This window comes from Diadema antillarum, unplaced genomic scaffold (assembly GCF_040938485.1).
Source record: "Diadema antillarum isolate AM-2024a unplaced genomic scaffold, OU_Dant_1.0 scf00000015, whole genome shotgun sequence".
NCBI classification, from domain to species: domain Eukaryota; kingdom Metazoa; phylum Echinodermata; class Echinoidea; order Diadematoida; family Diadematidae; genus Diadema; species Diadema antillarum.
In genome coordinates, this window is record NW_027270904.1 from 2,110,400 (window position 1) to 2,254,578 (window position 144,179).

The window sequence follows — 144,179 nt, forward strand, 5'->3', positions numbered from 1 at the left end:
TATATTTACATATTGGTTAAAGGTATGATGACACAGTTTAAAAATAGCCTGAGTTTTATTATGACAGATTTGAGATGTGTCTCTCCTTTTATTTCTTTATCCGCTCGATTTCTCACTATAGTCCGAGCTTGCTCTGCCAAAGGGTCCGATTCAAAGGTGCCAGAGAATAATTCGAACATTACAGTGCAAGCCGATTGGTCGACTATTTTCAGACCTTTGACCTTGATGCTTATCGCCCTATCCGTGTTTTCCCGTCCGTTCACCTATTATACGTCCACGAACAAAATAATGAGTTAATTATCCCTCCAGTGCGGTCAAACATGGCAACGGTATATGTGACCAAGCGATGAGCGCGCCAAAATTTTGAGTACTACCAAAACTCATCGCTCAAAAGAATTCAAGTTAAAAGCTTGATGCGAAATATCTTCAGACTTAGCGTTTTCAACCGTCATTCCATTCCTTATTTTCTTTCTTTCTTTCTTTCTTTTGGTCGGCGGCACTTGGTAGCGCATCTATCAACTAAAAATGGATAATGGTAAACTCGTTTACAAAACCTTGCAATGTGTAAGTAGGCCCAATTGTGAACCGACTGGTGATATGGTTTGTTTCAATCTAGCGTGGTTTTATATCTGATCAAGAAAACCTGGCTTTACATACATGTAAACCTCTATAGGGCTCACACCCGTAAATACAATGGAATGTCCCAGACCCCTTCACAAATTCGTACCAAAGATACCAAAATAAATGAAGAAAAAATTAATTAAAAATCAATGATGTAGTTTGGCAAAAAACTTAATAGCTGTAGATATTGAGCATGAATTCCTCTACAAATTGCATTTTGGTTGGAAGATGATAGCTTTTCTGGTGGAATTTGAGGGGACTATATTTCATTGGGTACGTGTACGGAAAATGGGTGATTTTTTGAGTGACAAGAACTCGTAGTCTGGCTTTGCGGACCCCTGGCCAGATTTTGAACTGAAGAATCCACCCTGAAAATTTGATGGATGAAAGGGTATATCTAACTTATCCAGGTTAGTGAAGCTGAAACACCTCATTTCTCCCAGCTATTTTACAGAATTTTTTTTGAAATTTGATTTTTAACACACATCCCTATGGGGAAATATTTATGGGTGTGAGCCCTTTAGAGTAGAATATTTTAAAAAGTGGAATTGAAAGTACCGCCGCCTGTGAAAAGTTTCCAAAGGCATATTTGTGGATTAAGTGAAGAATGATGTTAAACTCTCGGTTACAGTTTGGGGAAATTAGACAATCCCTTCAAAAACTATAGTTTCGAGCAATTTAGTCATATCAATAGGCCACACTCTCTACAATTGATCTCATCAACTGCGACGACACAGTATGAAATCAATATCAAGAAAACATATTCAAAAACACAATTCATTTTCACATCTCAAAACAGGTCCCCATTCCGTATAGATTTGTAACTGAGAAATGTCAAGTCCGAAGATTCTATTCTGCTTGCCTTTATTAGGAGAGTATAGTCAGGTCAAGTGCTCGTATGATTTCCAAAACGAAATGAATACATGCCAAATTCTGTTCTTAATAATGTGTAACTACAGTGTTTCATTAATCTTCCTACCTTTACGAAAGCTACATAATAGTGGTGGAGACTATTCCCCTTATTACGAGGTCACTACAGAATTGACGTGACGGTTTTTTTTTTTTTAAGCAAACTTTGGGTAATCGCAGTTGAGCTTGAAAAATAATATGAATCCAATACCTTGCGAATTCAAAACGCAGTGGAAAAATACACTGTATTCTAAATTAAAGGAATGCGGGCAGCTGGGCTTTCGACATTGAACTGTCCACACCAGCTAAATTAATGATGGCCGAACAGCTGGCTACTCCATAACACGTATGCCCTCGCCATGCCCAACGGCATGGCCAATGCAAATGAATTTAAATCAACACAAAAGACTATCACATTTTGTTCCTTCTTCTCGTTCTCTCTCCCCCTCTCTCTCCCTGCCAGTCTGCTTTTCTGTCTCTCTCTCTCCTTTTCTCTGATTGTCTCCTTTACTCTCTGTATCTGTGATACCCCTCTCTCTCTCTCTCTCCCTCTCTCTCTCTCTCTCTCTCCGTCTTTCTCTCTCCGCTATAGGGCTCACACGTGTAAATAATTCCCCATAGAGACGTTTTAAAATTCATATTTCAAACAATTCTGTTAAATAGCTGGGAGAAATGAGGGGTTTCATCTTCACTAACCTGGATAAGTGAGATATACCCTTTCATCCATGAAATTTCGAAGGCGGGCTCTTCAGCTCAAACTCTGTCCAGGGGTCCGCAAAAATATTCTTGTCGCTCAAAAAAAAAAACTACCTATTTTGTGTACATGCACCCAATGAAAATGCAGTGTGCAGAGGAATTCATACTCAATATCTAGAGCTATTCACGTTTTTGCCAAACTGCGTTATTGATTTTTAATATTTTTTTTCCATTTATTTTGGTATCTTGGTAGCAAGGTACGAATTTGTGAAGGGGTCTGGGACATTCCATTTTATTTACAGGTGTGAGCCCTATATCTTTCTACTTACATTTCTCCAAACCTACCAGCGTAGCTTCACTTCCATCTTATAATCAATTATAATCTTGTTTACATTTCATCCGTTGACAAACCTGCATTTATTATCACCAGTGGTTTTCATGGTTGACGAGAAAATTGCGAAAGCGGACTACAACATCGTATTGTCGTAATCATGTTATATTATTTGGTAATCATCGTAGTATGATGAGAAGGTACGAGCCTCTATACCAGAGTTAAAGGGATGATATCGTTTTGGTTGCAATGGGTCTTCAGGTTTCCAACTATTTTTGTGAGATAATGAGAAGCCTCTTATAAAGTATGCAAGAGCATACAATTCGAAGAGGAATCCAAGGTTTATTTAATGGAAATTAGTTATGTAATCGCGGAGATATCCATAAACAAAGAGGTCCTATTAGAAGGTGGAACCTACGTTTTACTAGTACCACTTTGTTTGAATTTGTTTTTAGATATCTCACAGCCATTTCAATACCGACTACCATTAAAAGAATGAATTCCTCTGAGAATTGAATGCTCTTTAATACTTCATAAATTGTTTCTAAATATCTCTCTCTCTCTCTAAAAAAAAGTTAGAATTTGACTCCCCACCTCATCCAAATGTACATCATCCCTTTAAGTGATAGTGGGGAAAAAGTTTGTTATTAATTGATGTCAAACAAGTTTGACAAAAGTGACAGCTAGTGTAAGACCACATTATGAACAATCATAGAATTAAGTGGTTGAACACAAAATAAGGGATGGGTTACCTTGACTCGTCTGAGATTGTGTCTTATTCTCTCGGGTCTGCGCCCGGGCGTTGACTTCGATGGTGCCATCGTTGTTCTTGGCAATACTAATGGAAGACAGGATCAGGGCGACCAAACTGGCCGCGAGAGCGAGGAGGATGGCACAGATGACCACTGGTCTTAAGGACTCGGACGATCTAGCCATTGGTACTTGTTCTTTAGGTCCTCGTCACTGCGCATTAAAAAGTTCTAAAGCTTGTACGCCTTTTTTCTTCAGCCACTTAGAGCCACCCTATAAGGACACCTATTCACACTACATGTATTAGGACATCCGTGTCAAATATTCCGTGCCTACCCGATCGAAAAGTGTGTGTTCGAACTGATCCCTGTCGTTCTCCACAGACCAATGACCGTGTCTGATAACTCCTTGCTTCGGCCGAATCTGTCCGGTCAGCAAGCTTCAAATTTGTTTTTCTTCCAGGTACTTATTTCGGACTTTCGAAGCCTCGAACTGCGCATGTACTGAGGTCCACAGCACTGGACAGTCTCTCTCTCTCTCTCTCTCTCTCTCTCTCTCCCCAGGGCAGTCATTTCGGGAATATGAAATGCGCCTTCGGGCCTAGCATCGGGGTCGGGCCAACATGAATGACCCCTCCCGAGTTCAGTCATTATTGGCAGCACCAAACAAGTTTAAAGGGACTTGCACAGTACTGGCTGAGGTGAGGATTCAGGTTGTAATGTGTTGCGAGATATTTAGAAACCACTCTATGAAATGTTAATAAGCATACAATTCTAAGGGGAATCAAAAGTTTATTTGATGAAAATCGGTTTTGAAATGACCGAGATATCTAAAAATAAGGTAAGACAAAGAGATCCTAATAAAAGTCGTAGCCTGATATCTCAGCCATTTCAAGACCAATTTTCCTCAAATAAATGTTGAATCTTTCTTAAAATTACATGCTCTTTCATATTTCATTAGAGGTTTCCCATTATCTCCCCCCCCCCGTAAAATGTTATATACCCGAATCATATACCCGAATCCTCACCTCAACCAGTACTGTACAGTCCCTTTAAGTGAGTAGTTTGAAATGCATAGAAATTAAAGAATGCCAACTTGGCATGATGCTAGCTAATGGATTGTGTAAATGTGTAAATAAGTTTGCTTGATTTCATAACACTATATACATAAGTAATAGAGTACTGATATTTCAATGATTCGAGAACTCTAGATTTCTTAAGAGGCGTAGGTGGGCCTTTAATGTTAGAGTTTTTGAACTTGACACTTAATGGAGCTTTAAATTGTTCAACTTTTGAACATGTACACCGTAACCTTCGCCCACGCGGATTTATACCTATTTCAGCTGATATAAGAGGGGTACTTTAGGAGCAAGGTTATCTAATACGTAAAATTACCGGCAAAAGCACGGGGTAAAACTACAGTACATGTAAGAAAGTTTGTTTGTTCGGTTGTTTGTTTTATTCAAACAGGGATTCAAGTCGCATCAGCTAGTCACTATTATACATGCATACATAAATGAACAAAGGTAATACAAATATAAGATTTAACGACGGTAGAGTATTTCAACAAAATGAAGATATACACCTGTAAGTTTAAAAATCGTGACATTTTGATGGCATAATAATTCACGTTGACATCATGGTGAGCATTGTCAGAGATTATATGGTCAATATCTCCTAACTTTTTATGTTTGCATAACATGACCACTGTGCATAAAATGGTATTAATCAATAACAACGAGTAAGTGCAACAAGGAAGGAAAAAAACAGAATAGGAACCAAAAGTATATGAGAGAAATGGGGGAAATCTATATTGATAACAATCTAATACCCTGGTTAATGTGGATACATCATTTGATAGATTCTCTGTACTCCCCAAATCACCTGCCTTCGTCACTCAGTATTGCTCGTTTGAAAGACTTTTTTTAACAGTTTTCTCCGGAGCATTTGTAATTTTGTGCCTAATTTTGTCATAACTGTGTAAAATTATGTGTAAAACAGATTATACTGTTTAAAACAGAGCTGTTTGAGTTTATCCACCGAAAGAAATCGTTTCATTCCATTCTTCGATATTAGAAAACAAAACAAAAAACATACATCTGTCATTGATCTGTGACTAATCGCAAAACCACCGTCAGCTGGTGAAACAGGGATGTAGAAACAGAATGCCCTGCTATGAAATTCATGTATATGATCAATAGCATCGATTGTTTATAGTGTGTTTATACCAAGACAAACTTTTATACATTCCGGTGAAGTTTTATCTAATTTACAGTTCATATGATTTTCGTAATGTATAAATATAGTTTTTGTTCTATTTGTGAGAAATATGAAAATGAATTGAAATTGAAATAGCATTGATAGTCTAGTATACAAACGTAGTTGATTTTCATCAGCTAGAAATTTTCCACACAATGCCTTATCGTGAAAGTTCTAGATACACATACACTTCAGTACAGACTCGGCCAATGTTTCCTTGTCCTCAATAGATAGGCGAATTCCAGCTGGTAAAGTGACATAATGAATAAACAATATGTCATTGTGCACATTGGTACCCATTGCTATGACTGAAACTACATTTACTCATCCAAGTGACATAATGAATAAAAAATATGTCATTGTGCACATTGGTACCCATTGCTATGACTGAAACCACATTTACTCGTCCCAAAACCCTTTTTATGTGCTCAAAAAACGCAGACACGTTATGTAATGCCTGGTTGTCATGTTAAAGGTCCTGTTTACCTTTGGGAGCAGTGATTTATAAAATGTTCAAGATATCATTTTCGATGCATAATTATGTGTAGGTCAGTTGTATCACCAAATATCCTTCTGTATAAGATTTTGGCAATAAAGCCTAAAATATAAGGAGATATCACTGTTTTTCTCATTAAACCATAACTGTAGACGGTTTAGTCTCGAAACATTTTTATTAATACTATTGTTCACATTTTGTTTATTTAACAATACTTACCATAGATTATACTGTTCAAACTTTTAAACATTGGTTGTTTCTATCCCTAACTCTCATTTTAGATCTATTTCGAAGCATTAATGCTGGGTTTTTGTTTCACCAGCAAATAATGGTAAATTATGCCTTTAACGAAATCCCCAGGCGTGAAAACAGTGAGGTGATAATTTTGATTGTATAGCAGCCTGCTAATAGACCCTGAGATAATTAATGCATAAATAATACAATGTGTAATCTTTGCATTTGATTTCAGGTTCAGTGATAGATGTATTTATTTACATCGCAAGACTAGCTTATATTAAAATGTGAATTACTTATTATAACAATCGTCTCAATGATGTTTCCTAAAACGTTTTGAAAGGAAACAGTTCTCGCATTAACATGAGCGCTATTCGACACCAGCCATTTCATTTACGTTTTCTTTCGTCATTTTCTTTTCTATTCTGAATTATTTTACGTGCGTGAGTGTGCGTTTGTTTATGTGTGTCTGCGCGCGTGCCAACGATTATGTAAGTACGAATCTTAATTGCGGATTTGAATACCATAATAAGAGAGGTTGTTCACAATGTTATCGGACTGTCACGTGAAACATCCGAGAGAAAACAAAGCAGATTAGAACGGGGCAAAATAGAAGGCCACTTTTTCTTTTTTGTGGTGCCATGCCTATTAAAGGGATGGTATAGTTTCGGTTGAGATGGGTCTTTAGAGTTCCAACCTTTTTTTATTATAATTTTTGAGATAATGAGAAACCTCTTATGAAATATGAAAGAGTATATAATTCTAAGAAGATTTCAAATCTAATTTGCTGAAAATCGGTTTTGAAATGGCTGAGATATCTTAAACAAGGTGATCCTAATAAAAGGTGGGACCCACTTTATCAGGATTGCTTTGTTTTACTTTGGGTTTTTTGTGTGTGTATGATATCTCAGCCATTTCAAACCGATTTTCATCGAATAAACTATGAATTCATCTTTGAATTGTTCGCTCTTTTACATTCATAAAATGGTTTCTAATTATCTCGCAAAAGTTAGAATCTCAACCACTACCATATACTATCCTTTAAAGTCTCTTTAGCTGCCAGAAGGTTCGTAATGTATGGAAAGACTTAGGCCTTCAAGCAACCGATCAACAAATTTACATGGTATAACAGAAGAGCAGAATTACGCCATAAACCACCACACGTGTTTGGGTCATGAGTATGGTTACTTTGGCTGTCGAGCAAATTGAATATAGCAGTGACTACGAAAAAGACCATACGAGTAATTATGAGTAATACTATGACAATCATAGTACATATTACATAATGCCACTATGATTAATACCACAAGACTTCAGTGTGTATATGAAATGATGATTGAGTATTTCCTAATACAGACATTATTGTTTCAACTGATTTTAAAACGTACTATATCTGTACGTAATTACAGGCCTATTTCTTCACAGGTAGGTGGAGGCGGTATCTTTACTACCTCCCTACAAAAAAAAACAACAACATATGAATGCACTTTAGAAGGACACAAACAAAATAACCTGGGAATTTCGATAACCATACTGGTTTTTCATGCGTCTGATTTCTCTTCCAAGTTATCACACACCTTATTACACATATTCGTTACGAGCTCATCAGGAAGAGTTTCGTACGAAAACTTTATTCATTACGTCATCCTGCCATAATATGCCACCCTGCCATGAAAGCACTTCAGCATTTCATTTTGTCATAGTCCCTATCCATTCCGTAAATGACGGTTCTCTGAAATTGTGTTGACTATCTAGAATTCTATTTGATTACAAAATAATTATTTAAAAAAAACATGTCGGGGAAAAACATTAGTATAGAAACTCGTGGTAAATCAATGCCAACGCTAAATTTTAGCTTATGCTTGAAAGATAAACAGACACCAAATTCATGGTAAAATTCCGTAATAATCGGACAGGGTCATTTACATCAGAAGGTTTCTTGCGAGATACCAAGAAAACACTATACAGAGCATACCATTTTAAGAGGAATTCAAAGTTTATTTGATGAAAATCGGGTTTGGAATGACTGAAACATCCCAAAACAAAATAAAACAAAACGATCGTAATAATGTGTGGGTTAAACACTTTATTAGAATCGCTCTTTTTTGGATATCTCAGCCATTTCAAAACCAATTTTCATCAAATAAACGTTGAATCCTCATAGAATTACATGCTCTTTCATATTTCATAAGAGGTTTCTCACTATGTCATCAAAAAAAGAAATGTTAGAAACCTGAAATTAGGTCTCAACCAAAACTGTACGATCCCTTTCATTAAGACTGATTGAAGTATATACCTGCAGCTGAAATTACAATTATTCGTTCGTGCATTTATGCTGCCAATTCATTACATGACGCAATCCTTTCAAAGACCCTATAGACATGACAGAATTCAAATGAGATTATGGATTTCTATGCACATTTTTACATTTAATGGAGTCGTCCTTGAATGCGTGCCAGACGTCGAGTAGCTGCTGAGCAGTCTTGCCGATTCCGTGAACGGTCATGGTGTCGACCGAACGCAGCGAACACGCGTCGATTTTCCCAGCCCACGTCTTGAAGCCGCGATGTCCCGTTGGCTCCAGTCCGATACGCTTGGCGAGGATTCCTTGGTAGGCGTCTGGAACACTTATGACCGGTGTCCGGAGAGCTTCCCGGTACATCGCCGGGACCACAGAGCCCGACAGCACGTAACCGCTACCGCTACAATATGGCGGAAAATAGTGACCCAGGTAGAGCATATCCGAAGCACTGAATTCTTTCAAATTAGACCGGTTCTTTCTCATGAGAGAAGGTTTTGCCTTTCCATAAATTTTTGAACCAAGGTAGAGTCTGAAATGTTCGTCAGCAGTTTTACTAATATTTTTCAGGTATCGAATCAGATTCCCAAAATTAACAAACATGTCGTCGTCTCCTCTGTAGACGAATTTGGCGTGTGGGCAGTGAAAGTTTGCCCACTGTAATCCCAGGATTACTTTCAGAGTGTTATTATGAGGACAGTCCAGGAAATCAGCCTGAACTATGTCGTTGTGAAGAGAATCCTCTCGCTTCAAAAGCGTCCTCGTCTCGCTGGTTTCGTGAGCTTGCCTCCCGAGCAGAAAAATTATCTTAAGCTGCTTTCCATCTACAACTTGTTCGGAACCCCAGGTTTTCCGAATGGCATTCCGCATGTGGGAATTTTCAGGACGGCAGCTGATCAGGACCAGGATGAAGACATCCCGCGGCCTCCTGTGGGAGGTGAAGCAGACGTGGGGGTGGTTCACGGTCGTCTCTAAGACCCTTCTGAAGAGTCGTGCGTTATTGACATTATCGGGAAGCACTAGATCCATATCGGGATCTACCATGCACTTCCGCAGGGAGATAACATTATTCAAGTCATTCCACATTATCTTCGATGAGTTTGGGTTTTCAGGCGCGACTGCCGTAACGATACGATCCATCCAGCATACATTTGAGGACATGCGCCTCGTAGTGAAGATGTCTTTGCTGTCCACTACTGTCCAGTTATGGTGTCTCGCAGTGACGCTTGCGTAGAGATCGAAAAAGGGAAATAAGGTTTTACTCTGTGCGGACTTGTATAAATCTTTTGCAGCAGACAATGTCATTACGAACCCAGCATCAATGCTGCAAAACGGTGGGAAAACAGATTGGCTAAACTGCTGCTCAGAGATGTAACGCGGGTTTGTAGAATCGCGAATTGGACGTATACCTTTCTGAACGCTTCCCATCCACGTCTTGGCGTCTCGCTTTATATCCTGATATTTCCGGCTACTGAGAACTTTGACGAGACGTTTGTAATTGACAAACATGACATCGGTTACGACCAGAACGTAGCTCACACGATGACAGTAATCGCGGACAAATTGGAGCCCGAGGAGAACTTTCAGGCTTGTTTTAATTTCCTGGTCGACCTTGAAGCGTCCTCTCAATATGTCTCTATGCTGTGCGATCTCGTGATCGAGATTGGACGTGGCGCCATCATCCCAGGACTTGGGATGCTTGCCCATCACGAAGATCGTAAGCACAGTTTTGCCATCGACCACGGTCGAACTCGCCCATGAGTTCCTAATTGCATGACGACGGTGGGCATTGTACGGCGATGAGATAACCAGCGTGAGAATGAATAGATTTTTGCCTTGGATGTCTGGACATCCTCTTGGAATTCTGTGATCTGTCTGCAAGAAAGAAGATATATCCTTCTTGGAGACTGGATGATTCAAATCCTGTCTCCCGTCGGTCTCTTTACCAGTCTTTCCAGTCTTGCTTTCGGCAAAGTTTGTGTTGTTGGCTTTCGCGGCAGACGTATTCTGTATTTTACCGTGCGTGCCCTTATCGTGCACGATAGCATCGACGGCTGCAGTGATTACCTTGGCATCGTGCTGTAGCTTGGTGTTGCTCTTGATGAATCGCTCTTGATATGAGCGGACATCCGTTTGCATGCGGAATGATATCAGTATATTAGCCACACCGAGGAAGAACAGAACTAAAACGAAGAGTCGGAGACTCCAGCATTTCAGATTCGCTTTCATACTTGACTTCAGATGGAAAAGTTTCTTCAATCATAATCCAGAAACCCCGTCAGCACCAGACAGATTAAACAAAATTAATCTCACGGCTCTTACGAACCAGGTACACGTACAGGCGTAATAACTTTGCTCTCGAAATGTTTTAACACGTGGATGCGTATTGCTACAATCATTGTCAGTGACAAGAAGAAATAGAAGGCGTGCTACTATGAAAACAAATCATTTACAATCAGTACTATCGTGCTCGAGAGAAGAATGATGGATATATCATCTTCGCTGAAGATATCTTAAAGTCAATGTTTCAGATCACAGCATTCCAACGTTGCATTGACATGGCTGACTCTTAGAATTTCCTGATCCATCTATTACCGCTTTCAAGGATGCCCTCCATGGCAATGAAGATGCGTTCCCACATTGTCTGCTGCCAGTAAATTCAGCGGTCTTCCTTTCTGAAATATTCTCCGGTACCATTGGCAACCAGCTTTCAATAGTCTCTTGTGCAAATACAAAGCCGATATCCTGATGCAATTTCTGCCATTAAGCATAATTTCCTTCTGGAGAGTGAAAATGTAAATGCACCGATCCCGGCTGTAACTTAAAAAAAAAAGAATTGAATATATATTACAAGTGCGACTGTAGTATTTGACTGCAGTGTTGGAATTAAATGCTGCACTCCCTTTTGTTCGTGGCAATGAACGCAATTCTATACAGGTGGTTAGTCATGCGCTGAGACAGAGCTGGAATTAAAAACGATGCTTTTCACCGAGCAGCGTGCTTTTATGATCTTGGTGGAGCGCCCTCTTTGGTTTACATGGTTTCACTGCGGAAGAAAAGGAATGCCAATTTAGTAATGGACGGTACAATGTAACCCGATTGTAGTTTGATAAGGTTGAAACCAATGAAATGTTGTTCCGGAGTCAATTAGATATTCTAATTCAATCCAGCAGTAAGGATGAGATTGGCCATGTGTTTTAAATCAGTAAATTATCTGAAAACCTCGTGAGGGCTACACAAGCCTTTAGTCGTGAGTAAAATTTGTGCAAAGGAATTGCTAATAAACATTACATATTCTCTCTCTGTGTGTATATAAGTGTTTGTGTAAGTGTGTGTATACGACTTACTATTAATCTCTTTGTATGCAAACTGAAAGGGTTCTGCTAGATTCACCAACTGTTGTTAAGAATACTTCTGACCTGCTGTTCCCTCGTGTTAATTTTTATTTTTCTGTTGTTGTTGTTGATGTTGCTTATACCATTCTATTCAGATGTACTTAGTGTATTGCTGGACAATTTTTTCCCCCTCAACTTCATATCTATTGCAAATGCACACTTTTCATGAGCCCGTAGTTTCATGGGGGAAAAGAGATGTGAGACTGTAAAACGGAACGGAAGTAGCATTTAACTATATCAGCATACCATTGTGGTTTCAATACATTACTCACTTTCATGAAATCAAACTTAACAAACTCATTCCGGTAGATTCCTTAAAGAGGAGGAGCAAAAATAAAGTGAAGAAGAAAGAAAAGATTTTTGAATAGTTGGAATAAAAAAGATAATAGAGGTAAGAAACAATTGAGGTAGATATGAGAAGAAAACAAAATCACCATAGTACTTAAGAAAATCACATTTCTTACTGCAAACCCACATGATAGAAAACCCCCAGAGAACTTTCTACCCAATTAAAAAGCACGTGAATGCAATCTTGCCAAAGATAAATCATTCTGACAATAACACGATTATAGGGTTAACAATGTCATTCTTTGAGGATTGCCGGCACATACTCGCGCAATATAGCGATAGTGCCAGTAGTAATAGCGCCACCACCAGCTAACTAGTACAAAATAAAAGTGTCGGAACTTGGTCATAAACGTTAGGCTCTTTGTTCTTGAACAAGAACGAGGTTTGCTGATTCACCCCATTTCAAGAGCCAGACTTTATTACATACTTCCCCAAATCCTCATCACCAATCTTGGGTAAGGATGATGAAGTGGCTAGACCGGAAATACGACTTATTTTCAACACCATCACACCTAATTATGATTATTCTTCGTTCAAGGCTGTGATACGTGTGTCGACTCATCTCATGGAAATTACCAGACAGTTTAGAGGGCAAGGAGAACTGAAATTTCGATCTCAGGGGCGATTGCTTGCTAGTACGCTTTCAAAAGGATACCATTCAATTGTGGTCGAAGATGTGTATTTCAAATTGTTGAGCTAGAGGCAATTTGGAATTGACTGTGCAGCAGGTTTTATTTTACAGATAGGAAAACTTCTTGGTTCCTTGAGAGATTTAGAAAATGCGTATGATAGACATCGTACCCCTCGTATCACTGATAAAAAGTATGGTTTCATAATAATCAACCACTTCCCCCCCCCAAAAAAAAAATGTGATTTTTTTCCCATCAGAATAATACTCTGCCCTACGTCGTAATTTGTGTGCTTAAAGTACATTTCTCTGTGTGTGGGAGGGGGCGTAGTGGGTGGGTGCGTGCGTATGTGTGTTAGATGTATTCATCGCCTATGTTCTTGATGTTTTCACGTTTCACGCATGCGCATTGGGGGGGGGGGAGGGGGCAAACCCGGCATTTCCTGACGTCTTGTGGTTAGAACATCGCCAGCGGGGAACCACAAAGAGACTTCAGTACTATTGCAGAAGTTGTGAGTGAGGGAGCCCTGGAGTGGACATGTTCCTACGTCATCAGTTACCAGTCATCGTATCTCCTCCACATAATCAAGAATAACTTTCAAATTACAATCGCTCATTGCTTTCCAGTGAAACTAATCTGCAGATGAAGACCTTGTGTTGAGAAACAAATGGATAATTTTTTCGGACGATCTAGAAATTTCCATTGGGAGTGAGATAGTCACAGATAAGTAAGAAACGTCGGTGTCGAGAGGGTGTTCAGATATTATCATATTCATGAGGCTTCTAGAAATTATCATTTCAAAGATTACATCTAACATGAACTAAAGATGTATCTCTCCAGGAACAAATTGAGGATTTCAGTCTGGATCGTGATGCTTTTCGGAGTTTTCAACGTCTTGAAATACTCCATGTGGAATACCGATTTTATCCCAAACGAGAAACTCGAGAAACGCAGTGCCGTGATACAAGCTTACAGGAGTCATGGGTCGCTCGAATCCAAGAGTATCTTTTCGTCCCTGTTCATCGGGTCAGATGACTCAAGCCTTGATAGACAAGTTCCCAATTTAAACGTGCATAAGCAAACTTTTGCCAACAACACTGAACTGTTCGCGAAGACTCTGTCTCCCATTGGGAACTTCTCGGTGAAGTGCAGAAGAGAAACGTACGTGATTGCCATCGTATCATCGTTGCCCTTCCGCACACGTCTCCGACAGGCGATCCGAGAAACATGGGCAAATGCGACGGTAAATGACGCTCGCAAACTACAAGTTGTCTTCGTCACTGGGAGGCCAAGGAATTACAGCAAGGTGCTTTTTCGAGAGCTCGAACAGCACGGCGATATCTTAATCGGGGATTTCCCTTATGAAGCAAAGGTTAAGACGATTTTCCCTGTGCTCCTCGGCCTCAAGTGGGCTATGGAAAACTGTCAATCCTTCCAATATGCCTACGTTGGTTTTGATGATACCGTCTTGAATTATAAAAGGTTGTTGGAGCGTCTTGATTACAGTGTAAGGAATGAAATATCGGATGACCGTAGCTGGATCGGTCAAGTTATTTCAATGTCGCATGTCCAACGAAACCCCGAAAGTGTTTTTTACGTTTCATACGAGCAATACGAACATGACTATTTTCCTCCTTTCTGCACTGAAGAAAGCGCTTTTGTCATTACCAGAAGATTGGCGAATGAAACGTATGAAAGTGCAATGATAAGAAAAATCTTTCCTATATCAGATGCGTTCATGGGCACCATAGCCTACGAGCGCAATTGGACACTGGTTAGCGATGACTCCTTCACGAGATATTTCTTCCGTAATAACCCATGCTCCTTTAGCGTTTACGTAACGATGAGTCTTATCTATTCAGAGAATCTAGTTTCTTCTTGGCAAGACACCCGGAACAAATCTTTGCTCCTCATGTGCCCTGACCCCGACCTCGATATCGTGCTTCCCAAGAACGTGAACAACGAACCCTTCCTCGAGAAAGTTCTAACCTACCGCCTCAATAACCCGCGTATATGTTACCGCGAAAATGGCACACCCCTGGACATCTTCCTACTGGTTTTAGTCAGCACCCCTCCGGATCACTCCGAGGCCAGAGTAGCGATCCGGGAGACTTGGTGTAAGGATAAACGTGTGCTAGGAGAGACGGTCAGGTGCGTGTTTGTCATGGGCTCACTGTATGAAGAGAGCGACGACTTAAAACTTCGTCTCCAACAGGAGGAGCTCAGATACGGGGATATCATCCAGGCGAACTTTACCGAGTCTTTCCGGAACCTCACGCTGAAGGTCATCCTGGGACTCAAGTGGATCACGGAGAACTGTCAGCATGCCAAATATTTCTACAAAGGCGACGATGACATGTTCGTCAACTTTGTGAACATAATCACTTACATCAAATCTCTTCGTAGCAAAGGAATGGCAAAGACGGAGTTCTTCCTTGGGTCCTTGATGTATTCCAGTGTCCATTACTCGCCCAATGTTCCCGAACACGATTATTATGAGCGCTACCATGTTTCGGACGAGCTGTATTACGGGGCTTTTTATCCACCTTACTGCAGCGGAGGTGGATATGTCATGTCTACGGATACGGTCCCGAATATGTACCGGGAATCTATGCGGACGCCCATCATCAATGTTGATGATGCCTACCAGGGTATATTGACCAAGCGACTCGGCTTTGGTCCGATAAATCACGATGGCTTTAAGAATTGGGGAGGGAAAATGGACACCTGCTCGCTGCGTAGCCCAAACCTCATGACGATACACGGTATTGGTAGAAAGGTGGGAGAGCAATTCAAAGTATGGAACGCTTACATGAATGCCACAGCTAATTGTACTGGCTTCGATCCCTGAGTCTTCTTGTATTACCTGGTGTCATCATTTCTGATAAGATAGACCTAATTTGTATTCCCGATAAAGAATTGATATTGAATGGAGAGCATTTCGGGGCAACTTCCTTTGTGTGTACAAGAACCTTTAGAATTTTCTTGCTTGAAATCATTCAACAGTACTACTCAGATAGATTACGAGGATATGTATATGTGGTAATGAACTGAGAATTTAACGCCAAACACACTGACATGCTATGTCACTGAAGTGCTGAGTGTTAGAACACCTTTTGAAACGAACATTGTTGAGACTAAGTTCGGTATTTACCGTTTTAAAAAATTACGGGTTATGGCATGCGAAGTGATGACTTAATTTTGTTTATGTACACATGATCGTAGTTATCCTCAAGATTTTGTCTTCGTATATTTTGCTTCAGAGCACTGCCTGTCGACGGGTCGTAACTCATCACGTAGAAGCACTCACATACTGCAAAAGCAGTAGCTTTTGCATTGTTTTCTTGGTAACACTTCAGGCCAATACATGCAAAATAGGGCAGACGATTTAACAATATTCATTCTGCGTATAGACCATCAACAAGTCGCTGTCTGGCCAGTTGATTTTGCTTTGTTTCTTTTGTGTTTTGTTTCATTTTATTTTTTACTTGCTGGTAACGTAAGTGTTAAGTAGCAGGTGTGAGACACTTCATGTACACGCCATTACAGTCTTTCCTATATTCCAAAAAAAAAAAAACGGCTGTTAGAAACTTCAAACCATCGATCCTTAAATTAGCTGCCGTCACCTTTGACCCTGACGGAGTGTAAAATAATCAGAAAATAAGTAATGAAACCTTGCATTTGATAAAATGCTTTTGACAACGTTCCGGTCAATGTTTTCATATACTATTTGATTGAATTTATGATTGCCGTTCATTTATCAAAGAGTTCATGATAAAGATCATGCCATTTTCATTACGATTAAAGGACAATGCCACCTTAATATGATATGTGAATTGAGTGAATGCAGTCATATTAGTAGAACACATCAGTGAAAATTTGGGGAAAATCAGACAATTAGTTCAACATTTATGAATTTCTAAATTATTCTGCAGGGTCATTGTTGGATAAGAAGACTACTGGATTGTATATATGTTACACGGGTAGAACGATATAAGGAAAATATAAAGAGAATTTCACTTTTTTTTTTGGAAAAAAGGTGCATGTTTCCCCAAGTTGTCGCTGACGTATGTTGATGGTAATATTATTCTCCCTGCGTTCTGAAAGAGGCAAGTCAAGTGTTACTCTATTATGCGAGAAAAGTGAAAAATGTTGAATTTTCTTTACATTTTCTTTAAATCGTTCTACGCGTGTGACATCACAAGCTGTAGTAGTCTTCTCATCCAGCAGCGACTGAACAGAAATTTCAAAAAATTCATAGTTTTTGAACCGATGGTCCTATTTTCCCCAAACTTTCACTGATGTGTTCTACCAATATTGCTGCATTCACTCAATCTACATGTATATGAAGATGGATTTGTTCTTTAATGGTAGACAATATTTGTGTACCCTGTATACTTTTTTATAACTTGGCAATATTTTTATAACTCAGTAGGCCTATATTGTCCCCGATCTGATGTGCTCTGTTCTGTTTTGTCTTTTCTTTGGGGGGGGGGGGGGCGTACCTACTTCAGTGCCTTTTTCTTATCAAGCCCTGAAACACTACAAAGTAGATCCATAAAAAAGACCTTTATGCCGATGTATGATTTTTGACACTCAACCCATATATTTTTTTGCTCGAAATCGATATGCTTTAGATCTTTCCTCAGGCAGGATGGGCGGACAGGGTGGACGCTTTTGGTGGGAAAATGAACAAGTTTAACCGTTAGTCCATTATTCAAGTGACTATTGATATCTTATTCTGTTTGTGACGTGTTGCAATTTTTATCATTGCTGCTAGTATAATTATGATTATATTACTGAAATACATGTACCGCTACTTTGAAATCGTACTAACACGTTTATCATTTACTTGGTATACATGAATATATCTATATATGAATTTATATATATATATATACACACACATGCGTATATATGTATGTACGTATATATGTATATATATATATATATATATATATATATATACGTATACGTACTATGCATGTACATGTATACACGTGTGGATATAGGAACCTGTGTATGTGTGTGTGTGTGTATTTGCGAGTATGTGTGTAAGTCGTAATTTTTGACAAAGTTTGCTTTACCGATGATCCATTAGAAGTAATATATATCATTCGAAATGTTCGAAATCTTTATGTTACAACTGCGAATGTGGAAGTGATATATGATAAACTCATAAGTAAAGTGAAAATTGCAATGGCTTAAAGTACTTACTTCATAGAACTTCATTATTAGTACCAAATTTCAAAGGCCTATCAAATTTTATATCTATGTATGCACACACACACACACACACATATATATATATATATATATATATATATATATATATATATGATTCAATTTCTGCCTCCTATATATTTCTATACTCTTCTTTAGCCAAATCTCACTGTTTCTGTTTTGAGTCAACGCAAACGAGCATATTCAAATTTCCGGCGTACCTCGAGCAAGCAAATGCCATTGACATACACAAACATTGAGAGATTGAAGACATGGAAAGCGAGCGTTAAACATTGATTCACCATTCGATCGACCTAACCTTTCGTTACACTTCACAGTGGACTTTCACACAACTTAAACACAAAAGAAAATGATATTCCGTTTTGTGGGTGATCAGAACACACAGCCATGTTTCTCATAAAGTCTCATCCCCCTCTCATTGCCTATCATAATATACTAATGTAATATATGAAATATATGAAATATGAGTATATACCGGCTTTCGCATTGTTGTTATATATTGCTGTATCGCACGATTATATCAGTCACTTTAACGATTCCCAAACGAGCACACATTCACAAGTAAATGGAAAAGGAGTAAAGATATTTCTTGCTTAATCTTTCAAAGCTCTTTCAATTAAGTAAGTATTATATACTCATCCTGATCTGACCTACATATCTGATTGGTGTCTAAATAATGTACATGTATAGGCCTACTGAGAATCGTGCGGCACAATTTCTTCCGGCTTGACACGTTTCTTTGAATGAGTAAGCGATTGTAAAGCATCTTGCCTTGTGTGTGTTTTTTTTTTGTATTAGTTTGTTAAGCTCGCAGCAATGGGATAGGGGAATTCCAGTCCAAGTGAAAGTTTGTCTGTAAAGAAGGAGTAACATTTTCTTAACACAACAATGAAGGCTTGATCAAAATCGGATGAGAAATAAGGAACTTATGACATCTATGATCTTAAAGTTTCGCTAATTTTTGAAGGAACAGTTCTAGAGCAGTGAATATATGCAAATAGTGAAGTGATGATATCGGCCCCTCACAACTTGCCACGTAGTTTGTACAGAAAATGTTTACATTTCCAGTTTGTCATTCAAATGCATTTACGCCCCATTCTCAAATTCTGATATATAACTGATCATTATTCTGAAGTTATTCAACCAGGAATAATATAATGCTTTACACTTTAACAAAAACATTGAATTTTCATCATTTTCTATGATCCATAGAAAATTGTGAGGCGGTGGTATCATAAGCTCACTCATTTGCGTAGTCCAACTCTACACGAGAACTGTTATGCAGAAATTAGCGAAACGTCACAGTTTTATAAGTTCGCTGATACGTATTTATCCGATTTTGGTCAAATGTTCAATATTGTACTTGCAAGGTTTTATTCTCTGTTATCAGACAAACTTATAACATAATTGAAATCCTCTTTAATTATGTATAAATAGCTCCCAGCTGATCCCCACCCTTCTTGAGTTAATACGACGTACAGACGAGAAAAGAGAGCTGGCTTTCTCATCCTCACGATGGCTGCAAAATATCTTCTGACGGTTATTACAACCCACTAGCTAGACGTCGAAAAAATAAAGGAGGTCCATGAGTCATGCAACCGAGAGTCATCAATTATAAAACATGCCCACGAGCTAGATACTAAGAAAAACAAATAGCCCATGAGCTACACATTAGGCAAATAAGGCCTACGAGCTCAACAATAGGCACAAAACTGATCCACGAGCCTCACGATAGCTAGCTCGTGAGCTATTATGAATCGTGGGCAATATAACTCGTGGGTTGTATGACTCGTGGGCTGTATAACTCGTGGGCTGTATAACTCGTGGGTGTAAGACTCATGGACTTTTTTTTAATGTCTATCTCTCGGGCCGTATATCACTCGTGGTTGTCGAGCTCGTAGGGTGACTTCGTATAACTCGTGGTCTGTATAACTCGTGTGTGTCAAGTTCGTGACGCGCTCCCATGTTACGAACTGCAAACTTTGGCAATATACAGTATGTCCCCAAAAAATTACAATGGGACCCCCCGCAATGATATCTTTAAAAATAGTGAATCAATCTAAATACAAATTCAGGGTAGGAAACTATAACTCATTGCCCACATCTTACAGAAAACCCCAATCGATTTGCTTCAGTGGTCAAAGAGAAATGAGGAATTTTGTAGAGGATGTCAGGAATCTCTTTTGTCCAATTTCTGTCTATTGTGTTCACACACAAGATCATCGAAGTGCGAAACTTGGAAGGATCAGACTCATGACATGCTTTACAACAATCTACATTTCTCTGTGACCGTTTAACCAAATCGAATGGGGATTTCTGCAAAATAGAGCTAAGATGTCATATTTTTAGACCGTGAAGTTGCATTGAAAAAAGATAATCATATTCGATGTCATCAATGCGAAAATCTGAGTGTAGTTTTTGTGGGACATACTGCAGTATGTCCCCCCCCCCCCCAAAAAAAAAAAAAAAAAATTACAATCAAATTTTTGATTGTTTGTTTCGTCAATACCAACCTTCACGAACTCTTCGATCCTCAACTTCAGGTCTCTTACATATTCCGTTTTCTAGGAAATCTTGGGGGGAACGAGCTTTCGCTCACGCTGGACCAACACTGTGGAATTCACTTCCTCGTGAGCTGAAAGACTCAAGCTCTACATCTTTCAGGAGTAATTTAAAATCCTATTTGTTTAGCAGTGCATTTTGAAGACCAGTGTCTTTTGAAGACAGACTTTCATGTCTTTTTTTTCTGCTTCTTCATCTTCTTCTATTACGGTGATGTACTTGTATCTTCAGTCTGTTTGCTTTGATGTACAATTGTAAAGCGCCTTGAGCATTTAATCAAAGTGGAGAACGGCGCTATAGAAATTGTATGTATTATCATTATTATTATTATTGATAACATCCAAAATGATCGACCTGCCTAAGTGCTACTTCAGGGTCTTAAAATATAACATCTTAGCTCTATTTTGCAGAATTCTCATTCGATTTGGTTGAGCGGTCACAGAGAAATGTAGATTGATGTAAAGCATGTCATGAATCTGGTCCTTCCAAGTTTCGCACATCGATGATCTTGTGTGTGAATACAATAGACAGAAATTGGACAAGAGATTCCCGACATCCTCTACAAAATTCCTCATTTCTCTTTGACCACTGAAGCAAATCGAATGCGCTTTTCTGTAAGATGTGGGCAATGAGTTATAGTTTCCTACCTTGAATTTGTATTTAGATTGATTCACTGTTTTTAAAGATATCATTGCGGGGGGGGGGGGGTCCTGTTGTAATTTTTTTTGACATACTGTATAAACCCGTCAGTTTGAGCTATTGCATATCAAACAACTCCTAGTGCCACATCAGAGCAGATGGTACAGTGGTGTCGTGTTTCCCTGTCAGTAGCAAAGTAAGAAAGGGAAAATGACTCTGTTGCGCACACTGGATAGCTTCAACAAAACCACATCATTATGAAGTATATGTAAATTTCATTGACAATTCGCGTTATGACAGATCGCTGTAGAATATTTGTTTTATCATGGTCTTTTGCCATTTACTTTACCAGCAAGCTTAATCAGTCAAGTCTCAAAAACTACATCTCTGTGGTTCAGTGCCCTTAATTTTTACTGTATTTTTTTACATTCAATGTTAAAGTTTTAATAAGATAAATTAAAAGGTTCTCTCTCTTATACAATAGTGCCAATTGCCTCAGAAAACCCCATAGCATTGTACACCCTGTCCAAAGTCTCTGCACAGAAAGGGTTAATCAACTCCTAATGAAAGTAAAATATCCTCAACCTCTAACATGCTTCCACATACCCTGAAGTCTGTAATCTGGATAAACTCAGTTTGCCACCCCGAACCTCTGCAAGATTTTACCCTAACGTATCTGAAGGTGGTTTATTGGACTCCTTTATCACAGCACATGACTGTATCCTTTATCACCACAGCAACATCATGAGACAATAATCACGGACAAATGGGGATTTTTTTTTCACATTTATTTCTCTGAAAGTGTCAGTCAATGTCTCTGCTTAGGTTCTGACAAAATCTTCGCACAGATATCCATTATCACAGCAACATAAGGCAATAATCATGGCATTCAAGTTTTTTTTTTCATAATCATGTTTCAGAAAGTGTGCCTTGTCAATTACACTCTCGTAGGATCGGTCAGCAGCATGAAACTGATTCGTTCATTTTCCCTCTAAAAATACCCGTAAAATTTTCTCGTAAATTACCCACAACAGAAAGTTTGAGATCCGTTTCCGTGACAGATTATTATTTCTCAGTTAATCATTAGCTACTGTGCGGGTTGTTAACATTACTACCAGGCTACTATGAATGGCAATAGCCCAATCACGCGAGTCCTCCATGTTCTCATGCATGTTCTCACTACATTTATTGTGATTGTTTTATTTCATAATACTTTTTTTATATCTACAAGCACTGTTATTGTTTTATTTGGCTCGATTTAATGGCTTAAATATCATCATTACTTACATTTCACAGTACAATACGATTCGAAAAGAAAGTACATACATGTACCAATGAATCTTCGGAATCAAAAACCTTAGATCGTTTTCGGATAAACGAACCTTCGGAATAACGATTTTAAGTCGTTGACCAAAATGACATCTGCCGCGTTCACTTGACAGGTCTTCAGTCTCTTCTTGCAGAAATCACGTGACATAGGGAGTTTGAGTGCGCATCAACATCATTCAATAGTACATTCTACTACAAATGCTTGAATCCCATTAGAAATATGTCTGCTAGGTAGTACCCCTTTTAGTCGTAACTTATCCAAACAAGTTGTTTCGCTGCTTCGACGAGTCACAATTGATTGCGGATTCGGACACAAAAGATAACTACATCAAAGATTCGCATAGCAAAAAAGAAAAAAAAAAAGAAATACAAATCAAATACACCCATCAATCAACGATTCCGTGTTTATGATATAATTTTTCATAGTGTTTCTCTGTCAAACGTTGCCGCTGTTTTCATACCATCGCTTTTCGCGAAAGGTCGTGTTGCGATATTGATTGTGTCGCTTTACTGGCCTATGACAAAAATAATAATAATACAGTATAAAAGTGTAATTGGTAATATTTTGAGTGGTCATGCGCATGGTGGTATACGTTGGTGGACGACGTTAAAGTGAGCCGTTGTTTTGGCGTCAGGTATCCTGTAGTCTCACCCTCCCCTTTTCTCTCTCACACCCTACATGTAATTTACTCTTTCATCTCATCCTCATCTTGCTAGCTTTCTATTTCCAGGTATGAGGGTAAATGGGCTTTACAGGGACGGCAGCATATTTTTCGGGGGGAGGGGGCGCTGTTGGACTGGGGAGGGGGTCAAGGCCAATGGTAATCCTCCCCCCTCCTTAGACGGGAAGAATCTAAGGACGGAACCCTTGGAAATTCATGGGTGTTGCAAATCTTTCTCGTCTTCCATTTTTTTTTTAAACCAGCCAAAAGGTGTATGGGGGGGGGGGGGTGCACCCCCCCCCCTTCCTTAGCCCCTGCCTTATGAATGTTTGGTTTAGCCAAACAAACAAAACGTATGCTCTCTATAAATCATCTTTTATGTAGGCCTATCTCACTCTAGGTGGGGGTTTCGTTAAAATATGGCAATGATAATGAGATGATGTATTTGAAAAACCTCTTTTATGTGGGATATGTGCCCGTTAGTAAGAGAACAAGGATATCATCGGCTGAGAACCAGAAGGTCGTTAATTGCAAATTTTTGGGGTATTGAATTTTTGGTGTCACATTGTAAAAAGCTCAATCTCCTCTATATCATGGTGTCAATCTGAAATTATTTTCATTTTTCCAGTAAAATGTCAAAAATCACAACCACAAGGTAGCTATCTTACCTGATAATTGGAACAAAGCTTATAGCTCTGCCCACTTTATTTCATGAAAATTGATGTGTCTCATTTTTATTTACGCTCAAAAGGTAGAACCTGATAATGCCCTTTTGGTTCTTAGCTGACGATATATTGAATAAGACCAGCATAAAGAAGCAGGGAGGTAAAGGGGTGGGGGGGGGGGTAGGACGAAGGGAAGGAGGGTTAGAGAGGACGGCTTGTACAAAGGGCAGTGAGAGATTCTTAATTATCTAATATGATATCGATTCTTATATTGTTTAATTTTGTTCCATTGGCTGCTTACAAATATTTGAAGAGGAATATCATTATTGTCTATGAAATTATACAGTAATCATTTTGATAGCAACTTGATCAAAAAGGTTATCGATTAGCATGACATGTACATTTAGGAGTGGAGGGGAGTCACAGTTTTAAGACAAGATTTCATTCACATTTTGTTTATTGAATTTTTCGACATGAGATGTTGTGTTCGGTGTAATTATTATTTGTGTTGTATACCCATATATTCAAGTGGAATGTATGTATGTGAGAGGAGTTTGTAAGCTACAAAAAGGTGTGTGTGTATAATGACTGTGTGTGCGTGTGTGTGTGTGTGTGTGTGTGTGTGTGTGTGTTTGTGAATGAATGGCCAACGTGCTCAATCATAAACCATGTAAACGCATTCCTTTTGAAGAATACAGCGCACTCCCGTTATAACGAACACAGTTATAACGAAATTTCGCTTACCATGAAGTAAAGATTCAGGTCGCAAAATAGTCCAGTATTTTCTTTTTAGTGTTTTGGGCCTACTCTTGAGTGGACTGTTTGATAGCAATGACATAATGTGACTCAGTGTTCATTTTTTTTAAAGCCTGACTGGTTAGTTATTTTTTGTTCACATTGATACCATTTCACTTGTATTCTTCACAGGACAGTATATGTCCAACTTCCACTTCCACACAGAGCTGGTACACAGAACGAGGAGAAGGCTAAGAAATTATCATAGATCATCTCATTATGATGCATTTAATATTGCCATTGACCAATATTCCTTCAAAGACAAGCAAACAAAACAAAGAAAAGTGGAAGCAGTTATCATTCTTAGACAAGGTATCACAAATACAGTAGTACATGTACCAATTTCTGCTGGATACAGACAGTGATAAGAAACATGTAAGAACTGCAGATTAATTGACTGATAGACTTTGTCTTCCAGCCTTTTTCAGTAATTGTACATGAACATTCCACTGTCTTTTTACCCTCTCCACTGAGCTTTCATACATCAACATAAATGCTTTTGATCAATGTCATATGTGGATATTTATAACTATTTTTGACATGAGCAGTGTCATATCAATAGGCCATAAAGACAAACAGGAGACCCGCAGGTCTAGCGCTCACCTGAGTATCGCAAGTTCACCTTTCACGCAATCACTCATCTAAATTACACACAGCTCCACCAAAACTTGACCAGGCATTCTCAAGTAGAAGATGAAAATGTACAATTAGGGCCCAAATTCGGACACCCCCCCCCCCCCCCCCCCCCCCCTTATGGTATGAATTTTAGCTCTATCACTTCTGGTTCTTGAGAGGAGCACTTTTTTAAAAGATTCCTTAATTTGGGAGAATTGGGAGCCCCTCCCCCCCCCCCCCCCCTCCCGGGTGGAGCATGGTGCCCATTTTAACAAATTGAGATCCTAACCCCAGGGGATGCTACATGCCAAGTTTGGTGAACATCCATCATAAGGTTTTCAAGAAGAAGATGAAAATGTACAATTTAGGCCCCATTTGGACCTCCCACCTGCCCCAAGGGCGGGGGGGGGGGGGGGGGGGGGGGGGGGGGGGGCACCCCTGGATCTGCCATGAACAAACTTGGAAGTACAGTCATTAATGTACCATCTCATAGTATTAACTTAGCTCTATCACTTCTGGTTCTAGAGAAGAACATTTTTGAAGATTCCTTAATTTGGGGTGGGGGGCCCCCTGGGTGGGGCATGGTGCCCATTTTAAAAATTGAGATCCTAATCTCCCAGGGATGCTATCTGCCAAATTTGGTGAAAATTGGTCTTGGGGTTTTCAAGAAGAAGATGAAAATGTAAAACGTTTATGCACGACGCACTACGCACGACGGACGCCGGACGATGCACGACAGATGAAGAACAATCGCAATAGCTCACTTGAGCCTTTGGCTCAGGTGAGCTAAAAAGTGGAATACAACGTGTAGGTCTAAAGTAATTATACCTGAAGTAGGTTTGCATTACAAATATTCTCAAGCTGCCATTGAACAATAGAGTCAACTTTGCCTAGGTTGAATCTATTTGGAACAACTAGCTTCGACTTAGAGAAAATTCGACTTATAAGGGATTAAAATCGCAAGAACATAATGAGAAGAGGACTTGAAAAGACCTTACGCGAGGTCGACTTAGGCAAGGTACAATGTAGACTGTATTTTTAACATGGTCTTAGTACACAGAGTAAAAACAGATGAGTGGAATTTCATCAAAATCGTATCTAAAATTAAAGAGTTGTGGGATTATAAAATTCCATGTTTCCATGAAGCTACGATATGAGATATAACCGCACATGACTTCATTGCCTCACAGATCCAGTATTGACAAGCACATAATAAGACCTTCACTTAATTTCTTTTTGCTTTTTCACATGAATTAAAGAAGAAAAGCTTGCCAGTATGTCCTCTACTTTAGTCTTTCGGTTGCGTTGCAATAACGAACCAGCAGTGACAGAACTGTTTCTCCCAAATTCCACCAAAAACACAATTTCTCTGATTTGTTTTGCTCTGACCAAAGGAAGAGATTTACAGTTCTACAGCTCTAGAAAAGCTATGGGAATGCCATCCTGTGCTTCAGTAACAGATTGTACCTTAAAAGTTTTGGCGTCAAAATCATTATTTCTCAGAAGTAATTACCTCTGCCAAGAAAGGAGGTTACGTGAACATCGGCATTGGTTGGTCATTTTGCAAAATAACTCAAAGTTGTGAATGGATTTGAATGAAACTTGCAGGAAAAGTTGATATTACATAAGAAACAGATGAATACATTTTGGTAGTGATCTGGGAATTTTTATGTATGTTTAAGGGATTTTTTGTAATCCTTTGGCATAAAAGGTCAATGAACTTGGAAGTTCTAGTTACGCGTATTGGAGGTTTACATACACACACTAAAGCGGGTGCTCTGCTTGGGCAAGGTGCCGCACAGCTGGAAGCGTGTGACATAAACAATAGACTTCTATATTTGCTAAATTGGGCAATTTTCAGCATGCGTGTACAGTGCACTCCCGTTATAACGAACATGGTTATTAAAACAAAATTCTGGTTATAATGAATAAAAATTCAGGCTGCAACATTACCGGTTCTTTGTGTTCTATAGTTTATTTATTCAGTTATGACGAAATTTCGATATAACAAAAGAAAACTACCGGTCCCGAGAATTCATTATGACAGGAGTCCACAGTATCGGTGGAAATGAGCTGCTTGGCAGAGGTCTGCGCTCTCCGAGTGCTTTTCTAGTTCTTAATAAAAGGTCACTAAGTTCTCGAAAATACTGTAACCGTTTAAAAGGTAACTTGTGCAATGAAATTACTGTTGCAAACCCAGTTGTATGACCAACATTTCAGGCTTTCATATATCTCAGTTGCAAAGAAAGATGTGACCCTTCAGTTGCAGCGAAAAAGATTGCATGGTTTGGTTTATTTGCATGGGCAAGTTTACATCGAGTGATGAATTCACCATTACTCCCAAACAGAGTTAACAACAACTTTTTAGTAAAACAATCACTACTGACCAGATTGTCCAAATTTCCTAACACTTCATCGTCATGTTCTACTTAAAATTCTGCATTCACCAATCCATGTATCCATGTATATATATATATGAAGAGTTTGTTTGCAAAAACCGATAAGTCCATTTTTGAAGATTTTGAAGTATGGCATCTGTCATAAAGTATACAATAATACCTTTTAAATGATATATTGGTCACTACATATAAAGGTATATTTTTGAAGCTATGGTCAAAAGAAGCAGAAATTTTCTTATTATTCTCTTTATTTTTCTTGACCTTTAATCGCAAATATCTCCAGTTGGCAAATATGGACATATCGGTTTTTGCAAACAAACTTTTCATATATATATATATATATATATATATATATATATATATATATGTATATATCAAATATGCCTGGGGGTTACTGTCCCCTTAAAAGGGGAATTTATCCCGAATATATATGTAGATTCATTGATGTGTAATGCTAATATTTTCTTCATTTACTAAATCCACATATACATTTCAGTTTCATTCCACATTAAGTTGTGACATATGACGATAAACAAATCAAGATAAACTTTCATCCATGCAATGTCCTATAAAATGACTGTGATTCCTTAACTCGTTCCATACTGAATTCTGAAATGCCCATAGACTTAATAACGCAGGCCGTCAGGTTCTCATAAGGAACGGGTTAAGAGTGTGCGTTGAATAAGATTGAACGTCCCAGTATGAAGAAGAGTAGACTTCTGACCCTGAGGGACTCACATAGAGCACGACAGTTGGTTTGCACCACTGGGGTTTGCACCACTGATTGTCATCAAAACGGACTCCGACACAGAGGACACGAGGACTGCGTACTGGTACTGAACCATTTATACTGTAGGAACAAAGAAAAACGAACAGACAAAAATAGTTTGAAAGGCAGAGAAGATGAGACAGAGACAGAGAGAAATTAATTTATAGAGTGAGAGAGGGAGGGAGGGAGAGAGTTAACCCGTTGAGGATGATTTGATTTTGCTACAACACGCATTTCCCATAGACACCTGCCCGAGTATACTCGGGACTCGTCCTCAACGGGTTAAGACAAACACCGTGTCATATACGATATATGTGACCCTGCACCACAAAATCAACAAAAAGTCGCCAGAAATGGATTTTCAGTTAAGGGCAGATTCTGAAAGAGCAGACTCTAAGCTTTAAAATGATATATAACTCAATAAAAATGGACTCCTCTAACCTACCCAAATACTGGAAAGAAAGGAAGCACTCTGGAAAAGTGTGAACTGAGAAAAGATGCTATGAAGTACACGGTCTATTCAAAGGGACAAAACACAGGGTGTAAACTACTGGAGAAACAATGAAGGGATTATCAGATTAGGCTGAAATTGAGCATGTTCTATCAGCACATTCTGCCCGTGATCAATACTAACTTTCACAGCAGTAGTGTCATCCTTTGAAAAGTTATTAGACTTGAAAGTGAAGAGTGTGCAAAGGATGTCAAGACATTAAAAGCGGCCTCTATAACTAACCTGGTCACTCTACTCTTCCCTTAAAAAGGCTTGTAGAAAAACTGCTAAAAACGCACTTTCCCATTCAGGTTATGATACTAAACTGAAGAATAATGTAGAAGAAGAATAGCTCTTTCAGAAAATATGAAAAACCCAAGATTGACTTAGTTGAACCATTTCACCTTTTTTGAGTCCTCACTTTAAAATCAAGGGGTGCGACTTTTTGTTTGTTTTGTGGGGCACGGTCACATATGATATATGAGTCCTGTGTGGAAAGACCATTCACAGGCACAATTATTCGCTTGACACATATTTACGAGGAAAAATGCAGTGTACATTCCAGCATACCCTTTAAATACAAATCAATGAAGGCTTATCTTTGGTAGCTGTTTCTTAGGGGTGTATTTTGATTCTATCATACTTTCAGTTGCCTTAAATCATCACACCAGTTCAGTCAATAGCAGTATTGTCCTGAGGAGGGTTTCTGTTAGTCTCATAATCAGACTCTAGGCAACACTTCTCCACATCTGCATACACACTTGGCATTTATTACCTCCCCAAGGGAGGAGGTTACAATGTATGTTTTCATCACCATTTGTTTGTTTGTCTGTGTGCAAAATAACTCAGAAAGTAGTGGACGGATTTCGATGAAACTTACAGGGAAGGTTGAGAATGGCACAAGTATCAGATGATTAAATTTTGGTAGTGATCCAGGAATTTTTGTGGATTTTATGAAGGATTTTCGATATTTTGGCGGGTAGGGTCAATGAACTTGGGAGTTCAAGCTGCGCATTTGTGAGGTTTTCATACGCGCACTAAAGTGCGTGCTCTAGTTTCTGCTAGGGTGAAGGGGCGCCGCGCAGCTGGTACTTGATGAATGCAGTAATGACAGCACCACTTACCAAGCAAGCCGAGTGGAACCGCTTCTTACAAGTCTTGCACGTGAGCTTCGGCAGCGAGCAGTTGCCGCCGTGGATGACGGAGAAGCAGATCATGCAGTCCTCGACGCCCTCGAAACGCTTGTCGGCGTTACGCCTCCACAGCTCCAATCCCTCCATGATTGACCCGTTCTGAGGATGGAAATAAGCGAGGGAGAAAGTAACATGAAAACTGACCGTTTAGTTTGCAACAACAACAAATAATAATCTGCACTATAAGTCATAATCAACCTTTTCCTCATACAAATCTATCACACAAAGAACAAAATACATTTACTTATAATTGCTAGCTTGTGAATAGATGTTGCCTTGCTACTTCAATGCATGCACGCTACAATATATCTTCCTTATTATCTTACTTCGATAATCATTTCCTTTATTGCAAATAAGACTGAAGATTTTTGTCACACTAGACAGATTAATAAGTTATGTGTTTCCAATTCAAAACATAGCATTTCAAGTGCATAAGTCAAGGTTCTCCGATTAAAATGATTTTCGATGAAGATGTTCAATTCACTTTTGTAAATTGGTTGCCAAATTTATTAAATTATATTAGAATACCATGAAACAATACATCAACACACAAATTGTTTTTAGTAATTTATGTCATAACTCAAATGGGCTTTATAATTTTTCTCATGATTCAGCTTACTTGAGCATCACTTGATCAAATCACTACCAGAAATGCCTTTTATAGATTATATTTTGGTGATCTCAAACAAACAAATAAACAAACAAACAAACAAACAAAAACAACATGATAGGCTTTGCTTAGAATAGCATAATGTCATTTTTTTTTAAAATGCATTTTTCTACTTAAACCTGCTTGCAATTTTGGCTATGCTGACATGCTCACTGCAACATGGCATTAGGTATCTTGAAAACATAGATCTCCTGAAACCTTTGCCGCATGTACTAAATCAGTTCCATAATACAAGGGTGCACACAGTCACTCATTTTACAGTCAACAACTATTTCAACTGATTGCTTTCACATGTATACAACTGTATCAAAATACAACGTAAAATCATTTGCCTTTCATGCAAAATGGTTGCCATTTCGACACTATATTCAAGAGTTGGTATGGGCCACATCCATTGACATCCGAGGTGTTGTAAAAAACAAATAGTGAATGGTCTTTACCCGTGCAATGGAACAAAATTTCACACTCAGTGAAAGATGAGGTGCACTATTCAACTCAGCTTCACCTCGTTAAATAGAGCGCCTCAAGATTCACCTCTTGCAAAATCTTGTACCATTACACTCAGGACCATTCACTATTTGTATTGTTACAAACTTGGTGTGGCATCAAACTATTGAAAAAAAAAAAACAAACAAACAAACAAACTTTTGTGGCTAGTTTCAGAGGTGGATCCAGAGGAGGGGGTGCATGCACCCCTCTTTATTCTTTTTTTGTTAAAACAAAAGAAATAACAAGAAAAAAATGGGGGTGGGCATGCTCCACTCCCCCTTTAATTTTGTAAAGGCGCCTCCCCTTTACGGAATTCCTGGATCTGCCCCTGAGTTTGGTCCCTTTCACATGCAATCATAATTCATTATTCACACATTTAGCTACAGCAAATAACACATGAGAATATTTTGGTCAACTGTCTTTCGCTCTAGCTAACATTCTTATCTTACAAAGTAATTTCATTAGTAATACAATCATACTACATACTTACAAATCGCAGGGAATTCTGAAACAAGTTTTCCTTATATTAAATTACACACATCATAACAGACAATTAATACAAGGCTTTTCTCAGTGAAGCACTTTTCTCACACAGGAGGTCACAGCTAAAATGTATGTACATAAAGTGTATACTGGCATCTAACTTTGTTTGTAGGAATGAAGATGACGGATTTATTAAATGACTTTTTTTCCTTTTTTTTTAAAAGGCTGTATGTTAAAACATCTTGTTCAAGCGTTAAAGAAATCCTCAGTGCTTTAGGGTGGCTTTCTTTGTGAGTGTTTAATTTTAGTGATGATCTAAAGGAGCTATTGCGCACAAAAGAATTTGTCATCATGCGGCTGGCCCTGTTTTCTCGCCAGTGCTAATCACTCTTCACAATCTCAGATTGCTATCGGGAGCCCGAAACTGGATCTATTTGGGGATTAGGCCTATAATCTTCACATGATCAAGGAGTTGCAATTTCTGGCTTGGATCTGTCCATCTCCCTCTAACTCCGAAGAGAGTTTCCTAAATTATCAAGCCTGTGACTGACTGCCCTTCCCCCAACTGGGAGGCACATAACATCAAGCCATTAACAAGTTTAAAGGGAAACACTTGAAGCTATTAACAAGCTTACGGGGAAACAACACTTTGGATTAAATGTGATGTTACTGAGAAGAACCATGATACACAAACAGAAAAGTGAAAGTTCCATTAAAATCATGCAAGTCGTGACAAAAGTGGTAGACTTTTAGAGTTGAAAATGACTCATACTTGAAAAAAAAAAATGATATTGGTGATAATCAAGTGCGCTATAAATAAGATGAGGCAACATTGTCACTTCCTTACAAATTTCTGCGTATTTTGACATATAGATTAACCCATTGAGGACGGACTGATTTTGCAACAACACCCATTTCCCATAGACACCTGCCCGAGTATACTCAGGACTCGTCCTCAAGGGGTAAAAAAGTCATTATCTGCATGCCTGTACACTGAGGATGATGTTGTCGAGCTCTCTTGCAAGCATTTCACTGAATTTCCTCAAAACGTGGAAACAAGACAATAAAACCGATTCAGGTGTGAATGACTGCACAATTCCCACATGAATACCTCTGTGCAGACAAAAGGAAGTACACCTATAAGTACTGTGTTGCTGATGAATTGGATGTTCATTTTACTGACAAGAAGACCCTCAGAATAAGAGATGTGGAGAAGGGGTAGGTCATTGGGAGGGGAAGGAGAGGGGGAGGAAAAGGCAATAGGGAAGGGAAGGAGAAGGGGAAGAGGAGGGGAAGGGGAATGGGGGAAGGGGGTTGGCAACAGAGCAGGTGATGGGGTAGGTAATGGAGAGGGAAAAAGGATGGTGAAGGGAGGGGAGGGGAAGGTAATGGGGAAGGGGAGGAGGAACGGAGGGGAGGGGAGGGAAAGGATGGGAAAGGGGATTGGAAGGAAGCAGGGAGGGGGAGGAGGAAGGTAATAGGAAGGGGAAGGAGAAGGGGAATGGGAGGGGATGGTTAAGGGGAGGGGAAGGGGGTTGGTGATGGGGCAGGTAATGGGGTAGGTAATGGGGAGGGGAAAGGATGGTGAAGGGAGTGGAGGGGAAGGGAATGAGGTAGGAAAGGAGGAGGGGAGGGGGAGGGAAGGGAAAGGGGATTAGGAGGAAGAAGGGAGGGGGAGGGGAAAGGGACGGTGATGACAAGGGGGAAGGGAGGGGAAACAGATGGGTGCATGGCGATCAGATGAGTGGAAGGAATGGAATGGGGAGAGGAAGGGGAGGGGAAATGGGTTGGTGATGGGGCAGGTAATGGGGAAGGGAATGGGGTGAGGATTGGGCGTGGAAGGGAAGGGGAAGATTAAGGGGTGAGCAGGGGCAAGTTATGGGGGAAGGGGATGGGGAGGGGAAGGGGTTGGTGATGGGGCAAGTAATGGGGAGGGGAATGGGATGGGGATTGGGCATGGAAGGGAAGGGGAAGATTAAGGGGTGAGCAGGGGCAAGTTATGGGGGAAGGGGATGGGGAGGGGAAGGGGTTGGTGATGGGGCAAGTAATGGGGAGGGGAATGGGATGGGGATTGGGCGTGGAAGGGAAGGGGAAGATTAAGGGGTGAGCAGGGGCAAGTTATGGGGGAAGGGGATGGGGAGGGGAAGGGGTTGGTGATGGGGCAAGTAATGGGGAGGGGAATGGGATGGGGATTGGGATAAGGGGGTGGACAGGGGTGGATTGTGGGAGGGGGAGGAAGGAGAAGGAGACGAGGAAATGGGGAAAGGGTGGGGAGGGAAGAGAAGGGGAGGGAAATTATGTAGGTGGAAGACAATGGTCACTAGGTCATTGGTCACATTTTTTTTGTAGCTACTGACCTCTCTGATAGTTGAGGAATGTTTCAAGTCTCATCCCTGTAAATGATTCCCAATTGAGATTTATGTTTACCCGTTGAGGACAGGCTGATTTTGCTACGACAAGCATTTCCCATAGACACTTGCCCGAGTATACTCAGACTCACCTTCAAAGGGTTAAAGGATGGTAAAGAATAAAAAATGATACGACCAACACGGAAGATTAATTGTTTTTCATGTTTCCTATCTGGACCAACTTGTTCCACTTTAGTTCTACTGATAAGGAATAACTAGGATAACTGATATTTACAGTTGGAGGGGTTGAACTAAAATTTGGCTCCGATGTCCTTAAATGAAAAGCATGTTGTTCATCACTCAATAATCATCAGTCACATCTACTGTGTTTATTGGATTACAGTGCTTTGCTTGTTCATTTGCTTGCATTTGCCATTGTTTGTATGTAGTTATGCTTTAGGATGCCATTTATCTTTAAAGAAACGTGAAATAAATTTAAGCTGAAGAAAATATGAATAGAATTCTACAAAATTTCATTATTTAGGAACTGTACACATTTCATTGACTTGTTCCTGACACATGTACAGGGTAATATTGTTCCCCCTTGCTTTCTGAAAAATGTAAGTCACGTGCTTTTTCATTTTGCTAGAAATATGAAAGTATGTTGAATTCTGTTTGTTTTTCTAGTATAATAAACTATTGCAGTGATATCACAGACTGTTGTAGTCTTCTCATTCAGCAACGGCAGCACTGACACTTCAAAAATTCATAACTTTCAAATGGATTGTTCGATTTTCCTCAAACTTTCAGTGATGTGTTCTACTAATATTACTGCATTCACTCAATCAACACATACATTGTCAGCTGAGAACCAGAAAGGCTTTATTGCAATTTTCTTTTCTTTTTTTTTGGTTTTGGGTTTTTTTGTTTTGTTTTGTTTTGTTTTGTTTTGTTTGTTTGTTTGTTTGGTTTTTTTTTGGGGGGGGGGGTATTAAGTTATGGTATCATGATGTAGAGCTCAATCTCCTCTACATTATGATGTCAATTTTAAATGATTTAATTTATTTTCAGTAAAATATTACAAATTAAAACCCCAGGGTGCTATTTTACCCTATATTTGGAACAATGCTTATAAATCTATCAATGTTTGATTAAATAAACTTTTTATTTCATGAAAATTGACTGTTTTGTTTTCATTTATGCTCAAATCTTAAAACACAATAGCGCCCTTCTTCTAATAGCTCAGGTGAACCTCTTCTGAAGGACATGATGAGAGGATCTACGTCAACATTCAGGAAGCCTCCTGCACAGTCACAGAGACTGAGCAGCTCTGCATTAATCACAAAGTAAGCAGCCTCCATTCATTCAGAACACCTTAAAGGACAAGTTCACCTTCATAGACATGTGGGTTGAGTGAATGCAGCAATATTAGTAGAACACATCAGTGAGAGTTTGAGCAAAATCCGACAATTCGTTAAAAAGTTATGAATTTTTGAAGTTTCTGCTCAGTCACGGCTGGATGAAAAGACTACTATAGCTTGTGATGTCACATGAGTACAACGATATAAAGGAGGAATAAAAAAAATTCAACATATTTCCATTTTTCTCGCATAACAAAAGAACACTCGACTTCTCTCTTTCAGAAGGCAGGGGGAATAATATTACCCTTAACATACGTCAGTAGCAAGTCGAAGAACTGTGCACTTTATTCAAAAAGTAAAGTTTTGTGAAATTCTCTTTTTATTTTCCTTATATATTTGTACGCATGTGACATCATACACTGTAGTAGTCTTCTCTTCCAGCAGTGACTGCGCAGATACTTAAAATATTCGTAAGTTTTGAACGGATTGTCCAATTTCCCTCAAACTGTCACTGATATGTTCTACTAATATTGCTGCATTCTCTCAATCCTTATGTATATGAAGGTGGACTTGTCCTTTAACACAATGGCACAGTGACTGACAGCTTGAAACATGCACTCATCAGCACAGTCTCAAACTTGGCCTCACACACACTTGCTTGAGATCTTCCAAACACCCACACAAATCTTACTAACAGTCATTGTGGCGTTAGTGCTCGTGTATGACTATATGAAGAGTTTGATTTCAAATCGAGTTAATTCCATTCTTGTCAATTTGAGATATTTGCAATTAAACTGGCTAAAAAAATGAAAGAAAAAAATGTGAAAACATGGGATATTCTTTATCATAACTTAAAGAATAATCCTTGTGATAGAGGTATCATTAAAGAGGTTTTATTTTATCTGATGAGAGACTTACATTAAAATGTTTGAAAATGGCACTTCATTTTGCGATCAGTTTTCCATTTGTTTTGTTTTCTTTTTATGGGATAAATTCAGATGAAAGCTTTCACCACATAAACGTCATTTGCATTATTTGTCTCAGCCATAAATCTTCTCAGAAGCCAAATAATATGCTGGTGGCTACTTAACCATTAAAAAAAAAAATGATTATTGGTACAGGAAGCGAGTATCTTAAACTATGGTGTGAGGTTGCTATGTTTTGTTTTTCATGCAATGCATTATGAATACTCTGTTGATTCTGGTCTAGTTTTGCAGTTGAAGTCTAATAGACAGAATGCTGAACAAGTCCCTTCAGTCAAGAGGTAATACTGTAAAAGTGGATATTTTAGTGTGAGCAATTTTTCACGCTCAGCCGAATAAGAAGAACTTCGCATGTTTTTACTTCCGTGGAATCAGGATATTAATTACTGGAACATATGGCCTGCAAAAAATATTTGCGTGCTTTTATTTTCGCGACAGCTTCTGGTTACTCGAAATCAGCAAAATTTCCACTTTTACAGTAATCCCTTTCTGATCTTGTCTACATTTGGAATATAAAGGTCTAGCAAGAAAGTCATACATAACAAAAACATCATACTGACTTTGGTCATTACGATTCATGCACCTGCACACTCAGTGAAATATCGTTGGTGGGGTGATAAAACCTCGTATCTCAATATTTGGTGAAAATGAGTTTTCTTCATTATATTGAAGCTAGGAACCATTACTATGTAATTCCCAATCCTTATATGCCCATGTGCAAAAATAAGGTCACAAATGATAAATAAAAGTTGGCTGTTTCCATTGACTTACATGTTATGGCAGCCATGTTTTTTAGCTCTCCTGAACATTTGACATTTTTGAGATACGAGGCTTTGTCACCCCACCAACGATATGTCAATTTATTTGTCTGTTGGTCTATTTTTCACTGGTTGCAAAAGATTTCATCCAATTCAGGCTAAACACATTTTCATTATTTGTAAATATTTCTTAAGCCTTTGTGTGCTGTGAGTGCTGATTGTCACAGTAAACCCCCTAGCATTGTACACACTGTCCAAAGTAACCAACATACAAAAAAGGGATAATCAGCTCCTACTGCTGAAATGTTTCATACGTGAAGTTCTTCAATAGGTCTGAATTATGATAAGAAAGCAATGAATGTTTCCAAGCAAGATGGGACCACAGCTTTTAGTTTCCCTGGAATAACTCCGTTAAAGGAAAAGTGCCTTGCTGAGGGCACAACAACTGCTGCAGCTAGGGGCTTGAACCAGGGACCTAATGATTGGAGGCCTGTAGTCATATCCATTGAACCACAACAGCTTCTCAGTATCACGACACTGGTGACATCATTTCTGACTGGTATAGCTGCTCTTTTCAAATTGTCAAAAACATTACAAAACCTAGAAAAGCAATGAGAGAGCACAGACCTCCACCAAGCAGCTCATTTCCATCAAAACACGTATGATGAAAATTGCCCAATAACTCAAGTCAATGATAAAGCAAGAAACCTTACGTTTCCCTCATCAGCTTCCTGCTGCACGGTGCCTCGAGCAGAGCACGCGCTTTAGTGCATGTATGCAAAGCTTACATACGCGCAGCTTGAACTCTCAAGTTCAATGACCCTATTTGCCAAAATATTTAAAGTCCTTTAAAAATTCATAAAAATTTCCAGATCACTGCCAAAATTTTATCATCTGTTGCTTGTGTCATTAACAACTTTTCCAGTAAGTTTCATCCAAATCTGTTCACAACTTTTAAAGTTATTCTGCACAAAGACAAACAAACAAACAACCAACGCTGATGAAAACATAAATTCCTTCCTTGGTGGAGGTAATAAGAACAGTACAACAGTGCTTGAAAGATCAAAGTTCATTAATCTCTGTACATGAGTAAAGAATCTTCTGTGGGCATGGACGTTCCTCTTTCAAGGAGCCCAAACTCATGGTGGCCATCATCCAAGGCATCCTTAACCAAGGTGCCTTAGATTGGTTTGTCACAATCACGGTGATAAATCAAGATGCTTATAATGCCAAGATACCCTGAATCAAAATACCCAAAAATGAGGGTGCCTAAGTACAAGGTGTTTCAAATCAAGGTACAGCTCAAGGTAGGCTCCATATGGACAATTCCTATAAAACCATGGTGCCTTAAAGGGATGGTATAGTTTTGGTAGAGATGTTGATTCATGTTTAAGCCTTTTGCAAGATAATTAGAAACCGCTTGAATGAAATATTAAAGAGCATACCATTCTAAGTGGAATTCAAAGTTTATTTGATGAGAATTGGTTTTGAAATGGCTGAGATGTCCACACACAAAGTGATCCTAAGAAAAGGTGGGTCCCACCATTTATTAGGACCACTTTGTTTTACTTTGTTTTTGGATATCACAGCCATTTTAAAACCGATTTTCATCAAATAAACTGTGAATTCCTCTTAGAATGGTATGCTTTTTAATATTTAATTCAAGCGGTTTTTAATTATCTTGCAAAAAATTTAAACCTGAATCAACATCTCTACCAAGTTGTATGCCATCCCTTTAAATTAATGTGTCTCTACCCAAAGTGCCCCATCTGTTTGTCTTACCTGGTGCGTTAGAAACATGGTCAGCATCAGGGTCCACTGACGCCACTGGGAGGTGCCCACAGCCACCTTCTTGCGATTGTCGACCTCGATGGGGCCCAGCGGGTGGTTGGTGGGCAGGGTGACCATCATCTCAATGACAAGGTCCTGCATAGAGTAGGTGGCCACTACCTCACGGGTGGCCAGTCGGGCCTTGACCACCAGGTTCTCTGCCTCAAGGGAGCTCTCCTGGACACTCTGGATCTCCTCGGCGCAAAGCAGAGGACTGACGTACTTGGTGGTGAACCTAATTTGGGACAAAAGAGCAAAAAAGAAAAGAGTTAAGTCAATACATCGCAACAGGCAGGTTCCATGACATACATGTAGGCTCTTGTGACAATGGCTCCCATGAAATATCTGCACACTAAGCCAAGCATGAATTCTACCCACAAACATAACCCTAACCCTGATACTAATCCTCACATCAAACTAAACCTAAAACCCTATCTCAACCCTAACCCCAACCCTAAGTCCTTGTAGAAAGTAAGATTAGAGTAAGTCGTCAGGTGAGAATGATAAGGGCATTCAAAGGTGCCTCGATTACTATGGCTTTAATGGCAACTTAACACCCCTATCATTCTCAATCAACGAATTGTTGTAGGAGCAAATGTCATGTTACCAACAGGCAACAGTACATAGCAAAGAACATGCCAAAACATGTCAGGCAATACACAGCGCACAATAACACAGTCTATTGAAACAATGGTATTGACTGCAATGCTTGTAATGTATTAAAATTCATGTGTGTCCCATATCTGGAACCAACGTACTTATCTACATATGGGGCTAGCCTCCTGTCCTGCTGGTTCCACCACATGCGGGCAATGGCCGGCACATTCTTCAAGATGCTGTAGTAAACTGAGCAGGCAAGGTGCTGCACCTCATCCACAGACTTCAGCGGTGATCCTGTCAACAGAAGAGCAAAAGATAGTGTCAGAACGCACTGAGACATTTTCCTCAGAAAAGCCCCAGAGGGCGCTTTGGTCATGTGATGATTGAATGATACCAAGAACATTCTTCATCAAAGATAAAAGGGCACAAATTCATTCTTCCAAATGAGCTCTCTTATCTCGACTCAAATCATATCAGAGTCAGTGAACAGCCAAACTGAACCGAATACAAACAAAATGGTATAAAATATTTTATAAGCACTGTCATTATACAGCTCCTTTTTTTTTTTTTTACCAGTGATTGAATATTGGCTTTCATCAACATAAGTAAACACTGACTATTCAGTGTTTGAGTACTAGCCATGAAAAGAAATCAAGGGCATACATACTAGAGTGGGATTTGAACTCATGACCTCCTGATTGCTAGACAGGCATTATATCCCCTAGACTACCAGCTTTAGCGCGATAGCCAGCAATGGTTCTTTATCCCTTACACAAATTGTAACAGGAAATGCTGTGTATTTATTCAAATTAATGATTCTTGCATTAAGTTATTTTTATTGCAACTGACTGACAAATTGCCCCTCTTCGACATTCTTTATGAGGTATCTCAACATCGCAGTACAAATTTCAATGAAAATCAGCCCGTACACAAGTAAACACACACCATTTACATACCACTGTAGTTCAAACATAAAATATATGATTTACAAAGACACACTAATACCTTTTGGGCTCAGCGTTGGTTTTTCACTGAACATGGTGACCTGTGACCCTTTGCTGGGGGTCGTTGACCTGCCGTGACCTATGGTAGGATTCTCAGGCATCAGGCAGAAGAGACTGGCAAGCAGGGAATGGATTCCTTTGGTCTTTTTGAGGTAGGATGAATACTGAGCTCTGACCTATTGACAGAAAAATGAGACAGGATAAACATTGACCTCAACAAATTTTCCTCAACTTTGTTTTTTGAAGACAATTGTACAAGAGGCCCAAGGTAAAAGCTACAGTCAGCTGTCTTGTAAACACTTAATTTTCTTTATTTTGTTCACTACTTCCAAATGCAAACATCATAAATACAGAAGTTTCACAGACTTTGACATCTCACTGATGTAACTCTGCCAATGAAAACGAAACAAAACACAACAAACCTTGATCTGAAAACTAAAAATAGATAGATGTATACATAAAATGCATTAATTTACATAGTAATCAAGAAAGTTATGTTTCCTCCCTCCCCCCCCCCCACACACAAAAGGAACAATCCTATTAAAAGCATGTACTACAATTACACAATTACATTTTTTCCATGACTGTTAAAGAGATGTAAGATAGTTTTCCTAAAACTCACTTCCATACTAGCAGCTCTGAATATAGACAGGTATAGTCTCCACACCAGGAGGCAGGACCTAGCTTGAGCAAACGCCTCACTGCCTGGCTCCACCAATGTGCATTCACCAATAGGTGCATCATGTAGTAAAACTTCCCAAAAGTCTGTTGACGACTCTAGCAGCTTCTGAAGACCTGTCGGTGGGGATCTGAAGTAAATATGGATTGAGAAAAAAAAGGATGAGAAAAAAAAAGTATGACATTTACTGCAATATTAGTCAATGTTTTGTAATTTTTGAACGAGGATTGAATAATCAAGACTCACAGAGTAACGTGTAAAGTGTAGATAAAATCTGCTAAGTAATGAGAAGTTTAGCGAATGAAGATATACCTTCAAGCCTGATTGGTACAGTCATATAAAATCTAAACTTACATATTACAGAGAAAAGAAAATTCCTGAAATATTTTACCATACTGAAAATCACTTTAGAGAGAGGGTGTATTACTTGTCCAAAACCAAAGGTAACAGGTCATTTTTCAAAAGGACACTTGGGATAAACTTCAACACAAATGTTTTCAGAGCTCATTATTCATATCAGCCATGCTTGAATACTTTTATTGCTAAACATTGTTAGTGCACAGTCTACTTTCACCCCAAATGTGGGCATTTGTTTTGTTATTGTTGTTGTTCAATAAAGCTCACAGTTTTAAATGGAGGTGCATGTGATCAAACTTTGCAGATCACATTTCAGAGAATTATGCCATTTGGAAAAACAAGTAACTGAAGGAAAAAATTGGTCCTATATAATTAATGGAGATACTAAGCACCCTGAGCACATTCATGTGGTAACATTTGCTATTTCTGGTGTAATTAGTCCTCAGCAAATATTGGAAATTGTGCCCTGCTTTTGCATGTCAACATAACCTGAAAATAAATGGAGATCTGAGTAAATACACTGTGTCATTTTTATTTCCGAGCATATTCATGGTAATTGTTTGCTTTTCTCCATTTCAACAACCAATATACGTATTACTGAATGAATGAATGAATGAATGAATGAATGAAAGAATGAATGAATGAAAGAAAGAATGAATGAATGAATGAATGAATGAATGAATGAATGAATGAATGAATGAATGAATGAATGAATGAATGAATGAATGAATGAATGAATGAATGAATGAATGAATGAATGAACGAACGAACGAACGAACGAACGAACGAACGAACGAACGAACGAACGAACGAATGAATGAATGAATGAATGAAAGCATCTGTTCCCAAGCGTCTACTCACATGCTTGGTGCCTCATCCTCGTCGACAGACTGAGACTTGTTTCTGACCTGGAGGAACTCCTCGTCATACTTGGCAAACTCCGGCATTACTCTAGATTAGAAAGGTGGATAAATATCCCAACTTGGGTATGAGCAAAAACTAACAACAAAACTCTGCATAAGGTCACAAAGGTACAGTAAAAAAAAAAGCTTAGATATTTTCTGCTTTAAAAATACTCTCATTTTAAAAGTTATATACATGTACTTAAATAGATAGAAAGATAAATAGATAGACAGATAGATAGATAGATAGTTAAAGATAGGCAGCCAGTTTGAGAGACAGATACATATATTGACAGATACACTTGTAGATGGGTGGATGGATGGATGGATGGATAGATAAATAAATTTTATATGGCTAGATTAACATGAGGGCAAAATTTAGGAGGACAGTGATATGAACTAATTTGGCAGGAGTAATGTGCTTGAAAAACCTTACAGAGACCTTCCTTTTAAAGATTTTAGTTTCAAAAGATGTCTGCCATGCTTCTTGCAGTACCCTGAATCTCAATGGCCCTCTGTAAATTCTGGCCCATTTTTTTTTACATATTGCATTAAGACCATGAACCATGACACTGCTATGAATAATCTGATTTTCTAAAAGCTATCACAAATATTCCTGCAGACAAATGACAAGTGAATAATGTAATTGAAAATAGAATCATACAACAGTACTGTTAGAAGCAAATTATACCCAACAAGACCAACACTATAGTCCATGATACAGATGATAGGACTGATCGAAGATAAAGAAATATCAAGTGTTTAAGACTTTGCGTGCTTTGAGTGGTAACTGGCACAGAAAATCCCATAGCATTGTACACACTGTCAAAAATCCCTGGCACAGAAAGGGTTAATGTACAGATGCAGAAACATCAAAGAGGAAAAGTGCATGCATTGGTCTCTGACCTTTCCAACATGCAGTAAGCGGCCATCTGGACCGGCCGGAGTTGGAGGTCCAGCAGCGGCACCAGGTGGTTGACCAGTGAGTGCATGGTGTCCGGGACGTGCCTGGAGCTACCGGGCTCCAGCCGCGCCTCCAGCCGATGACCCTTCAGCTGCTCAGTGGGGGTGTGGGACGCCGCCTCGCACGCCGAGTAGAGGAGCGGAGACAGGTCCATACCGGTCCTCTTCCAGGACTCGACGCTCTCTGGAGGTCAAAGGTCATGTATGATATTGATTACTGCTTTGTTGCACTAAGGTGGAATTCACAATCTTACAAATGTTTTTTTACAACACCTTAAAAGATTCTAGCTAGACGATCAGTCAATTGGTCATCACATCACAAACATTTAGAAGTGCCATTAGATACTGTCGCTGTTGAGCCATGCAAGTTTTATCCAGCAAAAATAAATAGGGAGTTTTCGCTACACGACGGGAAGACCAAGAATACACGGAAGCAATCATCTGTGACAGTCCCCGTACTCGGACTCCTGTCCCCATATCTAGGCAGTTTCGCTTTCCTGTTAGGATGGAGGCGTGGGGACAAGATTGCTGACTGGCTGGCTGGCTGGCTGGCTGGCTGGCTCACTCCTGCCCAGCTGCATCGGGACGGAACGCTATTTTGGCCGAATACCCTACTCGTTTTCCCCAGGACGGGACGGTTCTCGGATTTGATCATGCGCAGAAGCAAATTTTGCACACTCCCTATTAGCGAATGGCTGACATCACAATTTACATTGGGGTGCAGAAATATTTTGGCGGAAAAAACCCCCCACAGCTTTTATGGTTATCTGTCGTGCTCACATCTTGCTGATCACACTTTGGTGCATTCAGTATATACAGTTGTTATCATTCCTTCTCATGTATTTTCTTCAGCTCTCTCTCTCCCCCTCTCTCTCTCTCCCCCTCTCTCTCTCTTTCTCCCTCTCACTCTCTTCTCCATATGCCTAGCTCTCACTCTCTTTCAGCCTCCTTTGATTTCCATTCTTTCATTTTGAACACTGATAAAATATAGTAATTGCGTATGAATATCCTTAATAAATACATGTTTGTTTGTCTTTATGTGTACCATAGATATGATCATTGTATTTATCTTAATCACATTGTTCTGTATGATTTTGTTTATACATCGTATCTATTTCGTATTTTCATCTGCACAGACCTGGGGCCCGTTGCATGAAAGTTACTATTATGGTAACTTTACAATCCAATGGTAACTTCCATGGCAACAATAATCAGCAGCCAATCAAAATCAAGATTTTCATGGAAGTTACCATTAGATGGCAAAGTTACCATAACAGTAACTTTTATGCAACGGGCCCCTGGGGAAGAACAGTCAATGACATGAAGCATGTGCTGTGCATAAATAAAGGTATAATGAAATACAATCTTCAATCATCTTTAATCCACTAAACCTATATCTTGCTAACAGTATTTTTGCACCTTTTTTTTTGTGACGTCACTACTTTTGAAAGACACACACCTTTGTGCATAACTCTACATTAGTATCAACAATATCAATCAACTACTCGTGCCCAGGCGTGCTACCGGTAGTTTGCTTTACCTGTAACTCTTCAAACAGAAATGTGAGAATTATGTCTTGCTTAACCCTTCCTGCGCCAGGCACTTAACCCATTGAGGACAGTTTGATTTTGCTACAACACGCATTTCCCATAGACTCCTACCAGAGAATACTCAGGACTCATCCTCAACAGGTTAACAATTGCCAAGCTTTGCCACCAGCATTCAGTGCTTCATCCAAACTTGTCCTAGATGTATTAAAAGCTAGCAAACCTACCAGAGCTTTTAACAATATACAGACAAACATGTCTATAGTGGGCATTCAAGGAAAACCACAAAAGTGGCCGTTATAGACAGGTGGCCACTATAGACAGGTCTGTGGCCATTTTGAATTTCAACACTTGCATTGCATAACAGCATGAAATACTGCATGCTATTCTTACAACAGCAACAAAACAGCAAATAAGTTTATATGAGCAGAATGGTGATTTTTTTTTTAACTTCATTTTAGATTTTCTGTTTAGCCTACAAGAGTGTTCTTCCGTTCTTTTGATTCAGAATTAACTGAAGATTTAATTACGTGTAAAGGCATTACTCAATTAACGAAAATACACTGTACATTTATTTATGAAATATTTTTGAATTAATTATTTATGTCCAGGCTAGGGAACTGGTTCGTAACAGTTTTGCATGAATGGGGTTCACGAGCAAGTTCAAGGGGATCGATAATGTGTATACATGTAAAGGGTCTATAATTCAGTAATTTAGTGGCTGCTATAGACAGGTGGCTGCTATAGACAGGTGGCAGCAAAGACAGGTGTGACTGTACCTCCAAAGCAAAGGCCATGGTGTCACAATAGGGATTAGGGGGATTGTGTAATATCTTTTCGTTGACGGTTAGATTCCAGACATATTTGTTGCATTGGCAGCATGGATAGTACGACAAAAATACCATTAATTTTGAAAAACACACCTTTGTGTGTAACTCTTCATTAGTATCAACAAAATCAATCAACTACTTGTGGTCAGGCCTGCTACCGGCAGTTTGCCTCATACTCCGCAAACAGAAATGTGTGAAATGTACAAGCAATGTCTTGGTCACGTAATGAGACTCAAGGTGATTGATGTCAATAGTTTGTTGTGTCTGCAAACATGGGTAAACAGACACTTTAATAGTATGACAAATTGTCATCACTTTGGAAAAACACTCCCTCGTGCATAACTCTGCATTAGTATCAACAATATCAATCACCTAGTTTGCTTTCCTGTAACTCTTAAAACAAAAATGTGAAAGCTGTAAAGTCTCGGCTATGTGACATGGCTTGGATGATCGATGCCAAATGTGTTGTGTCTGCAGCAGGGGTAACACAGACACCAGTATAACAAAATTTCACAAAAGAGATAAACTGTGGGATTTCCTTTTGTAGTTGTTACCATTACTACTAATGATATTGCAAAAGGAGACCTCCGGATCATGATTTTTAGACTTTTACATGTGAACAACCATAAATTGGTTATACTGGGTACAGAGTTTCAGAATTTATAGTGATCAGGATGAGGAATAAGAACGTTTTCAGAATTTGTAACAAATCACAATGAACAAGGATGATGACATGGCAGCCTCACTATAAGAATGCATGAGTTGGGGCGCAAGGAAGCAGAACAAAAGAAGAAAGCATGCATAAATTCTACACAGATGAACTTCCTTAAGCATGTGGTATTGTAATGGTATTACATTGCCACATTTCTGAAATATGTGAGGCTCCTACATGCATGTCATCGTCCCTGTTCAGTGTAATTTGTTTTGGGGGGTTTTCAGAATATCGATTTCTCTGCTAAAGGACCACAATAAATTCCACAAATCCATACATGGAGCTGTTGATCTATATACTCCATGATGTGAAATCATAAAAATCATCTGGAATGCCCCATTAATACTCTCATCATTTTTGTTGGTTTTGTTCCACTTTTCACTGCTGTCATTGTCATCATCATTCTTATCACATTATCATTAATAGTTTTTCAGTCTCTATGGGTGTTTTCCCCTGAAAAAGAAAAGAGGGTTCTGGCATATAAGTCTGAACTAGGGTGGTTTCCAAAACAAGCTGAGAGCTGCTCCCCTGATGGTACAAAAGTTTTCTTCAGTTTGTCTGCCCTCTGTATAAAAAAAAATTGTAAGATCGCAACTGCTGATCTACATTTTAACCCATTGAGGACGAGTCCCGAGTATACGCAGGCAGGTATCTATGGGAAATGTGTGTTGTATAGCAAAATCAGTCTGTCCTCAACGGGTTCACAAACATGTCGGAAAAAAGAAACCAGCGGGAATCAACCTGTCATGTGCTGCTTTCCGGGCAGTGACACTACCACCAGGATATCCCTGGTTGCTAGCAGTGACACAATTTTCATTTGTGCAGAGGGCAGACAAATTGAAGAAAACTCATACCTCATATCTTCACCCCTCTGCTTTATAATAATCTCTTGGTTTCATTACAAATGTTGTTGAGCAGATGTCTACACACCCACATATCTTTCACACACTCACTGAAGAAACAGTTTTACTGATATGAGGTCTGTACGAGTCTGGGACAATGCTGCAAGCAACACTCGGGTTTCCCGGCGCCATAAAAGCTTGGGGTGTGCTTGACACTATGTTTGGTTATTTCTAAATGTGAGCAATGTTGGGAAATGTGCAGCATGCTACATGTACATCTCCAAACATACAACACAAAGAATGATTTGTGCTGTCCAATTGGTCAACTGCTCATCATGTGACATTCACTATTTAACCTGTTGAGGACGAGTCCCAAGTATACGTGGGCAGATGTCTATGGGAAATCCATGTTGTAGCAAAATCAGTCTGTCCTCAACGGGTTAAAGTACCATCGCATGCTTTTGCTGTTGCCTGTGCAATTTTTGTCAAGGAGTTTAGAATAATGCACTCTGAGGTCATCAACCCAGTACATTAACTCCCAACCCATATAAACAGGCTTTTAATCAAACTTGTGGGTTTGCACCATCACTTTCCTCTACTTACATAAGCCCTTTTTACACTTGTGTTTCTTAACCCCGTACTTTCTCTGACCCAGGACTATCGTTAGTCCCGTACCAATTTTTTCAGCTTTTTACACTCGCCAATAAATCCCGTACTATTAAACTAAGCTCTTGTCCTGGGCTAAGGAGAAAACTGACCTTTTTACACTCATATTTCTTAGCCCCGTACTTTCCAAACCACATAAATAATCATGATTACGCTGTGCACTGTACAAGTACACGCACGCACCGGCAGCACTTGAATACCTCGTTTCTGATTGGTCAGTGGGGGGTCGGACTTCGTCTCCGTCGCTTAGCCCCAGATTATTTTTTCGTTCTGTTTACACTCGCTTGCTTGGCACCACAATTGCAGGGTTAGCACCGCAATTGCGGTGCTAACTCTGCTATTTTGCAGGGCCAGATAGTACGGGATTATCGGTGGGGCTAGCCCACTTTCGCAAAAACAAATGTAAACGGAAAGTTAGCTAAGGAAAGTCCGGTACCAATGGTGGGGCTAAGGCCCCCCCTTAGCCCCACCGTTGGTACGGGACTAAGCAAAAATTTGCAAGTATAAAAAGCCCTATAGTCTGTGGTGCCTTCAAATTGGGCTCACGTTACAAAGAGTATATAACTGACATATGTAGCTGGTGATGCTTCTTAATCGCCCTTTGTTTGCATTGAGTCAACAGGCAAACGTAACCTTACATTATTTATGGCAGAACCAAGTTATGTGTTGTTAACTGACAATAGATTGGAAAACTTATTGTTCAGAATTCCATGCTCACAATACTCAGAAAAATATGTCGTAGCAAGTTTCAGGAGTGTAATTCGGAATCTTGCACAAGACATGCTTCAGCCTTCATAATAGCTGAAGTCAAAAGATTGTCCAGTTCAGAACTGGATAGTTGCCGATTTTCATTGGTCTATGAAAGAATGGGAGTATTAACACACAGAAATCAATGCATACAATGTGATATGGTGTCCATTGTCATTTTGAATGTGCAAATATGAGAGGGCTTGACCAACTCAAAATCAGATTTCTGAAAAGTCACAAGGTTTATAGGGCAATGATGGTCAAGTTGAAGAAGGATGGGAAAAGGATTTGCACAGCATATGACAGCAGTGATTGACACAAACACATACACATACACACACACATACACATACACGCACACATACACATACACTACACATACACATACACATACACACACACACACATACACATACACATACACACACATATACACATACATGCAGGCATACACATACACTCATATTGTTTACAATTCACATATCTGTTTTTACACAACACATGATATAGACCTGGTCTACGCCAAAATAGATCTAACGTTAAGCCTATCTAGGAGGAGGAACAACAGTTGGTAGGTTAGTAGGCCTTTGTAGATCTGCCTCTAGGTCTTGCTAGCAGCACAGAAGGGTGTGTGCATATATGCATCAATGCTTTACGACACATAAGGGAAGTTTAGTGCATCCTAGGATCTATAGCACTGCTGGCTCGCTTGATTTACAGTTCAATACTCAACTGCTGCACTGCCATTGAGAGTGTGCATGGGATAGCCGATTCTTCTAAATGTCATGTGACCCGCATTTATCCAATCAGATGGCAAGGATCTATACATGTGTTGTATAATGATATATATTTAAATCAATATTGACAATGATGCATATGAAAGAGAGAAGAAAAGACTAACCAATGAGTTGCATGAAGGAAGGCAGGAAGACACTATATGCCCCATCGCTGAAGAACTCCGTCCACTCAGTCAGGAGGCTGGCAGGCAGAGTGGCAGCACCATGTGACCCGCCGAGGAGCTTGGCCACCGACGACAAAAGGTCACAGGTCACGGCGTATAGAGTCGCCACTGGTACAGATGAGGACACAAGCCCAGTGCTCTCAGAGCACGCCTATTATAAAGTGTGAGAGAATTTGTGGAAGGAGATAATTATTAATCATGCTTTCTCTATTTAAAATGACCATTATTATTATTATCATACCTACACAGAATGTTTTTATATGCTTAGATTCATGTATTCATGTAATTGGGTCATTTTGATGTATAGACAGGTCTTTTAAAACAAGCCTTCTGGCTTCCACTGGTTCCACACTGCAGCCATTGTAAATTTTATGATGTATTTGATGAATTTTAAAAGTGGAAATAAATGAAATACATGTGTATGAAATGAAAGAAAGATTGTTACTACTACCTGTGGATTTCTGTTCATTAACCTGTTCCATACTGAATTCTAAAATCCCCATAGACTTAATACACAGGCCACCAGGTTCCCGTATGGGACAGGTTAATATTAATGCACATCAGTCCCCAACAGACTTTCACACCAGGCCTGTGTAGAGTTTCATAGTGCAGTGTACAGAGTATGCCAGTATTAGGCAATGTGCTCATGTGTTGAAGGAAGCAAGCTACCGCAAGAATACAAAGAAGAACTGTGTTGGTAAATCCTTGGATCTGGCCCGCAATAATTTTTTGCTAGACTGGTGTTGTAAAGAGTGAATGTAACACACACTACTTCATACTTCAAAGAGTTGATTCTCTTTGCTCTACTAGTCACCTGTATGTAGCATAAGCACGACAGGTGTATGTATGATCCTGTTGCTACAAAACATGTGACCCCCTCTGACTCGAGTCCAGAAAAAACTCATGACGTACACTTTCTCTACCAAGCACTTGAACATTCCCAGTTTGATACAGTACAGAAGGTACGATTTGGTTTGCATTTTAGCACTCAAACATGGCGGCCCCATATTTTACAAGGATGTAAGATACTTTATTGTCTGTCATCCTAATATTGCTAGAAGTAGTGGCCAAAGTGCATTTACCCTTGTTTTTATATTATACAGCAATAATTGGATTTCTGCATTTTCAGAATATGTTACCTCTTTGTATTTCTGAAATGTTTTTCGTAAATAACAGCATCCATCATTATGATACTCGTAACAGTAATTTATTTCATATGTTTAAGGTTAATACAACTTTTGCTAAAAAATCTGTCCGGTTTAATTTACCCATTGTTTGGAATTCTTTGTCAAATGATATACGCTGTCAAAAATATCTAAAGATGTTTAAAAAATCTCTCAAAAAGTACTTTCTTGACAGATACTGAACCATTTTTTTTTTCCTGCACATTTTCATATGACTGTTACATCTATATGTTTTTGTTGTTTTTGTTCTGTTCTTGTGTCGAAACTGTAAAACACTCAGTGTGCCTCCATATTCTAGTACTCATACATACCTGAGGGAACTTATTTCATACAAGGCCGCAAGGCTTTTCTCTAGTTCTCTTTTTCATTTCCATGAATTGTTTGAATTTTGGCAAATATGTAAACTTGAACTTTGTTTGTCTGTATTATGTCAATTTCGATTGATTACTGTTTTGTGTGTTTTGTAACCACGGACTTTATTGGAATGAATAAATGAAACGAAATGAAACGAAACCCTTCTCCAGGCATTGACAACAGACTGGTGTGACACTAACCTGGATCCAAGACATGAGCGAGCACAGGATGAAATCCCAGTTGTGTGATTCCAGTCTCTCAGGGATCTCCTCAACAAGGTGTGTCAGCAACTGCACCATCTTGATGTTGGCACAGAGCAATTCTGAGGGTGCCCCTACCAACTCTTCCCTATAAAATTCAACCATACAATATATTCGAGAAGTTATGGAGAGACCCAGGCAAGGGGTATATGATGCACTTTTGATTTTTTCACAGAAAAGAGAGAAGAGCATGATGATATACAAGAAATTTAAATGGAATACAGACATTCAAACCAGACACTACCAGAAGAGGAACGAAGTACCCAACTCTTTATGTGCCACGTTCGCACGTCCGACTCAGTCGACGGCGTGCCAACTTCGCATATTCTGCTCAAACACACAAAGCCGCCGAAACCGATCGATAAATCGCCTTATCCCGCAGTACGATGAAAGCGTTCCTCGCCCTTTTGTTCCTCTCACATACGGCTTGCATTCTATTTGGTGATTGACTATCAAGCGGTGTTCCCAACTAGATTTGTGTGTTCATTCTAAGTTTCTGTAACGGTTTTATGTGCAAAAGTTATGCCTTTTCAGTAATGTAGCAACTGGTCATTCAAAAGACAAATTGAAAATAGGTTTGTCATACAACTTATATCAAAGCAAATGTTGGCATTCTTCTCGAACTTTGCTCAAAAAGTTATACAATTGGAAAAACAGAATTCTCTCTCAAAGCATGACTACCTTCGTGTCTCAGAATAATGTGGCACACGAGGGGTTTCCAACATGGCACATAAAGAGTTAATACTGTAAAACCAGAAATTTTCATGTCAATTTTCACACCATGAAAAAGGCCATCAGCTCCAATTCCTGCAAGTCTCAGCTGTGAGTGTTTCTGGTTTTACTGTACATACACATTAGGGACATACAGTAAAAGCCGATACAAAATTGGTCTTGGCATTACGCATGGGGAGGGGGACTTCTGAGTTTACAACATAACCTCCAGATTGCATATTTTTAAAAAACATTTTAGTGCGGGAATAATTTCACTGATAAAATCATAACCACAGAGTCCTATAATTCTTAAAATAGAAATGTTGCCTGGTATGCCTCCGCTGTATTGCATAATTCTTCCTGTGGGTCTACATTACATCTTGACAATGTGAGACGTCAGGTTCACATGATTGGCAAGAAATTGACACGACGCAAAATTTAATGGCACAACCCATATTAAAGAGTTGATTGTGTTTCTTGAACCAAATTTCAATTGACCTTTGACCTTACGGCCGAGAGAAAAGTTGGGATAGCTCTAAATCGTGACCATCACTCACTCGCTGAAGATAAAGATGGGGTTGGACTTCTCTCTCCACAGCTGGAACTGCCTCAAGGCACCGAGAAGAAGGTCAGCCTTGGCCTGGGAGGAAAGACGGGAGACGCACCTCAAGAGGACCGCCATGTTACCCACTGCACCTGGGGGATACAGAGAGGAATATGTGAGTCCAGTAGCACTGTCACACTACAAACAAATAAAGTCCTGAATTTGATACCAGTATCAGGACAATTATCCCACCCCCACCCCCTTTGGCAATTAAAAAAGTACCTCCCCCCCCCCCCCCTCCCTTTTACATACCAGTAAGAGATAGGGTTAGAGTAAAGGTTAGGGTGAGGTTTGGGGTTAGAATTTGGGTTAGGACTTGGGTTAGGGTCATTAGGGGGAAGGGTGTGGGGTAATTGTCCTGGAGGTAATTGTCCTAGAACCTTAGTACCAGCTGACTTCAAACAATTTTATCATAAAACCTGCTTAAGTCAACATTCAGGAGAAAATCTGTCAACTGATGCCAATGTCAACCCATGTGTAACAAAGTCAACAGGATGTTGACTTTACAAATGTTACACACGCATACACAGGAGTGACGGTGTTTTCAGTCACTTTTAATTGTTGGTGAACACATGTACAGTTGTAAGATGATGCATATGACATGGATTGATAATGTTGGAAATTTTAATGATCCTTTTACTTCTTTCTCTTTAGTCTGTAGTGGAGACCTTTGGAATAAACAGAAAAGGCATGATGAGCCATGATTCTCAACATAAATAAGATTGACCAGCCGGGACATGTATATGATCAGCTATGTTAAGGATTCTTTTCTAATACCTTGTTCACAACAATTGTTAAAGGGTGTGTACAGTTATGGTCGAGGTGAGGATTTAGCTTTTAACATTTTGCGAGATATTCAGAAACCACTCTATGAGATGTCAAAGAGCATGCAATTCTAAGGGGTATCAAAAGTTTATTTGATGAAAATCGGTTTTGAAATGGCTGAGATATCCAAAAACAAGGTGAAACAAAGAGATCCTAAAAAAGTTGTGGCCTGTCGCCTTTTATTATTATCACTTTTTTGGATATCTCAGCCATTTGAAAACCAATTTTCATCAAATAAACGTTGAATCCTTCTTAGATTACATGCTCTTTCATATTTCATAAAAGGTTTCTTACTATCTCACTTAAGAATGTTAAAAACATGAATCCCCACCTCAACCAGTACTGTACAGTCCCTTTAAACTGATGTGTTTCTGTTTCCACATGAAAACTAGAGAAACAACAAGACATTACCTCTCCCCATTCATAATCACAATCATAGATGATAGATGATCACAGATCATTATGAGTGATCTTTAGATCTGCAACGTGAATGCTACAGCGACCCCTTGGGTTGGACATTGGAAACAGCTGTCTCGCACCTGTGCAGAACACCATTTTTTGCCTAAATTGCATTGAAGATCTTAAGTTCACTATTATTACTGTCAAGAGACAAAAGCAGAAAAGGAACCTGTCAGATTGTGGGTATGCACACACGCACATCCACCCACCCCCCACACACACGCACAAACACACACACACGTACACACACACTCACACACACACGCTCACACACATACCCCCACACACACTCACACACACTTACCCCTTTCCATACACATGCGCAAACAAGCACACACTCTCAAATACATAATTCAAGTTTCAATATTGATTTTGTTCCTAGTGCAATATATTATTTTTGTGATCAAACATAGAGTATATTATATGGATTATTCTTCTTATAATTTAATTATATCTTTTATAATTATATTTTTATGTTTTCGTCATTAATTCAGTTTACTTTTGATTGCTTTGAGCGTATTATATACACTAGATATTGCCTTTTTCAATAGTGATTACAGTAATGTTTATCATAGAAATATGTGCAATTATGCCATCAGCTATATAAGTGGTTTTTCTTAAGTTTTAAATTGTTGATCTAGGGAGTATATAGATAGAAATGTAATTAGTAATTTGTAATTTGATGATTGAATTATGTTTATATTATTTTTCTATTGTTTATCATCAATAGTGATAATTATTTTAGTAATAATTTTTTGTATATTTTAAGTTTTTCAATGTTTAAGTTTAAGTTAATATTTTCAGTTTTAGTTAAGTGTATTTTGTAAGAGATTCAATTTTCTTGTTGTTTATATGAATTAATAATCATGATTGTATCTTTTATCTTTGTAAACATGTGCAATTCAGCCACTGGCTGCGATACATGACTGAATAAAACCTTTATTGAATTGAATTGAATTGAATTGATTTCCTCCCACATCCCAGTTTGATAGGCTTTAGGACAGTCAGAAATGGCTGACCACATATATTACGAAACATGAGACACACATGCACACACCAACATAACACACAGACGACATGCTTCCAGTATTCCGGCACTTGCGACATTTTTTTATGGGTGTCACGCAATGGCACGGAGAACTGAACTACATCAGCTATGACCTTTGCGTTTTGTCCTTCACAATTGTGCTGACACAAAAACACCTGTAAACATATGGAAGGCAATTAACACACAATATTTGAAGAAATCATGTCAACATATGTACGTGGCTTGTCATTGCGGAAATGTCAACTTCCATATTTTATAAAGAATGTCATCATTATCACAGAAAACTAAGTGCCACAACTTACACAAACTGTTGACTTTAGCGAGGTTTAACACGTTTGCTTGTTTGTGTTTGATTGATTGAGTTTCTGTTTTGGAAATTCAACACCTAGCAGTTTGACTGGTCAGAGCAAATTCATATGATAGCCTCAATCTGGCGGGGGGGGGGGGGGGGGGGGGCAATGTAGACAATGGGTGTGGCCTTAACCCTAGATGGGGCCTGGTACAGGATTGCACAGACATAGGACATGCCAGCCAATAACACACTACACATTGTAATTCATTGTTCAAGGAAAATATGAAGCTGGCAAACCATCTGTTGCAAAGAAAAGCTCCTCCACTGTGAAAAAGTGGGACAAGAAATATTACAGTGAAAACTAAGAGGACAGCATAAGGGTGATGTAATTACATGTATATGTCTACCTCTGTATGATAAGCACACACACACAAAAAAAACCCACCCAGAAAACCCAACAGAAATAAGAGACCCAGTAGGTCTCCAGCTCACCTTAGTATGGCAAGTTCATCCTGCATGCATTCTTGAAGACTACTCTGCATGCCATATAATTAGCGAGTCTAATACTTCACAAATCAGGACTTCCTGACAATTTTGCAAGTGGTTGAATTCATGTTTGTGGAGTAGAGTACTGAAGAGAGAAATATAAGCGTGCAGGTCACACATGTCGGGAGGATACTTAATAATTTTGTGAGCTTTTAATTTCGCAAACAGCACATGCCTCACGCCATTCACGAAGATAAGAACCTCGTAAAATATTCGGCATCACAGTACCATCTAAGAATGACATGGGGAAACGTGGGGGAATTTAGGGAAAGAGGCCCCCAGAGAGTCATGGTGTCCATTTGTATATTCTATCATACTGGTGATATAAGAGGCAAGTTTGAACCAAAATTGGACCTTGCATTTTCAGAAAGAAGATAAAAATGTGAAAACTGGTCCCCAGTTTGGCCTTGACCCTATGAGGTCCAACCTGGATTTGGCATAAACAAACTTGAAAGTTTACTTGCTAATGTATTTACTCAGAGCATTTCAGTGACCCTAGGGATGCTACCTGCCCAGTTTGATGAAGATTTGCCATTGAGTTTTTCCAGAGGAAGTAAAAAATATTAAATTTTACAGATGATTCAGAACACACGGCGGGCAACAGATAATTGAAATAGCTCATTTGAGCCTTTGGCTCGGGCGAGAACTTAAGAACATTCTTCTTCAACATAGTGTTTTCATGCGTATTATCTTGATTCACTAGTAATATTTTACATCTAATTTCATATTCATTGCTATGATTGCTGTAGAATCAATCAATCTATATAATCTGTCTTTATCAAATGCCAGTCTGCAGATTTCAACACACTAATATCGTAATGAGAATTTTTCGAAGAGTACTCCCCACATAAGCAATCAGCAAACAGAAATAATGAAAAAAAATCAAATATTTTTGTTTTTCCACTTTGCCTTCTTAAACAGTTTGTGACAGTATGCTGAGGCTATGAATAACTACATCAGCTAGTCTTTGGAAGTAGAATACAAAAAAAATCCTTTGACCTTAGTGATTATCAATATCACAATTATCCTGCTCCAGTTTTTTGTTACTTTCATCATTGTTTTGTTTGTTGATGTTTTTATTTTGTTTTGTTTTTGTTCACTTGCTTGGTTGTTTTTTTTTAACTCATCAATGGTGCTATTATGCACAATGAACACAAAAGCAACACTCACCACATATACTGGTGATCATTTCTCCATCAGCTGATACCAGCATTGCAGTGTGTATCTCAGCCAGTTCCAGGCATTTGTTTTCACTGAGATGTGACACCAGTCCTTCCAGGGTCTGCATCATTTGAATGCTGCTGATCTCAAACCATATCCTGGCAATCAACACAAGGAGAAAACTCTGATGAGATGAAAACTCGCTAAGTAGATTTGTTTGTTTGTTTGTTCGTTCATTTGTTCACTCCTTTCTTCCTTCTTCCCTTCATGTATTCATTTTATTTATTCATTCATTCATTTATTCACTCACTCACTCACTCCATTCATTAATGCATACATTCATGTTTCCATCTCCAACAAAATCATTCATTCATTCATTCTCTCATTCCCTCATTCGTTCATTCTCTCATTCATTTATTCATTCATTCATTCACTCATTCATTCATTCATTCATTCAATCATTCATTCACTTACTCATTCGTTAACTCACTCACTCCATTCATTCATCCATTCATTCATTCATTCATTCATTCATTCCTTCAATCATTCATTCATTCAATCAATCATTCATTCAATTATTCATTCATTCATTCATTCATTCATTCACTCATTCATTCATTAATTCATTCATTTACTCATTTGTTAACTCACTCACTCCACTCATTCATCCATCCATTCATTCATTCATTCATGCATACATTCATTTTTCCATCTCCAACAAGATCATACAAACATGAAACTCTGCAGATAAGAAGTATTATTAGAATGTACAATAAAAGAAATTCATAATGATGCAATTAAAAAGAAAGATTAAAAAATCATCTCACAAGTATGTGAAAATGCTGGAAATGGGGAGGAATGCTTTAGAAGCCATGCATGCTTGTAGGGTGCATTCCCCGAAAACACAATAATGCAAAATACAGAATTGATGTGCCACTACATATGCAGAATTGCAAAAGTCAATCACTAGAGCTGAATAAGAATGAAAACGATACTACACAAGCGTCCAACAAACACCCCAACACTCAGTCGCTGTCATGCAAAAAGAAAGGAGTAAGAAAAAAAAAAACTACAAACAGACAACATGGTGTGAATATCAAAAAAGGTTGATGGTTAGGACAAGAAGTAATGGATGGTCAGTGCGGCTATACAAGGCTCTCTTGCAACTATCAAAGTACTTATAAATGCCACTGTACAGTTGAGGTGACAATGCTGATTTGAGTCTTTCATTCTCAAGTTTGCTGCAGACACAACTCTCAGTGTAGACTGGGATTTGAAGAAGCAGCAATGCAGCGACAACACTTTATAAAACTGCAGCAGATGAGGTATTCTGCAATGCTTACAGCACACACATGGGTATCTGGAACAATGAAGCATCAACCGTATTAATCTCCATTTACAAACTAATAATCAACATTCTAAATCATACAATTTTGGTCTGCATGTTTGTTTGTTTTCTCTTTCTTCTTCTTTTTGATCACTTGACCTCTCATCAATTTATCATGTCTTCACTGAAATATCAAATAATTGAGAAAAAATATGAATATGTAGGAGAATCAGAAGGCACGAATAACAGCTTTTAATATAACGCATAAATTTTTCAGCCAATCTTCCTCTTTGGACCCATAGTGTCTCTGTTCACAACATGATAGCAGTGTATTGCAGGTGTTCTCATTTGGCGTATTACTCAGAGCCATGTACTTGAAAAGTTACATTTGAGTGGGGAAATAAGCAAGAAAAAACATAAAACAGTTGAGATGGCCAACATCTGTGAGCAGGCATCTATACAAAGATGGAATGCCAAGCTGGCCTTGTTACATTGTATCTCCCAGCTTTGTACAAAAGTACATGTAATGGTCAAATAAACTAGAGCAATGTGCATCTCATCATATTGCTATAAACACATATATCAGATGATAAACAAAACAACAATATAGCAGCAATGATGGTAATGGAGAAGGGATTATCATGAAAGCTTTCAACAGACATGTACTAATCATAGTGACAGCACATATTTCATGAATTATACTTACTTTTATTTACTTCCAAAATATATTAGCAACATACATAATACAAAACATACAGTGTACAGAGGACAACATCACAAGCAAACACAAAGACATCTTGGGGTGTTGTACACTCAACATAGATCTGCTTCTGAACTCCAAAAAATGATATACAAAGACTGTACGATAACAGGGTTTAAAAGAGGACATTACAGAGGACAGCAGCAATAATAACACACAGAATTATGCATGAACAAGATGCAATATAAACACCCAAGGCAACATGTAAGGCAGGTTCGACATTAGTGGTGGCCTGGTGGCCTGGTGGCCCAGGGCCACTAAAAGATGATTTTTGGGCCACCTAATTTCCAAAAAAAAGGTTATCTATTGGTGGCCCATTCAGGCAACTAATATTAGAATTGGATTGATATTGGTTCCTTTCAATTTCAAGCCATTAAAATTTCAAATTTAATGATATTAGTGGCTCAAATGGGCCACCAGAGGAAAAAGTAAATGTCGAACCCTGTGTATACGGATAAGAGATGAAAGACTAGTGGTGTGATCTATATATACTTTGGAACAACATTGCATAGAAGAGTGTGTGCAGATTCTACTGTACATCTGGAAGTATATTTTTTTTTATTGAACATGGAAATTCTTACTTTAACCAGCACTGCAGAGACATTTTAATGCTATACCCAAGCAAGCCCAGGGCAGTTTGACACTTTCCTGAGCAGCAAATTACATTCAACTTTGATGGAAATTCCCTTTGGCACTGTGTGATGGTCTTTAAATGAATTGCAATTACCTTTTCAAAGGCCTCAAACTTACGTTTCTTCTTCTTATACTAATTTACCTGCTTTACTATATAGACACGATGCATTATGGTGATAGAAACTTAAGTGTTTTAGCCCTACAGGATCCCTGATCCAAGGTCCAAATGTGAACCACATGTACCTTCCTGTACTTACATAGAGACACCATATGACCTGGTGTCTTTTACTACTTCTGGATCTAGAAAAGAATATCTCTGAATTCCTCAAGTTTTAGGGCTGCTTTGGGCCCCATCCCTGAGTGCCACTGAGGGCCATCCACATGATTTCAGCAACTTTGTATCCCCTACCCCTCTGAATGACTTCTACCAAGCTTCATTAAATTCAGGCTTTGGGTTTTTAACCTGTTGAGGATGGACTGATTTTACTATAACACGCATTTGCCATAGACAACCGCATGAGTATTCTCACAACTCGTCTTCAACGGGTTGAGCAAAAAGTGAAAATTGGAAAAGTTTGTGGATGATGTACTATGCACAACAGATGATAATGACTGCAACAGCTCATCTGAGCCCAAAGCTCAGCTATTGAAGCTAAAAAACAATACTCCAGGGATAATATTGACAGTCACGCAAATACACAAAAGTATGTGCAATATATTCATGTATATTATACACAACTAACAGTTTTGATTCTCAAAAAAACAACAGCAAAAAGACCTGGCAGGATTACAAGCTTTCAGTTTGTAATATCTCTAATTGCACCATTATGAATGAAGTCAATATATGAGATTAAAATGTACATATAGCACAGTTCCCACAAAATATTGCAGCAGAATAGATGTGGCAAGATTACAGCACTGTACAGACTTATCTATTTTAATATTGTGCATAACTATGCATCAAGTAACCTACTCTACTGCTATATATGCACTTATTTGATCATTACTAGTGAACTTAAAAGTCTGGAATGCAAATTGATTCGTTATCTGACAGCCATATCTCTGACAGCGAAATGCATAAAAATGGCTAAGAGATACTGGCACGAACGCTGAAAAAAGATTAGCAAGTACAGTCAAACCTGTCTATAGCAGCCACCTAACAGAGACAAAAACAGTGGCCATTATAGACAGGTGGCAACTGTAGACAGGGTCTTTAACATGCGTTTTCTCTCTGAGGGAATAGTGGTTGTATGCGGCAGGTGGCCGCTATAGACAAGTGGCCGCTGAGACAGGTTTGACTGTATTTTTAATGCTACAATTGAAATACAATGTAGATAAACATTTTCTTTGGCTTTCTTTGCATACAAGTTCTGCAGGATGGTATGCTTTATACACAATACACAATACATGTACTTCCTTATTGTCAGCTGATACATCAACATGGAAAATGCTATCATATGGTGTTGGTTTCTGGAGTGCATGCATCAAAATTTGCAATGGAAGATCATCTGAATCTTGCCTAAGACAATTACATTTTACTACACGGTTTCAAGTGCTGGGAAACATAAAAACACAAGTCTAGAAACATAGACACAACACAACAACAACAACAGAACAGGCACAAATATAACAAATACATGTTAGCTGTGATGAAATTTCAATATGATTGTGCCTAGATTACCAATGTATGGCAAGAAATTGCAAGAGATGAAAACTGCACCTTTTTTACATACATTGCACCTAACAGTGTATCACATTACTAATCATATACTACACAACACATGCTTTTTTTGTATGTTCATGATTCTATTTCCATGGCAAGCTATTCTACAAGTCATTGTAGTCTCTCCTTGATTAAACAATCTTTTTCAGAGAGCCAAAATTATCCAGTCGACCTATATATAGATCTTTACTTAACCTTCTTTTGACAGGAAATAAAAAAATGCAACACCCACTTCATTAGCATCAAATTTGCAATAACCTCGCAATGACTATTAATAAAGAACAGCTGTGGCAGCTTAACAATTGATCAAAAACACTATCTTTATGATATTTTTGTGCACAAACCAAAAGGGAGAGATGTGAGTTGATGATACCATCACCTCAAAAAAATTGTGGTTATGACCAAAATTACTGCTCGGTCACAGTATATGAGCAAATATTTGTCATTTAAGTCCAATTGTGATTACTTTTTAATCATTTTGTTTATCTCATTCTTATCACTTCATTCAAGTGAACTTGTACATAAGAGTTGTACTGCAGTTCAGTGAGGTCCTTGTGATTGCGGATAATCTCTTTCACCATTGCTGCTGTTTGGGGAGTCATTTATTGGGTTGCACAGGATGCAGAGACCTGCAACAAGAACAACAGCACTACAGTGTGGTAACGGTGACCACTGACCTCAGTGAAATAGGTGAGAAGGGATGCTGGATATGGAGCATGCTTGATGAAGACCCACATGGATATACTCCTTTGGGACTACACAGAAACTCCAGACACATCAGTCCAGAAAACTGATGAATTGGCATTGGGATTATTATTGCCAATTGCTAAAATTTGGCAGCCATGGTATATGTAGCAGTGTGTGCAGCTACACAATGCCGAAACCTGGGAATTATTGTAACCTGAGTTACAGTGTGAGAAATCACTTGTATAAACAGTTACTTACTGTTTCAATTGTATTGAAATGAGGAGATGAGGTGTGGTTAGCTCTACCAGTGCAGTGCTTTAAGATGTTTATACCACTTCATTGGGCAAGGTGGTGGTTAGACAGCGAAATACATCTTAAATACCGTGGGAGTGATGAAGGGTAGAAGGGAAGACCCGAAATAGGTGGGGTTGATGGTGATAGAGTTTAACATCTCACTCAGAGGTTTGTGGATACTACAATTCTGACTCATTCAAGCATGGAAAATCACCCATAATCACTCACAGCACCTACTAAAGAAACCTGTGACTGAAGCCATGGCATCCAATGTCTGTTCAACACAGGCAGAGAAAAAGTTAGGGTGCGTTTGAGCGCTCGAAAATGAACCAAACCAAATCAAACCAAAGCAAACCGTGTCATACAGTGCCAGATTTGAAGTGTTCGAGCACTCTGTTGAGAAAGCATACAGTACCTCCTGAGTTATTTTTAGAGGGGGTCATGCATTTGGTAGCAACGGGGTCATTCACCCGATGCGCTTAAGCTACTTTAAATACAAATTTCCTGAACAAAGAGAAGGACCTCTTTGCATAATGGCGTATGTGCATATGACACGCATTCTTCATATGCAAATTTTTGGTTTGCTTTTGGTACCCTTTTGGAGCACATTCTTGAGAAATGGTCCACTTTTGGCTAGGTTCAGTTTAATACGGTACACTTTAGCAGTGTTTGAGCACTCCTCTAGTACACTTTAGGAGTGTTTGAGCACTCCTCTGGCGCAGGTTCGGTACGGTTCGGTTTGCTTTTCCCGAGAGCTTTAAGAGGCCTCCATGACAGACAGCCGTCTACTTTGCATTGCAAGGCTTTAGAAGCTTGGCAGTGATAACGAACTGTTGGGTCATTACCTCTCGGCTCCAGCGGCTAGGTTCCAAATGTTCAGCCTGCTCGTCTCGTCTCGGTACCTCGCGTTACTCCGCACCACCTGCTGAAGAGCTCGGGACCACAGCAGACCATCTGTCACAGATCTAGTCACATCCACAGGGGGCAATTTGTATTTTCAACAAAACAAAAATATCAAAAGACTGTTTAACAATGTTATGGCTCAATTTCATTAACTGTCAAAATGTGCTTGCTGAATAAGGTGCATGATGACATGCAAATGCATCAAAAACACTCCATCATATCAAAGTACAGAGAATCATGCTGTCTACTCCCAAGACAACTAATAAATGGAAAAACTTCACTGACCAGAAACTATTTCATTAAAATCATTTACTCTTATTAATTAAGAGAGGGGAACAAAATAAGGAGTGCTTTTCATAGTCACAACAGGAAAAGTTGATTTTATTACAGATAGAGTCACCCTAGCATATAAATCTCTTTTACATGCAGATGACAAATGGATATGTATAAACATCAACTTACCCATTCTATTTCCAAGAACCACATTTCTTTGGTTGAGTGCTATATCATTCGATTATCAAATTTCACAATTCATTATTAGTACTGGATAGAGTTTTGATTGAACTGCAGAAAATAGAAACATATGAAATCAATCATACCTGGCTGAGCACATAAAAATAACTCGCACATAAATTTCTGCTTTTACAACACTGAACTACGTGTAGTGGGCAGACTACGTGAAATGTCTGTGATCACAAGGAGACATAGCCATGCCCTTCACAGTAATGGTGGACTTCTCTCCACGCGTCAGTGCTCCAAAAGCTAACAGAACAGGGCATACTGCAAGTTTGCAAGCACCTGTCCAACATTACCAAGAAGGGCACAATCACTATCACACCCTTTTAGAAATGGCAGATCTGTTCCCAGCACTCACGGAGCAGGTGTACAGGGCATATTTTGAGTAAGCACCCTGGAACCTAAACCTCTGCAGCATTGCCTAGCTCTCTTACCTATCTCGGACGACAGTGTACAGCTCATCCCACTGGGGCGGATCAAGGAGAGGCCACATCTTTTCCAGCGCCTCGCTCAAGACTGGCACAGACAAAGCACAGTATTGTGGAGGCTGCATAACTGGAGTATACAATGTGTCTGCAGGCTGTAGAAGACAGATAACCAACAAGAAAAGGAATAAACAAACACAGAGAACCCCTGAAGAAATAACACCCAAAATTGCGAACCATCTGACAACCACATTTTCTAGTATGGTGCTGTATTATTTTTACTGTGACATTTTATACTTCATTGTTTAAATATTGTTTCATTTAGATAGAATAAAAACTGCCAATTATTTGAGGCCTTTAACCCATTGAGGACAAGCTGGCTTTGCCATAATACACATTTCCCATAGACACCTGCGCGAGTGTTCTGAGTACTAGCCTTAAACATGTTAATGTTCATACGCAACTGCTTGTTTCAGTATCTCACCTCTGTGGCTCCATCCCGTCTAGTCATCGTGGCTAAGCACCATTCCTTCATGTACATCACTTCAATCACCGCCATCTTGAATGCTCTGCATTCCCATGGCAACACAGTGGCTGCCATAGCAACAGCAGCATCCTCAGTTTCATCCTCCTCCTCCTCATTTTCTGTTTGTTCCTGAGACATCTCTTGGACTGATGTGTCTCTCTCATCGAGTCGGCTGATCATGGTGCTAATGAACACAGCCAGATTCAGCGCTTTGGGAGCCGCAGTGGTGTCTGCAGCAGTCAAGGGCGATATGTCACAGAAGGTCATCCACTGGCCAATAGCCGCTGGAGCAATCCACTGCAAAACCAGAGGAAAAAACATAATGAGGATGTATTATGTTAAAAGAGAAGTGTGGTGTTAACTAAGGTACAGTGGTATATGAGATTGGATATTGCCTCATTGCCTGGATGTTGAACAGGCAACTCATCCAAAAACACCTTCAATTTATTCCATTCAGGATAGAATGAAGTAGTAAAATGTAAACTACATTAAATAGTTTAAGAGAGGTGAGAATCCAATATTCCTCGGGGATGGCAGTTGAATAGAATGTATGCCACAGCCTAAAAATCATCTGTAGTGTTACTTTGTAAAGGGTAAAAAAACAAGAAGATATCAGTTTAGAGTATAACGTGAAACTGTGTGGATTTAAGCTTAGCCGTTTGTAGAAATTCTACTCAGATGGAGAACAGGTTAATACCATCTACACTCAAACATGTTTTCACTGCTCTTAGGTCTAAATCATGGTGGTAAGCTACACAGCAGTCCACACCTTTCCTCTCAAACAGAGCAAATGAATATTGATATTATCCATGATAACATAAGAGTAGCAATTTTCAGTATGACAATGACCTGATTAGGCAAACTTTTCCTACGGGAAGTCCATTCTTTGGGAGAAGGGAGCAGGGAAGTTAGCAGTTCCCCAAGGATGTTTTGGGAACCGTCCCTGTTGCCTGGCAACCCACTGATGATTGCTGCAAAGAAGGACCCAGCCATCACACCAAAGTGCTGCGATCTGTCACAAAAGAGCAAGAAAATTCCCATAAAAATTGCTTAGTTGAACCACCATCATTCCTGACAGAAGAGCAGTTTACTTATAACACTATCTCTTTTTTCTTTCTCTCTCTCTCTCTCCCTCCTACATTGTATCTATCTACACTATATGTACAAATAAATCATATATAAATGTACTATATGCTACAACTGTATATACTATATACTATGATATACTATATACTATAAACTATATACTATATGCTATATTACACAGTTATACTATATACTATAATAAACTATATACTATAAACTACACTGTATATACTACATGCTATATACCACAATTATACTATATACTACAATATATCTAAATTCATATTTAAAAGTGATTTTACTTCGTGACAGGTAAAAGTCAATAAGACTTATTTTTCCTCAAAGCCACTTAAAGATGCCAAGTGAATTCAATATGAAACAAAATATAGTTGAAAGAAGAATCTGAGTAAGCTCCAAATCAACACTGCTTTTCTGATCAATCATGCAAGATCTCATAAAGGCATTGCATCCCCTATTTACCCGTATAGGACAATCTGATTTTGCTACAACACATATTTCCCATAGACACCTGCCCATGGATGGGACTAGTCTTCAATGGGTTAAAGGTACTATTTACCATTGGGAGCAGTGATTTAAAAAATGTTCGAGTTTTCATATTTGATGCATATATGTAGGTCACTTGTATTACAAAATATCCTACGACAGAAAAATTTCGCAATAAAGCCTAAAATGTGAGGAGATATCTCTATTTTTCTCAGTGAACCATAACTGTAGATGGTCTAGTCTAGAGACAATTTTATTATAACTATTATGCACATTTTATGTATTTAACAATACTTAACTTTGATTATACTGATTCAAAATTTTACACTGGTTGTTTCTACCCCTAACTCACATTTTAGAACTATTTTGAAGCACTAAAGCTGGGTTTTTGTCTCATCTGCAAATGGTCAACAATGCCTTTAAAGATCTAGAGAGGGCTAGGGAGAGCTCTCCTGCAGAGACCAATACGTACTGGTGTATGTTCACATCTTCCCCATGCAGTGATAGCTTCATCCACTGTGTAGCTTTGACCAGCAGCCCCTTGTCTGTGAGCAAGCCACCAGTCTGTCTCACCAGGGTCTGCACGCCCTGGACCCACGTCATGTGCACCTTCTCCCTCAGACCTTCTGCAATCGGACAAAGTCAAGGACAGCAGTGTTATTACGTTATACCATGAAAATGTAAAGTCTTTACTGATGAGTAGGGCCTGGTAATGTAAACTTTGCATAAGCTGAAGAAATACAGCTGTACCCTTGAGGGATACAAACCTGTGTGTTATTTGAAATTCACGTACGTCGCCAAATGTTATCCATTCCCTTTGGATTTGACTAAAAGGAGAGGCTGATTTGATATGAAATATAAAGAAAGGAAAAAGAGATGGACAGATATGCATAAAAAGAGTATTATACAGTGCAATTTATAATAAATGTGGTTGTACATGTAGGTGTGCCTGTTTTGTTTGTTCGTAGGCTTGTGTAACAATTCTTCACTATCTTAATCTTTCTTTATTGATAATGATATTCTTTGCATTGTATAAGGTATCTTCATGTATTTATGTATAATTTGTATTTTGTAAACAGGAATTATAAGTCTTCAGACTTTTCATCCGTCTGTGTGTTTTTGGATGGCAATATTGTGAACCTGATCAATTTCAATTTCAAAAAGTTGGGATAGTGGGCAGGCCTTCCACGAAAAATCCACATACACAACCAGCTGTAGCTATATTTTTACTGCTATGCTTATACTCAGACTACTTTTAAATGGTCAAGAAGATTCAGGAGAAGTTATGAAATCGTGAAATTTTGCTAATTTTTCCGGCACAGTTCTCAAACAATTGATGTGAATATGCACATGAGTGAAGCGATGATGTCATCACCTCATAATTTTTCATTTATTGTTTCCAAAAATTGATGAAAAAACCATTTCTTTAGGTAATATTAGGGTAAAACATGTTATTTCTAGCTGAATAACTTCAAATTAATGATCACTCAAGTACAGTGTACACCAGGATTTGAGACTGGGGAATTATTGCATTTGATCACAGAAAAATGGACATATTGAAGATTCTCTGTACTTAATATCTGACAACTTGTGAGGCGATGACATCATTAACTCACCCATTTGCATATTTGCAATTGTATATTGACTGTTCATGCATATTTTATGAAATCAATTCCACAATTTCAAAACTTCCTAAATTCTTGTCCAATTCTAATCAAATTTCCACTCTTTCTTATCACACTCAAATAAATTATAGCTGGTCCGGCAATCCCCTTCAAAGTTTCTCAAATGAAATGCTCATCTATCTTGATTTTTTTTTCTTTTTTTAGCAACTTGCCTGACAGACTGATTCCATCTTTGCATTCCAGCTGAAAGAGAGCCAGCAGGAGATCCACAGAGGATGGTAAACACACACAACCCTGTATCAAATACGGGACACACAAACAAAACATGAAAATTAATCATGAAATGTTCTCGCAGTGCAGAAAAACATCATAATCTTCCATTCGTGGCCATCTCTTTGCTGCAAAGACTCTCCTTTTTGTGATATACAAATCTTTTGTTTACCCTACGAGAACAAGGTTTGCATCAAGACATTACTGTGTGATCAATGCCAGCATGCACAATGAATGCAAAAATTCAGCATCTGTGCAGTGGTCCAAAGCACGTCCTGAGACATTCAAACACTGCTTTCCAATTCACAATAATTGCTGCATTGCATACAACACACATCACAAACCCAACATCCAATCCCAACCAACCAACTTTCCCTTGCAACCGCTGCAACCGTGCCTATCTGTCACGCATCAGACTCATCAGTCACTTTCAAGCCTGCAGCAGACGTGGACTTCCCTATTAAATCTTTGTTCACGAAGCAAAGCCATATTATACTTCTACTATACATGTACCTGGACAGCTGAGAAGAAGTTGGAGGTGATATCACAAATAAAGCTGATGCACTGCGTTGCAGTTGTGACAACATCCGGCCTGGTCAGGGCTCGGTAAAAGCCAACCAGGAGGAGCTCTGCCGAAGTGGTTCCAATCATGGGTTCTGTGCGTGGAGGTTGATTCAAGAATAAAACAAGAAACAAGAGATTCCCAGTTAGAATTTAGAGGAGCTCCACAAATCCTGAAAGTTTCATTTCTTCTCATCACAACTCAATATGATGAGATATCTCTCAAAACTGGATCTTTATAGAAATATCATCAAAACCCAGAAGAGTTTAAAAAGAAAACAAATGTGGAGAGATTCTTAATGACCAATAACTCCCAGATCAGGGAGAGCTTACATATCTTTTAGTCAAAGCATAAATAGATATCTGTAAATGCCTTGACCTGATATTATAAAAATAATTGTATGAAAAATTTGTAGCCCATATAGCAAAAATATTTTCAAGTGACATACAGTTAAACATATTACAATGTAACACCATATGAACATTAACACTTAATGAGGGAAACAAACACACAAGTCAATAACAAGTTCAAATAATTCATAAATGGCATAACTCGCCTTTGATTATTTCTGCAACAGATATATGACGCTATACAAATGCTGTGGATCATCATCATCATCACCCTGCCAAATCAGGGAGTAACATGGCACATCTGTACTTACCACTATCCTGCCCTGAGGACAGGGCAAGGGAGATGAGTTTCCAGCCCACATCACTGGGCTCACGAGACCCCTCCAGGGTCTGTCTACACAGCTCTCCCTGGATGGACAGCAGCTTGTCCATAAAGACATCCATACGAAGCCAGGCATTGACGGTTGGGGTCAGCTCTGCTCTCTCCCTCATCTGTGAAATTCAATTCAATTCGATTCAATTCAATTCAATTCAATTCAATTCATGGTTCATTCAATCATCTTTGCAGCTAAGTAGCTGAATTGCAATAATTGTGTATATATAGAAAAATGACAAAAATGATATAATTTCAGTCAATCAAAACACAACATATAGAACATAAATTATACTATTCAAATACTACTTTTTACAATATGAAATCTGATTAATTCATATTACAAAATATTATCATACAGTTTTAAGCAAATTGAGTGAGTCACAGAATGAAAACTAAATAAACTCAGCCATCTGAATGGAATATGAGAACATAGCAATGAACTATACAGTTTAAGGAAAAAAAACATTTAATAATGCTACAACATTGAACATCACAAAACATTCCTCATACAATGTATCCAATCACTTATCAAAACGTGGAAACAAGTCATGACAACTGCAATGCTTCAAACTCATTTATTTCTTTGAAACAACATTGTTATTCATCTTACCCAGGCCCTGTGTTGATGAAGAGTTGTGGTAATAGAGTGGATAACTGAACACCCCACCCCCCCCCCCCCCCATCCCCCGCATTAAAGTTATGCAAACTACACATGAAAGACTAATCATGCATGACTGTTCAGGCTATGTATAATCTCTCTTTCAACTAAAGTACATGTCCTAATCACAGAAGTAGTTCATTCAGAACAACAAATAATCCATACATACATATGATATGAAACAAAATTGAGAAAAAAATGGAGGCAGAAAAATAGCAACTGCTTCATATCAGACCTGACCACACTGCCAGCTAATGAGTTTGATTATTTGTGGGGTCTTTTTTTGAACCATAATTGCATTGCTTTCCAAATTATTGTTTGTTTGTTTGTTTGTTTGTTTGTTTGTTTGTTTGTTTTTTGTTTGTTTGTTTGTTTGTTTGTTTTGGGGGGGTGTTAATTGGCAGTCCTACCACACAAAGGATTAAAGAAATACCTTGGTAATAATGAGATGCAGAAGCTCCACAGACTTTGCCTTGAGGCTGACAGCATCCAGTACTAGGAGTCTGTTCTCATTCAGACACATCATAGTGATAGAGATTATCATGTCCAAGATGGCCGTCATTTGTCGCATCCTCTCCTTCCTCCCGACTCCTTCTTTTAAGCTCTCCGTCTCCAGTAGCCATGGCAACAGCAGTGAGTAAAGGCATCTCACCGGGAGCTGGTCACCATCTTCCTCCTCCAATACGATCTCTTCGATATCCGTGTCTGGAGTGTGAACACTGCCGCTAGTTCTATTCCCATCATCGCTTCTCCCTTCTTCTTTCACACCCTTGTCATCAATCCCCAATTCTTCCTCTTGCTTCAACGCTTTGGCACGGTCGGTTTGAACGCCACCCTGGAGGCGAGAGGAGGCACTGAAGTCATCTCTACGTTCAGATTGGGGTGTGTTCACACCGGCAGCACTGAGCAAGGTCTGAATCGTGGTTGGGCTGGTAAAAGTCTTCACAAGCTGAGCCAGGAAGAGGAGGTGAGTTAGTGAGGAGTCCTCCTTGGCCTTCTGTAGAGAGAGCTGGATGAGCCTCGAGACTAGAGAAGACAGCTGGGGATGATGCACCAAAATCTCTTTCCTCATCTCAGGTGAAACTTCTATGACATTGAAAGAATAAAAAAATGATAATGATAATTCATTCATTATAACAAAGTCCTCAGGACCAGTATTTCTCTTTTGTGATATCAATACTTTATTATATCCTAACAAAAGGCTTTATCAAATACGTAAAGATGATAACTTTTGGACTTGAATTTTTGCTTCATTGTAACAAAATTGCGTTTCAACGGTATTTGTTGTGATGTGAGCGCACTGTAGCACCAGTCGCCAATAAAACCACATGAAATCCCAATCTACAGATGTACATTTTAGCCTCTTAAGATTGTCTCTGAACCTAATGAGCGTTACGGCAAGTCAACAACAAACTTCTATTGAATATGTTTTCTTTCCCTCCCCCCCCCCCCCCCCCCGAACAATGTTAAATGTTTTAATCAAGTAAGTGTATGATGTGAATAAATATTCTTTACTGCACAGCTAGATCACACGTTTTGAGAATTAAAACAGATTCTAGGTAAAACAAGTTGTTAGTACTGTCACAGTCACGGCCTTTGCTCATTTTCTTAATGCTGCTCGTTTGTTGATTTTGTTTCTTTTTTAAAGATACCATGTTCAGATTAATATGCTGAGATATCGAACTTTTCTCAAATCTATCTACTTTGAAAGTCTGATTGTAAGGTACAACTGACGGTGTCTTTACTACCATCAAGAACCACATGAGAATGAATCATGACAAACCACAGAAAACTATTTTGTCAATCTTGATGTCCCTTTCTTGACATTGACTAAAGATTCTGAAATATGGTGTTACCACCCTGCTCTTTGTGAGGAAGTGAAGTAGGATCTTTCTGTGTGTGAGTCATGATTCTCTCACACACAGGACCTCCATTTAATGTCCTGCGAGAGTGCCTCTTAAAGGCTAGACAGGACAGTATGATTACACAAGACATAGCTCAGCTAGATTCAGTTGGACTCAAACCCAAGTCACTTGTGTGCTGCTTGAAGGTCTGCATGGTGAGGTAATGAGGGAGAAAGGTTTGCAGTAAAACCATGTGTACGTAGTCCTTGTAGGGATCGTTGCTTGGCAAAAGAAAAGCCTAGAAAGAGGAGAGCTGAGGAGGGAAGTGACATAGGGAGATTGTACGGAAGGCAAATAGTGACAAGTGGGGGGAGGGGAGGCAGCAGTGAGCTGTAAGTTGAAGTTGCGCCCAGGTAGTTGAGGCAGGAGAAAAGGGAACAGAGAGAGTTGTAAGGAAGAATAGAGCGAAAGTCTGGCAAAAAGGTTCAGACGTCGTTGGGAAGGGAAAGTCATTTGATTGCAAAGTAGGCACGCTACCTCCTGGAGTACACAGAAGCAATAATTGGGACAATCTCAATACATTGCTAACGATGGTTGCAAGTCTGAGGGCAAGCCAGGATTCCATTTCATACCTTCAGGTTTTGCTTCCACAGATTCTTTGTCGTCTTCGGCCTTATCCTCAGCGAATCTTATTTTTGTTCTTTGCTTCCTCCTTCCGCCCCCTACCATCTCCTGGATATCTGAACTCTCTGGATCCTGACGTAAGAAGAAGAATGATCATGAGAGTTAGAGTGATACTATTTCACAGCAGAGATCGTGGTGGCCTACTGGAAACATATATGTAATGCAACACTGGGTGATTTCAAGTTTAGTGACAGTGCTAGTGATAGTGCTATCTCGACACTAGCACCAGCACTAACACCAAACTTGAAATTACCCAACGCCATCACAGAGATTATTCTGTCATGTCAATGTTTTCAGCCAAAACCAAAACAAACAACACCTCCCTCCCCCCCACAAAAAAAAATACACACACCAACATGATGAATTACAATAGATGCATAATGCCACATTAGCAAGTAACTTAAAACAATGCAGAAGCTGTTACTGTAAAACGAGGAATGTTCGCGTGCATTTTAATTTCGCGAATTTCGCAAATGCCAAGATTCGTGAAAATAAAATGCATGCAAAAGTTTGTGTCTACACTGTATGCATTGCACGCCAGTAGCAATTCGCGAAAATGTCATGCCACAAAAGAGGACGTCAGCTCCGATTCACGAAAATTTCATGTCGCGTATATATGTTTTACGGTATACTGAATCAAACCCAGCGTGAAATATTTCTGCTGATATTTATCTGAGTTTTCAGTTGGAAATGCTGATGCGTTCATACTGATACTTTCAGCATATGTCCATAAAGAGAAGTCATTTGAGCTTTGAGGGACTTCCATGGCTTTGTGAGTGCATGATTGACTAAAGGGAGAGACCATTTCTGTGTATTCATCTCATGATCTCTCAATTTCACCAAAGGTGTAGTTCGAGGTCCTCTTTCAAACAAGTGTATCTCAGTGTGACTTCACACTTTACTTTGCAATGCAACAAAATTTTTCCTCCAGAAAAATGTAGAGTACAAAAACGACTCGCTTCTAAAGGATAAGTGTGAAACAATAAAGTAGATGAGTACAGTAAGTGTTGATATTTTGATAACATATTTTGAAAGGTCTTATAGGACTTCTAATGCACTGGACAAAATATTTTAAAAATGCACCTCTTCTCACCTTCAAAATGGCAACAAGGAGACCAATGTTACTCAGCGCCACCTCTGTGCTACCTTCAGTCGACGAGACCTCTCCAACACACATCTCAGAGATGCTTGACCATAGGGACTCTAGAACCCTGGCTGGTGACCCTGTTTCAGACCTGGCCTGCTGCTTGTGCAGGTAGTTTAAGAGGGCTGCCACTTGCTGATAAATGGTCACCACACTCCATGCCTTGGCTTCTTGGCTGAGGGATGATCTCAACATTGGCATGAGCTGAAAGACAAAAACATACGTCCTTAGCAAAAAAACAAACAAACAAACAAAAACATGCGTCCACACACATGGAATAGAACATTTCAGGTACAATATGCCACTATGTTGTCCTTGTAAGTGCTTAAGCTACATCTGACAAAGACAACAAAAATGACCTCATGGCATTTGAAAATAACAATCCATACAATTTTATGATATACTGGAAAGCAAAAGGAAGAGAAGGAAGATCTGTTTTTTCAATCAATGTCAGCTGAATGAAACCTGAGCTGTAACAGATATGCTTTTCATTTCCTACTACAGAAAATAAACATAATAAAAAGAAAGAAAGAATGAGCAAAACAGAGTCTCTTCCTTTGCTAGAAATCACTGCAATTTTCAAGTGACTAGTAACATCCTCACATACTTGTTCATCTATAAGGTGTGACTGAATTGTGCTGTCAGTGTCCTCTGCGTTCACACTCTGTGCCAGGCAGTACCTGACACACTCCATGAAAGCTCTCAGCACGGCTGTGTTCTCACTGCTGCTCTGGATAACGCTTTTACAGCTGCACCTGTAACAAACAAAGGAACGCATATCAGAATCAATGGTTAACCCTTTGAGGATCGACTGATTTTGCCACAACATGCATTTCCCATAGACACCTGCCCAAGTATACTTGGGACTCGTCCTCAATGGGTTAAGAGTAGATTAACATCTGGTTGGACACTACTATTAAACTTAACTATCACATATATGATTGTTGTTATGATCTGGATTATGTACTGCTAGTACATTGTAAGTGGGATCTTTCATCTGTACATCTGAAATAGATTGTTCATTACATGACAACAACTACAAGCGTATGTTCATTTGTAATGGCTATGATTTGTATTGGACACCCACCCTTCGCGAAAGTTGTTGAAGAACTCGCAGTAGAACGCAACTCCGTCACCTTTGACCTCTGCAGGAAGATGGCTGAGGAGGGGCAAGAGATTGGGGAAGATAGTGGCTGCACTGCCATCTCCACCATGCCGCAAGACAGACCACAGCTTGGGTAGGAAGGCTTTCCTGATATTGACATACTTCCAACAGTCCTTGAAACCATGTGGGAAAAGAAAACAGGACCAAGATATTATGCTGAAAGTTTGAGACTGCCATCATAAGTCCACATGATCCTACCAGCACAGGAGATCCATGGCACAAAATCTCAAACCAACAGGTTATCAACTATTTCCAATTTTATAAGCATTCAGAATTTGAGACAATGATACTCTTTTCCTCTCTTCTTTGTAGCTAAATCTGATTATAAATCTTGCTAATAAACATTCTGATAAGTTTGATCCATTAAAGGGAAGCAGTCCTGAGATTTTCACTGTACTGATAATTAAGAAGAGTAAAAAATATAAACTTTCACCAATTTATACGCTTGGACATCAAAAATTGTCTCCGTACGCGATTTTTGAAAAATAATTCCTGCAAGCGATCGTGAAAGAGCCGGCAAAAAGATGCTACGTAGTGCATGCCCTACTCACCAAGTTGACAGCCGTGCCTCTAAAAACCAATTTAAGTGTTCAAATGATTAGTTGCAATTTTATCATATAATGTGAAAGTTTGTGGTTTTATGATTTCAAACAAAATATTTCAAGCTTAGATATGTATAATTTACGAAAAATTAATATTGTAAACATAAATTTATATGTATTTTTAAACCAAATATACCATGAACTTGACATCAAATAGGCACGGTCGTTTTCTAGCTTCCGTCCGTGTTGCATACTTCTTAGCGTAGAAACCACTCTCGCGCGCAAATCCTTACCATACCAATGTATACATACACAGTACACTCGACTCCGTCCAGTCGATTTTGGCATTCAAACCGAAGATAACCTGTGCATGAGAGAGTCGAATTCTTCAAAGAAAATATTGTTTGTATCTCAATATTTCTGTAAGTAGTCAGATAATCGCCTTTCCTCGAAAAAAAAAATATGACGTGAGCCGGGAAGGGTAAACACAGGGGGTCGTAGGGATATGATTTCGCTCCACTTTGCCGTGCATGTCCAGTCGGCACTGGCAGCAGCTAGCTCAGTGGCACTGTACTGCAGTCCAACCCCGGCTGCAGGCCCACGGTAAATTAAACATAGCTAGCCACTTTCCTTACCTCTCTACGCTTTTTTCCCTCGGTTCTCTTCGAAGTCGATGCTCGAGGTGTTTCTGTTTTATAACTCATGTGAGCAAATGGTCAGGATTGCATCTGGTTTCAGGAGTTTTCTCGGTTTATAACATAACCGAGGGCCACAGCCTGCCGGTCCATGTAAAAACATCGCTTCACAAATTGTCCACGCACAGGTAGGTCACAACACGATTTCGAGATTTTGTAGGCCCTAAGTTTCTTATGTTCGGCATCGTTGTACCGATATTTCCCAGCCATACAGCTCACCTTTCACGATACTTTTGTTGGTCTGGGACGGAAAAAAGGATTTTCCTGGGAGATTTTCTGCACGATTCGAGCAAAACTACTGATGTAAGATAGCCTGACCAGACGACGCTGAATGCGGTCGCCCCTGTAGTGTACTAGCAGGCCTGTGTAGAATCGTTTTTTCTACCTACAAATATGTACACTCTGTACGTACTATAGAACATGCATGAGCGGCGACAGGTAGGGCTGCAGCTGCGCTTGAGACTGGAAAAGTGCGAAGGGCAAACCGCGTATGGGGTGCGTACGCGTATCTACCGTAGATCTATCATCTAGTTGTACCGTCCACACGTGCGAATATAATACACAATACATACACACACACACAAACACACACACACACACACACACACACACACACACACACACACAACGTAGAAACAATGTCAAATACGAGTCGGAGTAGCCACCGACGTCTTCATGCATCCGGGTAAACTAGGGAGCGTACGGATAACGAGCAGAACACGGCTGGGAAGAGTTGTGCATCGACGACGTATGACTCTCCGCCAAGACTTGCTCATTAGCATATTCACCATGCAGAGTCACACTTTTTCAACCAAAATGTACGAGCTTATTTGGTGATTTTAAAGTTTGTTTTTGGTGAAAGTAGTTCATTGGAGGTACCAACAACAACATATTTTTTTTAATTTCGTGAGGACTGTGTCCCTTTAACACATAATGTGCATCTGAACTGTTTCTTTCATCTCAGTTTTAAAGGAAGGGGTACACTGTTAAACTTTCTCAATTCCATCCGCTCAAAATATCCCTGACAATGTATCTTCACATATCTGTGATGGCAATGGCAAAGTTAACCCATTAAGGACATGCTGATTTCGCTATAACACAGGTTTCCCATAGACACCTGCCCGAGTATACTTGGAACTAGTCTTCAACCGGTTGAAAGTTAAAAGTCCACCCTAGAAATAAGTTTGTTGAATAGAGTCAGAAAAACGAAACCAACAGGATGGTGAAAGTTTGACGATTCCTCCAACTTTTCTGCTTCTATTCACACAAACTAATTTTCAGGGTGGACTTCCCCTTTAAGCAGTACCCAGTGATATGCAGAATGATGCTGTTACAATAATAGCGTCCCAAGTGGTAGGTACGCTGGTAGACTTGCAAATGAACAAGATCACCCCTCACCTCCTGGCTAGTGATGAGATGGAGTACAGCCTCCCACAGGGGAGCCACGGTGGCTGGTTCAGTCTCATCCACACTGCCCAGGAGGGCTGGGGACAGCTTGGGTAGGTAGGATGCGAGGAGAGAGGGCATACTTCGGCACAATGCACCAAGAAGACTGTACATACCACCACGGACCTTTGGGAAGAGACACACAAAGTTACATGAAGTCTTTCTCTCAGGTGTTGTTAACCCATTGAGGATGGGCTGATTTTGCTATGACACGCATTTCCCATAAAGACATCTGCCCGAGTATTCTTGGTACTCGTCTTCAATGGGTTGATCTATATTTACATGTCATCAGAAGAAGAAAAGAAAACAAAAACATAATCTTATGTATGATTGGCTCTATGGAACAGAATATAAAATGAAGTGAGTACAATGTTGTGCAGTTCAAACCTATTGCAGTTGCATATTCAGCTTGTTTTGAAGTTCTCAAATACAACAGTTCTGCAGTTTGGTACACAGTATCTTAACCTACTCTGGCTAGTCAACTTTGGGGTTATCACATACATTGAGGCCTATATGTAAATATTGTTGAAATATGTGGCAGAAATGCTATTAGATTGTGATGTGGGTTCAACAGCTTTAAGTTGTTGGGGGCACATTACGGTTTTTAAATTGTTGCTTGTGAATGGCTTTACACTCTGCACAAAAACCTGATAAAGAAGTGATATTAAGGTATTCATGACCAAAAAAAAAACACTATCTCTTTTTCCCTTGATCACATTAGACCCCACATTGAGGAGACAGTCACCAGAGATCTTATCATTTTTATGACTGACTGTCCACACTGTTATCTAGACAATCCCAAAGCTGCGGGAGCAATCAGCGCTTGGGGCGAGCTCTGCCACTTGAAACCACACAGCACGCATGCGCACACTTGATGACCATAGTTGGACGCTATCAATTATGCTGTGAAGTCACTCTCCCCTCCAAATTTTGTCCCCGGATTCGACTTGCCTCGTGGGGACGGGGGAAAAGGCCCAGTGAATGTTCACATTACAGTATTTGAGGAGAAAGTCCTACAGCGCGGGACTTTCCCCCATCGCGGGGACTAAATGTGAAAGTGGGGTAAGTTGTATTAACAAGGTACAAAAGTACCACGCTTGGATGGCAGGGGAAGGAGGCGGACTGTAAAACAGAGCATCACTCACCTCGGGTAATTTATGCTTGGCATACTTCCAGAGTCTGTCCTCAGAGAGAATGGTGGCCAGTTCTTGCTCACTGCTGCTGACCTGCGCTGCAGGCAAACCTGTGACAAAGTCTCTCAGAGCCAGGAGAGAAGAGCTCACCACTCTCACATACTTCTCCTCCTGTTCCTCCTTGGAGAATGACCTGGTGAACAGGTGACATGACAGTGACTTTAACCCATTCTGCACCAGGGACTTTGGACAGGGTGTACAATGCTATGGGGTTTACTGTGCTTATCAGCACTCAGAGGTTAAAGGACAAGTTCACCTTCATAGACATGTGGGTTGAGTGAATGCAGCAATATTAGTAGAACACATCAGTGAGAGTTTGAGGACAATCGGACAATCCGTTCAAAAGTTACGAATTTTTGAAGTTTCTGCTCAGTCACGGCTGGATGAAAAGACTACTATAGCTTGTGATGTCACATGTGTACAACGATATCAAGAAAGAATAAAGAAAATTCAACATATTTCCATTTTTCTCGCACAGCACAAGAACACTCGACTTCTCTCTTTCAGAAGGCAGGAGGAATAATATTACCCTTAACATACATCAGTAACAAGTCGAAGAAATGTGCACTTTATTCAAAAAGAAAAGTTTTGTGAAATTCTCTTTTTATTTTCATTATATCATTGTACGCATGTGACATCATACACTGTAGTAGTCTTCTCATCCAGCAGTGACTGAGCAGATACTTAAAAATTTCATAACTTTTGAACAGATTGTCCAATTTTCCTCAAACTTTCACTGATGTGTTTTACTAATATTGCTGCATTCTCTCAATCCTTGTGTATATGAAGGTGGACTTGTCCATTAATCAAAATGAGGGGGGTGATGAATGCTGATAACAGAAATTCATATGACTTTGACAACATAGCTTACTCAGCATCTTGTTTTTGTTTGGTTTGTTGTTTCTATTTGTAATTCTGATGAGGACAGTTAGGCATTCTCTCTTCAGTTAGTACTTAGAAATAAAATCAAAATAAGCAAACCATTCTAAGGACTGCTAAGGACTTTTACTTCTAAGGACATATCTATCATACACCACAATGCAATGGTTGTATGTCTGCTCACAGGAGTCATCCTTGGAACTTCGTATGAAAGTAAACCACTAAGCTGGTGTCTTACAATACAAGCAAGTGTATACTGCTCTTTAGATTACCGCTCATAGACAACTTTCGATACCTCATTGTAGCTTGTAATCTACATTCAATGCAGCTTTTATCCTGTATAGCTTGAGTCAACCTATTGCATTTATCATCCATTATTATCCATACAGAGGATTTTTAGAGCCCAAATACAAGTGTTATTTTGTCGACGCACCTCATAACCTCCGACCCACTTAGAAAGTTTGTTGTACTCGACCAATAATTTTGGCCGAGGCGACCAATATTTAAAATATTGGAGGGCAAGAGGGGATTCCCCAAAGTTTTTTACAAACTGCACCGTGATTGGTTGAGATATATACGAGATGACCTGAAATATGAAGTAAAAACGTCTGTGATTGGTCAATCATGAATTAACTAGAATATCGTTTCTTCTAAAATTCTGTGTTTATACAAACAAATTTCATATGTCAATTAGTTGAAATTGTTTTTCACACAATTTTTCAAAATATCACTTTCATAACAGGAAGTTAAATTTAGGTTTGATGAAAACAAGTTGCATTTTTATTTTTTGTGCATGCAGGCGCAAGGCGACGATTGATCTGCAGCTCTGCATGCTCAGCGCTACTGCTAGATAGCACGCGCGCGATATACTGTAGCCGGCCGCCGCCGCTGCGCTTGCATTTGCATGCGCGATATGCATATTACAGTTACTGTACATTTACGTACGTGTGTACAAGTACGTTATATACAGCACAGTAGGACTAGTTGTGGTAGTAGTAGCCTAATTCGATCTTTCACGATCTACGGTAGATGTGACGTGAATTGTTTCTGAGATCTCGGATACAAATACATCTAATTCTGGTCTAAATTAGCTAGATATCGGTCTAACAGTAACATGACGGCTACCTTGGATGATAGATCACTGTTTTATCAGAGACTGAAGTGGATTAACTTGCACTGAAGAGTGTACATGTACCATACCCCATGTCAGGATCACTACACAGTAGGAACAGCACTCGGAGTCGGAGACAGAAAGGGTAGGACTAAGTGAAAACATTCTTTGCTAAAATCCTCTGTAGGATAATAATGATGATATTGAATGTCCTATTTTCGATTAATACAAGGAAATATTGGACTCGCTAAGCAAAATATTGGACTCTTCTTCGACTCGTCCAATATTTGTGCATAGCTCGTCCAATATTTCCTTGTATTAATCTCAAGGCCATCCAATATCATATAAATATTGAAGCTGACATGTCTCAAACAGATGATACCCCAGCAGTTTGCTACTTGATGGTTACCCTGGTACTCCCGCAAGTTTGTGAGTCAGCCAATATTGCCTCCTGCAACACATGTCCTATTTTTTATGCCCTGTATACCATCTTTAAGGTCACAAATTCAACCACTCACAAAATCGTCTTACAAGTCCGAATTCGTGCAATATCATACAAGCAAATCATATACAGCATAGAAAGTACATAGCAATTTAGCAATTATTGACTGAATAGAAAGCTACAGTGCATCAAAGATACAATTTGACTATGACTTTGCTGTTGTTATTGTTTTATTAAGTGACAAATATAACACACACAATGTCACAAGAAGTCCATACTTACTTAGGATCGCTGAGTGTTGTGGGTGATTCCTTGAACAAGTTGTCCTTGTAGAGCTGCAGGTGGAATAACAGACACTGCTTCAGAGCAAATCATATCTAATGCAGTTTTCACAATATCAAAACACAGCAATAATTTGTGCGTTCAATTTCTTTACTGAACTGCTTTTGGAAACCTCTGTAAAAGCATAATAATGTAGAATACAAAGCATCATCTGTACATGTGTGTTTTATATGCAGTTGTTTTGGAAGGGAGACCCAGATATGAATCATGGCTAATTCCTAACTTACCAACACAATGTTTACACCTTTGTCTGTTAGCAAATAAGCACAAAATATGAGGAATTTATAGACCTCACTCCCCTTCAGATGAATGTTTGTGTTTAAATCTCTCATTAATGAAATCCTGTTCAGTGATTGGTCTACATTGTGTCACATGAATGCCACCAGTGAAATCAAGGATTCCTTGGTGACAAGATTTACACTATTTTCTTTAGGGCTGCGCCTTTATGAAATAGTGATATTCACCCTACTTCGGAATCAATGATTTCAACTCAAGCCTCTCACATGGTATTATGTCAAATATGGCATCTACATCACTTCATTTTACAATCATTATTGACTTCTACACCTTGAAGAATAGGCAAAGAAACCAAGAAACCAAAGACAGGCTCATTAAAAGTATAAAAAGGAGCAACTGTCTCACCTGAAGAATTTCTGCCCTGCAGAAGACCATGGCATTGCCTCGCTTCTCTTCGCTGGGGAAGGCCGTGGCGAAGGCAGCCCTAGCCGCTGATCCTGCAGGGGCGTAGGGGTCATTCTGCGCCATCAGCCAGCACCCCATGATGGCCCGAAGGTGTGGGGCCAGGTTCCGCCTCGCACGTTGGACCACCTTGCAGAACATCTGCTGGGTGGCTTCCCTCACTCGCTTATCATGGTCCTGAAAGTATATTATCAGGCCATGTTTGTTGTTTTGGGGGATTTTTCTCTCTTTTTTTTTTCGGGGGGGGGGGGGGTATTTTCTTTGGTGTTGTTGTTATTTCATTACTTTATACACTATACTTTGTGTGTTACAGACAAAACTGCAATTACGCCGAATCTTATATAAAATACAATTATGTAATGCATGAATGTAGAAAGATCATAGAAATATTCAAACATTTTGGAACATACCCCATCTTGGCTCAACTACGGGACACAGAGCAAGCTCTTTGTGAATGGGTTTGCCTAGTTTCATTGCATCTTCTTTCCCATATCTTATTTTGTTCAAAAGATTTGTCTCTACATCCTACTATGCATGTGGGTACTAGAAAAATGACACAACTTTGGCACATCCTAATATCGGTCAAGAATACTATATGCAAGCATGGCAGGTCACACTATTCGAAATACAATCCTCAGGGAAGTGACAAGGGTATGAGAAGGAAAAGGAGGCAAAAGTTACAGGATGAAGCCGAGATAGGAGAAAGAAAAACAGAAGAAAAGGAGACTACCAGCCAAGTACAATAATGGGGATGAAGATGAAGAAAGAATACGGTGATATGGTCTTATTAGCATAGGGGCATCAAACAGACAATAGATATGAACATCACAAATCCCTAACATCAGGATTCCCTTCTGTTATCAAAGATGAGGAGCATCATAGCTTAAGTAGCACATGAAACATGAATACTGTAAAAGTTGATATTTTTGCGTAAGTTATTTTCCGTGGTTGGCCAAGCGAGATGAATTTTGCATGTTTTAAATTCAACTGAATCAAGACATGAATGACAGAAACACATGGCAAGCAGAAATATTTGCATGTCTTTATTTTAACACTAGTTTCTAGTGGCACAAAATCATGAATTTGAATTCCAACACAACAAAAAACTTTTACAGTACTCGGTAGTGTGGTGAGACATGGCTGGCCTGATTTAATCAATTTTCATTTGCCGCCCATTGGGGTACCTTTAAAAACCACAAATAGGACCCGTCAGCAAACGAGGATCAATTCAATCGCACCATCCATATTTCCCCACACTACAGGGTCTCTAAACATCTTGAGGTGAAACTCACCATAGAGAGTCTATTGTAGAGTCTCGGCCAGTGGGGTAGCATAGACAGGATAGCATCCTCATCTTTCTCGGTGCAAAGTCCCTGGAATTCTTGAATTGCCTGGTTGGGGTGAGAAAATAGTTACGGGGCCCGTTTCATAAAACTTGTCATCAGTGGCAAGTTGTCATAGATGTGACAAGCTACTGAAATCCTTGCATCTGATTGGCTGAGAGCAACTTTGTCATAGAAATGTGGCAGTTGTCACTGATGACAAGATTGCTATATTCTTCAAATATATACAGGGTCAACAAAAGCGAAAGTCTTACTGTAGTGGAAGGAGACAATAAGAAAACAGATTAAGCAATGCTGTACACTGGCAATAGTCCGACGGTCCGGGACCAGCAAAAATTACAGTCGGACCAGTAATTTTTTTCAAGAATGGAACAGTGAAAATAGAAAAACTAGGTAGAGTATCCTAGTTGGACAAGTTGGACTAGAGGGACAAACAGTAGAAAAAATGGGTTAGTGTGCAGCCCTGGATTAAGATTAGTGCTTAGGCATGGTATCAAGGGGTATTGTAAAGTGAATACTTGATGTGGTCATGTGAGTGCCAACTTGAATCAATGACAGAGTAATCAACAATCATCTCCTTTGTGGTAAAATGTCTGAAAACAAGAGACTCCCAGCTGTACAGAAGTGTATTGCTCATCATAATTTCAGCTGTTCATCAAATTCAATTCCAAATTTAGAAAGTGTGATAATTAGGAAGAAATAAGAAGGGAGATATCGCAGAATATGGACCAAGTGGTTAGACATCAAATCGCCACAGATCAAAAGAGATACGCACAAGCTTTTGTTTAGCTGTGCGAAAGGATAAATCAAAATTACTTGGAAGCAAATCTGAACGATACATTTAGCCAAGTCTAATCCTTACTGTGCAGATGCAACAAATACTCCTTGTTCTCAATTAATTTCTGTCACAAGTTACCAATTGGATGGTGCTTCACACTGTAGGACAGCTGGGCTCTTGCTATAGTAATTCAATCCAGATGCCTCATCAGTAGTCTCATTTCAAGACAAAATATTTGGCAGAGCGGACCAAGGACTACAACAAAATAGCTTGTGGTAATTGGTAAGTTGTCATGGAAGGGAAACTAAATCTGTATTATCAGTCATATCCTGGAACCAATACAGGTTGAAGTAAAAAAACAATGTGTGATGAAAATAAGCTACAATGACATCCTAATCAAGTAATCACACATTTGAAAACGCCAGCTTTTAATAAACTTGGTGAAAGCCTGCACACAAAAGGCAAAATCATCTAATGATACCGGGTAGGTGTATATGCAGGGGAGTGCACCTTCATGTAACAGTTATTATGCTTTGTTGTTTCTGTTGTTGTTTTTATAACACTATGATTCCATTCCGGACTTACCAATATTCAAAAGACTGTGCATTATTTACCTTTAACTTTGTCACAACATCTTTTTTGCTGAGTTTACGGAGCACCATTCGGAACTCCTCATCCAGGCCGGTGTCCTGATCCTCAAACCCAATGCTCGTTGGGACATAGCCCAGATCTCCAGACATAGAACTGAAGCCCACAAATCCCACATGGCCCCCACCTTCGCGGGCAAGGAGCTCTGCTGCTCGGCCGCTGCTTGATGGCTGCATGGGAGTTGGATAACAGGTACACATGTATGAAAATTTGTTTGTATGGTTATTTAGAGAAGATCAACTGGTTTTGTTGCAAGGGTAGACTTTCTAAGGCTACCATTGCAAAACTGAAAAAAAAAAGGAATGACTGAAATTTGTGGGCTAATAAAGTAAGTATTGCTACTCTACTTTTGTAAGTGTAGAGCTAGATTATAAAAACAAAATGCTCTCATTTATGACTAACTCTTCTTAATTATTCACCACTGAAAAAAAAGATAGCATCACATCAATTTTTATGAGTTATGCTACCCTACCCCACATATAAGTCACTGTCATCATTTATGACATTATTAATTCCCATGACATTAGACACACTGAAAAGACTTTAGAAAATTTGGCAAACTCGTGCAATAGGCCCCACCATAGTGCGCATGCATTCATGTGTTTATAGCAAGCACGGCTAGGTTAGGTTTGGGGTTAGGGATTGGTTTAGGGTTAGGTTAGGGTTGTATTTACAGTTAAATTAGTCGAGGGACATTAAGAAGTCTTTCCGAGAATGATAGGGAGAAAGAAACAAACGGGAGAAAGAAACAAACTAGAGAAAGGGTTAGGGTTAGGGTTAAGGATGAAAGATGCTATGCTGTTGAAATTGGACCTGCCGCTGTATCAATCTCGAGCAAATGCCATTTGGTGGGGCCTCATTCATGAGTATGTGGAAGGAAGCCCCATGGATGCTTATGTATAATGTACCATGGCATTGAACGAACGCCACACGGTGGGGCTGAATTCACCAGTATACCGGTAAACAGGCAAGCCACCATAGTACTAGATTATGAACACGCAGTGGTGGGGCCTATTTCACGAGTAAACCTTTATGCCAATTGTTTATCATTCATCTAACCCGTCTAAGCAACAGTTGCAGGACATCTTGTCAAGACTTCCTATGAATTATGCACTTGTCAATGTAATGACTCACCCCACTACCCCCGGACATGGGTGCGTCATTTCCTCGTTTGGTCCATCAAATTTGTGACCCAGGTGTGCGTCATTTTACCAGCTATGTCCGTCAAATTTTTGACCGAGAGGTGCGTCAAAATCCCATCATTGTCGTCAAATTTTTGACCGAGGGGTGCGTCATGGTACGTCACTTGGCTATGGAAAATAACACGCATTACTAGTGTTCTGAACCGAGGGGTGCGTCATGGTATGCACTTGGCTATGGAAAACTGCACGCATTTTTGCACGCTACCAGTACCGGATGCGTGGATACACGTACGTACCGTGAGCGAATTTACAGTGAGCGCTTTCCCGCGGCAAGTGAAAATCAAAGTCGGGAAGCGTTTTGGAGTAGGCCTAAGAGGAAAAAATGCTTGCCCGAATCTGGCAAGCAAATGATTTAAAAGCCACCCTCTCTCCTCACATTTTCTTTCCAACAAACTCATGAAATCACGCATACTCAATCTCAAGCCAGACGGACTGTTTAGCGATATAACAATTTCAACCTCACAGTACTAAATAGTAAAATCAAAGATCGTATACGGAATTCCGTATACGATCTTTGGTATACCGTTGCGTGGTGCGTACTGCGCGTACCTGCAGTAGCAGGCAAGTCGAGTGCAGTGTTAGTGGTGCGCGACTCGCTCGCTAACGCTCTGCAATATTCGCAAGTGAGCAGCGTGCTCGTTATTCCTCATCGAACGTACATCGTCCATGTGTTGCATTCAACCGGACTAGAAATGGCCGCGCACATACAGCGCATCTATCTGCAGACAAGTCATATGTATGGCCAGGTGACTATGGATTGCATGCACATACATTCGGAATATCGTAGCAGCAGAGTGATGTACGGTGAATGACTGTACGGTGCTTTAACAGGGCTAGGGTAAGGGAAACTTGCCGAAACTTTGACAAATTGTGTTTACGAACCGAAAGAAAATGAAATTGCTTGAATAAAGCGTATGCAAAAATCCTTTCACTTTACGGGGGTGCGTCAAATGTACCGAGGATGTCCGTCAAAAAAGTGACCTAGGTGTTCGTCAAAAACCCCGTGTTGTCCGTCAGAAAAGTGACTGTGGTGTTCGTCAAAAACCCCGTGTGGTCCGTCAAAAAGTGACTGTGGGGGTGCGTCAAAAACCCCGTGTGGTCAGTCAAAAAATGACCATGACGCACCCATGTCCGGGGGTAGTGGGGTGCGTCATTACATTGACAAGTGCATTACAGATGTCGCTCCCCCCCCCCCTTCTCTCCCACTTGCCAATGTATTGTGTGTGGGACTGTGAGTGCGTGCATCGCATGATCTAGGCCTAATAATAACCGTTACCATGGGTAGTGGTTTCTAAATTCTAGTCATCTGTGCACACACACACAAAAAAGAGAGTAAATTTACCACTCACATCCAGATCACACTACTCACAGTCACACCACCAGACACTACCCGGCTCAGGGTTGGGCCTGTTGAATCGCTCTCTACAAGTCTCTGACTTACTGGGCGTCATCATCAGTTAATCACAGGTAATTCAGGGTAGTGTGATTCGTGATTTATCTAAATCTAGATAAATTTATCTCATTCAAGTCGCCTAACGTTAGATTTTATTGCGTGACAATAACTCACACCGTTTTCTACGCGTGGGACTACATCACTACACAAGAAGACAAGTGAGTATATAATAGAGCTAGATTACTACGGGACGGTACATCTCAATTCTTACCCGAACGTTGCCTTTAGTACGCTGTTTTTGCTTTTTCGACATCTTCTTCTGTTCTAATTCTTTGTTCGTAGATGAAACAATCCATTAAACAAGAGTGCACATGTGACAGAAGATGTGTTCCATTTACTTGCTGCGCCAAAGTAGTGTCGGGGTGTTCCGGTTTTACATTGCAGAAACTTGCGGGGCATTTATGTTGGCTGTAGTAAGGTTCCGATCGTTGCGCAACCGATAGAAATAAAACTGTTGCGGAGGTTGTCTCAATCATCCATGGTTGAGCAATACAGAAAATTAGGAGAGAAGAGAGGAAAACAAAACTAGGAACATGAGGAGATGGTGGAGGAGAATGAGAATAAGAAAACAGGAAGAAAGAAAAGAAGAAAGAAGAAGAAGAAGAAGAAGAAGAAGAAGAAGAAGAAGAAGGACAAGAAGAACAAGAAGGAAAAGATGAAAGGTAGTATGGAAAACGATCGCTACAATCAGGATTCGATTGCGCTCGTGGAATTCTGTGCACTTTTCCAATACATGTACCTGCTAAAACAAATAATTTTAAACATTTTTAGACAAAAATATCTTTTCTTCTAAAGTTTTGTCTAATGCTTCCGAACTCAATAAATTCAAAACGATATTCTTTTAAATAATGACCATTACCTTGCATGGGAAGTTAAAGGGATGATACAGTATTGGTGGAGATGAGAATTGGGCTTTTAACTTTTTGCGAGATATCAAGAAAACACTTATGATATGGTACAGAGCATACCATTTTAAGAGGAATTTTTATTTGATGAAAATCGGGTTTGGAATGACTGAAGCATTAAAAAACAAAGTAAAACAAAGCGATAGTAATAAAGCGTGGGTCCCACACTTTATCAGAATCTCTCTTTTTTGGATATCTCAGCCATTTCAAAACCAATTTTCATCAAATAAATGTTGAATTCCTCATAGAATTACATGCTCTTTCATATTTCACAAGAGGTTTCTCATTATCTCACCGTAAAGAAACCTGAAATCAGGTCTCAACCACAACTGCACGATCCCTTTAAATCATTTCTTTCAGCTTCTCTAATATCTAGAACTTCTTTTCATTCATTCATTCATTCATTCATTCGTTCATTCATTCATCCATTCGATTTATTTCCATATTTGTCAATGACAAAAATACAATAGAAAATAGAATGATGCATAATATCCAGCTTGGATGCGCAATAAAATGTCACAAACATTATAATAATAATAATGATAATAATGATGATGATAATAATAATAATAATAATAATAATAATAATAATAATAATAATAATAATAATAATAATAATAATAATAATAATAATAGAGAGACTCTTATAAAGCGCTCATTCTACCTAAAAAGATGCCCATTTCCTAGCGCTATAGAACAGAGTACATAATGTATCACGTTACAACACTATTACAGAAGATAAATAGACAAATATGGCGGTCAATGGATGAAAATTGTCTTTTAAGTAAAAAAGCTTTAAAAATACTTTGAAATCTATCTAAAAACTTATTCAAAACCTACATAAAAAACCCTCTTTACCTTTTCATTGCCAAGGAGTGTGGACAGTGTGTACAATGCTATGGGTTTTTCTGTGCACTGAAGGGTCAAAAAAGGGTCGAAAAAAACCTTCCCCCCTTACTTACTTTTAGAAATAACAACAACAACAACAACAACAAAAAAAACAAACAACACGAGCCAAAGGGGGCAGGGTAAATTTCCTCTCCTTTTGTTCTATGAAAGATAATTATGTCTCCCGTACCCTCCAAAGCTCTGTACCTTTTGTAGAGAAATAAAAGTCTAAACGTCTCTTTAAATGAGACAGCTGCTGCAGCTCCACCGTAATAATCAATAGCGCCATCTACACTAAGTTCTCGTGAACTTTATATGCAACACCTATCCATAAACAACGAACAAGAACAAAGTTGGACAATAACACACGGGAAAGGGTTATGACTTCCACGAAACGAACACATCTGTCGTAATCATGACCAAGCTATCAGATGAGGTGTTTGGCAGAATAAATCTGATATCATGATTATGATAATACTAGTTCACTTTGTCAGAACAATGACACCTCTGCCGGCTTTATCCAATCGTTCAGAAGTAGAGGTGCGCTTTCTAACGATGATAAATAGCAGCTACAATGTTAAAGTAGGAAATTACCTACATTCAAATAAAACAACCATCTCTGCACTCCAATTATTCCAATAACGTGTGACCAGGGACAGTCCGTCCTCTCGAAATAGGCCGGAAGGTGAGGGCGTGGTTGAAGTCAAGTCCGAAGACCCCAAAAGACCGCCTATAAAACGACATCGGCCAATTAGGTACCTCGCATGCTCAGGGTGATCAAAGCGTTTACGATGTATGATTGATTGCTGCACCACGTCAGTTTGAACGATAGTTCATAACGAAGAGACAGCCATTTCCTCGTTATCAATACACTGGAATTGGATTTATAGTGTCATTTATGACAGTGTTTGTTTAATTCCCAAATGGGCGGTGTTGATTTGTGCTGTACAGCAAGATTTACATTGGACAAAGGCGTCGACCCGTATCAACTTCGTGTTTAGTTTAGTTTTGTTTTGTTTTTCACATAGCCCGTAGTGATTAATTGACCTTGTCAGCGCGGAGAAGATTAATTCAAAAGTCACTCCCTATAAGTAACATAAAAATCTCTAATGTTAGCTATTTGGTATATTTGCTATTACCGTGACGTCACAGCACTTAAAGGGGGTAATTCAGTCCAAATATAAGTTAGTCTGATGAAAAAGAGTAATATCTTACGAGTTCACGGGTTAAAATTTGACTGATATTGGACGAAAAATAAGAAAGTTATGACATTTTGAAGTTTTGCTAATTTCTGCAAAACAGTTCTTGTGCAGTTGGTATCGTGGATTTGAATATGCAAATGAGTGAGCTAACCATTTCATAACCTCACAATTTTCCATTGATCGTGTAGAAAAAATGACGAAAATTCAATGTCTTTGTCATTGAAGTCTGAAACATCAAAATTTTACGTCGGACTCGTAATATTTTACTCTTCTATATCAGACAAACTTATATTTGGACTGGATTTCCCCTTTAAAGCGCTGCATATACACGATACTGCTTAATCAGGCATGGTATTAAGCATTCTCTCCGCAAAACTAATAATCTATTCATGTTCTCATATCTTGTCTCTGGAATCAACCCGTCATGGTTCCCTCACTCCCGCAGTGGGGTGTATTAAATCGCAGGCCGCTCAACATACACAACCATGACAACGCGAGAATCTTAAATCCAACAGCGGTATATTACTGAAACCCTTACAGGCATGATTAACCATTTGCAGATGAAACAAAAACCCAACGTCAGTGCTTTAAAATAGTTCTTAAATGTGAGTTACGGATAGAAACAACCACTGTAAAAATTTGAATCTTTATAAGCGATGTTAAGTATTGTTAAATACACAAAATGTGAGCAATAATCATAATAAAAATGTTTCCAGACTAAACCGTCTACAGTTATGGTTTATTTAGAAAAATACTGATATCTCCTTATATTTTAGGTTTTATTGCAAAAATTTTATATGGTATGATGTTTTGTGATACAACAGACCTACACATATGCATCAAATGTGATATCTTGAACATTTTTAAAATCACTGTTCCCAAAGGTAAACAAGACCTTCAACCTATATTTATAGCCCACATAAATTATGTCTTGTGACAGAGATTGTATCCAATGGATCCATGTGCCAGAAGTTTGTGTACCCGGGACCACGAAAATGAAAACGAGGTACGCAATATCATTTCATTTCATTTCATTTATTCATTCTAATTTTCAACAAAGAATGTAAGCGTGAAAAAAAAACCATATCATGCTAAAAAAGCAATAAGCATAATAAGTACTACTCGGAAGCACTGGGGCATATTTATAGTGGATAAGAATCCTGACTCCCAATCGGAGGACCAGAGTTCGAATCCAGCCCAGAGCTTACGTCCTTGGACAAGATTTTTTACCCACTGCGTCCCTCTCGACCCATGCAGGTGTATGATAAATGACTACCTGGCAATGCAAGCATGGTAATAATGGCAGGGCCTTCTGGTAGAACTGTGTCAACACTGAAGAAACTACACTGAGTAAAGGAACACCATAAACTAATTATCATCATGAATATAATCAAAACACAGCATAATCACATAATAAGCTATGAAGCTAATATACATGATATTATTTTACTAAAATGTTGATAATGTAGGGGAAGCTGAAAAGCAAGGCTTGTAGTGAACAATCTCCTCGAAGCCATCATTGATAATGTGTAGAAAAATGTTGCCAACAGAGAAAAATGGTGGAGTGTAATATGTACAAGAGGAAAGTGACAACAACGCATCGGATATCGACTGCAAAACTAAAGACCCTGTAAGGTACAAAGCTCTTTGCAAGGTTGCCTTCCTGCGGCAAGATAAGGGGGGGGGGGTTGGTGGTGGTGGTGGTGGGAGAGGAGGAGGAGTCACTGGTTGAGTTTTAAACATAATATAACGGATCATTTCACCACTCTTCTCTATCACATTTTCGACGTCAACTTACAAGGCATTCAAGTGCATGGTATAGTTACAGTTAACTCATCATGGACTAGAATTTTACATGAACATGACAACATGGACAAGGGCCATATTACAGCTCGATCTCTTGGTGCTTTTGGCAACAAAAATACAAATGTTTTTTCTTGCTTTGTATGCATTGTCTTTGAAAAGAAGTGTCCTGTGATCGTTAAAAGATAATATCCTTGTTAAGCAGGTATAAGTATAATAGCTATTGGGCTTGAACAAAACTTTACTCGGCTGAATGGTCTGAATGTTTTCATGAATGAATGGATGAATGAAAAAGAAAATGCATGAGTAAAGAGTACAAATAAGTTAATAATACATATAAGAAAAAAACTAACCAATAGCCAACTGTTCATTAACTTTGTTAAATTACAGCATGCGGTAGCAATGAAGCTTTGTATTTTAAGCCACACGGTGCGATATGAAAAGACGAATTTGGAACAGACTGAAGAAAAAGAAAATGCTTTGAATTAAATCGTTGCGATCAAAGAAACCGACAGGACAATTATCTTGATCTCGTGTCTCTCATCACTTGACCGCTATACGTCATTTGAGGAGAAATACGTACTAAAACGTCAGAAATCTAACAGTTCTTTTCATTTTACAATGGAATCAACCTCCATTATTTTGTCTCAGAAAATAAGTGAAGAAATATACGAACGTATATTTCCAAGTATCATAAAGAGACAATAATTGTGTATTTGTGAAAGACTAGAATGATGTGTGCACTCAATGACAATTCATGTAGAAAAAGCATCACTCCGGGCACAGAAAAAAACAAAGAATCATAAAGAGATTTACCAATTCAAAAGAAAATAATAAATAGAATAAAGATAATCATCAAGATGCTTATATTTCACTTCGTCTGTGATGACCACGGATGATCTTATCTTCCTTTCAAATCATCCGATTTTACTGGTGAGATCCATCTTGTTATGTTTCTTGTCTGCATTAGAATGTGAATATTGAAAGTTGGTCAAATACTGGTAAATCCCTAGCTAATCCTTATCTCATGGAAACAAGGCTTCCTAGTCATGCTAGTTATACGAGTTGGAATGCTCCTCTTGTGTCTATGTTCAAAGAAACTGAGTTCACGTATGTAACACCTAGAATATGCAAAATGACCGGCTAATGATCGGAATGTACGAAGTTTGTACTGCCGCGTCTATGCCAACCCGCAGATAAAAGAGCATTCCCTTTTGCTAACTCGGAATGGGTGGAGAGGGAACCCTTTCCTTGTTCAGCTCCTTATTGTTGAGGCTCCAGCGATCGAATGTTATTATCTCGTTACTCTTTCATTTTCACTCATAGACCACACACACAAAAGGTCTAAACCGGGGTAAGTTACGTTACTATTCATCAAGCAACCGGAGCGCAAAATAGACAACCCATTATCGGCCTCAGCCGATGAAACGATCCTTTTACATATCTCCCCGCCTTCCGTGTGTGTCTCGACAGTAGTTTGCGACCTTTTTTGTGTCCCTCCTCAGACTTTTTGTTGAGTTCGGGACGTCGAAGTAGATTTTAAAGAAAACTCTCGCGAAGAGCTTCTGAAAGGGAAACACGGACCGCAACGTTTGAATGCTTTTAACGTGAGTCAAAGACGGGGAGGATCTCGAGAATGAATGCCGTCCTCCGAGCTGTCTTGCTCAAAGCGCCACAAGCGGCTCTCTTTTCTAACTCCTTCCTCCTTCTACAATGATACGTATCGCCTGCTTTTTAAGCTGTTCATAGATGGTGTGCTATACCCCACAAATGCCTGTTCACCTTCTTTAAGCTACCCTCTTGTGTCTTCTGTAACTGAGCATCAGACCCCTTTCTCTTTTTACCAAGCTGATACCTTGTCGAGATGTGCTTTCATAGAGGCTCCTCTATTCATTCTTCCCGAACTCAACACAAAAACCATGTAAATCCCCATATAAAGAACGAGCGCGGGACTTATTCAGGCGTTCGCAACAAAGGAATTTTAATTAACATGTTTTGGTGGATATGTCCCACAAGAGAACGTTAAATTGAGTCGTTCGGGGCCTCTTTATAGTCCCATCTTCTCGTATATGTCGCGGTCTTCCCGATAAGTTAGTTAAGTTGTCTCTTCGGTGATATATGTCGACAACTGTATGCGGTCAACAGAGAGCAATCCTCGCAGAAATTCTTCGAAGGAGCAGAGAACATTTTGCTCATGCCGTGTAACTTCATCGCAAAGTCATGAATAAATTGCAAGCCGTATTCTTTTTCTTTTGTACGTGCATCTATAGTTGTCACTTCAAAACACAGAGATATGATATTTTGGTAATAGATTATGTTCCTGGTAGAAGAATCCGACATTGTCCGAGTTAATATGGTTTGAAGTTTGTCCCTGAGCTTATTATTGCACGGAGATGATGTCAAACCAAGTAGGTACTATTAACAACACTTTATATTTTTACTGGCTCCATGGTCAAACCTAGAAGGTATTTATTTCGCCGGACATTTTACGAAAGAAGGCGCAAAATAAGATTTGATAACCAAGATTAATACTTGCACTACTTTAAAGGCATTATTTACCATTTGCAGATTAAACAAAAATCAAGCATTAGTACGTCAGAAGAGTTCTAAAATGTGAGTTAGGGATAGAAACTTGCAATGTAAAAATGTTGATCAGTATAATCGATGTTAAGTATCGTTAGATGCACAAAATGTGAACAATAGTTATAATAAAATTGCTTCTAGAATAAACCGTTAATATCCCAATTATGGTTTATTGAGAAAAATAGTGGTGTCTCCTTATATTCTAGGCTTTATTGCGAAATTGTTATGTGGTAGGATGTTTTCTGATTCAACTGACCTACACATATGCATCAATGTCATAACTCGAACATTTTTAAATCACTTCCTAGACAAAGGTATACTATAACGGGAGACGTTCTAATGAATTCTTTCCTTGCTGAGGAGTATCATTAGTGATCATGTTCGATGATGAGCTCAGGCAATAATATGTGGTCAGACGAAGAACTGTTTCTGAGGTGAGATATGGGGCTGATACCAGGCATAGTCTCTGTTGCTAACCCTTTTTTTCATGACAGTCTACCCTTGCTAAAAACTTTACACACTGACTAACATACACCATCATCAAAAAAAAAAAAAAAAAAAAAAAAAAAAAAAACGTCTGCAGGAAGCTCTGTCCCTTGGAGAAAGTTCTTTTCAATTAAAAGTACTCAGTCAAAGACAACATTGAAAAACATAAACACATTTGTATGAGTGCCGTGAAAGTTTTACATGTAAAGAATAAACCACAACTTTTCCGGAGTCCAAGAGCTATCGAAGAGCTCGGCATGACTGACTTTGCGATAACAAAGATGTAATCGCATCTACTTCTCATTTTCATATTTATGTACCTTGTCTAATTATGTTTTGATGGAAGTGAAAATAAAGTTGAATTGAATTGAATTGAATTTACTTTTGGACGTCGTCATTTTCTAATATCGTTATCAATCATATTTTCGTATAATATGATAATAAGGTCTTATTTACCCAGGGTAGCCTCTTCAGTGTTGTCACTGCTCTACCAGAGGGCCCTGCCATATCATTACCCTATCGTTGCCAGGTATATCCATTTATACACCTGGGTCGAGAGGGAGGTGGGTGGGTAAAAACGTATTGTCCAAGCACTGGGCGGGGATCGAACTCGGGTCCTCCGATTGGGAGTCGGGAGTCTTATCCACTATGCCACTGATTCCGTATTTCCTTGGCCATTTCTTCATTCCTTCACCATTCCTCCATTTACTTTGCTATTTTTTTTGTGTGTGTTATTGTCTATCTGACCACTGTAACTTTCTTTGCAGTCGCTGCATAGATTCATTATTTTCATTACACTTTGAATCAAATCAAAACAGATGGAAAGATATCAAGGGTAGAATGGGCTTTCTATATAAAATTGAATAAACTTGCAAAATAGATATTGTTCATATCATTATTATTTTCTTAAAGGTTCAGTGTACCTTTGGGATCAGTGATTTATTTTTTTTAAGATATCACATCTGATACATATATGGAGCTCTGTTCTTTCACAAAACATCCTACCATATCAGATTTTTGCAATAAAGCCTACAATATAAGGAGATATCACTATTTTTCTTAATAAACCATAACTGTAGACGGTTTAGTCTGGAAACTTTTTCATTATAACTATTGTTTACATTTTGCGTATCTAGAAATACTTAACATCAATAACACAGATTCACATTTTTACAGTGTTTTTTTTTCTATCTAACTCACACGTTAGAACTATTTTAAAGCACTAATGCTGGGTTTTGTTTTATCTGCAAATGGTAAATTATGCCTTTAAGATGATGAAAACGTACAGACCCTGCATTTGTTTTCATCTCAGTAATTGTCTTACCGAGTTTTCAAGGATGCATCAGGCAGTTCATTTGACATTTCTATAATGATTTGGAAATTGTCATTATGAAGCCTAGTGCTTTGCGACAATATCCTTTTCCTCTGCTTATGATTTTGATATTTGGAATTTATATGAATATATTGCTGATTTTGTGTACAATTACTCTCTCCTTTATAAAGAAATAAACAAATTATTTTGAAATTGGACTTTGGAATTTGGAATTTGGAATTGGAATCGGAGTCACTAAAGGAGAAATGAGAAGCGTTGAGTCATTGCCCGCCGCGATGTCTTCTGAGCTTCTCCAATGAAAAAATACGTGGAAAAGCTGAGGACGGATTCTTAATTCCCTAGTCCCGCCTGTGACAAGTATTGTAGGTAGTGGGTTTTGATTGAGCGCCTGTTGCTGTGGTTTTACTCCACACGGCGACCCGACCCTCGTAGGTAAATCCATCGGAATTTGCCGCGAGGAAACATGGCGATTGCGGCAGATACCAAAAGAGAATGATAGAAAGAGAGCGAGAGAAACAGACAGACAAACTGACAGACAGACAGACAGACAGACAGACAGACAGATACATACTAGCAGGGAGGTGGAAGAGAGACTAGTAGCAGGATAATAGGAGCACGGAGAAAACTATTGAGGCAGTGTGTGCCAATGTGCATGTGTGAATGTTGAAACATAACTAATTCGTACGGAAATACAGATAATATGAATTAACATCTGCAAATACATTGTGTTATTTTCTTCGTTATCTCCTCCGCCCTCTCCCCTCCCCGTCTCCCCCCCCCCTCTCTCTCTCCCTCCTTCTCTCTCATGATGTTCACGTATAGACACATCCAGTAATAAGAAAACAATTTTGTCTATTTTGCATTATCAACCAATCCATCTGCATGTATCTATCAAGTCTACCTATCTTTCTGTCTATCTCTGTCTTATATCTATCTATCTATCTATCTATCTATCTATCTATCTATCTTTCTATCTATCTTTCTATCTATCTTTCTATCTAATATATGTATGTATGTATGTATGTATGTATATATGTACAATGTATGTATGTATCTATCTATCTATCTGTCTATCTATCTATTTATCTATGTACCTTGCTATTTAGGCCTACATGTATTTATCCATATCTTTCTATCTATCTATCTATCTATCTATCTATGGACCTATCTATCTATCTATCAATTTATCTATGAACCTATCTCTCTCTGTCTCTCTCTCTATCTATCTATCTAATCTATCTATCTATGTACCTATCTATCTATATATCTATCTATCTATTTATCTATCTATCTATCTATCTATCTATCTACATTTGTATGTACCTATCTATCTATCTAATCTATCTATCTATCTATCTATCTATGTACCTATCTATCTATCTAATCTATCTATCTATCTATTTATCTATGTACCTATCTATCTATCTATCTATCTATCTATCTCTATATATGTATGTATGTATGTATATGTATGTATGTATGTATGTATCTATCTATCTATGTACATTGCTATCTAGGCCTACATGTAGGCCTATCTATCCATCTCTATCTATCCACCCACCTATCTGTTTCGCTATTCGTCTGTCTATCTTTACTATCTATCTATCTATCTATCCACCTTTCAAGCCATTTATCCTTTCTATCTGTATGTCCATTATTATGTCTGTCGATCTGTTGGACAGGCTGTGTATCGTTATTTCTGTTTTACTCTCTTTGTCTTTATTCGTCCGAAGAGGGGGGGGGGGGGGGGGGGGGGGGGATTCCCACAAATTACCGGACGAGAGCAGCAAAAGTACACGAGCATGTTTTTCATTCATGTCACCTGATATCAGGTATAGGGAACTAACCGGTCTCTTCTCTCTTCGCTTTCGCATGTGTTTTCAGGGGCATTGTGATACCGAAGGATCAAACGAGATACACCTGTACAGAACGAGTGGAGTGCGCCGTATATCACTTTGGGCCTTTACTTTAAAGGCAGATCTCTCATGCGCGAGAAATATATTCACCCGATCTTGTTTGACGATGGTGGTACACGTACCCAAAAAAGTTTAGACTGCAAATATGTATCATTATTAATATTCAGATGAATGCACTTCCTAGAGAAAATAGCATATAACATTAATCTACTAATGAAATAGAAGAGAATATCAATCCTGAAGAATGTCGAAAGGAAGAACCAAAACTTTGAGGGGGCGGGGAAGAAGAATGGAGTTTGAAGGAAAGCGAAGTGTTTTGCACTTTCGCTACAAAGTAAACTCATCTTCGTTCAGTTGATGAGACAGGATTCTACTAAACTAATATAAGATAGTCGCTTTGGAATGACTGTGTTAATTCGTGAATGCTATAATTCGATTAGACGAGAATTATAAATCCTGTCAACAACATTGTTAGGATTCGCTTGAAATGGCGGGGAAGTTTCCGACTTGGGACGTTTCAGGAGGAAAGTGATGATGTCTAGGTATGTAATGATGTAGGTAGAATGGAGACTGAGAAAACGAGGAAGAAGTAAACATAATGAAGATGAAGGGTATGGGAGGAAGAAGAGGACAACAACACTACACAGAGAGCCGCGGGATCATAAGGGACTAGTGTAATAACTTCTACAGATCCGCCCCTAACGCGCCAGGCCTGCCCGCTACATTCAATTTTTATTACCAGCGGTGACCTCAATCGCAACACACGCTGAATCGTGCGACCCCGACAGAGCGGGGCGAGTTAATATTCCACCCGGGAGAGAAGCGGGCGAGCTCTGCCATTGGTCGAGGTTTTATTGGCTACAGTGTCTCGCTGCATGCTGGCAGGCACATCGCGGCTTGTCTCTTTTGCTGGCTTCTTATTTATTACTAAGGGAGTCAAGAGTGGGATATTCGACGTAGAAATATCTCTCTCCTCCCTCGGTTCTCCATCGAGCATCTCTGCACTCCATGTGCAGAATCACACAGTTTCGGATCATGTCTATGAACACAACTGGCAGTGCAGACGACGGAGGAATGTTTCTGCTGTAATCGGTAGCCAGCAAGACCGTTTGCAATCGAGTGCGCCTTTTATCGTCACATCAATGCGGACTCAAGCACTGATTACATCACGGATTGTTGGTGGCGGAAAAGGCAATGCACTTTGTTCGAACATTATTACAGTATCATTTTCAATTCGATCTGATCCGTAGACGTCGAGTGACTGCACTGACATTGGAGTCGGACCAACAAAAAGTCTGCGTGGGATTACAAAGAGAAAGACGTAAATACACGAAAAAGGACGCGACACGACTTCAATATCAAGTTGTTGGTGCTTAACGGTTTCTGTTTAATGCTAGTATCGTTTACATTTCTTTCACGTCGGTGGCGCTTGAAGTAGCCTTATTGGAGCGCTGTTTTCTATGCTTGAGAGGATTACGATACAAGGGAGAAACGCCGACAATCCCATGCGATTCCTAACTTCGTGTCAGTGTATGTGGAACGAGCGCCCGAAATGCACGCTTATTCAAGTAACCGTGTCGAAATAAACATGTCGTGTGATCTGGAAAGCTGGCTCTCAAAGTTTTAGCTTCTTGTGGGCTCATTTCGGCGTGTGGTACTGATGACGAGACGATATGTGTATCGCGATGGATTGCGTTTTGCCGTGTGCTCGAGTCGCGTCGGGAGGGATTTAGGAGTGGGGAGACCTTGTAACAAGAAACACATGTGAAATGAGAGGGGGATCAACGGTAAAGCGATATGCCTAGCGTCGTTTGGGACGGCAAAGATTTTCTGTTCAAGGTGAAGCTTTTGATTTCTCTCAGAAAGTGTGGAGAAGAGGAGAAAGAAACGTGACTCAGGGAATGGAATGACGTTCTTCTTCTTTTTTTTCTCGCAGATATGTGCATCTTGGTAGTAGCTGCGCCCAGTAATTGATCGTCTGATGTACAGACAACCTGTGCTTGATTACTGACGTGCTTGGATATGATACTCGTGTCGTACTGGAGTTAAATTTCAGCTGGTGGCATCGCTGGGCATGAAATCAGTTGATATGGCAACGTTGTGCGTCTTGTTCGGAGTCGTGCTCCTGGGAATCTTCTGCTTTGGCAGCAGCTTTGCCGCTGGTCTGCAACACAGCGGCTCCCACGGCCACTGCGAACGAATTACCATTGAATTCTGCCAAGGAATCGGCTACAACCTCACCAGGATGCCCAATTTGTTTGGTCATCTGACGCAGAGCGAGGCGGCCCCGAGCATCCACGAGTTCCATCCCCTGGTCGTCGTCGGGTGCGCCGAGCATCTCAGGTTATTTCTGTGCTCAATGTACGCGCCGATGTGTTCGGAGCACATCGACGTGCCCATTCCATCGTGTCAAAGTATGTGTGAGGACGTGAGACGGAAGTGTGAGCCAGTAATGACCAGGTTTAGCTTCAGCTGGCCGGAGAGTATGAACTGCGACAGGCTGCCCCGAGGCAAGGACCTTTGCATGGTAGCTCCCAACACAGCAGACACCGGAAATCCACTGCCCACAAAGATGTACGATTCCGACATCGACAGTGGACACAACGGCGGAACGAACGTCGACGAGCCGGGGTCGCCGAACAACAATGGGCAGAGACCGACGAATACGACGGGTTCGCAGCCGACGTGTACTAATCCCCAGAAATTCGTATTCGTACCGCAGACGAACTCATGCGCGCCTCGATGTGACGTCGATGTTTACTTCCAGCAGTCCGACAAGGACTTTACCAAGATGTGGATTGGTGTGTGGGCTATTCTTTGCTTCGTGTGTACCGCCATCACCGTTCTCACGTTCCTCATCGACCGAGCTCGATTTCGATACCCTGAAAGGCCAATCATCTTCCTATCTATGTGCTATAACCTTTATTCTTTGGCTTTCATCGTCCGCCTCATTGTCGGCCCAAGAGCAATCGCATGTGAGAAGACTCTGAGCGGTGTCCCGTACCTCATTCAGGAGGGTCTCGACAGCACGGGCTGTACCATCATATTTCTCACACAGTATTATTTTTTTATGGCCAGTTCGATCTGGTGGGTGATTCTGACGTTGACATGGTTTTTGGCAGCGGGAATGAAATGGGGTTACGAAGCCATCGCGGCATACAGCAGCTATTATCACGTCGCTGCCTGGGCGTTACCTGCAGTGAAATCAATCATAGCCCTCTTAAAACGCCGCCTAGACGGGGACGAACTCACGGGAATGTGCTTTATCGGGAATCATGATCGGGACGCCTTAACTTATTTCGTTCTGGTGCCGCTTTTTGTGTATTTCGCCATTGGAACCCTGTTTATCTTGGCTGGCTTCTTTTACTTGTTCAGGATTCGTAAAGTGATGAAAAATGGAGGGACAAACATTGATAAGTTAGAGCGGCTCATGGTGCGGATCGGGATTTTCTCCGTGCTTTACACCGTTCCCGCCACCGCCGTGATCGCCTGCTACTTCTATCAGAGATCTAACATGGATTATTGGCGGCATTTGGCGGAACTTACGCCCTGTAGGGTGCTACCAGGCGCGGAGGGGTCTGAGGATCCCCAGGGGGGTGGGTGTGCCCCCATGGAGTTTTCGATCCCATCAGTTCCCGTGCTCTCAGTCAAACTCTTCATGCTCCTCGTCGTTGGTATTACGAGTGGAATGTGGATCTGGAGTTCGAAAACCGTGCAATCGTGGCAAAAGTGGTTCAGCGGGTGCGCCCTCCTCTCACCGGGTCAGAAGTCGTCGCTCCAGCCGTCCCAACATCATCACCACCACCATCATCATCCACAACAACCTCCGCTCCAGCAAGCCAATGGTGGTACGCCCAACAAAAGCAGCAGGCCCACAACGCCCCGGGTGAAGTACCCAACAATAAACGGCAACAACAGAAGCACCGGTGTCATTTACAGTTCTGTGAACACTGGAAGTGCCATTGTTTGATGGCTGAAAAGGATACGTTTTCAAAGGAGAGAGAGGGAGAGATAGAGAGAGAGAGATAGAGAAAAAGAGAGAGATAGATAGAAAGGGCGAGAGAGAGGGGAGAAAGAGAGTATGTATGTGAGAGACTATTCTGTTTTCTGTCTCTTTGAATTTTGGACAGATTAAAACGCATATTGTGAGAGCAAAGGGCCATTAAACCTTTGGATGCTCTCGTACTCGTACGGCTACTATAATGCGATATTGTCAGCGACTAGACTCGAGTGATTTGTAATGCTATCTAAGTAGAACATCTCATTTTCTGTGATTTTGCAAAATCGTGTAATTGCTTTCGTTACTGTGTAAATGAGTTTAATGTACTTCATATAAACCAATGCGTATTGTTATACTGATGCAGTACTTTGGACGAGCATTTGTTCAGAGTGAGAACTCTGGCGACCGTACAACTCCACAAGGCTAAAGAGTATACATGTTTATCTATCCCCGCTCCCGTTAAATCCTTAAATTAAGTGAGGAGAACAATGCATTACGAATAATGCAACCACTTGCCCGACGCTCCACTGGCTGTGTAGATGGTTTCTGGCCAACTTCATAGAACCACTCATGCGGTGTCCAGACTAGTGCTCCCTTTTCCCCAATCCTCCCCTCCTCTTCTTCAACTTACCAACGTTTTTTAAATTGAAATGAGATTATTTCGCTCGATGTCGCACCATGATTGTGTCAGCCCTGCTTGCTCCTTGCTCACGTGTTGCTCCAAATTCAATACTCACCGGAAGAATTTCATACATCGCTGACCTTTCTTTCACATCTCGATGACTAACTGCCCGATCGCAGACTTCTGAAATTACCTGACAATGACATTGGGCTTTTTAAACTAGAATTTTCACCTCCGTATACAATGTTTGCCACGCACCACGGGCACCTGTCAATACATAGCAGGCCTAGTTTGTGTTTATATTACGAGCACGTCACACTATTCGCGCTATACCAAATTTTGTTTCCACTCATTACTTACCCCTCTCGTATGTTCTCTTTTGCTTCATTTTAAAGGCCTCTTTTTCCAAGCTACTACCGGCCCATTATATCTCCCCTTATTTTTTATATTTTTTTTATTGATATGTCCTAAGATAAACATAATACACGTGTTTTATCTTATTCCGTCTTTTAGGCTTACTGCTTCGTTAGGTGCTATTTCAGAGGCTATTTTATTAGAGCAAGCCTATATATTGAATATCTATGAACGCTCTTATCGAGATTTACCATGCTTTGTTTAATGGTTTCAAGATACCAGAACGAAGACACTCTCTTAACATAACTGTTGTATTTGCCATGCACGTAGCTGGTCCGTCAGATTTTGATTTAAGTGTTGTATTCACGTGAAAAGTTGTACTACAGTATTGAGTTTAATGTATTGTCATGTAAACTTTGAAGGGTGACACACTGGTATGTTGAAAAGGGTTACTTCTTGTCGTCAGAAAATTCGTACGATTATAATGTGATTCGTACAGAGGATTTTGCAGTTAAGCCGTACCTGCAATTTGTGGCACAAAACGCACTTTATGTGAATGATACAAAATTTGTAACAAGTAACATGTCAAAGGTCAAAGATTAAAGTTGCCTCTGACTCTAGGGTTTGCAAAGTCATGACGTCAACGAAATTCGATTATCCAACAAAATCATATGCACCTGGATGCGGTCCCCGAACGATGTGTTCTTACAGATTCGGTTTGATATCTTTTTACAGGTATGGGTGTACTGTTAAGTGCTCTTGTTTAGCAAGTTTACACCTTGTGATATTATGCCACTGAGATATCTGCATTGCATTATCAGATAAAAACAGGCAAATCAATAACCGCCACCAGTAACTCTAGGTGTCATTATATTGTCATATGTTGTACATCCACCAAAGTACAAGCACAAATCAAATTGTCCCCAGTTTATTAGTGAAAACAATAAATTGTGTTTTAGTGACCTGTTGATTTACAATCTCCCTGTAGTCTTATATTGTTTTCTGTAACGTCACTGCAAAGGATGCTTCCAGAACACGAATCGTAAGGGCATTCTTTTGATCTAATTTTTCACGATATTTGCCGCTATCGTTTTTGTCTTATTGAGGTTATCATCTTTATGCAAATTTGTAGGAGGTAGCTCGATATTGCAAGAAATCGTTTGACTTCCGGTCAATACAGCTAACCTGTAATAAGTGACATTGAGTATACGTCAATGAAGTCGATGTCAATTGAAAATGAATTCACCTCCATGTTCGATATGAATTAAAACATATGAGTAAAAAACAAACAAATAGCAGAATATTAATTTGAATCGAATACAGGAGTGAGACTTCTTAAGATTTTCTATGTTTTTACATGTTATTATGAAACAATGATGTCACTGACAACGGCATATGCAAATGAGATGAGATTATGACGTCAGTGCCTCACAAGTCTCCAGTTGACCTGCCACAAATATTCCTTCAATTTCTCTCCTTTAAAACAAAAGAGAAAGAAAGAAAGAAAGAAAGAAAGAAAGAAAGAAAGAAAGAAATGAAATGAAATTACAACAAAATCTCCACATCAAATAATCATCGCATCCTAATTTCCTTGCAATTATGACTTTAAGAAGGGAGAAGCTGTTGTGACTAAATCTTTTTCTAAACTACAAGTTAACTAAAGACATGATTTTCATGATAGTTTTGTTTACAAACCGAAAGGAGATTGGTATGGTGACGATATGCTCAGCTCTTCTGATTTCCTCAAGTGGATGCGCCCAATGCCAGTACTCAGTTAAAACGTGTCAAACGTAGAGTGTCCGTAGGCCTCTTATTTCATAAATTCATGTCGGAATGTGATAATACATAAACACTTAAACAGTGTACCAAACTTCTGTTCGTTTCGTTTTTACTCAACTTCAGTGTGGAGTACGTGCTGCACTTTTAAGCGCAAAGCATTTACTCGAAAGGAAAAGAAGACAGTATGTATTAACGCGAAACGTATTTTTCAGTTTGTATAAATAATTATTTGAAGTCATCTGCCAGTCGACTTATCAATAAAGGGTTCTGCTCTGTCAGTTACTTATATCTATAGAACTATCCACATGTGCTTTGTGAGTGTAATGTTCTGTTCAATATATACTGTACATTATATTTATACCACTAGGGCACTTACTAAGCTCGTATAGAATCCAGTCCTTTCGATGTTCGAGCCCCACCCCCTCCCATATCATGCTTGTACACGCGGCTTGTGAGTTGCAGTCATAGAGAGGACAATGTATACACACGGAATATGCATACAAGTGTATGTTAATATATATGATATATATATGCATATATGATATATGCATAGATATATATATATATATTATATATGTGCATATATATATATATATATATACATAGGCATATAGGTAATGAAAGAAAATCACTTATCTTCGTAATAGACTCTAGTTTGAGTCACATTTCTCCCAGAGACAGAAAACAGCTACAACAAAATCATGCCGTCTTTAATGTCGTGAGTCGATTTGATTTGATGATCATTGCCATACACTTGAGTTTGATTTTGATTTTGTTTGATTTTTTGTTTTGTTTTGTTTTGTCTTTGTTATTGTTATTATGCCCTCATATTCAACAGTCATCCACAGGGGTGGTGAGAGGAAAGTGACACACCTTAATGAGACATTCTGATTTAGATAGAATATTTGGGTTTGTTGCTGTTGTTTTTGTTATTTCGATTTGTTTACTTGTTTGTTTGTTTGTTTATTGTGCAATGTTGTTTGATGCTTTGTTGATCTAAACATCACATACGCATACAACAACCTTTACTTCAAGCCGCTTCTCGGCTTTCCAAATAGAAACTAGACAATTTATGAAACTTGCTCTTCGTATCTCTTCACGCACTTAACGTGACCGGAGGTCATCCTCCAAGGTAGCAAGCAGTTCACCTCAAATAAAGTACACATCCACTACGCCAAGACCACGAATATCCGTGCTTTCAAAATCATACCTCCTTGTGGGAATCCTCGCACAGCGCTTCACAACGAATGCACTTTATGATCCCAGTCCGTAACAATGGCTGCTCTGCTAAATACAGAGTACTAAAATATGCCGCACAAAACTCAAATGTGCTTAGCATCCCGTGGCGTATCGTTTGTTGTTATACAGGTCATTAGTGTTCGACTGAATGCGATCATTTCGATCCTCACGTAGCTGAAGGCGAGACTGTGGTGTGAGATGGCGATGGGATTTCGAAACAACCGTCTTAAGAGAGTTAGGGTCGATTTCTTTTTCTTTTCCTCGTCACTAGCCGCAAAGCGCATCCCCCATATGGGCCAGACGATTGTAACAACTACTGTACATATACGTTTGCCACGCAAACCACAAAGCTTTATACACAGAGCGGGGAATAATATTCCCACCCTAAGGGTTCTTGATAGTACAGAACCGACCTAATCGCCTACTTAGGCCTAATTATTAAATATTAACCGGGGTTGTTAAGTGCAAAGTGATCGCCTAAAACGATCTACACGTAGAAAAACTCGCCGCATTTAAAAGAAGTCCATTTTGAACACAACCTTAATCCCCTATGATGATGGTAACACACGCTCCCACTTTGCCGTCAAACTGTTAGCAAGAGGGGGAAAAAAAGAATGTCTTCTGTTCTTGGCCGGTCCTTTCATCATAATGGTGTGTGAGCTCCAATTATTGGCACACTAACGACATCGGTGAACTATGTGAGCAGGACATCGTTGTGATCGAACAGGATATCGTCTCGAAGTTGGCATCGACATCAAACATTCACAGTGGCGGGTCCAGGCGGGGGTGCATCGGGCGTGCGCCCCCTTTAATTTTTGTTAAAACAAAATAAAACAAAACAAAAAATGTGGAGGGGGCGCGTGCGCCCCCCCCCCCCCTCCCTTTTGATTTTAAAGGCGCCCCTCCTTTACGGAATTCCTGACTCCACCCCTTATTCACATACAATCATTGTCGTGTCATTGCGTGAGAAAATAAAAGGAGGAAACTGTGTTGACCGCATCATCAGGGTCATCGGCCTCCTGACTCTCAAGTTCCATATCCCACATGGTCATGTTACGGTCATGACACCGAATTTAGTCAACTGATAACTTTTTGTTACCTTTCCAATTTTCATCCGTAAGTGCCACTTGATGACGCGCAAATCAGAGCTGAACTTAAAGAAAGCCACATGTATATCCTTTCTGTGATGGGATAGAAGTAGGTCGTGCATCGTTTCCTCATGTTTTCTTCAACTTTCCCTCAGCAAATTGTACCATTTGGATAATAGTGCCCTTCCCTTTTGTGCCCATCCCATTCTCGTTTTGTGTCGTCATAGCTTGAATGTGGGGATACATTTTCTAAATCATCGACATTCCAGGTTAATAACGCCATCCTCCTTACTTTCTTAACAATTTTCATTCTAAAAGGTTGATTTTTCTTGGTTGTGTTTGATCTGTACACAGGCGACCAAACTCACTCTTTCGTGCATGAGTTACAAACATTGCAGTAATGAATAAAATACTGTGGTGTGTAAAAAAAAAGTTATTGGGGAGGCATTACGTGTAACAGCATTCAGATATATGACTTGAGTCTTGTTTCTTGTGTATGGTTATGTTCTTTCAAGTTAGAATTCTATAGCGTCAGCCGCCAATGCTGTAAAACTGAAGCAAAAATATTCAAAGATGGATCTGTGTTTTGCTCGTTTTGGCTCATTGTGCTTCGAAAAAAAAAAAGAGGTGAGTAAATGATTTATTAAAGCTATCATGATTACTACCAGGGTTTTGTTTCCACTTCAGTCTTGGGCATCAGCAAACTCAAGGGGGTGTAGGTCTTGATACTCTGAAATTTAATCCCGCCACATGTGTAGAAGTTGGCTTGATTGAAACCAGATGGGTGCCAAGTGAACATATAAACTGGTAGTGGTTCCTCCGCTTGAATAGGAAATGAAAATAATAATAATAATAATAATAATAATAATAATAATAATAATAACACTCAGTTATCATGAAAACAAAATAATGGCTCTGCAACTTGTCATATGGTATTATCATGGAGCTATTAGTCCATGGTATTATGGTACCAACGAAATGAAAGGCGATTTTTTTTTTTGATCGATTAGACACAGGGTAGAGCAGGAGTTGTGACCCCCGCTGTGTATGCCCTACTTTTTTTTTCCTTCAGGAACCCAAATATGTAGATTCTTTGACTCATGAGACTCTTTTCATGAACCTTAATGTGAGTAGCAGAATTTCTGTGCTACTCGAATCTAGCTTAGTTACATCAGGGAGGTGTTTCCTCTCACCTCCCTGGTTACATGCCAAGAAGCAGGACTGCGCGAACAAAATGCTTGCACTTTTGATGATTACACGGCTAATGCACCGAGATTTATACTCGGAAAGATGTTTATGGCGATTCGGCATTTCATCCAGGCGACATCAAGGTACTAAATTCATATCACACGTGACCTTCGATCTGAACATTGTCTATTCGCTCGTGAGGCCGTTTTCTTGTCTGCTCTCTCCCCCTCTCCCTCATTTTCTCTGACTCTGTTTCCCTCTTTTCCTCTTTATTTGGCCTTCATGTTGATTCTTTTTGTTTTATCTCTTCGAGAAGAAAACAATGCAAATACATCCTTATCAACGCGACGGTGTACACCAACTCCTGTTTTATCTTTCTCGCAGGTTTTGCCTGCTGTATAGGGGGAAAAAATAAGGCGCACATTTGCCCTTTGGATCTGCTGGTTATTGGGTGCATTTATCACCATGCCTCATACGCCTGGATTTTGTTTTATTGCCCCGACTGGGAGTTATGACAAGCTCCAGCGTAAAAACGAACAGAGAAGGGGGAAATATTTTCGGCCTCCTCTTCTCTCCTTTTTTTTTCTATTTAATTTCCCCTTTGAAAATAAAACGTGGGCCGCTCCGACAGACCATCTACTACATGGTGTGCAAGATTTTAAGAACAGAAACGTTGGCATCACTCTCAGATATTCCGAACAAGTTGCTGTCGTCTGGCAATTGTGCTAAATCAAAAAAGTGTGCGCGGGAAGAGAATGACGCATAAACGTTTTTATGTTTAATTTTCTCCAAATTATATAATACGTTACTTTGGCTATAATATATTAACAATTCTTTCCACGATATCCCAGTACGGTGTATAACCATAGAGCTGCAACATGGTATAAGCCAAAGAAAACGTGCATGCGCTAAATTTTCGTCATTTAGCCCTCTGTAATGACTTAATGACTTCAAGCAAAGGGAAGGAAGATTGCACGTGTTCTTGAAATTTTGTATACCGTGTACCTCTCTACGTCACAGACTAAATGGGAAGTTCGGCGGCTATCCGAAAGAGGGAATGTTCCATTTATCGACATACCAAATGGGATAAAACTAGACAGTGTAGTTTGTGGTTTTAAAGGTATTGTTTACCATTGGAAGCAGCAATTTAAAAAAAAAGGTTCGAGTTATCACATTTGATGCATATGTGTAGGTCAGCTGTACCACAAAACATCCATGGTATACCATATAAAAATTTCGTAATAAAGCCTATATGTAAGGAGATATTACTATTTTTCTCACTAAACTATAACTGTAGACGGTTTAGTCTATAGAAAAAAAAATAATTTGTTCACAGTTTGTATGTTTGATTATCAAAATGTTTACATTGGCTGTTTCTATTCTTAACTCACTTGTAGAACTATTTTGAAGCACTAAAGATGGGTTTTTGTTTCATCTGCAAATGGCAAATAATGTCTTTAAGAAAATTGTCGTTATGTCTGACAAAACATCGATTGCGTAGATAATCAGCAATGTTACGGGTGAAGAATAACCCAAGAACCACACTGTGTGAAGATTTTAAAAAAATGACCAAACGGTGTGCGACATAATGTCGGAAGGCTTCTTTTTCTTGGCTTTTCAAAGTCAGGTTCAGGAGGATTAAAATAAAAAGATGAAAACCATGTACCATGAAACAAAGAAAAAGGAATGGAAAAGAGAGCAAATGAAAAATATGAGAACATAATATGAGACTGCTGAGTTTTAAGTCTATGAAAAACATTTTGAGTCAATATAAGAGTGAGAAAGAAACTTTGAATTGTTCTCTGTAAATTTGTATGATTTTGTTATGTCAGCATCTAACAAATCTCACTGTAGTTCAAATTTATGCACATTCTAAAAACCATGAATAAGTCGGCCAGCAAGGTCTACATATATTTGACATTCTTTATGATATAAGAAAAGCATCAACTTTTAATCTTTCATTAATTTGATGCCAGTTTTATTCAACTGCGACGTATTCACTGAAACATAAAGGATATAACAAGAAAACACTGCCTAAATTTAGAAGCGAAGAAGCGAAACAAGTGTGTGCAGGAGCGACGCACATTACAATATTTATCAATTTACTGTAGACTATATCATAGTTATTTTTTTTTTTAAAGCTAAAAGAGGGTCACCATTCACCCTACTTTATGTAGACCATGTTGGTTATTATTCACCACTGTAGTTTTTGTTTTATTTTCTCTTTAAACGCACAATCCCCTCACGAGTCCCTGTTTCTGCCAGGTGTTTAAGGTTGGTTCGAGACCAATGCCTTTCCCACCTGCTCCATGTCATAATTTGTGTCGTTTTTCTCAGACGGATTTGTAATCTAGAGCCGCGAGAAAACAACAATCGCTCTTGACGTCCCAAACCCTTTCCCCATTTGCGGTACGGCGATGCCTCCGTTATTGCACATTTGGAGTCGTATATACATTTTCTTCGGTATATAAGTCTCTCTGAAAGTGCAGAGCGTAGTTCACCGCTCTGCCCAACTGCAAGTGCAGTATTACTGTGCCCTCTTCCTCTCTGCGCAGGAATAAGGAAGATATGAGTAATTCGTGATATGAACTATTGCCTAATGCGTATTGCCCTAAATAAACAGAGCGGTTTTCCCAATCCGAAGATTTATGGTTACCCGTCGCATCGTCCATATATTGAGACACATACTATCTTGACTATCTTTGAACATTTTCCGCCAACCAAACTGCACACAAACGTAGAAACACACACACACACACATAACAAAAGCGATGTGATTGTAAATACCGTACGACCTTTCATGTTATTACACTTGAACCGGTTCAATAGCACTTTTTTTCGTGTGTGTGTGTGTGTGTGTGTGTGTGTGTGTGTGTGTGTGTGTGTGTGTGCATGTGTGTGTGTTTTGCCCTCTTGGTGTAAGTAAGCGAACTTTTTAGATGTATTTTATTCATATTTATATTTTATATCATGACTCGATCTATGTATACGAGAGGGTATTTTTGTACGATCGCGGTGAATAACTGGAGTGCGCTGATCCTTACTGCTTGCTGCTTCGACGTCTAAACCAGCGATGGCGCCGCAGAAATCAAAGAGATGATCGCTGAGTGGAGGGGAGTGGGAAAAGTACACTGCATTGCCACTGGCTTGCATCTCCGGGGAAAAGTACAGTTTACTTGATTGCATCAGCCCCCGAACCCGCTGCTGAATGGGGACTGATAATCGTTTTTGAACAAATTCCGACTCGTCATTACCAATGATTGTCTCAGTTGATCACGTGATTAGGCTATAATTTCGGCATCCCTTTCTTCTCTGTTATCTCCCCTCTCTCCCTCATTTTCTGTCACTCTCTTCCTGTCTTCGTCTCTCTCTCTCTTCTCTCTCTTCCCAGAGTACACTGCGACAAGAAAATATGGCAATGAGAGGCTAATGCTTTGTTCGTTTGTATCTTTCCTTTCTTCAGCGCGTTCGCTCTCTACCGTTTGATCGTCGCACTTAAAGCTACACGTTTACCAAAGGAAGTGATTTTAATCTGTCACGCGTGCGAAATATATTACAAAGCGGGCATGTCCCTTGTGTTTAGTGAAAAACCAAACGGTAATCATGAACTAAAGGGGAACGTGTGCAGTGAGATATCGAGAAACTGACATCGTGAGCAAATAATGGTTAGAAGAATATTGAGCTCTGTAACAAAAGTGTTTCTATCGGTAGACAGTTGAAGAAAGCAACAGGTATATGTAACCATGGTAACCAAGGGAACACAGTGCGTGCGGCGTCAAACTTCCGTTAATATATATTGTTTCATGTTAACGTTTTCATAGTTATACGTCTTGCAGGCAACTGCTACTTTAGGAGGTTGAGTTGTACATTTTATTCTATGTTATTTATGCTATGATTGACAAAGTCTCTTTCTTGTCATAAAGGATAATAATTATCAAGATTGTACATTACCGAACAAATACTTGATTTCGCGCAAATAGTGTTCAAAACCCTCACTACTTCGTAACCCCCAAAACAACAACAGCAACAACAACAACAACACACAAGACAAAACAAAACAAAACTGTGCATCTTAACCTTATTCGTTTTTGCTTGTTTTTGAACGTGTATATCTTGACAGCATTATTACCTGGAAATATGCCGTATACACTGCCTTATGTTAGAGCGACTTGGTCGTATCAAAGTCTCATGTAATTTCTATACAGCAATATAAATGATGTGTATGAAAGGTCATACAGTAGATTGATCTCATCTCAGCACTCATGTCAAGGCTCTTTTTCACGAGGTTCACAAAATCCATAAAGTTAGAGTGTTGGCTGTGTTCCCCAGGGGCTCAGACAACTTTATAGACAGAAATCCATGAACATTGAATCAGTGCGACATTTACCAGGATAACCTAATGTCATCCTTGACGATATTAACCTAGATGAGACTGGAGGGTATTAAGAGTAATGTTTGCTAGGATTGCATTTTTTTTCCCTTCACCAAACGCATAGTCTGGCATTGCATGGGTTTGTACAGGATATGATAATGATATGTGTAACCATTACGTCTTCAGCTTTTTCGGCAAAACATTATCTACAGAGAAAGTGTGCGTCTGTGAGTGTATGAGTTTGTGTGTTTGTGTTTGTGTTTGTGTTTGTGTTTAGGAGACAGGGGGGGGGGGGAACATTGTTATACACAGTGCCCCACCTGGTGGATACTACGTTCCATCAGTCTAGCTGCATAATAACTCTTTGCGAGCCTTTAGTCCTAGTGTAGATAGCCTGACTTTCGTACCCCTCTGATAATATGCGGAATAAGCCCACTGAATTGCGGCGCATCATGGATGACAGTGGTATTCTGTACTCTTCATATTCCGTGGAAGAGATAAACACTGCTATAAATGTAAAAAGTGACTACTCCCATCCCCCACCCCAACCCCCACCCCCACCTCTCCCTGCAATCTCCTCGGCACACTATTGTCTGATATGTGATTGATATTTATAGTGAGACGTCGTGCCCCTGCAAGTTGTCAGTTGTGACTGAACCACTGCGGTATTTCGATATGTGATACTTCTTGTCCTTTCGAGGAAAATCGTTGCACTGTATTTTCTGATATGTATATGCGTTCACTGAGCCCGTTCTTACCGATACACATACATGTACACGTAGTATCAAAGTAAAAGTGTTTGTAAATAAGCTAGGGTTCAGAGAGACCCCCTCTTGTTTTACTACAATGGCAGAGTTCGAGATAGCACAATCAACGAACAAATTGTCATATTACTTTTTTTTTCTGTTGTCACATTTTTACTTATTTCTTATTACATTTTTACTTTTACTTATTGTATCACTTTTTTGTCTTGTGTGTGTGTGCGTGCGTGTGCGTGTGTATGGGTGTGTGTGGATGTGTGCTTTCAAACCTCGATTGAATTACTACCAACAACAAAAAAAACACAAACACACAAACTTACACTAACAGACGACAAAGACCCAACCACAGTGCACAAGGCAGGCAAGGAACACCACTTGAGCAGATACTTCTCTTCGACGAATGAATGTCGAGCTCGAAGTCTTTCCACTCAATGGAAATAACATTTAAGCTCGATGTGAGTGCCTTTTACATCAATATCGCCACTTATGAAGACCACAAATGTGATATTGCTACGGTATAGAGTGACAGTCTATATCTACCGAAGTATATGCACTCAACAAGTAGGAGCCTGTAAATAAACGCAAGTTACAAAAAGCCGCAGCTTCCGGACCGTCTTCGCACGAAATTCGGCCCTATTTTCGGCTAACGAAGTGGTCGCGCTTCTTCGTTACTCGAATGTTTTAGCTTGTTCCGTTGTCGTCTCTGCTTCGTTAGTCTCCCAGATGCGATCCAAGGACGAGGTCGTATTGGCAAGATTGGAAATGTATGGGGGGGGGGGGGGGGAGAGGAAGATGGAAAACGGTGGTGGACTTTGTCTCTCTTCATTGCAGAACAGTGCAAGTATTCTGACGTATCAATATCAATACCACACGGAAGGTTCATGAAAGATATAGATAGATAGATAGGTAGATAGAGATGGATATAGATATAGATATATAGATATAGATAGACAGATAGATAAATAGATAGATAAGTAAATAGATATATGATAGATAGATAAAGGTAGATATATACAGATAGATAGATAAATGAATAGATAGATAAATAGATAGATAGATAGATAGATAGATAGATAGATAAGTGGATAGATACATGATAGATAGATATAGATAGAAAGACAAATAAATAAATAGATATATTATGTATGTACGTATGTATGTATAGATAGATAGATAGACAGAGATAGATAGATAGATAGATATAGATAGATAGATAGATAGATAGATAGATAGATAGATAGATAGACAGGGAGAGAGAGAGAGAGATAAACTGAAAGAGACTCAGACGAAGAATCAGAATTGAGGGAGATAGAGAGAGAGAGAAGGAGAAAAAGACAGAGGGGAGACCGAGACGAGAGGGCACATCGCCTTTTCCGGTTTATAAAATTCATTAATTATGACATTAATATGCCAAAGATAGATGCGCGCTTGTGAGGTTGCTGTGCCGACATGGTTACGGGGTGAACGTCCTCCTGGTCGAGCAGATGATCCGAAGGACGTCACAATGCATGGTCATCCTTGGCGACACGTACATGTTGGACCTATGTATGCCGAGATACGCTACTAGCTATATGGCCAATCCGGAGTGATTGGACGGACATTCATATCACTCAGTCAGGTGGTGGGTTTGTACGCTGTCCAGATTGACTTAAGTGGAAGCAGGACACACTGCAAGTGGTCATCCCTTTAGTACCAGAAGAACAAAATTGATTTTGAGTGTCGGCTGGAGTGGTCTCTCATCCTCCCTGACAGGAGACTAAAATAAAACAAAACGAAACAAAAACAAAATCTGGAGTGAGGCATCGTTTGAACCATCAGTGTAGAGCTAAGAAGCGGGGTCCGCACATTGCGCGCACTCACCGCAACCATGGCAACACATTGTAGCAACAAAAATAACTACACTGTGCACTCAAGACATTGTAGCTCCTTATTGGAATTATGAATAGTCAGAGTTTATATGAAACTGTATACACACCATGTATAAAATGCATATACACATCTTTTGTTTTAACAGTCTGTGTTTAAACACTATATACACGTAATGTATAAACATTATTTACACTGTCTACTTTCTGTGCAGAATATCCACCAGTCCACACTGCATAGCGTATTACTGTTACAGGACGATTAGCAATGTTATCAATACATTGCTTACTAAAAAAAAAAAGAAGTTGGAGATTTCCTGGAGTAACAATATCTTCGCACCCCCCCCCCCGAAATATGGATTTTGGCGTATATGGGTGTAGGCCTACTCAGCGCGTAAAATTTTAGACCAAGTTTCGTACGATGACTCAGTCGTACAGTGTGTTTGTGTGTTTTCAGTTTGTAATGAATTGAGAAAGATCACTCTCACCTTGAGCGCATCATTTTGTTTCAAAATCCAATCAAACGTATAATATCAATGAAATGTAAATTTCATCATGATTATTCCACTATAATACCTTAATGTGTTGATGTGAGGTGCAAATGGCGTATAGCATCAACCAAATATATCAACTGTGTGTGTGTGTATGTGTGTGTGTGTGTTTGCGCGCGCATGCGAGTTTTGACGACATGTGAACCACAAGACGCACACATTTAGTAACTCACATTGGAACACTACACATACGTCATAAAAACATGTCAAACACAGTTGACACCTCACGACAGTGTGACGTCACCGCTAAAGATGACATTCTTGCACGCCAACATAAATAGCAGTTCACACGAATGAGGCATTTGTTTTTTACCCAAGTATGACTTGTTACCAAAGTACTTTCTTGTTTGCTCATTCTTTTGTTAAGCATGAAATAAATTATGAAAGGTGCACTAATGACTCCAACATTTGGTAATCTATCATTTCCACCATGACCATATTTTATCACGCCACCAACCTATGAAAGTATCTCACCCGCATTACAAACAGTCCGGTGGCATGATGGCAACTTACAATGACGTAACAAAGGTAAAGGTGAGATCTGTATGTTATATAAAACAAAATGGCGCCACTTCCATTTTGATGGATGTCATTGGTTCTGGTGGAAGTTTTGCAGAACATGATTGACACACGAATTTAATTTTCCGACTGAATGGTTTATGAGTAATGATTTTTCTTTCTTTCTTTCTTTCTTTCTTTCTTTCTTTCTTTTACCGAGTGACTAATCAGGCATGTGTTTCTCCAAGGCTAAAACTATCATCAGAGGTGTTTCTCTTATTTTGAGTTGTCGACGTTTATGTTCTTGGGTTCATCAATCATTTGACTAATTTGTTATCAAGGTCTAACACCTCAAATAATTTAATGTAGAAAGGAATGTTAAATCTAGAGATAAAAGTGAAATTGAAATGTATAAGGGCACCAACAGTCATTTAGTTTCATGTAAAGATATACGTTTCAAACCATTTTTTTTCCGTTCACATCGTGTGGAGAGAGAGGACTTGCTTTATACACCTTTCTGCTCATCCTCGACCAAATCCAGACTACTTTTTTTTTTTGTCGTTTCTCTAATCACAAAATGACACAGTCCATCATACGGGGAAATAGAGACTAGAGTTCAATGGAAAATAATCTTCAGAAGTTAGCGTTAAACGATGTGTAGCCACTGATTTGCAAGGATTTATTGAAGCGTTGGGTTCAAGTGAGTACATTGTAATTTGGAAAAGAAGGATCAGAAAGGCACTTATCCATTTTGCAAATAATTACAAATCCGCACTCCTAATTGCTAGTAAGTGATTTCCCATGGCAGGATAATGTCTGCTATTATTTCATTTCCTCTTCTCCTTTGGAGTCTTTTTGCCACCCACGTGACATCGATGCTTATTGTCCGTTCCTTTCTGGTCAGAACGCCGCAGCGCTCGATACCTCGAAAAGGACAACATCGTTCTTTATCGCGGCGATCCCTAATTACCGACTAATTTGTGAGATATAAAACGCACACTCGCAAATACGATCTCAGCGTCACACACACACACATACACATACAAATACGCAAACATGTCTACGGAGCAACCTAGGTGATGAAGGTTGGGTGGCAACCATGCAGGCGGCTTTGTATAAGAACAAACTAAGCATTCTTCCCCGTGGTTCTCGTCCGAAGACATGCAATTCTCCTCAATATGGATTAATTATTAACTCGCTCTCCGCGTTGATTAGACACGAGTGTTTCGCTGAACTTGGGCTCACCGTCGATCTGCTCTCAACCCCCCCCCCTTCTCTCGATTAACTAATATATGTGTAAACGACGTGACTTAAATGAGCTCTGTATGACTACACATTTGTGTAGAGTATAATATACAAGTCTACGGTGTCTGTACACGAGAAAACTAGCAGGGTGATGTATTTCATCGCTGTTTTCCCACCGTTTTTCCTCGGAATCGCTTTCGCTATGTCCATGGATTGTCAGAATCATGAATCATGCGCAACAGGCAGGAAGCAAAATGTTAGAGACCGTGTTTGTCCAATCCATTGCTCGATTCGAAGAGAGTGATGAAGCAATTGAAAGGGAAGGCGCAACATTTTTGTCATTATCGTCTCAAATTGGTCAAAGAGTCCAGACCTACTTGAGGAGAGGCGCCGAGTGTGGGGGAGGAGGGCCAGATGAGTGGAGGAAGAGTCATGGAGTGGTTGGTGAGATGGAGAGGTGGTAGATGAGCGCAGACGATGATGATTGAACATTCGACTAACAAACGCGGCAAAGCAAAAAGACTTATGACGTTGTGTAAGGCCAAATAAAAGGGGGCGCGGATGATGCTATTATCATAGCTGGTGAAAACAGGACCACAATCTTTCTGAAGCAGGCAAACAAAAAAATAAGAAGTGAAAGTAATAAAAAAGAAGAAATACAGCAATCGCCACTGATCGACGATGAGTTGAAGATTCTCTTTCTTCTTTTGAGTTTAAGCAAGAGTCAAGTTCCTTTCGGCCCTTTTTCTTTAGAGCAATGTCAGGATATCCATATCACACAAAAAAAAGAATAAAAAGAAGAAAGAAACACGTAAAACACATACACACACACATACACAGAAGCACACATTTATGTGTGTATATACTATTATCCATAAAGGTATTAACCAGAAGGGACAAAAATAAAATAGGCCCTGTAAAGGGTATACTGTCTGCTAAACTGTATAATATAGGTAGTAGCAAGCGGACTTTTAGTGGAGCTATTTAAAAAAAAATTAATTTGCATCTGGAGCGCCTTTTACATGATCCTTCATTTTTAGATACAATACGATACAATGCTTTCAGTGGTGATTGAGACCCCTATATGTATTGATGACGATTACAGCCTCTTGAGTAATTCTCCGATGTCGTTAACCCCTTGCATGCTCTGAGAGCCAATGGGCACAGAAAACCCCATAACGTGTATACACTGTGCAATGTCTCTGGCACAGAAAGGGTTAAAGGACAAGTTCACCTTCATATACATGTGGATTGAGTGAAGGCAACAATGTTAGTAGAACACATCAGTGAAAGTTTGGGGAAAATCCGACAATCCGTTCAAAAGTTATGAAAAAGTTATTTAAAAAATATCTGTGCAATCACTATTGGGGAGAAGACTACTACAGTGTATGATGTCACATGCGTACAACGATATAGCGAAAATAAAAAGAGAATTTCACAAAACTTGACTCTTTGAATAAAGTGCACATTTCCTCGACTTGTTACTGACTTATGTTAGGGGTAATATTATTCCCCCTGACTTCTGAAAGAGAGAAGTCGAGTGTTCTTTTATTATGTGAGAAAATTGAGAATATCTTGAATTTTCTTTACACTTTCTTTATATGGTTGTACTCATATGACATCACAAGCTATAGTGGTCTTCTCATCCAGCCATGACTGAGCAGAAACTTCAAAAATTCATAACTTTTGAACAGATTGTCCGATTTTCCTCAAACTCTCATTGATGTGTTCCACTAATATTGCTGCATTCACTCAACCCACATGTCTATGAAGGTGAACTTGTCCTTTAAGCTTGTCAGTCCAAATGTGGTCATTCACATTCAACAGACAACTTCAATTTAATTTTGTCATGTGAATTAGCTAAAGGGGAAAAAAGGGTAAAATCACAGAAATTATCAGTTGGTTTACATCGGCGGGTTTGTTGCCCTCGGTGAGAATGTTTTATGATCTTCCGTAGACGAAAAAGTGGCGGTTTCTTCTGTGTGCCGTACACATTGATACCCAGAGTCTTCAACTGATGTAGGGATAGCAATACATCAAGTAAATTGAAACGGCGTAGAACTACAAAGCTGGAAGATATAATTATGGCTAGGCTTTTTAAAATCTAACGAGAACATTGGACGGAAGGAGCAGACAAGAAATTCAAAACCGATGTTGATCGTCGAATGAGTTCCCGAAGGTAACGAATCGGCGAAGTTACTCTGCCGAAACGAGTGATTATTGGGGGTTGGGCGTGGGAGGAGTCATGGCGCCTTGTCAACTGTGTATATCTACTACCGTTTTGCTTCATCAGTCCCTTTGATGATAAACGGCAAGCGCATCCCAAAGAAGGATGAGAGGGAGAAGGGGGTGGGGGTATATTTTAGCCCTTCCGCTCCGTTTGTGGATCGCCGATGAAGATTGAAACTCCCAAACGCTGCAACGACGCCGTCGTCGAGGTGGTTAAAGTTCAAAGAAGTGGAAAGACAATCATTCACCAAAAATAGCCCAGGATGGATTCCCTGCGTTTAAATGACTCAGCCCCCGCCACCTCTCCCCCAGCTTCGAGGCGGTGGTGTCTTCTTCGTTGTTGTCTCTATGTGTCGTCTGCACTTTGTTTCGAGATGGAGATGTTTGTCGTGGGAAGAGCCTACTTCATCTTCGCCGCGTAAATGCAATCTTTGCGGTGGGTCATCCGCCATACGGTTTAATCATCAACCAGAGGATAAGGCGGCGCTATACAGTGGTCCTATAGCAGAGTGCACTTAGCCTTTTTTTTCCCTTCTCTTTCTTTTTTTTTTTTGCGAAAATCGAGACATTCATTATGATGTGATGAAACACCTCCGTAAAAAGGAGTGAGAAACTCAAAGTTGTTCAGTCTAATGCCCGATGAAGACTGGCAACGCATTGTTCACCTAGATATTGAATGCATCATAATGTGTATACGTATAATGTTTGTGCATACCTATACGGATGTATGAATAATTATCATCCATACACTCAATACCACAATAATTATACAAACATGACAAATGAATATACATTTGTGCACATGAGTAGATACAACTGGCAGAAAATGCACTTGTGATATAATCATAATTTATATATGTGTTTGCGTGTGTGTGTGAGTCTGTGTAAGTCTGTGTGCGTTTACTGTTGTATGTGTATTTTCCTGCCATTATAACCCATATTACCAAAATATTTATAGTTGTCTAGATTTATGGTCCCGAGATGGTCCCGACTGTTAACACGGTTATTAAAGTCATATTCAAGTCTTACCAGGTTCCGTCGTTCTTCATGAACTTATCCCTTGAGCTCCGACGAGCAATTTGAATTTTGATTTTCCTTTTATTTTTATTACATCTCAAGATATCAATGTCATTGATTGTCTTTCATGACGTGTATATCAAGTCGTCATCATTAAACACGACGTTACTCAAATGCAGTAGAGTAATAATCATAGAAAGAACATAAACTAAGGCATATTATGCAATTGTATATTGTATATCGAAAATGGTAGTGATTATAAAAGTTTTATTATGCACGGACGTCACATTTTTCAGGTAATCTTCGATTTTATTTGTGCAGCCTTCTTAATATCTGCGCATGTCAGGCAGAACCAAATTGTAAGTTCATCATTTGTCATTTAGCCATCTAAGAAGCATCCATAATTGTTGTCACAGGTTGGGATTGCTACAGAAGCTTTTTTCTCTTCCGAAGAAACTAAACGAGTAATATAAAGAAAATACATGAGATAAAATATTTTGAATATTTATATCTTCCTTATTTGTTTTTCATTCTAAGGCAGAGATATTCTAACAAGTTTAAGGCATTGACTCTGAAAGCTATACAGCAAATATAGCCACGATACGATGTTTGTATATGCACGGACTTGGTATTGAAAATACATTTTCTAATCAAATCTTAAGAAGGGAAAGTATAGCAGATTTAGGAATCAAAATCAAAGTAAAATAATAACTACATATTGGATTGAATGACCAGAGAACCGGTCCGGTATGAATCATACAAAGTGTATCATGTGTTATTTATCCCACGTTTAGAAGCTGAATTGCCAAGAAGAACAGTGAATACTGATGAACGCCTCTTTGACACCAATTTGATATCAATATCAGAAAAATTCGGATTGATGATTTATTTCTGTAAAGCAGGAGAAGGCTTGCGAGACGTGCCCAACATCCTAACCAACATGCCTGACCTCACAGGGTTGATATTATCTCTAGAAAATCAGATAACACAGAAATTCTAAAGCAGCAGCGACCTTTAACAATTACATTAAAGATTTTGTTGTTGTTGATATTCCCTTGCCTATATGTCAAATTTATCACTGTGAATATGACCATTGTTGGCTAAAGTTTTATTTTTTTTTTTTGGCTTGAAGAGAAGATAAAGCAAACAACTTAAAGTTTGTCAGTTTATAAATCAAACATTTGTTCTAAACATGCTAAATGGATAGTGATATAGTGACGTACCTTCGCAACATCCATTAAAAAAAAAGAAAGAGAAAGTTTGAGTTCCAGTGCTTGATACGAACATGAGTTGAATTTGAGTAGTTCTTGAGAATTGACCTCGCGTGCCTTTTATACTATCCGAGATCTCAAGTTTCCAAATCTGCGTTTCTAAACGCGTTTGAAAACACGATTGCTTTTATCCATCGCCTGAAAATGGCTCAAACGCGTTCGGGATCGTGATTCCGCCTCTGAAAATTTTTAGATAAACACACACTTAGAGTACAAAACCATTTGTAGAAGCATCGAGATGATATGATTTAGCTTTAATTTAGACAGATTTTTTATTTTATTTCATTCATGAAACTTCATGAGAATTCAGTAATTTAGTTATCACTACCATGACTACAGTCGGATTTTTTTTCAGAGTAAAGCAAAGGAGGAAGGAAAAAGACAAAGAGAGGGGGAGAGAGAAATATATAGAGGAAGAATGAAAGATATGGAGATGGAGAAGTAGAGAGATACACGAAGATAGAGAGGAATAGAAGGATATGCATACATAGAGAGATAAATAGACTGGGAGAAATGTACAGATGCAGACAGACAGGCTAAGAGAGTGAGATATAGGAAACGATAGAAAAGATAGAAAGAGATATAGTGAGGAGAGCTTGGAAGAAGTACAAAGAGAGAGAGAGAGAGAGAGAGAGAGAGAGAGATGCAGAGACAGAGACAGAGACGAAGAGGGGTGGATAAATAGATAGATAGATAGATAGATAGATGGATAGATGGATAGATAGATAGATAGATAGATAGATAAACAGATAGATAGATAGATAGATAGATAGATAGAAGTAGAGAGAGAGAGAGAGAGAGAGAAGGGGAGAGAAGGATATAAAGAGACGAAAGAGATGAGCAGAGACTTGTCTGGTACCTTAATCACTCACCCATTCCTCCTGCTGATGCGATTCAGGTGAACCTGGAGAGGATGTTTGAGACTCGATGTTGACGAGACATCCTTCCCGGTTTGGAAATCTCTCTGATGGGCACGAACTTAAAGGGATGATATAGTTTTAGTTGAGATGGGGCTTCAGATTTCCAACTTTTTGCGACATATTAGAGAAAATGTGGGTGTTATCAATAAAGTTAAATTTTATTTTCCGAAAAATGTTTTGTTAATTAGGTGATACGCTATCAGCGTATCACCTATTGTGATTGTCAAAATCTCTCTTTATTAGGTGATACGCTATCAGCGTATCACCTATTGTGATTGTCAAAATCTCTCTTTATTAGGTGATACGCTATCAGCGTATCACCTATTGTGATTGTCAAAATCTCTCTTTATTAGGTGATACGCTTTTAGCGTATCACCTATTGTGTTTGTCAAAATCTTCCTTTCTTTCTTTTTATTCTTCTTTCTTTCTGGCACATTTTGTGTCGTGAATATCTCAACATTGACATGACGGAATAACATGACATTTTCAGTCAACATGTCTCATGACAATATCTAGCCACAATAAGGTTTTCATGACAGTAACATATCTATGACGTCATCTAGGCGCCATTTTGTGATTTTCGGAACATGTTACATGATCGATCATAACTTCATAACTAAAGGTCGTTTCTGTATCATTTTCGTTGGACATAAAGTTCAGGTCACGCTCTATCTTACGTTTTAATGCTAATTACCTAGGACATCATTACGCGCGCATTAGCGCGCGTCAAACTTTTTAAATGCTTAAAACGACTTCCCAATGGGAAATCTCGAAGTTTCAGACAATTTTAAGCGTTCCGCGCGTTCGCGTCCGTCCGCGCATTTCCGCGCGCAGTGCGCGTAAGCAACATGAAAATGCACATTTTGTGACAGATTTGGATTCCTGATACATTAAGTAACAATATCCATTGATTTCCGATCAATTTCGACCTATAACAAAGGAATGCGCTGGCGTCAAAGTTGAAATTTCGTGTGCGCGTCTATGTGGAAATATAGCGAAAAACATGTCTTTGTTTATTTCGCCATAGCTCTTTAAAACGTCAGGTGACCCTATGTTTTTATTGCATATTACAAAAGCATATGAATTGGAAATAACGTTTCAAGTATCAATATTTCCCTAAATACATTATGACGTCATCATATCATCATCTGAAATCAAAAAAGTGGAATTAATTTTTTGAGGTACTGTTTCTGACATTTATTTGCTCGTATCTCTGTTGTTTAAGCTCAATATTATCCCAAATTCAGATATGTTGTACTTTGAACATTTGCCTTTCAAGTCCAAGTCATGGTTTTGAAATTTGATGACGTCATCATACCTTAAATTGTGATTAAAGGTAAAGATGCAAAATCGGACGAGTTTACGTGTTATGTCTATGGGAGGTGATTTTTTTTAAAACCATGCATTGACTTGACAACGTTTAAGCACCTTTATCTCAGCTGATCTTGCTTCATTTGCTCTGAAACTTAAGTATGTTGTAGCTGAGACAATAAGCTTCAGTAATCATGCATTTTATTTATTGAAATCTCATCATCAGGTTGATAATTTTGCAGTTTAAAACTGAAAATGAGAATGGAATGTGGACAAAACGATTCCCGATTCAGCTTTCACATACATAAGTTTACGTTCCTCATATTTTCTCGCCGAGACGTATGGCCGAGTGGTTAAAGGCGACGTCTCAGAGACGTGAGGTTGCGGGTTCGAACCCCACAAGATCACGAAACAAAATACTTAGCTATTTTACTTTTTTTCTTCAATTTTGTATTACATATTCGTCCATGTAGAAATCACGTTCGTATATAAACGCACCTATACACACACAGACACACAGACACACACCATATCCCTCTTTTTTGTGTTGGAGACCACATTGCTTCGACTGCTGCAAAATTTTGCAGGCTGACTTTGTCAAACCGATCATAGTATGTAATGACGACGACGGAGGTGTTGTACTTTGAACAATTGTCTTTCAAGACCATGTCATTGTTTTGTACTTTGATGACGTCATCACACTGAAAATTGTGATTAAAGGCAAGGTATCAAAACCAGCCGATTATAGGCTTTATGTCTACGGCGCGTATTTTTCCCAAGTTGCCAGAAATGGCATAGCGACATCAGTTGTTACAAGGCCGCGATTGTTGAGTGGGCATTGACTTTTTCAACCTGTAATATCTATACATTTCTTTTTTGCCTTACCATTTCCGGGGATGTCCCGTGGCCGAGTGGTTAGAGAAACGGTTTTGCATGCACGCTCAATATAACTTCAAGGTGCCTATATCACATTCTTTTCTTTGTCGATCACAGATGACCGACACCTGATGACCCCAAGCGTATCACCTAACTCGTCAGCGTGACGAGTTTCATATCTCGTTTCTTTTTATTCTTCTTTCTTTCTGGACAATTTTGTGTCATCAATATCTCAAGAATGACATTACGGAATAACATGACATTTTCAGGGAACATGTCTCATGACAATATCTAGCCACAATAAGGTTTTCATGACAGTAACATATCTATGACGTCGTCTAGGCGCCATTTTGTGATTTTTGGACCATGTTACATGATCGATCATAACTTCATAACTAAAGGTCATTTCTGTATCATTTTTTGTGGACATAAAGTTCAGGTCACGTTCTATCTTACTTCTTTTGATGCTAATTACCTAGGACATCATTAAGTGCGCGTAAGCGCGCGTCAAAATTTTAAAAGGCTCAAAACAACTTTCCAATGGGAAATCTCGAAGTTTCAGACAATTTTATGCGTTTCAAACAATTTTGCGCGTGCGCGTCCGTCCGCGCATTTTCGCGCGCACAGCGCGTCAGCAACATGAAAATACACTTTTTTTGACAGATTTGGATTCCTGATACTTTGAGCAACAATATCCATTGATTTCTAATCGATTCCTACAAATAACAAAGCAATGCACTTGCGTCAAAGTTCAAATTTCGCGTGCGCGTCTATGTGCAAATATAGTGAAAAAACATGTCTTTGTTTATTTCGCCATAGCTCTTTAAAACGTCAGGTGACCCTATGTTTTTATTGCATATTACAAAAGCATATAAATTGGACATGACGTTTCAAGTATCATTATTTCCATAATTACATTATGACGTCATCATATCGTCATCTGAAATCAAAAAAGTGGAATTAATTTTTTTGAGGTACTGTTTCTGACATTCATTTGCTCGTATCTCTGTTGTTTAAGCTCAATATTATCCCAAATTCAGATATGTTGTACTTTGAACATTTGCCTTTCAAGTCCATGTCATGGTTTTGAAATTTGATGACGTCATCATGCTTTAAATTGTGTTTAAAGGTAAAGACGCAAAATCGGACAAGTTTACGTGTTATGTCTATGGGAGGTGATTTTTTTAGAAACCATGCATTGACTTGACAACGTTTAAGCACCTTTATCTCAGCTGATTTTGCTTCATTTCCTCTGAAACTTATTTATGTTGTAGCTGTGACAATAAGCTGCAGTAATCATGCATTTTATTCTTTGAAATCTCCTCATGAGGTTGACAATTTTGCAATTTAAAACTGAAAATGAGAATGGAATGCGGACCAAACGATTCCTGATTCATCTTTCACGTACATAAGCTTACGTTCCTCTAATTTTCTCGTCGAGACGTATGGTCGAGTGGTTAGAGGCGTCGTCTTAGAAACGTGAGGTTGCACACGTACGGGTTCGATCCTCACAAGAGCACGAAAGAAAATAATATATTTTTTGTACTTTTTTTCTTCAATAGAGTACTACACCTTCGTCCATGTAGAAATCACGTTTGCATGTAAACACACCTATACGCACACACTCACACAGTATACCTTTGTTTTGCGTTGGAGACTGCATTACTTCGACTGCTGCAAAATTATAGTTTTGCAGGTTGGGCTTTTCAAACTGATATAGTATACTGTCACAACATGAAATTTGTTCATATTAATTCAGTAACACAATGTAGTCGTGGTTACTTTGTGCTGATTTATACATGTAACAAGCTATACATTGTAAAAAAGGTATTCAGTCTTCTGTATTGATGATTATTTGTCAATTAGTGGTTTTTGTGGAGTTTCAGATAGTGATAAAAAGTATGGATGATAAGTGCAGCGATAATTCCTATAGTTAGTTCAAAGCTGTGTTACAGATGTTTGATACATACATTTAGCATTGTGTGTGTGTATATACGTGTGTATACAGGTTGGCCATATGACACATGCTAGACAATTACTCTTAATTGATTAGCAAACGTGATCAGCTATGGAACTGAATATGGTACTAATGTATGATGTTAATGATTCTGATTAAACTGTGACGAGTTTAAAGGGATAGCGTAACTGTGTGTAAAAATAAGGCAATTATAAGGATATTTTAGGGCAATTTGATAACCATGCCTATAATAATTTCATACAGGTACTAATGCCTGCCTCATATTCAAATGATAGATCGTCATGTCAATAGCAAACTGACAACGTACGATGAATGTGTTATATATTGAACAACTGTCTTTCAAGTCCATAACGTTCCCCATATTTTCCCGTCGAGACGTGTCGCCGAGTGGTTAAAGGCGACGTCTCAGAGACGTGAGGTTGCGGGTTCGAACCCCACAAGATCACGAAACAAAATAATTAGCTACTTTACTGTTTTTTTTTCTTCAATTTTGTATTACATATTCGTCCATGTAGAAATCACGTTCGTATATAAACGCACCTATACACACACACAGACACACACACACGCCATATCCCTCTTTTTTGTGTGTTGGAGACCACATTGCTTCGACTGCAGCAACATTTTGCAGGTTGACTTTGTCAAACCGATCATAGTATGTAATGACGACGACTGAGGTGTTGTACTTTGAACAATTTTCTTTCAAGACCATGTCATTGTTTTGTAATTTGATGACGTCATTACACTGAAAATTGTGATTAAAGGCAAGGTATCAAAACCAGCCGATTATAGGTTTTATGTCTGCGGGACGTATTTTTCCCAAGTTGCCAGAAATGGCATAGCGACCTCAGTCGTTACAAGGCCGCTTTTCCGTCTAGCAATGCAATAGATGTTCACACGGCCACGTTAGTTGAGTGGGCATTGACTTTCCCCCCGTTATATCTATACATTGTTGTTGTTTTTTTGTCTTACCATTTCCGTGGATGACCCGTGGTCGAGTGGTTACAGATACGGTTTCGCATGCACGCTCAATATAACTTCAAGGTGCCTATATCACATTCTTTTCTTTGTCGATCACAGATGACTGTCATCTCATGACCACAAGCGTATCACCTAACTCGTCCTCAATGTGACGAGTTTTCATGTCTCGTTTCTTTTTATTCTTCTTTCTTTCTGGACAATTTTGTGTCATCAATATCTCAAGAATGACATTACGGAATAACATGACATTTTCAGGGAACATGTCTCATGACAATATCTAGCCACAATAAGGTTTTCATGACAGTAACATATCTATGACGTCGTCTAGGCGCCATTTTGTGATTTTTGGACCATGTTACATGATCGATCATAACTTCATAACTAAAGGTCATTTCTGTATCATTTTTTGTGGACATAAAGTTCAGGTCACGTTCTATCTTACTTCTTTTGATGCTAATTACCTAGGACATCATTAAGTGCGCGTAAGCGCGCGTCAAAATTTTAAAAGGCTCAAAACAACTTTCCAATGGGAAATCTCGAAGTTTCAGACAATTTTATGCGTTTCAAACAATTTTGCGCGTGCGTGTCCGTCCGCGCATTTTCGCGCGCACAGCGCGTCAGCAACATGAAAATACACTTTTTTTGACAGATTTGGATTCCTGATACTTTGAGCAACAATATCCATTGATTTCTAATCGATTCCTACAAATAACAAAGCAATGCACTTGCGTCAAAGTTCAAATTTCGCGTGCGCGTCTATGTGCAAATATAGTGAAAAAACATGTCTTTGTTTATTTCGCCATAGCTCTTTAAAACGTCAGGTGACCCTATGTTTTTATTGCATATTACAAAAGCATATAAATTGGACATGACGTTTCAAGTATCATTATTTCCATAATTACATTATGACGTCATCATATCGTCATCTGAAATAAAAAAAGTGGAATTAATTTTTTTGAGGTACTGTTTCTGACATTCATTTGCTCGTATCTCTGTTGTTTAAGCTCAATATTATCCCAAATTCAGATATGTTGTACTTTGAACATTTGCCTTTCAAGTCCATGTCATGGTTTTGAAATTTGATGACGTCATCATGCTTTAAATTGTGTTTAAAGGTAAAGACGCAAAATCGGACAAGTTTACGTGTTATGTCTATGGGAGGTGATTTTTTTAGAAACCATGCATTGACTTGACAACGTTTAAGCACCTTTATCTCAGCTGATTTTGCTTCATTTCCTCTGAAACTTATTTATGTTGTAGCTGTGACAATAAGCTGCAGTAATCATGCATTTTATTCTTTGAAATCTCCTCATGAGGTTGACAATTTTGCAATTTAAAACTGAAAATGAGAATGGAATGCGGACCAAACGATTCCTGATTCATCTTTCACGTACATAAGCTTACGTTCCTCTAATTTTCTCGTCGAGACGTATGGCCGAGTGGTTAGAGGCGTCGTCTTAGAAACGTGAGGTTGCACACGTACGGGTTCGATCCTCACAAGAGCACGAAAGAAAATAATTTTTTTTTTTTTTACTTTTTTTCTTCAATGGAGTACTACACCTTCGTCCATGTAGAAATCACGTTTGCATGTAAACACACCTATACGCACACACTCACACAGTATACCTTTGTTTTGCGTTGGAGACTGCATTACTTCGACTGCTGCAAAATTATAGTTTTGCAGGTTGGGCTTTTCAAACTGATATAGTATACTGTAACAAAATGAAATTTGTTCATATCAATTCAGTAACACAATGTAGTCGTGGTTACTTTGTGCTGATTTATACATGTAACAAGCTATACATTGTAAAAAAGGTATTCAGTCTTCTGTATTGATGATTATTTGTCAATTAGTGGTTTTTGTGGAGTTTCAGATAGTGATAAAAAGTATGGATGATAAGTGCAGCGATAATTCCTATAGTTAGTTCAAAGCTGTGTTACAGATGTTTGATACATACATTTAGCATTGTGTGTGTGTATATACGTGTGTATACAGGTTGGCCATATGACACATTCTAGACAATTACTCTTAATTGATTAGCAAACGTGATCAGCTATGGAACTGGATATGGTACTAATGTATGATGTTAATGATTCTGATTAAACTGTGACGAGTTTAAAGGGATAGCGTAACTGTGTGTAAAAATAAGGCAATTATAAGGATATTTTAGGGCAATTTGATAACCATGCCTATAATAATTTCATACAGGTACTAATGCCTGCCTCATATTCATGTGATAGATCGTCATGTCAATAGCAAACTGACAACGTACGATGAATGTGTTATATATTGAACAACTGTCTTTCAAGTCCATAACGTTCCCCATATTTTCCCGTCGAGACGTGTCGCCGAGTGGTTAAAGGCGACGTCTCAGAGACGTGAGGTTGCGGGTTTGAACCCCACAAGATCACGAAACAAAATAATTAGCTACTTTACTGTTTTTTTTCTTCAATTTTGTATTACATATTCGTCCATGTAGAAATCACGTTCGTATATAAACGCACCTATACACACACACAGACACACACACACGCCATATCCCTCTTTTTTGTGTGTTGGAGACCACATTGCTTCGACTGCAGCAACATTTTGCAGGTTGACTTTGTCAAACCGATCATAGTATGTAATGACGACGACTGAGGTGTTGTACTTTGAACAATTTTCTTTCAAGACGATGTCATTGTTTTGTAATTTGATGACGTCATTACACTGAAAATTGTGATTAAAGGCAAGGTATCAAAACCAGCCGATTATAGGTTTTATGTCTGCGGGACGTATTTTTCCCAAGTTGCCAGAAATGGCATAGCGACCTCAGTCGTTACAAGGCCGCTTTTCCGTCTAGCAATGCCATAGATGTTCACACGGCCACGTTAGTTGAGTGGGCATTGACTTTCCCCCCGTTATATCTATACATTGTTGTTGTTTTTTTGTCTTACCATTTCCGTGGATGACCCGTGGCCGAGTGGTTACAGAAACGGTTTCGCATGCACGCTCAATATAACTTCAAGGTGCCTATATCACATTCTTTTCTTTGTCGATCACAGATGACTGTCATCTGATGACCACAAGCGTATCACCTAACTCGTCCTCAATGTGACGAGTTTTCATGTCTCGTGTTATATTCATCTTTGATCTTACCCTATCTGAACTATGGCATTCTCGCCTGGGGCAACACTTACTCCTCATATTTAGGTGATACGCTATCAGCGTATCACCTATTGTGATTGTCAAAATCTCTCTTTATTTCTTTTTAGGTGATACGCTATCAGCGTATCACCTATTGTGATTGTCAAAATCTCTCTTTATTTCTTTTTATTCTTCTTTCTTTCTGGACAATTTTGTGTCATCAATATCTCAAGAATGACATTACGGAATAACATGACATTTTCAGGGAACATGTCTCATGACAATATCTAGCCACAATAAGGTTTTCATGACAGTAACATATCTATGACGTCATCTAGGCGCCATTTTGTGATTTTCGGACCATGTTACATGATCGATCATAACTTCATAACTAAAGGTCATTTCTGTATCATTTTCGGTGGACATAAAGTTCAGGTCACGTTCTATCTTTCTTTCTCTGATCCTAATTACCTAGGACGTCATCTAGGACGCGTAAGCGCGCGTCAAACTTTTAAAAGGCTCAAAACAACTTTCCAATGGGAAATCTCGAAGTTTCAGACAAATTTAAGCGTTTCAAACGATTTTGCGCGTGCGCGTCCGTCCGCGCGTTTTCGCGTGCACAGCGCGTCAGTAACATGAAAATGCACTTTTTTTGACTGATTTGGATTCCTGATACTTTGAGTAACAATATCCATTGATTTCTGATCGTTTCTGACAAATAACAAAGCATTGCACTTGCGTCAAAGTTCAAATTTCGCCTGCGCGTCTATGTGCAAATATAGTGAAAAAACATGTCTTTGTTTATTTCGCCATAGCTCTTTAAAACGTCTGGTTACCCTATGTTTTTATTGCATATTACAAAAGCATATAAATTGGACATAACGTTTCAAGTATCATTATTTCCATAAAACATTATGACGTCATCACATCGTCATCTGAAATCAAAAAAGTGGAATTAATTTTTTTAAGGTACTGTTTCTGAGATTCATTTGCTCGTATCTCTGTTGTTTAAGCTAAATATTATCCCAAATTCAGATATGTTGTACTTTGAACATTTGCCTTTCAAGTCCATGTCATAGTTTTGAAATTTGATGACGTCATCATGCTTTAAATTGTGTTTAAAGGTAAAGATGCAAAATCGTACAAGTTTACGTGTTATGTCTATGGGAGGTGATTTTTTTAGAAACCATGCATTGACTTGACAACGTTTAAGCACCTTTATCTCAGCTGATTTTGCTTCATTTCCTTTGAAACTTAAGTATGTTGTAGATGTGACAATAAGCTGCAGTAATCATGCATTTTATTCTTTGAAATCTCCTCATGAGGTTGACAATTTTGCAATTTAAAACTGAAAATGAGAATGGAATGCGGACCAAACGATTCCTGATTCATCTTTCACGTACATAAGTTTACGTTCCTCTAATTTTCTCGTCGAGACGTATGGCCGAGTGGTTAGAGGCGTCGTCTTAGAAACGTGAGGTTGCACACGTACGGTTTCGATCCTCACAAGAGCACGAAAGAATATAATTTTTATTTTTACTTTTTTTCTTCAATGGAGTACCACACCTTCGTCCATGTAGAAATCACGTTTGCATGTAAACACACCTATACGCACACACTCACACAGTATACCTTTGTTTTGCGTTGGAGACTGCATTACTTCGACTGCTGCAAAACTTTGCAGGCTGGGCTTTCAAACTGATATAGTATATTGTAATAAAATGAAATTTGTTCATATCAATTCAGTAACACAATGTAGTCGTGGTTACTTTGTGCTGATTTATACATGTAACAAGCTATACATTGTAAAAAAGGTATTCAGTCTTCTGTATTGATGATTATTTGTCAATTAGTGGTTTTTGTGGAGTTTCAGATAGTGATAAAAAGTATGGATGATAAGTGCAGCGATACTTCCTACAGTTAGTTCAAAGTTGTGTTACAGATGTTTGATACATACATTTAGCATTGTGTGTGTATATATACGTGTGTATACAGGTTGGCCATATGACACATTCTAGACAATTAATCTTAATTGATTAGCAAACGTTATCAGCTATGGAATTGAATATGGTACTAATGTATGATGTTAATGATTCTAATTAAACTGTGACGAGTTTAAAGGGATAGCATAACTGTGTGTAAAAATAAGGCAACTATAAGGAAATTTTAGGGCAATTTGATAACCATGCCTATAATAATTTCATACAGGTACTAATGCCTGCCTCATATTCGTGTGATAGATTGTCATGTCAATAGCAAACTGACAACGTACGATGAATGTGTTATACATTGAACAACTGTCTTTCAAGTCCATAACGTTCCTCATATTTTCCCGTCGAGACGTGTGGCCGAGTAGTTAAAGGCGACGTCTCAGAGACGTGAGGTTGCGGGTTCGAACCCCACAAGATCACGAAACAAAATACTTAGCTACTTTACTGTTTTTTTTTCTTCAATTTTGTATTACATATTCGTCCATGTAGAAATCACGTTCGTATATAAACGCACCTATACACACACACAGACACACACACACGCCATATCCCTCTTTTTTTGTGTGTTGGAGACCACATTGCTTCGACTGCAGCAAATTTTGCAGGTTGACTTTGTCAAACCGATCATAGTATGTAATGACGACGACTGAGGTGTTGTACTTTGAACAATTGTCTTTCAAGACGATGTCATTGTTTTGTAATTTGATGACGTCATTACACTGAAAATTGTGATTAAAGGCAAGGTATCAAAACCAGCCGATTATAGGTTTTATGTCTGCGGGACGTATTTTTCCCAAGTGGCCAGAAATGGCATAGCGACCTCAGTCGTTACAAGGCCGCTTTTCCGTCTAGCAATGCAATACATGTTCACGCGGCCACGATTGTTGAGTGGGCATTGACTTTTTCCCCCTGTAATATCTATACATTTCTTTTTTGCCTTACCATTTCCGGGGATGTCCCGTGGCCGAGTGGTTAGAGAAACGGTTTTGCATGCACGCTCAATATAACTTCAAGGTGCCTATATCACATTCTTTTCTTTGTCGATCACAGATGACCGACACCTGATGACCCCAAGCGTATCACCTAACTCGTCAGCGTGACGAGTTTCATATCTCGTTATTCTTCTTTCTTTCTGGACAATTTTGTGTCATCAATATCTCAAGAATGACATTACGGAATAACATGACATTTTCAGGGAACATGTCTCATGACAAAATCTAGCCACAATAAGGTTTTCATGACAGTAACATATCTATGACGTCATCTAGGCGCCATTTTGTGATTTTCGGACCATGTTACATGATCGATCATAACTTCATATCTAAAGGTCATGTCTGTATCATTTTCGGCGGACATTAAGTTCAGGTCACGCTCTATCATACATTTTAATGCTAATTACCTAAGACATTATTACGCGCGCGTACGCGCGCGTCAAACTTTTAAAAGGCTCAAAACAACTTACCAATGGGAAATCTCGAAGTTTCAGACAATTTTAAGCGTTTCGCGCGTTCGCGTCCGTCCGCACATTTTCGCGCGTAGTGCGCGTAAGCAAACTGAAAATGCACATTTTTGACAGATTTGGATTCCTGATACATTAAGTAACAATATCCATTGATTTCCGATCAATTTTGACCTATAACAAAGGAATGCGTTGGCGTCAAAGTTGAAATTTCGTGTGCGCGTCTTTGTGCAAATATAGCGAAAAACATGTCTTTGTTTATTTCGCCATAGCTCTTTAAAACGTCTGGTTACCCTATGTTTTTATTGCATATTACAAAAACATATGAATTGGAAATAACGTTTCAAGTATTAATATTTCCATAATTACATTATGACGTCATCATATCATCATCTGAAATCAAAAAAGTGGAATTAATTTTTTTGAGGTACTGTTTCTGACATTCATTTGCTCGTATCTCTGTTGTTTAAGCTCAATATTATCCCAAATTCACATATGTTGTACTTTGAACATTTGCCTTTTAAGTCCAAGTCATGGTTTTGAAATTTGATGACGTCATCATACCTTAAATTGTGATTAAAGGTAAAGATGCAAAATCGGACAAGTTTACGTGTTATGTCTATGGGAGGTGATTTTTTTTTAAACCATGCATTGACTTGACAACGTTTAAGCACCTTTATCTCAGCTGATTTTGCTTCATTTCCTCTGAAACTTAAGTATGTTGTAGCTGAGACAATAAGCTTCAGTAATCATGCATTTTATTTTTTGAAATCTTATCATCAGGTTGACAATTTTGCAGTTGAAAACTGAAAATGAGAATGGAATGTGGACAAAACGATTCCCGATTCAGCTTTCACATACATAAGTTTACGTTCCTCATATTTTCTCGCCGAGACGTATGGCCGAGTGGTTAAAGGCGACGTCTCAGAGACGTGAGGTTACGGGTTCGAACCCCACAAGATCACGAAACAAAATACTTAGCTATTTTACTTTTTTTTTCTTCAATTTTGTATTACATATTCGTCCATGTAGAAATCACGTTCGTATATAAACGCACCTATACACACACACACAGACACACAGACACACACCATATCCCTCTTTTTGTGTTGGAGACCACATTGCTTCGACTGCTGCAAAATTTTGCAGGCTCACTTTGTCTAACCGATCATAGTATGTAATGACGACGACGGAGGTGTTGTACTTTGAACATTTGTCTTTCAAGACCATGTCATTGTTTTGTACTTTGATGACGTCATCACACTGAAAAATTGTGATTAAAGGCAAGGTATCAAAACCAGCCGATTATAGGCTTTATGTCTACGGCGCGTATTTTTCCCAAGTTGCCAGAAATGGCATAGCGACATCAGTCGTTACAAGGCCGCATGTCCGTCTAGCAATGCAATACATGTTCACGCGGCCACGATTGTTGAGTGGGCATTGACTTTTTCCCCCTGTAATATCCATACATTTCTTTTTTTGCCTTACCATTTCCGGGGATGTCCCGTGGCCGAGTGGTTAGAGAAACGGTTTTGCATGGACGCTCAATATAACTTCAAGGTGCCTATATCACATTCTTTTCTTGTCGATCACAGATGACCGACACCTGATGACCCCAAGCGTATCACCTAACTCGTCAGCGTGACGAGTTTCATATCTCGTTAGAAAGAATATTATTATTGCAGGAAAAAGCTCTTCGTATCATTTGTAGAGAATCGTGGAGATGTCACACTAATGACTTGTTTCATCAAAATAATATTTTAAAAATTAAGGATTTATATTGTTTGAATTTAGGTCAGTTTATGTACAGATTAATAAATCACTCCCTTCCTTTGGTGTTTGACTCTATGTTTATCCAAAATAAAACTGTACATTCATACCCCACTAGACAAACCAATGAATTCCATTTACCACTGTTTAGGACAATTTTTGCAAAGTCTATATTCTCCTTCGCTGGACCTAAACTCTGGAATTCCCTTGACAGCAGTATAAAAGAATCTCTAAGTTTCAACACTTTTACTTTAAAATTAAAGAAAATGCTTATTAATTCTTATATTACTGGGGATTTGCATTCTGAAAGCTCCTGATTTCTCTTGCTGCTAACGCCTTTATTTTGTTTACTTTATTTCATAACCATTATGTTATATCATTCATATGAAGACAACTTTCTGTGTCCTGCATCGACCCCCAATACTCTTCTCCTTTGCCCTTCCCTCTGTCTTCCCGTCCCTTTCTATCTCCTTTTTATCCTTTCCACGTGTATGTAAGAGAGCTGCTTTGTTACTGTGTTATATGTGTGTGCGTTTGAGTGCGTACTCGTCTTGTGTTCTGGTTCCCGTGGATTATGTTAAAATGTCTCGTGTATTACTATTATAAAGCGACTCCGAGGGGACTGCATTCTACAAGCTTGGCTTTTTAGCAGTCCCCTCCATTTCCGATCTTTTCTTTGTTATGATTCAGTCACATTTTGTCCTTGTACTTCTTCTACCAAAATATGTTTTTTGTTTCATGTAAACAAATGACGTGTATTTAAATTTCATTTGGACATGTAAAAGTTACTTTGTACTGACTTTGTGTATATGCAATGTCATATTATATGGTTTGGCCGGAAATGAAATAAAAAATGAATGAAAAAAAAATGAAAAAAAAACCTCTTCGGAATATGAAAGAGCATACAATTCCAAGAGGAATTCAAAATTTATTTGACGAAAATTGGCTTTGAATTGGCTGAGATGTCAAAAATTAAACAAGTTATGATAAGAGTTGGGATCTACCTTTGATTAGGACCACTTTGTTTTACTTTGTTTTTGGATATATTTTTAGCCACTAAAACAGATTTTCCTCACATAAACTTTGAATTCCTCTTAGAACTGCATGGTCTTCAACATCAATAAGTGGTTTGTAAATGTCTCTCAAAATGCTAAATTCTGAATCCCCCATCTCAACCAAAACTATTCCATCCCTTTAATGAGAAACTCTACTCCATGTTAGCACTGACTTCGCTCATACAAACAAGAAAGTAATAGATTGTCAAAGTTTCATTATGTTTTCACAAAATAAGGATACTGGTCTCAACCACGTCACAACTTTGAATTCCTATTGCTGTGATATCAAAAATAAAAAAATATTTGATACATGATGTTATTGGTTGATAATTGAAATATTATGTTTTCTCTCTCCGAAAAAAAAAAATCATCCAACTCCACATTATTTTTGTACGTAGTTTGTATAATATTGTAGTTTATTGTCTGCGATGTGACTTCATTAAAGAAAATTCAGTACAGACTTGTACGAAGATCAATGAAAGACTTGTGGTTGTGAAGACACCGTCTCCTAAAAACATGCAAGTGAAACTTGGAAAGTTATGCATCCTATACCTTTCTTACCGGTATTTGATGTCCGATTAACAAGAGACTTTTTTTTATACAATTCCGTTATCTTTATTTCACTTTATATTATGTTAAAGTCAAATTTGACTGAAGTGGCATTGCGCAAAGGGAAATAACACCCAAATATATGCAACGCATGAATGTAGCACTTTAAGTAGAACACACTAAGAGTGAAGTTTTAGGAAAATCACAAAATCCCCTCAAAAATTATACACTTTAAAATGTTGGGTGCATCCATCGTTGCATTAAAAGACTACAACAGCTCTTTCCCTGTTTTTTTTTCTAGCACATTGAAAGAGCGCCTGATTTATCTCTTTCAGAAAGCAGGATGAATGATATTATCATCAACATATACCAGTAACAAGTCGAGGAAATATGTACTTTTTATAGAAAATGAAATCTTGTGGAATTTTCTATATTTTTCTTTGAATCGTTGTCCTGCAGTGACGTCACGAACTCTTGTAGTTTTCTCATCCAGCGACGGCGGCGCCGAAACTCTCAAAATCATAACTTTTAAACGGATAGTCCGATTTCCTTCAAATCTCACTAGTGTGTTCTACTGATATTGCTGCATTCACTCATTGCATAAATATGAGTATCATTCTCCTTTAAAGGAAAACAAATCAGGATTTCCTGCGTAAGAGTAAAGAGCTATGCCAACCTTACCACAATGCTCTCATTGCATACAGAGTGAAATATGACTTGCCGGCGCATGATATGAAAGAGAAGAGCAAAAAAAGATGATTGTGTGCATGTGATCCGCCTTTCCAGTCATACGGCGTCACGAAGTCTGATTATTAATCGTCTGCATATGGAATGTCATATCTGCGAATCTTAATCCATGAGTAGTTTCTGGCCCGAATGAGATTATACCGCCAATGGTCAAGATCCTGTACACAGTGCAACGGTGGCTTTGACCAATTCATCCATAAGGGTCATTCTCGGCCGGGAGCAGGTCACTCCTTGATTGGATTCTGTGGCTACTGGCAGTATAGTCTGACGATCGGTCATTTTTTTTTCCATAAGAGAGATCTTAATCATGACTAATTTCGGAAGCTATTCGAGTTCCTTTCATGTCTCAATCATGGAAAATAATTCCGTTTCGTAAATGGTTTGTGGCTGTGATGACTCACAAAGGGAATAAAGCGAAGGTACGGCGGAAAAGCTTTGCCCGAGATATTTTGATATTTTTTAGATTGCCAGCTTCCGATTGCTTTCAGGATGAGATATAGTAATAAAAGAGAATAATATGCTATGAGCATCTGTTTGAGAGATGATATCTTTCCGTTTGTTCATTGCTGTCTTTACTTTTTAATATTTGCTTGATTGATTCCATGAAGCTATAAAAATGTAACTCATACATCATTTACGTCATATTATGATGAATACATCCTTAGGAGAAGTCATTGCTTGTAATATTAAAAACAGAATAACGCTTTTTACGTGTGACGTGATGTAAAATTCTACAACAGAGTAATCTTGTGTGATTGGTAAGTCAGCACACACGGAATTTGATCGTTTACTGTCATACAGAAGGAAACAAGTGTTGGAGTATTTGATAATATCCTTGGTAGGGATAGCATCTTATGTATATTTGGGAATATCATGTATTCATTGTTTACTATTATTCTCGTATATTTCATTGTTGTGGTTGTTGTTTTTTTTTCTCCATTTTTAGTGGGACCCGCCATTTCCATTCCCATCCTTGCACTATGCATATATGTATATACCTTAAAAATGCAATTATGCTGTTATTCATGATCACATGTATTTTGTTAATTTACGTTTTTGAAATTATTACAAATATGTTCTGTTAATGCATTGTATATAATTTTCCCTGTTTATTTAATGGAAATGAAAAATAAAGTTGAATTGAATTGAACTGAATTGTCGAAATGGTCATTGACAGTGACCATGGTGAGGGGTCAAATCAACTGTTTTTAAGCCGCTGAATGTCATCACTTAGACTAATATGTTAAAATCACGTCTATCATTTTTTTTTTAACATACACAGCCATGGCCAGAACTACGTCAAGTTGTGATTGATCAATGAACCGCTGAGCGCTTAAACTTAAATTTTTGCTTTTCCTATTCCTGAACCTTCCCGTTTTGCTACAAGATCATATAAACATGTAATTATATGAACACACAACGTAGCTATCATTTCATCGCGATTTCAGGGCCGAGATAGTTTGCTAGGTTATCTCAACGACGTAGGCCTACCACTTCCTTGGTTATTTGTTTGCAGTGTATATGTAAGTGTCAGTGTTTAGTGTCAGTGTCAATGTCAAAGTTAGTGTTACTTTTCTCAACTAAAAACTGTCCTAATGGAGTGCACAGAATTTGGCTTTTCTTTACAGCTTTTCCCCCTCTCACGTGCACTCAGTCTAATAAATGGCACAGACTGTTATATCAGTGGGGCAGAACACCACTGATACTGTTCTCGCAATAATTGAGGCAAAGGTAGTACATCGACAGGCAATTCAATATATTAATTCTGATATTTCAGCCTACGATCACCCCCCCCCCGATCTGGCCGGCCAATGTCATATATGGCATTAATAGGAAAGATATACGTTTCGCGGTGACTTTTGATGTTCCGCGGACTAATATATGCAGGAGATTCTCATGAGCACGCAGTGACAAAGACAGCTATCACTCGGTGTAATGGGTTGCGGACTTAATTTCATACCCATCTCAAACGTCATCGCTTAAAGAGCGCAGGGGTCGGGTAAACTCTGGCTCGCTGCACTTTTCCCCATCACTAATCATCTATGATTAATAAATGAATCTAATTAGTGGTCTAATTAAGACCAGGCCTCAACTACACCTCTGCCTCTCCCAAGTAAGCCAACACCTCGATCCCTCCGCTCGGAACAGGCATTAATTCTTCTTGCTGTAAATCCAGGCTCAACCGAGTGGCACAGAAACCATCGGGCAAATTCCATTTTTGGGTATGATGGTTGTTGTTTTTTTCTACCGAAGCACAAATCAGTCGCAAAACTTACTCCTTTGCTTTCTTCCCAACATGTTTTCGAATCAGGGAGATGCGGATGGAGCCATTTTCGAAACGTCGTAATCAAATTCCGACGTAACGACATATTTGGAGCATCTCATAACTGGGTATCTGTATCCACGGCAACAACATCCTTTATCAAGCGCACGTGGCAACCGTATGTACCGGCGGAGAGCGGGTACAGAGGCCAAAATGTATGAGAATGTACTTTTCCAGAGCATGCCATTCGACTCTGCTCTCTCTATCTCGTTTACGTTAACTGTCGTCTGTTTCTTTTATCATTCCCGTGTCTTTCTCTGTACGAGCCCAAAGGATGCCGCCTGGGTGGAATTGGTTTGAATAATGCTCAATGCGTTGAGCTTAAAATGAGACAGGAAAATAGAATCAGAAAAACGAGTGAGAGACGGGGGATTGGAAGAGGAAGAAAGAAGGAGTCTAGGACAAAAAAGAAAAACAGTGGTAGAAATTGGAGGAGGAGGAGGAAGAAGAGGGGAGGAGAGAGATGGCGGGAGAGATGTGGAAGAAGAGAGAAAGGAGAGAGAGTGAATAAGTGAGGGAGGGAGGGAGGGAGGGATGCGGAGAGGGAGGCCGGGAGAGTCGGGGGAGATGAAGAGAAGAGAGCGGGGGAGAAAGAGCAAATGGGAGCGAGTTGAAACAGAAGAAAAAGTAGTCTCGGTCGGCTTGCTTTTACACATTAAAGTGCGCATGAAACAATTTACCCAGCGAAACTAACGAAAGCTGACGTCTCCAGCGAGCATTGCTCTACGGCTGGCGATTGGTTTGGGATTGATTACTCCGCTTCCTCCGATCCAATATCTTCATCTTTTGTCGCAACACCAACAAGGATCATTCACTAATTGGTATATTTCCTCGGGAAATAATTGCACAAGCTATTTGCCTATTCAAGGTTGTCGATATTGTGCACCCTATGTGTGTTTTTGTCTCCTTTCTTTCTTTTTTTTTTCTCCCAAGTTAGATACTACCACACAATCCAGTGTTGTCAAGCAATGCTGACTTTTCCACAAGCTCAAGGTTATGTCGAAAGTTTCGTAAAACCGGAAGCATTTAATGTTTGATTGCAAGTGCTATTCTTTCAGTTGTACGCCTAAATTTTTAAGCATATTTCATCACTCTAGTAACGTTTTTTCAGTCCGCTCTTGATATGAAAAGTATGAAGAAAAAAGACTGACTAAAATCGTATTCTATTTGATTGCCTCAGCCATGATAAAATACTGATGACATCCAGCTTCTCTGAAAATCACGGAATTAGAATGTGCAGCTGCTGAAAACAAACGCCGATCATTCATTCTATACCGAATTGTATCATTGTCTCCTTTTTTTTCCATTTCTATGAATTCGAACCTTTATGAGATGCGTAGTTTGAATTAATGAAGCGGTATTCGTCTCACGGTCAAGTGATGTTCAAGATTCGACCTCTCGAACTGAAAAAAAAAAGAGGAAGAAGTAATGGATTGAAATATCAACATCTCAAACTGAAGGGTTATAGAGAAACTTTCCCTTGCTCCTTAGGTTCCCTGGCTTCAATAGATGTCGTTGTTTCGGCTGGAGTGTTGTATTCCTCTCACGTAATACAGTC

At 39.1% G+C, this 144,179-nt stretch overlaps 4 protein-coding genes across 4 annotated transcripts in view; 2 read left to right on the forward strand and 2 right to left on the reverse strand.

Annotated features, from left to right (window-relative positions):
- Window positions 1–3,493, reverse strand: part of LOC139723723 (uncharacterized) — a 27,176-nt gene extending 23,683 nt beyond the window's left edge. Inside the window, exon 1 of the mRNA XM_071634942.1 lies at window positions 3,310–3,493. Within this exon, the coding sequence (XP_071491043.1) occupies window positions 3,310–3,493 (184 nt within the window). The remainder of the gene's footprint in view (window positions 1–3,309) is intronic.
- A 9,984-nt stretch (window positions 3,494–13,477) lies between these two features.
- Window positions 13,478–16,843, forward strand: LOC139724785 (uncharacterized). The gene has a single exon (XM_071635905.1). It carries the CDS (start codon window positions 13,793–13,795, stop codon window positions 15,815–15,817), a length of 2,025 nt encoding a protein of 674 aa, XP_071492006.1. The 5' UTR covers window positions 13,478–13,792; the 3' UTR covers window positions 15,818–16,843.
- An 11,755-nt stretch (window positions 16,844–28,598) lies between these two features.
- Window positions 28,599–88,592, reverse strand: LOC139724447 (E3 ubiquitin-protein ligase listerin-like). Its single transcript, XM_071635591.1, has 32 exons — window positions 88,551–88,592; window positions 85,651–85,854; window positions 84,208–84,306; window positions 82,859–83,092; window positions 82,157–82,209; window positions 79,395–79,575; window positions 78,202–78,375; window positions 75,489–75,679; window positions 75,009–75,156; window positions 74,351–74,605; window positions 73,206–73,329; window positions 71,163–71,815; window positions 70,007–70,187; window positions 69,297–69,439; window positions 68,726–68,807; window positions 67,361–67,514; window positions 66,148–66,310; window positions 65,257–65,595; window positions 64,782–64,927; window positions 63,774–63,893; window positions 57,517–57,662; window positions 53,127–53,265; window positions 51,799–51,946; window positions 50,001–50,211; window positions 43,699–43,939; window positions 42,752–42,841; window positions 41,477–41,663; window positions 40,856–41,030; window positions 40,009–40,144; window positions 39,203–39,485; window positions 30,260–30,427; window positions 28,599–28,726 (listed from the first exon to the last, which is right to left on the reverse strand). The coding sequence occupies exons 1-32, from the start codon at window positions 88,590–88,592 to the stop codon at window positions 28,667–28,669; spliced, it is 5,670 nt and encodes a 1,889-aa protein (XP_071491692.1). The 3' UTR covers window positions 28,599–28,666.
- Window positions 88,593–101,341: 12,749 nt separating this feature from the next.
- LOC139723734 (frizzled-9-like) lies at window positions 101,342–103,458 on the forward strand. Its single transcript, XM_071634953.1, has one exon. It carries the CDS (start codon window positions 101,530–101,532, stop codon window positions 103,423–103,425), a length of 1,896 nt encoding a protein of 631 aa, XP_071491054.1. The 5' UTR covers window positions 101,342–101,529; the 3' UTR covers window positions 103,426–103,458.
- Window positions 103,459–144,179: the final 40,721 nt, after the last annotated feature.

Bases quoted from the DNA above. Each gene is read 5' to 3' on its own strand.
- LOC139723734 (XM_071634953.1), top strand. From the start codon at position 101,530: ATGAAATCAGTTGATATGGCAACGTTGTGCGTCTTGTTCGGAGTCGTG.
- LOC139724785 (XM_071635905.1), top strand. From the start codon at position 13,793: ATGTATCTCTCCAGGAACAAATTGAGGATTTCAGTCTGGATCGTGATG.
- LOC139724447 (XM_071635591.1), bottom strand. From the start codon at position 88,592: ATGTCGAAAAAGCAAAAACAGCGTACTAAAGGCAACGTTCGG. The intron at 67,515-68,725 runs GCAAGTTGCTAA...GTCCGATTGCAG, and splicing joins AGATGGAATCAGTCTGTCAG to AAGGTCTGAGGGAGAAGGTG. The intron at 57,663-63,773 runs GTAATGACCCAA...GTTGATTGCCAG, and splicing joins CTAGCCGCTGGAGCCGAGAG to GATATGGTTTGAGATCAGCA.